This window comes from Pygocentrus nattereri, chromosome 2 (assembly GCF_015220715.1).
Source record: "Pygocentrus nattereri isolate fPygNat1 chromosome 2, fPygNat1.pri, whole genome shotgun sequence".
NCBI classification, from domain to species: domain Eukaryota; kingdom Metazoa; phylum Chordata; class Actinopteri; order Characiformes; family Serrasalmidae; genus Pygocentrus; species Pygocentrus nattereri.
The window spans coordinates 32,410,277-32,554,455 of record NC_051212.1 but is presented as its reverse complement, the minus strand read 5'-3'; the positions used below and the strand labels follow the sequence as shown (position 1 = coordinate 32,554,455).

Sequence of the window (144,179 nt, the reverse complement as noted above, 5' to 3'; positions counted from 1 at the left end):
GAACTGAAATACTGCAAGAAAAACAGCCATAATGCATTATGGGGCAAAATTGGAACTTTATGAACTAGAAGCTTATCTGGAGGTTACAGTTCTTTAACTGAAGCATAACGTACCTGCAGAGAGAAAAATCCCTGAGATGGTGCCCTGCCTGAAACGCAGCAGCTCAATCACGTGGTGAAAATGTGCTGGAATCAAAGACATGCACAGAAGGAAATATAAACCAAATTAACTATAAACTATAAACCAGAACATCAAGAGATCATATCAATTCATAGTAAGGCTGCCTGAATAACTTGAAGACGCTCATTCGTTATGTTGGCATCTGATTCCTTATTTAGTATTCAGAAGCTTCGTCAGAATTCTAGACCTAAAGGCTTTTATATCACATTTTAAAAACATTTTAACATAAAACCAGATGAAACTGGCAATTACTTACAAACGTACATGATATCTGATTATTTATTTTACAAACATAAATTAAATAAATTCACATCATCGTCCAGGTAACGATAGCTAAAGGCTGAACACAGCCACAATCCCCCTATGATTTCTCAAGTCACCCCTTTTCTTTGAAAGGCTGAAGCAAGATTAGTTAGTGAGAGATAACATGGCAAACAATATTTAAACAAATACAAACGGCCAAATACATAGTAACTTCTTAGGGTCTAGTTTTGACTGCTGAATGACAATCAGGTGAAGAAGCAGAGTTATGATTTAGGTTTGCCTATCAAAGTTATTTTACTTGCAATGGGACTAAACTTGGACCACTACGTTAGCAATGGACCATGAACTTCACTGTGTATTCAACAACGTTAAACCAGCTAAACTGACTATAAAACCAAAGATTTTACATCCATATATCACAGCCACAATCTTGGTAAGCAAAAATCCAGTCAGACACTGGTTATCTGACAATGTTACAGTGGGAGTGGGCGATATGACACTATTTAAATTTTGTCACAACACTCTTTTCTGAGCATATCGTGGATATCTTTAGAATTTAAAGAACACCAATTGCATGTTTCATTACAAGATAATTAGTCCTGTTTATTTGCATTTAGTGCAGCGCAGTTTGTCAAAACACTAAATATAAATAATTGGTTTTGTAAGATGTACAAAAAAACAACTGAAGATTTGTTGTATTTTAGTGGTATTTATAGTATGTGACAAAATCCTATTTTGTCTGTTCCAACCTCCGAAAATGCTGCACATGTGTGTCGTGAAAAAGTATCATATTTTTGCCATATCACCCACCCCTACATTACATCATCTGTCTCTTGGCATCTTTGGTACATCCATCGTAAAAAGAGAGGTACAAAAGTATAAAACCATTTGTTATTGAAATCTGGAATTCTGCGATTATAAAAAAAAAAAAATCACTCTAAAATGAACAAATGTGAATTTTAGGTTTTTAAGGTTGATTTTAAGGTTGATTTTAAGGATGAGTATTTAAAGCCTGTAAACTGCAGTTTGGGCCAGCCTTAATGCACAGCCAAACCACACCAAACCTGCCATCTTAAAGCTCTAATCTTCACAGAGATGTAGTCTGAAAATAATAGTTCACACTCACCCACACCAAAAAAGAGTGGGCATGTGAAGATGGCTGTGGAGGGTCCAGCACAGGGCACCAGCATGGGCAACATGCAAGCTCGGAACACCAGCTCTTCAGTTAGCGGGGCCACCACCTGATTCCTCAACCAGCGCATATCACTCGCACACAGCGCCCAGAACCGTGGATCTGTGGGCAAGAAGGAAGATAACCATTAAGCTCCACTAGTTCTGCCATGCAACAGAACTTCAAAGTAATGAACTTCAAAGTAACGCTGTGGTGGGTGGACTTGATATGCAGGATTTTAAAATCAGCAGACTCTTAGCAGCTTATTGTTGGATAATGGTGATATGTGATGTAAAATGTGACAAAATAAAAATAGGCAATATAACAATATTTATTTTTTATCATAATATATTTTTTCTCTTGACAAATGGTACGCTTTTCTACGCATACTGTGAATATAGTCAGCACTCAAAGAATGCTGACCGACTCCATGTTTCATTGCAGAGAAAGCATCATTAGACTTGTGTAACTGGATTAAGCGCAGTGCAGTATGTGAAACATTGACTACAATTCACTGTATTGATAGTTTTCGGTGGCTGTTTACCTTAACTGCACCTTGCATCTGTGTGTCAGAACACATCATGTACTGTGAAAATGTCTTGAAGTATTGTGATACATTTTTGCCATCACTGATGTTAAAAAAAAAAAAAAAAAAAAAAAAAAAACACACACAACAACTTCCTATGATGGCAACACGGCCACATATGTGATCTACAACTACATAAGAAAGATGTTCACACGAAATTTGGAATAAAAACCTGCATTGTTGTCCTCATCGCAGTACTAAATAAATCAAGACAGTCTCTTTCCAGCAAAATATCTCATGCCAGTCCAACCCTGTGAAAGGTGTCTAAGAGCAAAGCTGATAAAACTTGAAGACATGCACAAACACTTTGTAAGTAATGAACGATTCAAGTTCCTCACCGACAGCCACTTTGATTCCATCTATGAAGCCCCAGGGACAGTCCATAGCTAGCTGGATAAGAGGGCCCAGAAATAGTACCTGAGACAGCAAAGCGAACTCATCACATGACTGGAACACTGCCAGTTTCACAGAGGTTCAACAAATTCATTCGTGTTTGAATTCAAGAGTTTTATTGTCATATGCACAGTAGAAACACTCTACAGTCACACTTTACAATGAAATAAAATCTATTTTGTTATTATACATATAAAATATTACTACTATTAAGGCACTAGTGCAATGTATTGCTGCATGCCATCATACGTGGTACGACCACTATGTCAGAAATGCAGCATAACATTGTTCACAGACATCCGTGATTGAGAAGTAGAAAGTGAATGTAGAGATGGAAAAACCTTCAGATCTGTTAGGAATTAAATGCCTTAGATAAAATGACACACAATAAATAAATAAATAAATAAATAAATAAAACACATTGCTAGGAAGACTGGAAATCAGTGGCTTGTACAATTAAAAAAAGGACATCAAGCAGCACATGCTTTTGAAAACCTGCCAAGCTTACACTGAAACTTACAAGCTACTTTACAATATTTTAGCATTACATTGTTTTGGGGAACTCCTCAGAGAAAGTGCTCATGCTCCCAATGAAATATTCTGAAAGATAAAGGTTTCCTACCATGGTGAGTAGAAGAGGCAAGATGATGGCAGGAACGAGTCCCTCGAATCGGATTCCCATTAGAGCTAGTAAAGAGGGACCTGTCTGTAGTAGAAAACAGAGTCAGATTAGGAACCCAAAAAGGCTATTAAGGGTGCACTTGGATCTACAGTACGATTCCCTTCAATTAGACAAATCAGGAGAGGATACACTGCTGAATTTCAGTTGGCCTGATATGTCATGTTTGGCATAAAATCAAAAGACGTAAACAAAAGTCAAGCAAGCAAAAAATGACTGACTGTACAGATTTTATAATAAGCATAAGTGAGATAATATTCTCTGACCTTTCTGAGCCATACTGCACTCTGGCCCAACTGAGCTTATAGATTTCATTTATGTCTTAGTCTAAAGTGATAAGCTACAAGCCTTAAGTGAATTAGTGCTATTATAAAAGGGCTGAAACTTGGTGCATTAACGCATAACATCTGTTTTGTGTGGCCACTTGTCTGAGTACTTTACAATGACTCTGAATGTGCCTCTGCCATGTTTAAAAAACAAAACTATGTTGTACAATTACCAATTCACATGCCACGTTTCACCATTACTAATGCACAGGACAATTTCTCTGCTGCAGATACCAGAGAAGGTATGCAGAGACAATATGACTTTTCATATGTGTGGCTATAGTCTGTTTTACATTAGTACTTCAGACAAACCACACCTGAAGCACAAGACTTAAGGGCAGTCTGACATGTCTGTCAACATCTGCCTTTTTGAAGATCAACATATGTAAGAAACACCACAATGAGTGAACCTGTAGAAGCTTTAGTGTAACATACATTGTGTTACACAACATACACAATGCGCCAGACTTTATTACTCATCAGGCTAAGACTGAAGAAGGGAGCAGGCACTTTGTGAAAGTTTGGAAGCGCTACAGGTGCAGCAGCTCTGCAGTAGACTGCAGGTTGAGAAGTCTTTGTTCAACAGGAACTACGAGTCATAAAAAGTATATCAGTGAGATCTCACCTGAATGCCTGTGACTTCTTTCCATGCCCACACAAAGACTGGTGATAGAGCTGACACAACCAGCACACTAGTGAAGCGCCTCTTTATCACTGAAGGATGATCCCTTGGCACAAACATACACAAAGATGCACAATTTAGTCAACATGAATCATACCTCAAAACAAAACATTTGCTAAGACTTAGCAAAACCTGTTGTGCACAATCTGTAGTTGTAGCCTATATCAAGGGGGTCTATGGCCCTTGGGTAGATTTTAATTAGCCCGCAGCTTCTTTCTTGGAGTGGATTACTGGTGGCCCCCCCAACCCCAAAGAGTCTTTTTTGGTCTGATTAGACCTGCACATTTATTTACCTACTGACATTTAGTTATGACTACAGCCAAAGAGTTGAGCAATTTCGAGTGAGACCTGACCACAGCATTTCAAACTGAAGCTGTTAAACTGTCAACAAAAGAATCATGAGAACTGTTAGTCAGACCAGTGAACTGTAGGCTACATCACTGCTATGCCAACACTGAGGAGAAAGTCATCAGCAACATTAGGAAGAGGCAACTCGGCTCTATTTCTTGAACCTCGCAGCTTTACACATTTCCATTGTCAAACCATGTAAAAGTCACACCTTGTATTCAAGATGATACTTTCACAACCGTGTCACCTGGAATTCAAGGCTGCTACACAGCAATTCAGTCCTAGGCTATTGACCTGTGACATGCTGTCACAGCCAAAGGCAAAAGGCCACAGTAAACACATTCTATGTAGTAACTAGTGGAATGACCATCTTCTGCTTTCCCGACTTATGAAAAGCTTTCAACTGCTGGTTTACCAAAACCAGGGCGCTCATTCTGTGAATGGTTAGTATGCTATTTAATCTTACATAAATCCAAAATGATTAGTGAACCGACGTGCGTCTTCTGCGTTTTTAAAACTTTGCGTCTTCATTTTCGTCGTTATTCACTGACACACTCTTCAGAGCGTGTGAAATTTCATGACTAATGGACTGATAGAAATGATGGACTAAAATCTTGTTTCTTTACCTTCCGTTTGAAAGTTAAGGATGGTTTTCCTTCTTCTGCAAAGTTACCTTTATGGAGATGCACGGTCTTGTTCTGACGATGTTTTGATACTAATAAGTGTTTAATTTATGATGCTTCTCACACGTTGTCTCGGGCATCAGGCAGTGTGTATGTGAGCAATTCAAGCAATGGCTCTCTGTGAATAAGCTTTTAGAGTAGTGGTCACCAACCCTGGTCCTGGTCGTTCTTGTTGTGGACGGCAGTTTGAATGACACGGTCACACCTGCTCCAGTGAATTAACCTCAAACCCTGGACTGGCTGGATCAGACGCATTTGTGTTGGGTAAGGGGAGGACATGTTAGATGCAGGGTGGAACTAAACTCCAGGAGGAGGGTTGGTGACCACTGGTTTAGAGGCTTTAGTGGCACTAAAAAGCACTACACCTCTGGCTCTAATCACCACCACGGTGAAGAGATTCTCAAGACTAAAGCATTTCACATCAAACCACTCTGAGCGACTTTGTTTACATCTGATCTATTCACTTCTAAAGAGTTTAGAAAAACCGGTGAAATCGCTCTTTGACGCGCAGTCTAACCCGTCCGAGGACAGAAGAGGGACCAGACAGTCCTCGCGGTTTCTCGAGTTCACTGGGGCAGCCGTTAAACACCGTTTCAGAGCAGCGGTCGGTTCCGGGCGGGTTATGACCGATGGACCGGGATGATCAGAGAAACGATACCTCGGCAAGTCACTTTTCCAGATGTACAAACTTCCAACGTATGAACAGGCGAGCAGGAGGCAGGAAAGCACCGACCCCCAGCACAGCCCCTCAGGAGGAGCCAGCCCACCGCTGTCGCTGCGCGTCTGATCAGAACTCAAAGCTGGCATCAGATCATCGTCCTCTGTCATGGCGAGGGCGACAGGGCAGAACCTTCCCCCAGACGAGCGAATGCGCGCACACAGAGAGAGAGAGAGACAGACAGAGAGAGAGAGAGAGAGACCCCTTTAGGACGGTGGGCGGTCAGAGGTCCGAGTGCGAGACTTACAGCCGCTACAGCGCTCAGCTCACCAGCTCAGAGCACTGCGGCGCCATGGAGTGACATCATTAGCGTGCGCCCGCTTTAAAGGGAGCTGATACGCTGGTAAAAGTGCTCAATTAGATTCATCAGATATTAGTAGTTATTAAAGTTATTAATGACTATTATCGTGTGCACAACATGGAGCTAAAAGGTGCTGTACAGGAACTGTGGAAATAAACCTAAAATTAAAAGCTTTGTAGAAAAAAATAAATGAAATATAATGTAGGCTAATTAAATTCAACTAAAATGCCCAGACTCAGTCGCTATTATATTATTATTATTATTATTAGTAGTAGTAGTAGTAGTAGTAGTAGTAGTAGTAGTAGTAGTATTAGTAGTAGTATTATTATTAGTAGTATTATTATTATTATTATTAGTAGTAGTAGTAGTAGTAGTAGTAGTATTAGTAGTAGTAGTATTGCTGTTGTTGAAAATAAAAGAAAGTGTTCAATTAGAGACAGTTGAGTAAAAATTAAAGGTGAAAAAAAAATTTAATAAGTATGAAAGTATAAAATTAACAGAATTCATGAAAAGATTTCCATTTTTACAGACATATATCTATATACATACATGTATTTACACACAGTTATACACACACACACACACACACACAGAGAGTTCCAGAAGTGCATTTGTGAGGTCAGACACTGATGTTGGATGAGAAGACCTGGCTCTCAATATCCACTCTAATTCATCCCAAAGGTGTTGTATTGTGTTGAGGTCAGGACTCAGTGCAGGCTAGTCAAGTTCTTCCACACCAAACTCACTCTTTATGGACTTTGCTTTGTGCACTGGTGCGCAGTCATGTTGGAACAGGAGGGTCCATCCCCAAAACATCCCCAAGTTGGGAGAACTAACGGGCCAAACCCAGTTCCTGATAAACAACCCCACACCTTAGCAGCTGCTCAGTCATGGAAACCCATTCCATGAAGCTCTCTGTGCTGTTATTCAGATAATCTGAAGGCCACATTAAGTCTGCAGGTCTGTGGCGATTGACTCTGCAGAAAGTTGGCAACCTCTGCACACTATGCACCTCAGCATCTGCATGGTCTACCACTATGTGGCTGAGTTACGGTCATTCCCAATCACTTCCATCTTGTCATAAGAATATTCTAATAGTAGCTAAAAAGAGCCAAATTAAACAAATAAAGCAAAAGACCTTTGCCTTCAGTATCTGGTGTGACCCCTTGTGTAGCAATAACTGCAACTAAACATTTTCGATTAGTCTAAACAACTATTGATTAGCCATGAACATCTGCGTGGTGGAATTTTAGCCCATCTCTCCAGACAAAATAGCACCAGCTCTGCTGTACGTTAGTGGGTTTCCTCCCATAAACAGCTTGCTTCAGGTCCTTCTACAGCATCTCTATAGGATTAAGGTCAGGTCAGTGTAGATGCCTCACAAAAACATTATAATACATAAACAATTTCAAATCTTTGGTCCACAGTAACAGAAGGCTGCTTCATACACTTAAGAAAAGAAGGTTAATGGTTAGTGAAAATAAAATTAATAAAATAAAAGATATGATAAAAAAAATATAATTAAAAGAAAGTAGAATCAAATTTTACAAAATATTTAGCATATCAAATGAAAAAACATAAAACACAAATTTCACATATTTAACGTACTGTAAATAAAAGCTTAATTAAATATGTTTCTTAAATGTGTAAATTGAACTTGATGCCCAATTGAAAAAGATACTGAGTTCTAAGGTTTAGAAGCACAGATGTGCAGCAGCTGGGCCACTTAGAGCTTCACAAACAAGTAAAAAAAAATTTTTAAACTTAAAAACCCAAGAGACACATGTAACCCATGCAGTTCCTACAAAAAAACAGAGATGTGTGCTCTCTGTTTTGTTTTCTTGGGCAGCTCACTAAAAAAAGTGTCACAGTAATTCATTCTCCCTGTAACAAATGCATGTACAGAAGAAAAGGCCAGACTTTAGCAGTATGTCCTAAATGATACAATACATCCTTCTTCATTTTATGCAGATGAAACACAATGATCAGAAAATCTAAAACTAGGTTTAATACTTCGGCTTTTATACATTTTGATCAGTTTTAATTCCAGGTTATTCATGATATGTTTTAATACAAATAAACAAAAGTAAATGCAGACAATTAATCATACAACTGCAAGTCAATGTATGTATGCAGAGATGGTTTTATTGTTGGACCAAAGCAGAATGTTTACGTTGGTTCTAGATCTGGTGGTCTCAGGGGCTCGGAATCAGCTGCCCTCTGGGATTTCCTCGCTGCAGTAATCAAGAATATTCAGTAAACATCAGTTCTGTAGATGATGTCACCTTGATAATGAAAGCGGTCAAATGTGAGCAGCTTGACTTGTTCAGCTAACAAGTCACAGATGCTCAAGTAGCAGCTTTAGAGTTTAAGATTAGAAACATTTTGGCAGGTCTAATGAATTTCTGTGTCTGCACCAACGTGCGGGTAGTACGGTTATAATTCAGTGTAAACAGCATGGTGGTGGCGGTGGGGGTGAATGGGTGTGGAGAATGTTTTCTCTGCACACATAAGGCCTCTCGAGGCAGACCATGTGGATTCCTGTATGAGCAGTCTTTCCATTTTTAACGCTTCCAGCGGGACAATCTGTTTTGCCCCAAGGCACGTATCATCTCGAGCTGGTTCCATGGATATGAAAATGACTTCTGTTTGTCAGTTTTCTTCTGCACAGTGTCCAGATCTCAGCACAACAGAATACTTTTGGAAGGAGGTGGAACAGAAGGTTCAGAGAACGAATGTGGGCCAAAAGATATGAAGAAGCAGAGCGATGCTATCAGGACAGCATGGACCAAAAAAGAATGTTTCGAGTCATTTGCTGAATCCATATCACAAGGAATTCAGGAACTGGAATCAAAAGAAAAGTAGACCCACCAGAGAAAACTAATACAGCAACTACTGAGTGTACAATTGGCAAGAAATACAAACAAACACTAAAATATTTTTAAGAAACTGTTAACAGAGGATGGGTCCATGGCTGATTTTGTGATTCTGAAGTTCTAGTCAAAAGACTGAAATGGGGCCCTGGACATAGATTTTTAGCATCTTAGCAAGTGAAATCATCTTATATCTGGCCAATATACATATTTCTCATTTTGAGACTGATATAAGACTGTTATTATGAGATTATTTAGCTTATTCCTAGACATATGTAAGTAATTTTAATAAGTAAAATTATCTCATAATTTTACTTTTTGTTAAGAAATAATGCCTTAAACAAGCTAAATTATCAGCCAATATAGTGAGATCATTTTGGAACAGTGTAGCAAAAAAAGTGAACTCATTAGTAGAGGGTTTTTATTAATTCTAAGTACTTTATTAATTATAAGCTAACTCCTGCAGTTTACACAAGGGCCCAGCGTCCCCCTCCTGTCACAGCTGCTTATTTACAAGTGCGATGAAGGGATGCGGCACAGCTATCCATCTGGTCACGAAAAGAAAGAAAACATCATGAGAGTGAAATGCAGGAACAGCAACTGGGTAAATGTTTAATAAATAAATAAATAAAAGTCATGTTTAATAAATAAATGTCCAGGGCTGTGTTTATTCATTATATTTGATGAACGGCAACGGGCAAGACTGTTTACAGACTGCAGCTCAGAAAAGGTAACTGTGGCATGTTAATTTGTGTTCATACATGTGTGCATGAAAGGAGAGCCCCTTGGCAGAATTGTGCTTGGTGCTCCAGGGAGGTCAGAACCAGCTCTGAACATAATCCCATTACATTTTGAGAGAAGTACTTAGTAACTTATAATGGAAGATCTTTTTTGAGTAATTACCCCTTTACTGGTTATATCTATACCAACATTAATGTAACATACAAATACTGTTGAGTTCACTTAAAAAAACCAAAAAAACTAAACATTTTCTATGATATTTACATTCACAAGGTGGACCGACAAGGTAGGAGTGTCTAATAGAGTGGACAGTGAGTGGACACAGTGTTTAAAATCACCAGCAGCACTGCTGTGTCTGACCCACATGTACCAGCACAACACACACTAACACAACACCACCATGTCAGTGTTACTGCAGTGCTGAGAATGTTCCACCACCCAAATAGTACCTGCTCTGTGAGGGTCCATGGGGGTCCTGACCACTGAAGAACAGGGTAAAAGGGGGCTAACAAAGTATCAGAGATACAGATGGACTACAGTCTGTAACTGTAGAACTACAAAGTGCAGCTATACAGTAAGAGGAGCTGATAAAATGGACAATGAGCGTAGAAACAAGGTGGTGGTCACCTCCTGATCAGTGTATATTATTATTTTAATGAAATAAGTCAGTCAGTCAAAGCTAAATATTTTAGTCTAAAGTCCAAGTCAGTTAAAAGTCCAAAATGCTTTTTAAACTATGACTTTGAACTGATTTGGTAGAACGATCCATTTATGGTGCCTTTAAACAAAATATTTCAGTATTTTATTACACACACACACACACACACACACACACACACACACACACACACACACACACACACACACATTTTCTAAGCCGCTTCTCCCTCTGGGTTGCGGGCAGTATTTTATTAATTATGAGATTTTCTAAAAATAATTGCACATGGGGTAAACATCCATTTTACTTTGTAATAACTGGAAACTGATCAAATATCGTTGCTGTCCAAAGAAAAAAAAGCATGTCAATTTTTGCAATTTTCACTTTTTTACATCATTTGGGCACGGCAGCCTTTCTTTATACTGTGTGAAATCTTTATGATCAATGGACCAATAAATTGCTTAGAAACCAAAATTGCTTAAAAAATCTCTTTCCATTGACTTGCATTAAAGGTAAAGAATGTTTTTGCCCTCTCCTGTATAGTTACTGTTTTGGAGATACATGTTTTTCTTTGGCAAGTGACGTTGAATGAAATTCAGCTTTGATTAGTTAGGAACAGAACATTTTCCTGTTTTCTCCTCCAATCTGTTCAGTGGTCTGTCAAACCAGGCCAAGTTTCACATCTAATAACAGGTGGGCTTTCAGTTTCACGACAAACTAAACTAATGTACAAAGCAAAGGCATTAGTCCAGGGGTCTCCAGCCTTGGTCCTGGAGAGTTGCCTTCCTTCAGAGCCTAGATCCAGCCACAATTTACCACACCTGCGTCAGCTAATCAACCTTTTCCCAAGTCCCAGACCGGCTGGATCAGATGTATTAGGGTTAAGATTGGACCTAACTCTGCAGAAAGGTAGCTCTCCAGACCACTGTAGTAGTCCATATGCCTGAACATCTGAAATACCAGCCTGTATACGCTACTACTTGTAAAACATGAGCAGATTTCATTAAACATGCTTGAGAATAATGTTTAATTACGCAAACTGAAGCTGCAGTCAGCGTTTCTAATCACTTACATAGAAATTTCCTTTAATTTTAGAAAGTAGAAGGATGTATTTCACTAAAAAAGCAAAGAAAACTCAACTGTATGTTTCTTTTTTTCTACAGCAAGCGGGTTTTGGGCAGCAGACCGCTGCTAGTGAGCACTGACTGGTTGGCGAGCGGAGAATCTCATTGGCTGTTTGCGCTCACTGACGTCATGGACGTACATTAGGCACCGTTTTAAACTCCTATAATTTGAGCTCAAAAGCGTTTAAAAACATAACAGCAGTGTTGACGTGTTTTATGCTGCCCTGTGGTCAGGAAATGACTGTATCCTTTTACATTAAAAATGTTTAAGCATTTAGAAACTATGATTTCGCTCAGAGGCTCCATATTTTGGACTCGCTCAGGATCGCCCTCTAGCGTGAGAGAAACCCAGAAGACATGACAAGTTGTAAGTTCTCTGGCAACACATCCTTTCAGACCCATAGCGCTGAGTTTGTCTCCTCACAGTAGAAGGATGGACAGAAACACCTGTGGATTTGTTGGAGATCTGAAGCAAAACTGGAGCTTGATTTTCTCCTCTCTCTCAAAGATGAAGCTTTAGGCGCTGTTGATCTGATGGGACAGGCTTGGTGGTCTAGCAGGCCTTACACAGTTGGAGTCCCAATTTCTCTAAAACCTAGGATCATTTTTAGCTCCAGTTTTGACAGCTCCTGTTTTTCACTCATGTTCTTCGGTTCTTCTTAGCGCTCATGCTTTAACAGAGTGTGGTCTCTCTATACGTCCTCCTCTCACCGCTCTGCCCGGATGTGCAGCGATATAACTCCGACTAGCTGACTCCCTACGTGTCACACAGCGTTCAGTCACCGTTTCTATGGTTACGACTCGTCAGCGAGCGCACGTTCTACACCCGTATTCCGGTAGGCCCCGCCCCCCGCGTTGGGATTGGCTAATAGCTCGTTCTCACGCAGCCCGAAAGCGTGGAAGACGTGGGAGAAATATGAATACTTAGTTGAAGCTTTCGCAGCCCTGCAATACAGAACACAGCTTCAGATCTGCCCGCTTAACTGCTACAAGTGGAAAGAAAGCATGTAGGGTGCTAAAAACGTGTAAGACGCTTTCTTACAAATGACTTAAGATCATGTGCTGGGCTGCCTTAAACTGATGAGTTATTTAAAGTTATCTGAAGTCATTTGTCTTCTCAGGCTGGGTGGTAGACCCAGTACTTTTTAGATGCTCTGGGTATCTCTGATGAAACTCCACCGTCTTTAACGGAAACGCAGTGTCGGTGTCCACGATAACAGTATCGGTGTGTGTCAAACATCGTGATATTTTACCGAGTATCAGCGCTTGTCTATTGGCGAGTGCTCACTCTGGACCAATCTCAGCGCAGGAGGCGGGGCTTTCCGGAATACGGGTGGGAGAAGATCATCAGCAGCACCAGTGGGCGCGTAGGCAGCAGCAAGGAGGCGGCGCTAACCTCGCTCGCTCAGAGTCTCCGAAGGCGGGCTTTACGCAAGAGCCGTGGTCTCCTCCACGAACGACGACGTGAGTGAGGGCGAAAACCTTCCGTGGATGCTTTTTTTCTGTCTTTCTCTTTTTTTGACGAGGGGAAACGCGAGGGAGCGATGGGCGTGACGAGCCTCCGGAGCGAAGGATGCCCCTTTCTGCCGGACTAATCACGGTCTGGTCGTCGTAGCTCCGAGAGTGAGTGATGCTGCTGCTGCTGCTGGCGGGGCGATGCGAACCGCACGACGTCCAGATCACCGTAACGTTCAACGCGGGCGATGATTCAGCAACACGACGACAGGTTTTAACACCACACGGGGACTGACGAGTCGGAAGGGGCTCTTCTTCGAGGCGGATACCGAACATCTTCAGCGGGTGAGTGTTTGGTTTGTGTCTGAGCTCATTTCTTCCTGTGTTTTCCTGACGGCTGGCCGCTGTTCACCACATCAGCAGCGCGAGCAGCGTTTCTGCGTAGTACACCTTGTTTATTACCCTCTGTGTGGGGAATGAGCGGCGTCCCTGGTGCACCTCCTCCCTTCACTCCTAGACTGCTGTGCCGAGGAGGAGTGAAGAGGATAAAACAGGCTTTTTTCAGCTTTATAAAAGATAACACTTGATAATGTTTCGGTTTTAACCAAGGCTGCTGTTTTGTGACTGACGAAGCTGAAGTTAGCTGCTTCTTCGCCTGCTTCTTGTTCTAATTCCCCGTTCCACCTTAAATGGTGCAGCAGTTGCGTTCTGCCTAGTGCAAAGACTAAGGGGCTGAGTGGTACCGCCGCGCCATTTAAGGTGGAACGGGAAATTCGAATGTAAAGCTAACTTCAGCTTCGTCAGCTAAGTAAAGCGATTAAAACACAGCGTCGGTTCAATGTAGGGGCCTAAGACCACGAGGGACTAAGTCCAAACGTCCAGGTAACGGATTGTGAACTGCCCTGTGCTGTTTTCCCTCAGTCAACAGTGTCCACAGTGTCCGTCTCCTCTCTGCTCAGCTCAGCTCTGCCGTGTGGAGTCCTGTAGACGCAATGCCCTGCAATCTGTCGTCTCAGAGCACACAGGCTTCTGGCAGTGCAAGTCAGAGAGCCCAGTCGTAATGCCATTACATAATGACGATCACAGACCTCATTTCATATTTAAACCTGTATCGCTTGTAAATCCGGAGATGATGAAAGCAGCTTCACTTACAAGGCCTGTTTGTGAACGCTGTGCATAAAAACGTGGCAACAACTGCAAGATGGCCAGTCCGAGATGTTGCATGTTGCTGTAAACCTGCTAAGCATGTTGCGCTGCACCTAATGTCAATATGTAACGTGCATTACCCTACACCAAGTCGTTGTGACGAGCCTATATTTAAAGTGATATTTTCTTTTACTTTGTAGGATTTGTGTGGATGCTGATGTCTAGTTATATCAGCCTCAGAGAGAGACTAAACGAAAATCACAACACAGAGGTATGACATTGACAAGGAAATGTGGATGTATGTTAACCATAGTGACTCAGCACAGCCTGTCTCACTGTTTTAATGAGTTTATAGCCTCTCGCTGCCTAACTGGCTGTGCTTTGGGGTGTGAGTGTGTGGGTTTGGGTGGAGGTGTAGCCACCTGTGACATATTGGAGTGGAGGAATAACTCATTTGGCCGGGATGTGGTAGGATGTAGTATTACAGATACTGTAGATCGGCTCCGCAGCTCCATGTGCAGAGAACAGACTGCTATGATCTGCAGTTCTCGGACATTTCATCATAATCTTCTTTAGATGGTCAAGAAGGGATTTGAGCCTGTGACCTTGTGGTTATGAGGCAATTTGCCTCTGAATTACCAGCTGCTGCTCACCCAGCAGTTTGCAGATTTCCTTAAATGCGGTTTTGTTCTGTGTGGATGCAACAGAGCTTTCTGGAAGTTGAGTGTTAGCTCTCGGTGGCTGCAGGACTAGCAGACGCTTCGGCTAAATTTGGTACCTGTAGAGTGAAAAGGAGCAAAGATGAAAAGTGCTTGTGTTTGGTACAGTGGAGAGAACATATTCTCTCTCTCTCTCTCTCTCTCTCTCTCTCTCTCTCTCTCTAGATGTGTACATGTGGGATTAAACATAGTGGTTTACACCCTTAATAATTCACTTATCATAAACCAGAAGGAGACTAATTGCATGCTTATTCAAATTTCTTATTTTAGCACGTGTTTAGGACCAGCAAAAGATTAGCAAGCTAAACATTGTGATTTTTCTGGAAAAAAGTAACAGGCAAACAAAGTAGAAGCACAGTAACAGTATTATACAGAAGACAAATGAGACCCAATTAGGGCAATTATATATCATGCCCTAAATCATGATATAGTAAATATATCATCAGTATCAGTCAAATCTAAAAGTCTGTCTGATTCTGATAAGTATTTTATTAATAATTATCTACTGATACGAATCTGAAATAAATCCGATATCATCGCACATCCTTAATTATAATGACTCATTAAATGTTGAGTGAGTGGTTGTGTTCTGGCTTTATAGTTGTTCAGATTAGTGCAGCTTTCATACGAATATGCCAAGATGTCATCCACATTTTAAAAAGCTGTTTTTTTCAAGGGTTCTGACGTCATAACAAAAGCAGAACCCTTTTTGGTGCGATGTAGATCCATTTTTTAAAAAGGTTCTCTATACAGCACATTCTCCATCAATCTGAAAACTGTTTCATCACACAAAGAACCATTTAAGCATGACATGGTTCTAAATGAAACTCATGGTTCTAAATAGAACTTTTACTTAAGAACCCTAGAAGAACCATCTTTGTGTGTAGGAAAGTCAGTGAGGCGACCGAAATATGAAACTGCTGACCTAAACAGTAATGCAGTGAGTAAACTGTAATGCTGTGCATAGTACAGCTCCTTTCTCAGAGTTCACAAGGCCACTGTAGTAAGAGTGAGACAATGAAATGTCTTAGTGGAATGTTTAGTGGTAAGGGTGGAAAACATATACATACGGACACGTAATATGTATTATGATACTTAGTTTTCAGAAGTTTTCCAAAAAGTTTAAATGGGCAAAATGCATCACCAGAACAGTGGTGCTACATTCAGAAAAGGCTCAGAGTATTTTTTTATAGTGATACTGTTGTTACAGTATTAATAAAATAAGATCATGGAAAAATGGGCTGATCAGATCATTTAAATGATTTTGTATGGGTCTCTCTACGACTTGTCTAAATCTGACTTTTTATCGTACACGCAGTTCATATTTCTTTCTAGAAATACTTCTAATACATACAGTATACTCAGAAAAATGTATTGTGATGTAATTTATTATGACATAATACAAGCTCTTATTTTGGCTCTATTGTTTGCTCCAAACCCAGAAGGAGAAGCGGCTTAGAACATGTGTGTGTGTGTGTGTGTGTATGTGTGTGTGTATGTGTGTGTGTTTGCTCCAAATAAAAGATGCCTGCTGTCCATACAGGAGTGGTGAGTTTAGACAGCACTGTAAGGACACATACTCAACCAGAAGAGCACCCAGAACACACTGAAGACTACACATTCTTCACACCTCCTTCAAACAAACTACTCCATTACAACACTTAGACTATCGTTCTAGCAGGCACTGCAATACAAAGTAGAGTAGTACTAGCATGTGGGGTGTCACTAGAAAGTAAAATAGAACATAGGGCTGTGCAGTGTTGCATTTGTTATCTAATAATATGTGCATTATTTGTAGTGATATTGATATTACAGAGGACTGCAATGTGCAAATTCAATAATTTCGTGCCCTTAAATAATTACAATATTTTTACTGTGTGCGGTGAGCATCCTGACCAATCACAGTTCCAGATGAGATACCATTCTCTGCGGGTGTTTTGACAAATTAAGATTATATAATCCAACAAGAGGGAATTGTTTTGGTCAAAACAATGGAAAACGATGGTATACTGGTTCATCCGGGAATACCTGTGGAAATTCTCCTTAAGGTATGAGTTCTCTTATACAGAATGTAAAGAGTTGATGAGTTAACCCTTTAAAATCCCAGGCTTATTACATACGAAGTCTCATCATTCAGTAACTACAGGGACTTTAGTGCTGACTGGTTAGGCTATTCTTAGGTCATAGAATTGCGTAATAAAACTTTGGGCATGCTGGCGGGTCCTGGCCTTTTAAGGGGTAAAAAGGGGAAAAAAGAGTGGAAGGAAAAGCAGGTCTCTTGCTCTTTGCTGTTAGCCATTAACCTATCATGGAGACTAGCTGGCTGTCCGTGTGCACCGACTACAGCGTCCCTTGATTGGCTGCTTAAGGTGACCCCACAGTCTGTAGGCTAAATCAAGTCAAGAGGCTTCTCAGCTAATATAGATGGTGTGAGTGGCTTGTAGAAAAACAGCATTCTGAAGCAGTTTAGCTCAGAGAAACCAGTGTGCACTTCCATGCATTCTAGTCATTTAGTATTTATCTAGTCAGGGTTAGAAAGCAATATGGCCTTTCTATAAATTGTTTATTTCTGTTTTTACTGTTTTGCCCAAAACTATTTCAGATTGACTGTAACTGTTAAATATGCTTCTCATTAAAAGTGAGTTAACACATTCCAGGTTAATACGCCATCTACCAAGTAGGTTTACTTAAGCATCTAAAATGGGTTTTTTTGGGAAAAAAAAACTGTATTATGATATATATGGAAACACATTTACATTTTTGGCCATATCGCTCACTATTCCAGATTTTTAACTGTGTCACATTATTGAGGTGCATTGCAAAAGCACTGTGTAGCAGTATTGCAGTACTAGTATTTTGTCTATACTGCAGCTTTCAGAATTACATTGATGCTAATACTGATACTTTTAATCTCTGTACTGATTACTGAATGATACTTTTACCAATACCTTATTTTAAAGTATAGACAGAAAGTGTGTGTAGCTTAATGATGTGCAGACTGCAAATGAATTAAGAAGCACGCAATAAAAAGACATTAATAACATGCATGTGGAATGTAAGGTTTTGGAACAATTGGATGCTTATAGAACTGACTGCTTAGGTGTTGAAAGATAGTCCTGAATGATGGAATTTGTGCAACACACTGCAGCCCTACTGTAGTACACAGTCACATCTCCATTGCAACGAGGAAACATCTATAGTGAACATTTTCGTAACATCTACTATATAAACGTGGTTCCACAGGCAGCACTATTATGAACACTTTACAAACACCCTGTACAAACTTGCTTCAGACTCTGTTGTGTACATAGCAATTACCGTTGTAAATGCTGGACCATTACAAGCGTTCGTTGACAAGCATCGTTTAGATAATGTAAACATAGAGTGCTTGCAGTCACAACACCTTAGTAAATGGCCATCAGTGCTGCTATGGCTTTGGCTTTGCTACAGCAGCAGCGTTCAGCACAAGAAATCTGCAGCACCGACAGAAAAAGCATGAGATTTGCTAGGCTAATGGTCTGCTGAGAAGCGCATACAGATTATGAAGAATTAAGTTTGGGTGAGATCAGACTGGAGCGGGCTTCATAAGTTATTCTTGAGATCATTTCCGTGTATGTGTATATTTAGCACCCCCTTCATCTGTTTCTTGATAGATGAGGCAGACTCTCTCCCACTCATCTACACACACACTCACCACGCTGCAGAGGCAGCAGAGAGGATTGTGGGAGTGAATTGGGATGGGGTGAGGAGGGGCATTTTGGTACAGAGGAGTTAAGAGGAAGAGATAAAGAAAAAAGATATGAGTAGAGGAGATGAGAGAGGAAGTAAAGAAGTGAGAGAATCTGGGAAGGTGATGTAGAGAAGCCTACATGTGAGTGGAAAAAGAAGAGGCAAATGAAGAGAAAAATGAAAGAAGAATAGAGGACAGATGGTGTCTAGGCTGAGGGGGTTGCTGTTGTTAATAAAGGCAAAAGAAGCCAAAGCATTATTGATAATTTGCCCAGTAATGTGTAGAAAACTGGTACAACGCTAACACAGTCAGCAGTAGCCATCCTGCTACTGTTCCCTCTAATGTCTTTCTCTATAACATTAACTTACACACGGATCCCTCTATATTCATCTCATCACCTCATCACATTGCTCAGTCTAATCCACTCTCTACCCTTCAACCCCCCCCCCCCCCCTCTCTCTCTCTCTTTCTGTCCCTCTTTTTGCTCATTCTCAATTTCTCACTCTTTCCATCATTCTTTTTCTCTTCCTCTTTCTCTCTGCCTCTCTTTATCTCTCTCACTTTCTTTTTGTCTGTCTTTTCTCTCTCTCTATCTCTCTTTTTCTCTTTTTGCTCATTTTCAGTCTCTCTCTCTCTCTCTCTCTCTCTCTCTCTCTCTCTCTCTCTCCTCCCCCAGGTTGTGACAGTGGGTTGATTAGAAAGTGCGTGGCACAGAACAGGCAATCCATCACCCTGCCAGTCCGCGCGCAGGCGTACATACCCCCACCACTACACACCCCACCACAGTCACCGTCTGGCTGCAGCTCATTCGGTGTGTTTCAGTTTTTGCCTATCTTGTCACAGCCTTCAGCGCTTTGCCATGTGCAGTGTTTTTATTTCACCTCTACACGCCTTTCTCTCCATCCCTGCCTCTGTCCTCCATCACCTGCACCAACATGCTGCTTCTATTTTTATCTCCCCCCTGTCCGTCTCTCTGTCTCTCTCTCTCTCTCTTTCTCTCTCTCTCGGCCCCCTCCCCTCTGTCCACTCTATCCCACCTCTCGCTGCCACACACCCAGTGCTCAGCTGCATGATAACAGAACAGCATTTGGTTAATTTGTGCTGTTCATCATCTGTAAGCCTGTGAATTGCCCTTGTGGGCAAGTACTTGAGCCAGCAGGACACGTAAAGCCATGATATTTATTATTGTTATTATTATTATATGATCAAATGAGTCAAATATGCAAGATAATTACTGTGTTTTATAGTGTATTTCTGAAAGCTTTTCATTGTTTTTTTTGTTTCTCGTGAATTTTATTATTAACAAATATTAGGCTGTGCATGATGTAATAGGTGATACAGATATTAAAGTGTGCAGTATCACAATTTTTACAAGCTATCACAATATCATGTATTGTATTGTGACTAGCATATTAGTTTTAGCTAAAGTACAAGGTTGGAACACTATAAATCGCAGCATTTGTTTTAAATAATGTACTCTAATGATATTAGATGCTTTAATAAACTAATAAAGTGGAAACCTTTTTTAAGCATATTAATGTAAGGTGTATTTGAAATGAAGTTTTATGAATTGTTACAATACATATTGGTGTATTTTGTACCAAGATGTAATGTAAATAGTCATTATCCTAATAGTTGTTACAGTTAGTACTGTTACAGTATCAGGCATAAATAAAACTAAATTAAAGTGAATTGGACCGTCTACTCAGCCCATGGTTCTGTTCAAATCACAGTACTGGGTTTACTATTCGATATTACCACAACATTTTAAGCAGCACTGGAATGTATCAAAATAATGACTGTATCCATTTGTGTCCCTTACTCGTGAGATCAGTGTGGGGAGACAGGAGGAGTGCTGGAGTGAGGGGTACTGATTACTGCTGTGTTCTTCTCCAAGCAAGTTGAGCTGTCTGGTGACATTGTGTTAGTAGTAGTTTGGAAAAGGTGCAGTGTCTGATGTCACAGATCTCAGAGGAATCACATGCTAGCCTTTACAGCTTGATAGCCTTGTATGATAGGAGGAGATGTAACTAGCAGCTGGAATTGGCAGTGACCAAATTAGGGAGAACAGTGGGGTTAAAAAAAGATACCATAATTAAGAGAATATCCATTCTTCCACAATGCTTCGTCACATCTCTACAAAGCAATTATCCCAGTCTTGCATCACAATATTATAATGTCACAATGTATTGTTACACCCCTAATTTTGGCAAATTTAATATGCATGTCATAGGATTTGTACAGATCCTATAAATATGGTGAAGCATAGGGTTGCCAATGCTCTTTGAGATATTGAAGCGTAGTATTATGACGAGGAATCCCTCCAGTTAATTTGACAGCCTGTATTGAGGCTTGAAAACGCCAGTGCTGTAACTATTCGAAATGAAAGGCAGCCCCGGCAACGGATAGCGTTTGGACAGGTAGGTTGTTGCTCTCTCAGGATTCTCTAAGTCACCTGCTCCAGACAGATTGTCGATTGATGGTTACTTGGTTGTTAACTTCAAAGCGCTACAGGATTGCGGTTTCTAGCCATTACATGAATCGGCTGGTCTCTAATACCACTGTTATTTTCTCTCATAATCCATAAAAGAGGCTCCATTAGACATGATACTTTTCTCTCTGATACTTACTATAGGCAAGACGGTGTATTTCATCCCATGACAAATCTCAAACATGTTGTCATGATAAGCCTACTCAACGTAATGATCTCCCTCTCTTTCTCCCCCTCTCTCTAAGCTGTGAGCTCCGTGGCTATTGGACATGGTTTTAGAAGGAAGCTCCGAAGCCTTGTGTCCCCCTCCCTCCCTGGAGCTGCGCCCATCATGCAACAAGAGCCAGCCATCCCCACCTCTGGGCTCAGGCTCTCAGCCCCATGAGGCCCTGTTCCCTGGGGACAAAGAGCCTATCAAATATGGAGAGCTAATTGTGCTGGGGTAAGAGCTGCCTTATGAGACACAGCAGTGATAGCTGACACATTGCTAGATCATTTTATGAAGGCTGGGCTTCTTTAATTATTGTTTATTTTACTTAAATAAATTGTAAACTGGTTCAGTGGTTGATTTAGTAGTTATTAGGCCTAGTCTTGGTAAGAGATGTATTGCATGCAGTATTTAGGTAATAGATCACAATGATATCATCACCGTGTCACAGCAGTGATATCATTCACAATAGCGCACAACATGGTATTGTATATAAAAACACTGCCCCAAACGCTGTAACTTTGTCAATTGTAAACATGCTTTAACATGGGCAGTTCCTTCCACCCCAAACAGTAGTACAGCCTGTATATTAAAATATTTTACAGCCCATCTTAATTGCCAGATTTTATTCTGGCTAGTTTCACTTTGTTTAGTTGTTTTATATGGGTTAAAGGTTTTTGTCCAGAACTATGCATTCAAGCTGAGAACCATTTAGGCACCTTTTAAGAGTGTATACGCCATATCGCCACCAGTGTTTCCCAGAGTGTACTGCAGTCTAGCCAAATAACTGCATGTATATTCTGAAAATTATAGAGCATTATAGGTGGATTTTTCTGTTTCTAGTTTAGCAACATGCCATCGTGTTAACAATGTAAATTGTTCATCTTTGTGGACTTAAGTGAGTATGTAATTAAGTGAGTTATAATTACAGAATATTACAACTGAAAATAAAAATGTCACATTGGCATTTTACATACCAAGCGTACTGTGGATAACGTTTTTATGTCTTATAGCATTACATCACACATTAATTCATAGTATAGTATAGTTTAATATAGTATAATATAGGAGTCCACTGTCAATTTAACCTGCACTGGTGTCATTCACACACTAGATTTCAAAGGCACACTGTTCATTTAGCTAAAACCCCATATCTCTATAACACCACGCCCACACTGCCAAGATTCTGCTGAAAGAAGGAGTTGAGAAGGAGTTCAAGGGTAAAATTGCCCTCAAATAAATATGACTCCAGTGATGATCCTTTCTTTTGGATGAATGAACACGGCATCATTCAGGTCGCTTGGCTCCACTGGTGCCACACAGATACAGCTGGTGCATTGACTTATCTTTAGATTTCAGCTGCGGATGTAAAACACCTCGTTTGACTGCCGACAAAGACGTCATTCAAATACCCACAGCCGCCGAGCCGAGCAGGGAAATGAACGCCTCTAAGAGAGAGATGAGACAGAGAGGCATTTTAACCACTGACAAATAGTTAAGGAAAGAGAGAAAAAGAGGGAGAGAGACACAGAGACCTTTTTAACCCTTTTGCCATTAATAGGGGGAGAGAGAAGAGGCAGAAAGAGACAGAGCTCATTTAGTGAACGAGCTATTGACCTGTGCATTGATGATTTCAAAGGCTGGATCCTTCTTCAATGACAGACTTTTAAAGCATCTCATCAGCCATTTTGTTAACGCTACATGACTCCTACTCATGTATTGACAAAAGCAGAATGATATATTACTGTTCGATTACTTTGTAGTGATTTACCCATACAATATATTGAAGCTCTGCCTACCTCCACACTGCACAAACCTCAATTAAGCAGTAAGAGGTAAGGCCATTTAGCTAAAGCAGTGTTTGAAATTCTGCTACTGTGTCATTGTTTCAAAAAGAAATCTAGCCTGTGTGGCTAAGTAATGTAGTCCTGTTGTATGCAGGCATAATGGGTCGCTAGCTAGCGGGGATAAAGGGCGCAGGAGGAGTCGGCTAGCCCTTTACAAGAGACCCAAAGCCAATGGTGTCAAACCCGATGTCATCCACAATGTCTCAACACCTCTGGTGTCAAAGGTGAGCATTCCAGCATATTCAAATACAGCCACGAATTTATCATTATTATTTTACTGCATTACTGTGTGTATACTATTATTAAAAGATTGTTACCAGTCAAAACCTCATATTCACCGCCCTTTACACTGTGAACATTTCATGAATGGATAAACTGAAAACCTTCTAATTTGTAATTTTTATTATTATTTTTTTGCATTAACAGGTTAAAGTAATAATACTTTTTGTTCGCATTTAGAGGAGCATTTAAAGGGAGTTTGATGTTAATGTGCTATGCATTATTTTATGTTAATAATGCTATGCAGCACAGCAACCATCAGAATTCACAACTGTGTGTCGTTTTCATGTTTTTCATTTTTGTTGATTGGTGTCCCCTTAGTACAGTACCCAGCATGCATTACAAGAATACATCACACAGCCAGCTCTAATTGCTAGTGACTGAGCTGTAAGTTAATAAAAAACTAGCATGGGGGTCTAATTGATCAAATTTGTAAAGAAAACTATTTTTTATTTGATCAAAACAAATAGGATGCCAGAGACAAGTTTTCTTTTATGCTTTCAGCTAAAGAAAAGAAAAAGATCAGACATGTAGATAGCCAGGTAGCTACCTCGCTAACTATAGCTTTAAGTTTGTTGTTTTTCTCATTACTCTCGTTCAAGTGATCTGTTCTCTTCATTGTAATAATGATTTGAGGACAGATTTAAGGCTGCATATTTGACTTCTTAACAGCAGTCTCATCTAACTGCCTTCCTTCTGCATTCACCAAGCAGTGGGGTGCCTCAAAGCAGTTGTAGTTTTTCAGAAGTTCCTCCCACCTTCAAGGTACTTTGAACTTTGAGGTCTTTGAACAGGAAAATTTCATTCTCCACTCTACTGCAGAACTGCTATGGGATGCCAGTAGATGTGTTTACATCAGATGTGGCAATGGTTACCTTTTTCATTGTGCCTGGAGTGTTCCTGTAAACTTGCTAACACACAAGGGCTTAAAAGTTTGATTCTGATTTATTTTAGTAAGAGTCAGCTTCAAAACCTGTAACCTGCCGTTCCGTGTAGCCCTGCATATCTGCCCTCTTGACTCGCCCACTAAATGGTATGAGTGGAGAGCCATTACATAACATTGCAGTGCACATTGCATAAGATTAGGGATCTTGAGAACACCCCCCTCTTCCGCGTGCTGGTGTAAGGGGAATAAAAAAAGCTAACAAAGAATGAAAGCTTGGCTGAGTAGAGCGTGTGTGTGTGTTTGTGTGTACATGTATTTCAGGCCCTGAGCAACAAGAGCCAGCACAGCATCTCCTACACACTGTCAAGGAGTCATTCTGTTATAGTGGAGTACACACATGACCCCAACACAGATATGTTCCAGGTGAAAAATATTTTGTTCTGTGCTGTTATTTGTGTTTAGAGAGAAATGGCACTTTTCAGGATCTCTTAGCTCACAAAAGTTAATATTATGATGGTTATAACATAAGTATGTATTCTCTATACACAATCTTAAACATAAAGGCACCAAAAAGGGTTCTGTGGAGTGAAAAATAACAATTAAATAATATTTTTTATAAATTGGAAGTGTCAGTGTGAACATCCTTTTTAAAGTTTAGGACCTTCACACCTTATAAAGACACTATACCAATTAAATGTTTTTCATAGAACCGTAAATCCAACTTTATTTTAGGAATCTTCATTTTAAAGAGAGCATGTTCAGTACTACAATGACATAATCTGGGCTAAGTGGTTACTAATGATGATGATGTTCAGTACTGTGCAAAAGTCAGAGACCACCTTTTGTTTATTTCATTTTCAGTTAAAATGGCCATTAAAAAGGCATTCGTTTTTCATGAGATATTACTGAGTAGAAAATAATCTACTTGCATAAAGAATAATTCAGAATAAGTGGATAAAAAAGTGAGAAAGAAAGACTTGAGAAAGAATAAAGTGAGAAAGAAAGAAAAACCATGTAAGACCTGGTAGACCAACAAAACTGTCCACATTAGATAAGCAGTACTTAAAACTTTCATAGTTGAGAGAGAGGAGAACATCAAGCTCCACTTTTGCTTCATCAAACAAAGAAGCTGCTGTACTGAAAACCTCACAGTCCAGACCTCAACATCATTGAGTGTTTGTAAAAAGCAGAAAATGCAACCAACTTCTAAGACGGAGCTTTGGAGGTATGGAAAAATATCCCTGCAGATTTTCTAGAAAACTGAAAGTAAGTCTTCTGAAAACAATGGAAGCTGTAACAAAGGCAAAGGATGGACATACTAAATATTGAAAAATCTATATTATATGTAGTTGATTGTTCTTTTGTGTAATTTTCTGTGAAATTTTGTTTCCTGCTTTTTTCCCTGATGCTGAAAAATGAAAGTGGCTTATTTGACTAGAAATAAAAAAAATGAAGGGTGGTCTCTGAGTTTGTCATAGAGTTGTATAATAACTTTATTTGTAAAGATCCAGACCTTAATTGTCACCTGTCCTCTTTTCTTGTCTGTATATATCTGCTTTTATCACAGATTGGCCGTTCCACAGAGAGCATGATTGACTTTGTGGTGACGGACACAGCTGGCAGCGGTGGTGGTGGTGGTGGGCAGGGTCAGAGTCAGGGTGGTGCAGGAGGAGATGGGGGCCAGTCAGCCCAGAGCACAATCTCCCGCTACGCCTGCCGCATCATGTGTGAGCGCAGCGCTCCCTACACCGCCCGTATCTACGCCGCCGGCTTCGACTCCTCTAAAAACATCTTCCTCGGGGTGAGTCAGAGGACTAATCGCCTATGTAGCCTGAATGCAGCAGAAAAATTAAACAACAATATTACCAGTACAGTTGTTTACTTTAGAATAACAGGGCCAGGCTTGCAGTTTGCCAATCAAACTGTTATTTTTTGAACAGTGATTCGTTGGAATTGTTGACAGTGGAGCAGAAGTAGAGCTTTGAATGGCTCCCAAACCACTCAGCCAACTATGGCCATATTTCTGTGAGCGTTGGGCTCTTTGACTTGGATTCAAGTTTATTTCTCTTCATTATTACTTGCCATCCATGGCACTGTTCTAAAAAATGGGAAGTTGCAGTACACAGTGTATTATCAGGTGATATATTATTAGCCAAGAGACAGGAAAATGTCATTATTGTTATCAGTCTAATGACTGGATTTATAAGCAATAATTACAGTTACATTAATTTTGTATGGACCTCAGTAATGACTATACATTCTACAATACACATGCCAATGCAAAGAGCAAATGTTTGCAATAACTGTACAATGCATGTAAAAGGAATCGGTGATCAATTTTGATCCTTTCTTAAGCTCACTGTCCTTCATGTTCTACATTGTTTCAGTGCAATATAAGTAAGTGAGTGTCAGATTCAAATGTTCAGTTAATTCTAGGGATGCACCGAAATTTTGCTCACTGAAGCATTTTTGATACTTTGTTGTAGTCTTAAAATTTTGCCGTCTATTCAGGCAAAAATTGGAAGTGTCACTTTTGACTCTTTTTGGCCAGAAAAAAAGATAAATTCAAAAAGAACTACAGCGAAAGTCCCTCGAACACCTAACCAATCATTTTGATGAAAATGAAATTGAGAAACAGTGACTAAAAAGGCTGTTTGGCTGTTCATTCTCCTGTGCTGGTCAGAGCAGAGGTGTTAAAACAGTTTGAGTAGCAGCGTATGAACAGTGAAAAAAAGGCAGCCATATATCTAAACAGTGAAGAAATTTGTTGCCTTGGATGACCAATTTATATTGAAATTACTGAAATAAGTTTATGTAAACTATTTTTATTTATTGTCAGCTAGCTTTGTCCTGTTGAATAAAGTTGCCCTTTAAAGTTATGTTTTTTTATGCTTTGTATGTTTATTTAAAAGCAAAAAACTTTCATTTTTGTCTTAATGTGGTTTCAGCCAGGAATTTCATTTTGGTGCATTACTGGTTCGTTAAGGTAATTGCAGCTCAGTTTGGCTTAATATTTCTAAGTTACTGCTTCACAAGAACTGCTTCTCAAACGAATATGTATGAGCTTATTATGTGTTAACACCAAGACGTTTGTAGTGTAGTCAAACTGGCTGAACCTTCTTGCTGAAAGAAATATTAATAATTCAGTAAGGTGACCAAACAGGTTTCCCCTCATAGCTTTCTGAACCTAAATTACCCAGAGGTTTCGTACTGGAGACATGCTTTTCAGTCTGAAGCACAGCACCGGGAGGTGAAACAGTGTTTACTCATTGAGAAAAAGACATTGCTGGCAGAGGACACAAATACTGAAAGGAGCCTTTGGAGCTGAGACAGAGGAGTTGTAAAGGTAGTGTAGCTCGCCATCAGCAAAGACAGCGTTTAGAGTCTAGAGAGCAGCAGAATAAAAGCACTGATCGATCAGTACATTCATTTCAGCTGAAGGTTATTTGAGTTGATTGTTGAAAACAAGCTGATCGAAATCCAGACAAAGCAATATTGTGCTTTTCATTTCCTTAAACTGTTTGTTGGTAATCAGTCTCAGTGCTACATGGCAGAGTTCTATTTTCGTAGACTTTTTGGATCACACATTGGGTCAATTATTTCAGACCAGAATATCAGCGCCAGGTAAACATGCAGTAGCTTGGGCATGCAGACATAAGAAGGATGGTAATAGTTTTGTAGCAGCCAGTGATGCATGTTATGACTTCCCACAGCACGAGTCCTGACACACTCTAATGTCCTTGGCACGCAACGGACTCCCTCTGCCCACTGCCATTCTGTGGAGGTGGAGAAGGAGAGAGAGGAATAGAGAAAGAAAGAAAGAAGACATGGATACTGTATCCATAAGGATATAAATATTACAAATAATAGCATGTACAGGGTGACGCTCCAAGTAGTAGGAGTAAGGTGTCATACAGCCAGTGTCTTTAAATGGAACGCCTGTATCGTCTGGCTTTGAATTTTAATCATTTAATCCTTGTTAGTTAGTGTGTGTTATGCAATACTACTGTAATGTACACTAAAATGCCTAAACTACACGTTCAAATTCTGTCATTTCAGAACACCGTTTTGGTGAATGAATTATATTAAATGTTTATAATGTGTGTAATATCTTTTTGGAATGTATGATAAAGGATAATACGGGATAGTTTATATGCACATTTTCTTTATGTGGAATTATAAAAGTACTGACTCTTGCCTTCTATTTGTGCCCTAGGAGCGGGCAGCCAAATGGCGGACCTCAGATGGCCTAATGGATGGGCTGACCACCAACGGGGTGCTAGTGATGCACCCTGCGGGCGAGTTTGTGTCTGAGCCGGCTCCAGGGGTGTGGAGAGAGATCTCAGTGTGTGGAAATGTCTTTGCCCTCCGAGAGACACGCTCTGCTCAACAGAGAGGCAAACTGGTGTGCTTTCTTATTAAATTATGGGCAAACTTCAATAGTTATCCAGATTCTTAACCTTTCAGCTCTTTTTAAATAAAAAAAGCACTTGTGATTTTCATCCTGAAGAAGAGATGAAGGGAAAAATATTTGAGAAAATATTAGAAATAGTTCAGTAAAAAATCTAATACACACAATTTTCTCCTTATCTCGAATGTAATCAATCAACCAAGACATGTTCAGCACCTGAAGCCCGCTTCTGTACTTTCACAAAGGCTTATTCCAGAGGTCTTCAGAGCTGAACCAAGAATCCAGTTTCCAGTCCTGTATTGCGTAAACACTGGTAGTTAATTGAATTGCTGATGGAGGTGTTTGGCCACCTAGGGCTATACCTACCAATGACTGCTAAATCCAGGGCTGGAAATTAGATTCAAGGTCCGGATTTGAAGACCGGTCTGGTCTATTCTCACCAAGTAAGATAGTCACACTGGCTACAGTCATTCTACAGAAAAAAGGCTAGAATTCACCTTGTTAAACAACAAACAATGGCAATAAACAGTCGTTATGTTGTGTAAAGGTACTTGTCGTCAATTTCCAGCCTTTCAGCTGTGGAATAAGGGCTATAAACAGTTGACATGTTGTATAAAGGTACTTGTTGTCATTCTCCAGCCTTTCAGCTGCCATATATTTTCTTGCATTATATAATCAGAGTGTTGCTTGTTGTATAAACTTTTGTGCTCTGCCACAAGCAACATAAGCTGTGTTGCTGCCACTTTGATGCACATTTGTTTGTATTGTTCTGATTGGTCAGCTTTTTAAGGCCTCTGAACACCAGAAAATAGAGCTGGCTCCGACTAAAAATTTTGCATCACAGTCAATCCTTTTCAGACTCAACATGAAAGGCAGCCTTAATGTGCATGCATTTTTTGTCCATAGAAAAGGCCTGACTCAATAGGCCTTAATGTAGCTAACAATAATTGTTCATTTGGAGTTTTATTGGTAATTCCTTCGTCTATAAAATCTATAAAATGTTGCTTTGCATGATATGGACATAAAATGCTGATAAAGCTATCACAATGATGATATGAAAAGCGATAAATTAGTATGCCTCAGACTCTGTGCCACAAGTACTTTTTTTGCAGTGTAAACAGACATCGGACTAACCTTTTTAAAGCAAAAAAACATTCACTATTGTGCAAAATAAAAACACTGAATTACTAATTAGCTACCTACGTCAGAACTGCAAGCACATTTGTGTGTGCACATTGAGGCTGAACAAGGACACAGTGTCACTGATGTGAAGTACTGCTCTGATGAAGCATCAAAAGCGAACTGAACTGCTAATGGCGCCCCCTTGTGAGGATTTTGTAGCCTGAGAAACATGAGTGAGTTCCGTGAGATCTAAATGTGTGTATTAATATTTGTGATATAGGCCAACAAAATGAATAAGTATACATTCAATACCTAAAGAAGTCAGGGATAGGTCATACAGCTTTGTTACAGCCTTGTAGTTCAGGACAGAGTAGTTTTTGAGCTGTGCGTGTGAATGTCAAGTTACTCTTATTTCACTCAGGAGAGCAGAGTTCAAACACAGTGCAGGAAAACACTTATTGGGCTTCTAGCGCTACAGTGAAGCCCATCTGTTTACATTGTTTTGATGTGTGTGGGATTATTTGACCTGTTCTTGTCATTACAGGCCTTACACAGGTGTTTATTGCAGAAATTCACATTGATTAAAAATACAATTTATCACTCAAAATTACAGAAAAAAAATCAGGCTTCAAGAAGGCAGCTACTACTGTTATAGCTATCTTATATATGCTGCTCAAAAAAATAAAGGGAACACTCAAATAACACATCCTAGATCTGAATGAATGAAATGTTCTCATTACTTTGTTCTGTACAAAGTTGAATGTGCTGACAACAAAATCACACAAAAATCATCAATGGAAATCAAATTTATTAACCAATGGAGGCCTGGATTTGGAGTCACACACAGAATTAAAGTGGAAAAACACACGACAGGCTGATCCAACTTTGATGTAATGTCCTTAAAACAAGTCAAAATGAGGCTCAGTGTTGTGTGTGGCCTCCACGTGCCTGTATGACCTCCCTACAACGCCTGGGCATGCTCCTGATGAGGTGGCGGATGGTCTCCTGACGGATCTCCTCCCAGACCTGGACTAAAGCATCCGCCAACTACAGGACAGTCTGTGGTGCAATGTGGCGTTGGTGGATGGAGCGAGACATGATGTCCCAGATGTGCTCAATCAGATTCAGGTCTGGGGAACGGGCGGGCCAGTCAATAGCTTCAATGCCTTCATCTTGCAGGAACTGCTGACTCACTCCACATGTCCTGCATTAGGAGGAACCCAGGGCCAACTGCACCAGCATATGGTCTCACAAGGGGTCTGAGGATCTCATGTCGGTACCTAATGGCAGTCAGGCTACCTCTGGTGAGCACATGGAGGGCTGTGCGGCCCTCCAAAGAAATGCCACCCCACACCATTACTGACCCACTGCCAAACCGGTCATGCTGAAGGATGTTGCAGGCAGCAGATCGCTCTCCACGGTGTCTCCAGACTCTGTCACGTCTGTCACATGTGCTCAGTGTGAACCTGCTTTCATCTGTGAAGTGCACAGGGCGCCAGTGGCGAATTTGCCAATCCTGGTGTTCTCTGGCAAATGCCAAGCGTCCTGCACGGTGTTGGGCTGTGAGCACAACCCCCATCTGTGGACGTCGGGCCCTCATACCATCCTCATGGAGTCGGTTTCTAACCGTTTGTGCAGACACATGCACATTTGTGGTCTGCTGGAGGTCATTTTGCAGGGCTCTGGGAGTGCTCCTCCTGTTCCTCCTTGCACAAAGGCGGAGGTAGCGGTCCTGCTGCTGGGTTGTTGCCCTCCTACGGCCTCCTCCACATCTCCTGGTGTACTGGCCTGTCTCCTGGTAGCACTTCCTGCCTCTGGACACTACGCTGACAGACACAGCAAACCTTCTTGCCACAGCTCGCATTGATGTGCCATCCTGGATGAGCTGCACTACCTGAGCCACTTGTGTGGGTTGTAGAGTCCGTCTCATGCTACCACGAGTGTGAAAGCACCACCAACATTCAAAAGTGACCAAAACATCAGGCAGAAAGGTACTGAGAAGTGGTCTGTGGTCCCCACCTGCAGAACCACTCCTTTATTGAGTGTGTCTTGCTAACTGCCAATAATTTCCACCTGTTGTCTGTTCCATTTGCACAACAGCTGTGAAATTGATTGTCAATCAGTGTTGCTTCCGAAGTGGACAGTTTGATTTCACAGAAGTTTGATTTACTTCGAGTTATATTGTGTTTAAGTGTTCCCTTTATTTTTTTGAGCAGTGTACTATTGTTCATTATTATAGAATACAGTGTCCTACAGTTTTTTTAATTGCCCAACAACTCCATGAGATTTGAGGCAACTGTGTAATGAATAAGGCATGTAGTTTGTACAGAGTTAACGACTGCATAAATAGGGCTAGGCAATATGACAATATCTATTTAGTTATTGTGATAACAAAATCATTTATCACAGTATGCTTTTCTTAATAAACTGTGTTTACCTTCAATACTTAAAAGCTCTTTCCAGCTGTGCATTTGACTAAAAAGCGCATAATCATCCTGTTTAATTGGATATAGTGCAGCATAGTATAGAACACAGTGCATTTGATTCACAGTTCTTGATAGAATTTTCTTCCAAGTTGTCAGATGTCAGAAAAAATATATAATATAGTGACGTGTATTATGAAAACTTCCTGAAGTATGATATCACATTTTTGCCATATTGCCCAGCTCAACGTATAAGCTTTCATTACTTATTAGCTGTATTAGCGATCTGTATCTTCAGTGCAAAACTAAAGAAGCAAACTGCACACTTTTCCTCATACCCTAAATGTAGTTGATAAGCTGGGACTTGTTTGGTTATTTGAAGTTTGCTTCTCTTTAAACCTGACAACAGTTCTGTCAATACACTAAGCAGCATCTGGACTTTCCCATTTCTGCAGGTGGAAAACGAATCAAACATGCTGCAGGATGGCTCTCTGATCGACCTGTGTGGGGCCACCCTGCTGTGGCGGACTCCCGATGGCCTGCGCCGGACGCCTACGCTGAAGCAGCTGGAATCTCTGCGGCAGGAGCTTAATGCAGCACGGCCTCAGTGTCCAGTCGGCTTCAACACACTGGCCTTCCCCAGCCTGGCCCAGCGTGCCACCGTCGACAAGAAGCAGCCCTGGGTCTACATGAACTGCGGCCACGTCCACGGCTACCACAACTGGGGCTTCCGCAAGGAGAAGGGGGTGGGGTCTTCGGCAATCGGAGGTGGGGCTGGAGCCGGAGGCACTGCCCCAGCCAGCACAGGGGACCGCGAGTGCCCCATGTGCCGAAGGGTGGGGCCCTACGTGCCCCTGTGGCTGGGCTGTGAGGGTGGGCTGTACCTGGACGCCGGACCCCCCACCCATGCCTTCTGCCCCTGCGGCCATGTGTGCTCAGAAAAGACGGTGCAGGGCTGGAGCCAGATCCCGCTGCCACACGGAACACACGCCTTCCACGCTGCCTGCCCGTTCTGCGGCACGTGGCTGACCGGAGAGCATGGTCACGTCAAACTCATCTTCCAAGGGCCCGTTGACTGAGAGCCCACTTTGCACGCTCAAGAGAATGACTGTGCAACTGTGTGAAAGAGAAAGACTGCCAGACTGAGGTCAGGATGAACGGAATCGAGTAGTTCCTCAATTCAGCACTGAGGAGCCCATACTCTGCACATTTTTGTATTTTTCATTATCTGTCACAGTTGATTTAGCTAATTAACTCATTAATCAACCCTCAGAAGTTGAAAACATTGCTTTCATTTTGTTATGCTGTCCACGTGGAATTATGTAATTAATCGATTGATATTCTGTACAGACAGATTTCAGTCAGCACTTCCAACTTTTTTCATGCTTGATCTTCTACTTATGAATACAAATGTGGGGTTTATTCAGTTTTGAATGTGCATTTCTGAGAGAGTATCTCCAATCCTTTTAATGAGCTATGAGTGAGAAATAATTCATATTGAATTACTCCATGCTTTTAACTGATAACTGAGATTTCTAAGGGTTAACAAGCCTCTCAGATGGGTCAAGTGTGTTCTAGTAGGGAAAACCCAAAAATGTGCAGAGCGTGGGTTTCCTAGTGTGAAGATTGGGAACCATTGTTATAGATGGACAGAACTGTATTACACTGCACCGTGAGAACCGTGCTTTAAAAAAATACAAAAACATCTACTGTGCGCTGTGTGTCGAGGATTATGTAAATAAAGGTGATGAAATAAAAAGGAGATGAAATGAAACTGTTTTATGTGAGCACAGTGCAGACCAGCAAAGTGCTATTTACTACAGTGATTTTGAGGGCTGGAGTAACCCTGGCCAGCATATTACACAATTAATCCAACTGATCAGATAATTAACAAGCCCTTCTTGAGAAGAAGAGGGTGTGTTGGAGCATAATTTTAGGGCGGATTGACTGTTGCTGCTCCTAAAATCAGAGATGATTCTTTCTCGTCTCATTGGCTGAGTGATTTGGACGAAATTTGTGTACAAAGCAAGCATAAGCGGCTTCTGAAAACATGAATTAGGTGCGAGTGGAAAGATGCTGTAACATCCAAATCTACTGTAAATGTATAGTCAAATGAAGAGCAGTGTGCTTTTGACAGTACTACACATTTTTAGACAAATGTTTGATTAGAGTTGGATGTCAAGGTGACCTTCACATGTCTCTCCATGGGTTCATCATTTTGACCTTAATGCTTCAGAACACTACAGTAAAAACATTGCATTGACAAAATATTACAAACAACTCAACCCTTTCGTATCCCCAGCATCTTTTTTAGTGCATCTGATGACCTGGCAGGCAGGGCTAAGAGAGAGCAGAGCTCCATCCGCCTCTTGCCCCTCCCATCAATGTGTTTCTCTCTCTCTGGCTCTCTCAGGGGAGTCTGACTGAAGCAGTACAGTCCTGCCTGCAGACTGCAGCTCCTCTCACTGGCTATAAATAACTCAAGGTCATCATTGCCTCACTGCCACTACACACACGCCCCTCTGCGTGTATGTGTGATAGAACAGGACATGGTAGGAAGGCCATTTACAGGTTAAAATCAAGTTGCAGCAATGAAAGGTATTTACATTTGATGACAGCTCAATGTCCATCTTCTCTGTAAGACAACTGGTGTAAGTGTGCAACACAGATTATTTAAATTATTTCAGATTAGCACTGTATAGAAGTTGGGGGTGGAATAAACCTCAAAATCAAGTACATCAAAAGTAGTGTCTGAATATGTACCATGTGTTTATAATGCCTGCACCATGTGCACGTTCAAGATCTTTCACTCCAAGGTCAAGAATCAGTTTGATTTTTGATAGTGTATGTTTAAAATGTCTTAATTCTATAGAAATCTGTATTCTATACTTGCAGTCTGGTTTGGATCAGAACATTAAAAGTTCTGATCATTTTTTAACATCTGTCATGCCAGCTGCCCAACATGGACCCCAAAAAACACAACTACTAAAATGTACTCTTCAGATTAAAAAAGTCATGAGTATGGGTGCGTATAGCACTCACATTCTTCATTTGATTCATTACCTGTACATGACGTGTAACAGGCTATTATTCATTATAAATGATTGTAGTGACTGCAAAACAAGTATTTTTCAAACATCAGCTCAAAAAATTGCCATTTGTACACAAGGTGACAAGCAGGTGAAAACATATCTACTGAACATTACTGAACAACTGGCTTTCCTGATGTTATCTAGAGGTCTCCACACTTCCCAGCTAGTTTATTAGAAACACCTCATACTCTCACTCATGGGTCACCTTATGAGTACTTTGTAGGTCTCCTATTTAGGTGTAGTTTAGTCTCTGTTCTCATGCACAATTCGTCAGTCAACCTGTGTCCCATGCATGAACGGTGCATTTCCGACCACTGAACTACTGCTGACCTGATACTACTTAGACAGCAAATTCCACACAGTAGTGTCTGGCCCAGGCACAGCTTTTTTTTTAAATAGCAGTGTGACTGCTAGGTTGAAAGTGGTCAAAAAACTCAAAAGTATGCAGCAAAGAGCAGCTCACTGTCCAAAAACGACCACTGATGAACGACTAGCACATAATATACCTCAACAGACAGCCTACGGTCTAAACTCCAAAGTCAAGCTACAATATAGGTGTCTGATGAAGTGGCCAATGTGTCAATTCAAACCAGGTAAAGTTGTTAGTGTAAGGCTGAGAAATCTGGATTTGGAGCTGTGCTCTCGACACTTCAGTCATACAAAACAGGCACTCAATTTGATCAACACATGTTCTCACAAAACAAAGCACAAAAACACAGACAGACATTGATCTTTTTTTATTATATATATATTTATAATATGTACAGAGAGAAGAAAAAACGATCAAACTGAGCTATGAAAGAGCACCAGAGTGAGCAAGCAGAGGGAGAGGGGAAGAACTACCGGCCTGGTGCTCGCTATAAACCATTCGCCCATGCCTGCATCCTGCCTTATCCAAAGCAACACAGAGATGTGCAAATGACAGAGAGAGATGGGGGGAAAAACTAAGTTAAAAAGTAAAAGAGAAACAAAACGCACGCGGCAAGGTCATCACATTCAAAAGTAGCCCTCCCCACTTCTATTCATGTCCCGCCCCTCTACAATATTGCCCCTAGCCCCGCATCCATTAATCAGACACACAGCATCACAACATAATAGTTCAATTCATAGATTAAAATCAGTAGAACCAGCAAAAGCCTCTTGGAAAACATGCCCAAAACAGAATGCACTCGGTTTTAGTGTGAAATGGTGCGCCGGTCTGAAGTGAGACATTTCTCAGTCATTTCCTTTTTTCGCAGGCTTCACCTGAACCATTGATCAAAACTTTTTCGATAGAAGGAATGTTCCTAGACAAAGTAACCCCCACCATAGCCATCACACCCCACCTGCTACTGCTCCCTCCAACCCCACACCAACAAAACTCACCGTTACTAAATAATGTAAGAACTCTCCCAAAAGAACGGTTACTCTCTGAGGTTAGCAGTGGCTGAAGTGGCGTTAAAACTAGTTTTAAATGGCTCATTTATTAGTAATCTAACGTCACAATATGACAGACATTGGTGCAACTATCTAACTGAGACAGGTCAACACTAACAAACTATGTTCTTCTAGATCCACATCCTATATATTGAAACTGATACAAGGAAAACACTGTCTTCAGTCCACCAGGGAGCAGTAGGACGTCGTCTGAGCTCACATAACTGCTAAAGGGCTCTCAAGCTAAAACGGCATTCAGGAAAGGGGCAGAGTTATGAGTTCCTCTACAGTGTGAACCACATGGAAGGGGGGGTAGAGGGGCTTTAAGTTGACCTCCATGAGCTAGCTTAAACCCTCATACCGCCAAAGGCAACATTCAGACGATTTTGTCCCGGTCTGGAGTCCTCACAAGACTAAGTAAAAGTTCCTACAGGCGAAGAAAGGTATGCTTCAAGTCTGAGACATAAGAGTAGGGGCTTTAGCTGTCAGTGTTGCATTTTTCTTTTCAGAGGATATGGGAGGTCATATCCGGTCTCTCAGCCTAGACCAGTCAATCCCAACATCCCCCACATCACTCTCACACAAGCAGCACACTGATCCACCTCCAAACAACAACACACCTTCATGGGTACTTTGTGTTAAATCCTTCTACATGTACATCTAAACCATGTAATGTATCAATACAAATATACTTCTAAATCGCACATTTTTGTGATACATAATGGACCGTTCCAAAAACAACGTGAGTAAACAGAACACAGGCCAGATCTACACAGGTTCTATGGAAGTACAACGCAGCAGAACGCTTTCATAGCACATGTTGGATATTTGACAAGACAACCAAAAGCTACAGAAATGGACAAAACTAGACAGCATGAGGCTTATACTGAGTGGAGTCTCTGAAAACCATCATACTGTGAACTTGAGGTCATGAAACCTTAAATCTGAGATAACCTGAAGCTATGAAACACCAGAATGCAAGATAAACTGAAATGCACTAGCCTGCACTCACAAGCCTGCAACCACATCCTTGCTGCACCAATTAAAATTTTTTTAGCCCAGTGACAAGACAACCACTCGCTTTCACTTTCAATACAGAAGAGAAAACAAAAATGTCGATTCAATGAGGTTTTCTGTTCCAGTTTGGACGTGATGACATTTGCCCTGCTGCTGTACGCACTAGATGCACATTTAAGGATGAGGGGCTACATGAGGTAATGGAGGGAACAGTAGCATTAACCAATGAATCCAAACCCCAGCCCTTGCAAAGGTTTTATAATAAACAAATGCATTCAGTCCCATCCCTACCAAACACCTTCATTTGACAGCAGTAACCAGTAAGCCTTTATACAAGCATTCATGATTAGAAAAAACATTCTACTGGAAAAAAAATCCTAAAATCACTAATAATAATAATAATAATAATAATAATAATAAGCTGTATGAAATATAGAATATTGCAGATTTTTTATGCTCTCCATTTAGTATGCGACTCAGAATGATTCATCCTTGTCCATACACACTGTACAACAAAAACAACCATCTGAGTGTGTGAGCGTTTGTGTGATGGATCTGAGTATGCGAGACTGGGGAGAAATGCTGATTTCATGACAGACATGATTCTCACATAACTTTCCCACCTCTCTTACACCTCTTAGTGCAGCTGCCCTGCATATGGATAACAATGAGTCACCCAAAAGCAATTCAATTTCTATTCTGCATTTTCACAGGACTTGTGGCCTCCTAAGTAGCGAATGCTGCATCCTGGCCTTTTGGTGGGAAGGGCGGGGGGGGGTTAGGGATGTGAATGGAGATCAAGTGTGGAAAAGGTTGGGGAAGAAAAATAGAGCAGGGTTGAGAAGAAAAAGGTCTGAGGGGAGAGGGTGTGAGTCTAGGAGTATAAAACCCAAGGAGATGACCGGGACATCACAAAGGAAGCTACTAAACTTCTTGCCAGGAACCCAAAATAAGGTTAAAACTCAAGCTTTGGCTCCAAATGCAGTGGTTACTCCCGTACGAATGTTAGGACATCTTCGCCTTCTGTTCTTATGCTCCTAGATGTGTGCAAGTGTGTGTGTGAGGGCTGACAGGACGTGTGTGTGTGCACGTGTGTAAGGAAGGCGAGGCTCTTCAACAGCAGCCACCACCAGACTGTCGAACTGGAGTGCTATCGATCTTAAGGTTGGGCTTGTCTCCTCCAGCCGTAGCTCCTGGGCCCATGCGCTTTTTGATCTCAGCTGCCATGGTCATGAAGGCCTGCTCCACATTGGTGGCGTTCTTCGCACTTGTCTCAAGGAAGGGGATGGCAAGAGAGTCAGCAAATTCCTGCAAGATCAAAATAAAGGACCTTTCAGATTAAGAACATGTAACTGCTTCATGTGTGTTGTCTTAAGTACAAGAAAAAAAAAACTGGAGTAATCAGGAACAGACTTCCATTTTTTGATACTGGACCCCTGGTGTTGTGACCCAAACGAATTTATGCTAGCTTGTAATAAACAAATTTAAAACCAAGACTCATTTCATACGAAACCTAATTTATCTACAATTATGTGGATTTATACACTATGTTTTCTGAAGGCACTGCTGCCAAGTTAAAATGAACTTTACTCACCTACTAAATAAGGGAAGTAGTGACAGAAATGGCATGATACAATCTGCATAACCATACTCCAAACAGCTAAAACTGTTCATTAAACATTTCTTAGTTTATGTTTTAGTAGCCACAACCAATGTGTTATGGTCAACATTGATGACTTGTAATGATGTATCTGAAAGTAGCAAAACACAGACCTAGCCACATTAGCCGTACATTTCAACATAACTTCTAACTTCTAACGGCACAATATGACAGACATTGGTGCAACTATCTAACTGAGACAGGTCAACACTAACAAACTATGTTCTTCTAGATCCACATCCTATATATTGAAACTGATACAAGGAAAACACTGTCTTCAGTCCACCAGGGAGCAGTAGGACGTCGTCTGAGCTCACATAACTGCTAGAGGGCTCTCAAGCTAAAACGGCATTCAGGAAAGGGGCAGAGTTATGAGTTCCTCTACAGTGTGAACCACATGGAAGGGGGGTAGAGGGGCTTTAAGTTGACCTCCATGAGCTAGCTTAAACCCTCATACCACCAAAGGCAACATTCAGACGATTTTGTCCCGGTCTGGAGTCCTCACAAGACTAAATAAAAGTTCCTACAGGCGAAGAAAGGTATGCTTCAAGTCTGAGACATAAGAGTAGGGGCTTTAGCTGTCAGTGTTGCATTTTTCTTTTCAGAGGATATGGGAGGTCATATCCGGTCTCTCAGCCTAGACCAGTCAATCCCAACATCCCCCACATCACTCTCGCACAAGCAGCACACTGATCCACCTCCAAACAACAACACACCTTCACAAGCCTTCTCTTTTTTGCACCAATCTGTATTACACATTTTTAGTAAATTATCCCAATTCTAAACCTTAGCTGTTGTGTAGTCCACTACTTTCTTGGTGGTGAGATCACACTTGTTCCCAACAAGTAGCTTGTTGACATTCTCACTGGCATAACGATCAATTTCCTGCAGCCACTGCTTCACGTTGTTGTAAGACTCCTGCAGAGAAAGAAAATGAGAGAGAGAAAAAAAAACATGATGCTGAGAAGACATAGAGCAAGGTTTAATCTAAGTACCACTGGACTTATTAATACATAACTGACTAGCAGAAAATAAATTTATGTTCTGAACTGATCACCTCAAATCAGACTAAGTTACTAGTCTGACTTAACCTCTTCATTCAAGCAACATAAGAGTGAAAAGCAAGTCATTCACTGAATAAGTGGGAAAAATCTGTGAGACCACTCAGAAAAAGTAAAATAATGAGAATGAAGCTGAACAATCCTACAACCTCTCAAGCAAATGTGGCGTTACAATGAACAACATTAAATGTTCTTGAGATAAAGTTTTTGCTGTGATATGCCTGAATGATGATAAATGGGACTATGTCAGCTCAACTGACCATGAGCCATTGTAGCTCGAGCCTGTTACACAAGCTTCTTACCTTGCAATGTAATGATATCAATTTCCTTAATGTTAAAACTACTCTGTATCCAAACGTTTTGAGACACCTATTCATTCACCATTTTCTCTGAAATCAAAAGGTATTAATAGAGTTTTTGCTCCAGTAACAGCCTCTGCTCTTCTGGGAAGCTTTGCATTAGATGCTGGAACATTGATGTTCTTTAGCTATAACAGCAGTAATGAAGTTGCATTAGGTACTGATGTTGGGATGATTATTTCTGGAACAAAAACTCCAACCCACTCATTCCAAAATTATTGCATCAAGCACCATCACTCCAGATAACACCCTTCTGCTTTTCCACAGTCCAATGCAGGGGGCTTTATACCCCTCTAGACAACACTTGGCAATGAGTATAGTGACCTTGGGCTCAATATGTGGATGCTTTAGTGTCCCATTCTAATTAAATTTCTAAATAATTCTAAATAGAATTCAACCTGTGTCTGTGAAACTGAATGCCCGAGCAATGGGGGCACTTTAAATTGGCTGAATTCAGTCAACAGAAAGGCTGCCTATAAAGCTTTTTAAAATACATTGTACGTCCCTTTTATACCCATCTCCAAAATGTTAATTTTATTATTACCATGCATTCAACTGGTAACATACAGCTACATTTTTTATTGTATAACATATTTAGCATCTGTTGTCTTCCATTTTTCATGAGAACCCAAGTTCAATTCAGAGCTGATCCATCCAGTGTGCCATATTACATTTGGATCTTAGGCAGTGAATATTTTATGACATCACCTGATCTGTGACATCATAGACCACAATGATGCCGTGGGCGCCCCTGTAGTAACTGGAGGTGATGGTGCGAAACCTTTCCTGTCCAGCAGTATCCCACTGAGAGACGGAGAGAGTGGAGGAGAGAAAGAGCAAGAGATGAGGGGGGGGAAAAAAAAAAAAAAAAAAAAAAATCTATGAATAGGTTGTAAGCACATCTGGCAGAAACTACAATAATTCTAATTTGTATATTGCCTTCCATCACTTTATCTTCCAAAACAGAATTTAAAACAACTACATTAGATTTTACTGTGGTAAGAATATCTTAAACACTAAGGTTTTAAGGATAAGCCTCCTATTTATCCAACTGCAACTAGGGCTTAACTCAACAAAGGCACTAGTCAGACACACCTCAGTCTGAGCAGCATACATCAAAAACATAAGAGCTTTCATCAACTGCAACTGCTTAGTTGAAAAAAGCTTTTTCAAGTTTCACTCTACACTACCAGCTGAGACATCTCCAGACAAAGCCTGAAATAATCAGCAAAGCTCAAACTCTCTAGAAATACACCTACGTCTTTTTCAGCTGCAGAGAAAAAGCTATGTACAACAAAAAAAGCAAGAGAAGACAAATAAAATGAAGTGTAAGTGAGCCACTCACAATCTGAAGCTTAATGGTCTTGCCATCCAGTTCAATGGTACGGATCTTGAAGTCCACACCTATGGTGCTGATGTAGCTCTCTGTGTATGTGTCATCCTAGAAAACAACAATGCATCATAATAAGTGGCCGCAATAAACACAATACGCTATAAGACCAGAGAACACCAACAGGACGACAAACATTTGGTTGGTGCGCTGTACCCATGTTTGACTGCAGACTCTAGAACGTTCTCTTCCTGCTCACTCTAGTTCATTTTACTTGCAAGTTCTTTTTCTAAACATTCTGACAGCTGCAAACATTAGAACGTTCATGTTGGCCTGATTGGTGTACTCTGGCCTTTACTAGGGCTAGGCAATGACAATATTAATCTTTATCATGGAAAAACTGTCACATTAAGTTTTTTGAGCATATCATCAGTACTTAAAGAACACTGACCACCAATGCTTTATTTTAAAGGGAACATTATTAGCTCTGCTTAACTGTATTTGCAGTGAAATGTTGAATAAAAATGATCTATACACCATGTTTTTGATAGGGTTTTTTTTTATTTTTTTTTTTTATTAAATGTGGCACTACTGGCTTTTTTTGCCTGTTCCAACATATCGTATATTGACATATTGTCTTATATTTTCTAGCAAAAACTACTTAAAGTAGACCTTACTAAAAACTTTCAGATTCAATGAATGTCTGTAAAGCATGTAGAAGATTAGGTCGAGTGTATTCTTATACCCAAGTGGAATCTTAAAAAGCCTAAGTGTTTCAGTATACACACTGCTATATGACAGTGTTTAAAAAATTTGCTTTGCTGGGGTGGGGGGGGTCAAAAAAAAAAATCTGTGAAGGTTTCACAAATTCCTCACATTTTTTTTTAGTACAAACACAGTTACTCAAGTTACCAGTATTCAAATACTAAAATCACTATTTAGATATCCGCTGTTTCACCACAGGAAATGAAAATCTACAACCCAAAATTACTGAAATGCTGATTTTATGCTTTAACAAAACTATACAACATAAAAGTTTGCTCATATCTGTATGTTATACATTACTACTCCACAATGTGAATGCCTTAACATGGGCGCAATGCCAAGGACACATTGTTAAAACATGATTGAGAAGGTAGACAGAGTGGCTTTTATCAATCAATAGGCAAGGCAGATGGTCAGTCCAAAAACAATTAAAATATATTTCTCTGACATACTAGCACGTTGGCACACCACCCACTGAAAAAGTAAACACACTTGATGAAGACGAGTCTCCATCAGCAACCAGTGTCACCAGTTAACTGTAGTTTTAGCTCATTATCTCATTTGAGGCAGCCTCTGTGATAATACTCATGTGAAACAAAAACCTACCGATTTCCCTCTGCTGTTTTCAGACAATAAAACATGTTCTGAAACGTATTCCTCTATGTAATGCTACAGTTTTGTGTAACACCAGTGCTGTCATCTAAAATGCCAAGCCACAGCTCTATATTAATTGCAGCCAAACCCCACTTTTTTGGTGTTGGCCTTTTCTTATTTCTCCTCAGCATGGTTAAGCAGGTATCTTATCATGAACTCTTTCAGACCTTTGAATATCAAATGAGCCAGAATGCACATCACTAAATGGCATAAAATTGCTGAAAAACAAAGCAAAACAAATATAAATCAACATCAGACATCATGTTTAGATCAGACATATTTCAAGCCAATATTTGATGACATACTACTTATACCCCAGAGCGGTAGTTAATTTTGGATATTGTCCTAAAATTTGTGCATTTATTCACTCCATTAACATCTGTCTACAAATGTGTTACATTTCACTGTAATTTTAATCCAGGCAGATCTTGAATTCAATCATTTTAGAACTGTTTATGTATTGTTATAGGCATCAGCAAGCATGTACATGAACATTACTGTATATCCACATCAGCTTACAATTCCCATACAGGTGCATCCTAATTTCTAGCTATGACCTTTTATTCTCTAATTACCATATCACTAAATGCACAAATCGAAATAACATGGTCAGCATTACGAATTCATCAACAAAAGAATTCTGGGCTGATACAGAACATTTTCATTATACATAATCTGTCAATACTGATGCCGCACATATTAACAAGATGTAGAAATTCTAATTAGCATTACTGGTATTATGACAAAATGCATTTGAATAGGGTTAAAAGTATAATAACTTTAATAAAATGCAGACATGTTAGGACAGTATTCCAGTATTGCTTAAATATGCTCTTCTGTAACAATCATTTTGTCACCAAATTTGAATCTGAATCTAAGCATCATTTCGTTCCTTTCCCACTCAAACAGACCTATACATTTCTACTGACAGCAACATGACTGATATATAAACATGCATCACTTATGTCACTAAAGGGGAGGGGGGTTTCTTACTTTCCACTGCAAAAACTAGAACTATAGGTAACAAGGCAATTAAGTCTAGCAAAACAAAGGGACAATATTGAGACAGGGTTAAAACTGCGCATAGCATAGGTTTGACCATGAAAGCATCTTGTGCTGTTATCAACTACAGTCCTACTTAAGCCAGTTCCAGCAAAACTTCTCATTAAGGAGTCAAAATATGCACCCCATAATGAAGTCAGGTGAGTTCACACTGAACTGCACTAGAGACCAAAGAGAGCTAAACAGCTGCTGGCTAACACTCAGTAGACCTGAACACCTTAATAGCGCTTATTATTACTATCCAGTTCCAGTAAATATGCCATGGCTTTAATGTGGTCAGGGTGGACAGGGGTCTGCCATTTCTCAAAGCTCCTGCCTCCAAAGAAAGAGCATCATGGTAAAAAGGAGCAGTGCAAACATCCAACATTTACTTAAACTACAGACATCAGAGTTGTTCATGAGATCCCAGTCTGATGACCAAATGCGTCAGTGACTTATATTTGGTTAAAAAAAAAAAACGAGTGAAATTCATTTGGGAGTGAAGTGAGGAAAAAAGGATGTGGTCAGTTTCGTTCCCCTTGACATATAAAGGCTCATCAAAAGATATACTTACTGCAAATCTCAACAGAAGACACGATTTCCCCACTCCAGAGTCGCCGATGAGGAGCAGTTTGAACAGGTAGTCACTGAAAAGCAAATTCAACTGCAATTTTAACACAGACTATACAGTTCAAATACACTCACAACTTCCACTTAAGCTGAGATGGATAAAGAAGCTGCCCATGTGTATGACGAGGGATCTTTTTAGGGTTCAGAACTTGCATACTTCAAAGATGTGTATCTCAAAGGACTGTATGCGTTTCATACGTTTAAAATATCGTTTAAAATATACCACCTGCACAACGGTTTTTTGCCACAGTTCAAGAGAAGAAAATTCCCCTTGAAGGGTGTGAACCTAAAATCCCCAGCGTGCCTAATAAAGCTCAAGATGCTACTGGAGATCATCCATTCGTAAACCATACAGTGCAGTAACTGTGAAAGTAAATATTATCTGCATCAAAACAGATTACTGGGCTAACATTAAACAATTGTCCCATCAAAACCAAAACGGTCACATGTAGTTGTCGTTGTCATCCCCCTGATAAACAACAACACGTGTACTTGTGAGCCCTCTCAGGTATGAAAATGTCGCAATCTACGAGCTGTCCTGGTGCTCTCTTAATACTGAGGGCACGGTTTCTGCCAACGACTAACATTAGACATGTTGCATCACACGTGTTGTGGAGCAATCAGTACTCCGTACACGCAGTGTCATGCTGTTTGACGTGTTGGTGTCAAAGGACCGACGTTACCTCAGCAGGCAGTACTGTACAGTATACTGGTCAACAGATCTGTTGGTGCAGTTTCAGAGCAGTCGCTACGTTACTGCAGTCAAGCTCGAACAAAACGACGGTTGGCACTGTAAACCTAACGTGAAGGAGCTCATCCTGTTCGTTTTTGGGACCTTACGCAATCACATACAAAACAAATTAAAACCCACGACACGCCTGTCACTTTTAGGCTGCCTCTAGACTAATTTAAGGCTTCTTTGAGATTGTAGGTCGAAACAACAGGACATGTAGCTCGTCTGCTCCAGTCCGTGCCGTGCCAAACCAGTAATGTCGCCACTTTCAAAATGACTCGCGTTCCGTTAGCTAGCAAACACACTACGGCTTTGAAAAAAACCTGACAGCAAGACTAACAAACCGATAAAAACAGCTGTCAGTACAAAAACTACAACTGCAGAATCTGAAGACGGTCGTTAAGGTCAGTTAGCACTGCCGGCTGCGGCGTCCCTTCAGTAACTATTCCAGGGCAAATATTGGTTTAGCTCGCGCTGGTTAGCTTCGCTGCTGCACAGCTGAGAGCGAACTAGCGTTAGCCTAGCCTAGCCTAGCCTAGCCAGCCGACAAAGCTCGTCCACTCCGTCCCGAGGCCGCGGGCTGGGAGCGAGCGGACAGGGACCAGTGTGGCGGTGGCGGGGAAACAAGTGTCGTTACTCACTATTCTGGGTTCATGGTGTGTGTGAGTGTTCGTGCGAAGGCCGGGGTGACTCTGCTCTGTTCCGCTGGAGGTCTGACGCCGCTGCCGCTGCCGCTGCTTCCTCTTCTCTCGCTCTTCTCGCTGTGTGGAAGAGACGATGATGACTCGCACGTCTGGAGCCCAGAGAGAGGCACTGTGTGACAGGAGGGACGAGTTTTATTGCTCTTCTCTTTACGTTCCCGCTGCCGTCCTAAACGCGTCGAGTCGTCTTTATATTCACTAGACCCGCTCACTTAGCTGACATCCCTCCGCTGAGTAAGAGAGGCGAGTTTCTGCTCCTTTCTCTTTCTTCCTTCCTATCTGCCCCTGGCGTACGAGTACGAGTACAAGATGGCTGCGCAGGTGCGGCAGTGACATCAGATGACGTGGCGCTAGAGACCGAGCTCAAAGACCTTTAATAAGAAAAGTTAGGCAACACTGCAGCCGTCCTGCACAGCGTCTGGGCGTAGCTTTTGCACGGTTTCTTCATTTATGAATCATCCATATGTGTGTGTTATGAGTAGTGCATGGCTTATCGTAACAGTGTTGTCTAATGTAAGAGGTGGCCGGCTGATTGGACCGAATCAAGGCCGGCGATGTTCTGCAGTTGTCCTGTATTTTATTCTTTCCCCCCGGGCTCTACTTACAATGTCTGTTCAGGTTTACATACTAAAAACCTCCTGTTTCGCTTTTACGTGACCATTATCCTCTCTTCCTTTCCCTTTAGAAGTGAAGAGGCTGGTTTTGTTACTGGGCCTTTAAGACTGATACATGTGAGTGAGCTCTGTTCTGGTTGGCAGCTCTGTTGTGTCTCATTCATTGTGCTGGCCTGAGACATTCCTTACAACTTCAGTGTGAATGGTCAGAGCTAAGCTGCTGTAGAGGGAACATCTTATTTTAATAGGTTGGTTTTCCTGACATCACGACTACAATGAATTCAAGACAGGCTGTTTTTGCAGCTGTTTGCTTTTTTGTGCTGATTGGATTTTTAAAATTCGTTCACCTGTTAGTTCGGTCTTTCCCCAGACAAACAATACTACCAAGCTGGAGGATGAAGGCTAGTGCTTCTTCCAGGATGTGAGATCAGCCACCATATCTTTTTAAATCGTTGCTAATACAATGTTATTGGACAGTCTGACATGTTTGGAGGACAATGCTAAAAGTCTAGGCTGTTACATCAGTTAACAGACATCTGTGTGGGCTGGCATTGCGCATGATGTGGATTCAGTAAGAATCAAGTCCTTTTTGATGTTTGCCATATTTAGCTAATTGTTCTAACAACTGGATCACATGGCATTTTTTGCCACTCCACTGAAGGGTAGGAGAACCTTGTGGGGGCAGTCATGGGCTGGAGGTTAGGGAACTGGCCCTGTGACCGAAAGGTTGCCAGTTCGACCCCCCAGTGCCACAGCACATGACTGAGGTGTCCATGAGCAAGACACCTAACCCCCAATTGCTCCCCGAGCGCCATGGGTAGGGCTGCCCACAAGTGTGCTCACTGCCCCCTAGTGTGTGTGTGTGTATTCACTAGTGTGTATGTGGTGTTTCACTTCACAGATGGGTTAGATGCGGACGTGGAATTTCCCTGTTTGTGGAATTAAAAAAGTATCACTTAACACCACAAAAGAACCTTAAGCACTACTGATGGTGAGTGGAGAGGCCTTAGGACCTTCAGCTCCTGTCTTATTACCATGTTCCTTCATTCAGATCAGTAGTTAGAAGGAGCAGACAGCTAGACCTGTCACAAGTACTACATAATCACCTGATCACAGTTATTTAAGCTAATGACTACCATTTTTTTTTACAGTTGCTTGATTTTACAGTCACATTATGCTGCAACAAACTAAATGTGAATTGGGTGCCATGGGTTGAGGCAAGTCAATGTATAAGTATGTAAATGCATTCACATAATGAGTCTCATGAAAACAAAAAGGTTTTCACTTCTAAGTTTTTAGCTAAGTGCAACATTTTATACTTGAATGGATATAGATTATCTCCTGTAATCAAATTTGAATCTTTTTAACATAGAATATGTTGCTTGAGAATGTTGTAGCATCCCACTACTGACACTGCCGTAGGATCGTGGGCGGTTTGGCCATGAAGGGCGACCACGTGCAGAGGCTGTCAGGAGGCTCATGACAGGACTTTATTGTAAAAAGTTGGTGTTATTAGCTTGATGATGTGCACATATGTTATTTGTACTGTACTGTGTTGGTCTGTGGGGTAATTAGTTCAGTTTAAGTGTCTACCATCAAGGGAAATTGTATGGTAAGAAGTGCCTGTTGTCTCAGCAAAGGATTTCCTGTGTCTTATTTTATGCTGACGACACAGTATATATCTTGGCCTTTGTTTCTCTCTAAGGGTTATGGCACTTTCCTTGATAACAATGCTGTGACATAAGATAAGGACTTGTTTATGTCCATCTCCAAACTAAATATGGCAGCTGCCTATGGTACAGAAGTTGGAACCAGGTATCGTATAACTGGGTGAAAGGTGACCATCTGGGAATGTTCAGAACCATGGGCCTGGCTGTTGGTGATGTAATTAGGATGCCCCTAAGGTACACCATTTTTGTTATTGAATCCCACCAGTGACACTATGGTCAGTTATGTTTCTGAGCCACTCTAAGTCTGCATTATTGTGCTGTTGATTTGTACTGATGATGAATCACCAATTGTATATGTAGATTGTGTAATTTACATAATTTGCATAAAGCTATGACTCTCTCTCTCTTTTTCTCTCTCTCTTTTTCTCTCTCTCTCATGGTTTTATCCTGAATATTTCCTTAAGTTTTTGCCTTAGTAAAGCCATTCTGCATGAGGTTATGTGTCGACTTGTTAACTTTTTTGTTATCTATTCCTTTCTTATTGGACTGTCTTTTTATATCCCTCTAATTCTGAAAGGCATTTTTATTTTTTTATTGTTACAACTTTTAATTTGTTCTACTTTAAATTCATTCAAATTGACCACACAGTCACTTTGAAAATACACAGCTTTCTCTCTATAGTTTTTGGGGTATATCTTGTCGCAGCATCACAGACATTTTCATATTTTCATTTTTATCTTAGTCATGCTGTGGTAAATTACACAACACCATGTGTTCGGGCAGAATGAGTGGGGAAGAACATGTAGTTCTGCTTACATCTAACTGATTCAACAGTACAACTAGTGTTAGCTACTAAGTAAACCTAGCTAACAAGTAGACAATCAGCCAAACTGACCATTTAAGGCATGTAGTATTATTATTATTATTTTTTTGTTGCAAAAAAGTGAGCAAGAAAAGACAAATTGTTAATTGCACTTTTTATATGTTAGTTTATATTTTAGTTTTTGTTTATATTGTAAGTTACAGTTTCATGACAGGCTTAGAGAAAGCAGTGCCTCTACAATAGGTCAAAAGCCTGGCCAGTGGTTTGACCATCTTTAGGCTGTGCTCCAAGTGTATAGGCTCACAGTCAGACCCTATGGAGATTTATTGTGGGCTTGTGAAATCCGTTATCATGACCTTACATTTGGATTGATAGTGTTGTGTTGACTGTTGGTCACGGTGGCTGCTAGCATGGACCATTAAGTGTAGTATATGAAGGTAGACTGTAGGGTGACTTGTGATTTTGGCAGAGCTCCAAAAGATCAAATTAAGGTCATCAGCTCTCTTCCACTTAGTCTAACATGGATGACTTTGCTGAGTACTTTGAAGGCAGAGCCTTGCCAGCGTTGTAGGGATGCTAATCGCACTGCTTTTTTTTTTAATATAGAGCCTAAAGGAGCTCCCCACAGGACTCCTAAATTACATGGACTCACTCTTTTTTTATGTAATGGTTTGTTTTGCCTATTCCTGATTTAGGGAAAAGCTGTTTTAGCCGTTTCGCTCACTCCACCTGTGTGGTCTACGTGATATGCAGGTCTGTACCCTATACTATAAGAAATCAGTAGTATTTGCATATACCCACTTAAACATTCACAATAGTCAAGTTGGAATCGTCCGTCAGCCATTTTGTAGCACTTTTCAAATTCTCAGTGATAAATCTCGCATGAGTTCCGACGTCATTCTCAGTCAGTTCCCTGCATAGCAAGCATAGTGAACAGTGAATGAGCTAATGACTGAACCACTTTGAATATAGAGAATAGCACATAAGATAATACACAACGCTGCTGTTATTACAATAGTATCTGGAAAGACAAGAAAGAAAAGTTTCAAGTGAAAACTAAAACCCAATTCTGGACGAGTGTAGTAATCACACTGTTCCACACGCCTCGTCGTGCTGGCTGACGAACTGATACAATGCCTAAAGATGTTCTACAAATACAGGCCACATGTGCATTATCATATTATGTGCAATGTACTATCCACTATCAGAAAAGGCTACTGTACATGTATATGTTTAACCCCAAATTATATGTCCCCACAGAAATAAAACAATGGGCTTCAAGGCCCCATTTTGTACCTTAAATCGCCTCATCACAGAAAACGGAATATTCTGCACCATTTTAAAATAAGAGTTTAATGTATTATGTAAAAACTGTGAAATTTTCAAAATATACTGTTCGCTCCCTGAAAAATGAATAAATAAAAATGAGTATTTTGGTAAATGAAGCCATATATAAGTGAACCAAAAAAAAACATTGGATATGGGCCCTTTAAATCAGATGTAATGCTACTTTCCCAGTGGGAAGGTGCATATTTGGTATTTAATAGAATATATAATATTTGGTTTTTAATATAAAGTCAAGACAATGTGTATAGAGCCAATGTAACTTAACAAAAATGAATTGCAGTGAAATGCTGCACAATTATGTTCATAGTTTAGCTGTTGCCTGACTGATTTCTTGGGCTGAAAATGTCAGCGAACAACAGAAAAACATGCTGTTCCATCACCAATCAGTCACAGTCTACACACCACATCCAACTAGACTACATCACTGGTTAGAGCTGTGTGTGCAACCTAGATATTATAAACACTGTAGGCACTGAATAAAAAGCATGCACCTCAACATCATATGAAAATGATATAGGCCTGGCTTCAGCAACAGTGATTTACAGTTTATTTACACCTTCTATTTTATTGCTGCTAAAGAATGTCATTTCCTGTTTGTAATGTTTGAATTTTATTTTGAAAATGGTCAGTATAATTACAGCAGATTATTAGTGTGCTAAATAGTCATCTTTCAATAGTTTGGACATATGAATATATACGCCCTTAATTTTGTGCCTTTAACAACCACAGATAAAAAACACCCAGACATACTTACATACACATCAGCCTACATTTAAAAATAAAGGTTCCTGCAATGTTTCTTCACACTCACACATCTCATTTACAAAAATAGCTCTTTAAAGAATCATCCACTGAAAGGTTCTCTCATTGTGCCATACAACTATGTACATGACAGTGTGTTCCTCTTGCAGTCTACTTTGTATTTTTATTGCACACCAGATATCCCTCTTCTTCCTCCTCCTCTTTCATCCCATCATCCTTTTTTGGAGCGGTTGCACAGCTGACTGGGGCGGGCAGGTAAATGTTCCGCACGGCTCCCTCAGGCACCGGCTCCGCGGCGCTGCTGTGGTTAGCATTGGCTGCCTCCAGACCCTGGTTGATGTAGTGGGCCTCCATACTGGCCTCCAGTGGCGGAAGCTCAGACAGAAGAGCTTTCAGAGTCTGAGCCAGCTCTGAAAAACACGGCCGCTGAGAGGGCTCTCTGTGCCAACAGCTCAGCATCACTTCATATCTGAGAGAGAAAGGCAAGCAGACTTAAAGACAGAGAAAAGAGCCTTGCATCGCTTCATAACCAAACCGCATCTCTAAATGCAAACCTTCCAGGAGATGGTTAAAAACCTTCTAATGTGTGTTATATGTAATTTATTCCAAGTAATTTTGGGTCATTTCTCTTGGTCATTTTGTAGTGAAATGTTCACACAATGTAAAGTTCAGTTGTTGTTTTCAAATGGTGTGAAAACAAAATCTGACAGAAAAAATTGAGGTTTTGATGTTACAGTGACATTTTGCTTTCATCTGCTTCCTTTACTCACTGTAATTCACTGCTCTTTCTTTTGGTTTCATTATTTCTGAGTTGTAGCCTGTTAAAACAAGTGGATGAATTCTGTTGAAAGTGTAAATTCTGATCTTTCAACTGACACAACGTTTATGAATAAAAGAGAAAGTAGTTTATGATGTGAATTTCAGGTATTGTTGTGCAGGATATTATTGTTTCTCAGAATATTATTGTTGTGCACGATTATTTTGTGGAATGTCACAGCTGTGATTTGGCGGCTTTCAATCATCACAGCAGTGATTTTGTCACTTTAGAATATCACAGCTATGATGATCTAAAGCAATCTCATCACAGATCTAGTCACTTTAGACCATTGCAGCTGTGATGTGATCGTTTGTCTGTGATTTTGTTGATTTAAATCATCACAGCTGTGATGTCACTATAGCTCACCTTGAGTGCTCTGATTATTCAATAATTTTACAAAATAAAGAAAAAGTAGAAATGCAAAGCCTAGAAACTCCTAGAAACATTGTTTCAAATATATGCATTTAACATTTGGAAATTCCTCAGCCAAAAAAGTAGTTCCAGCAACTTAGACCACTGAGGTTACGCAGCAGCTAGAGGTCAGCAGAATGAGTCAGGTAAACTATGCTGTTATCAGGTATAACAACAAAGTTAGGACATTTCAACCTATTGGATTGTGTGGTCAGAAACAGATATTGTGTAAGGAATGAGAAAGTATGCAGAGCACTCACAATTTGTCGTCACATTCGCCCTGTTTGAGTCGATGGCCTCCATCCAGCATCTCCAGGAGTTCATGGTTGGGAATGCCAGGGTAGGGAGTTCTCCCCCTGGACACAATCTCCCACATGGTCACTCCAAATGACCACTGGATCACAAAAGAGTTAAAGACAAAAGAGACAGGATGTGACATAACCCTCAAAACGCTAAATGATCTTGTAATACTGCTGTATCACCGGAGTGGAGGGACTGACCACATCACTCTTGCTGGTGTAGATGGACTCAGAAAGGCTCTCTATGGCCATCCATTTTATTGGCATTCGGATCGCAACCTTCTGCCTGTAGTAGTCACTGCTGATGATCTGCTTTGACAAGCCAAAGTCAGCAACACGTACACGCAGATCATCTCCCAACCTGTGTGTGTGGGTGGTTGTGAGTCAGAGAGTGAGAGAGAAAGTAGAACTTATCAAAAAAAAAGACAAATTGCCCTAGTTTAGTGTCATACAAAATGTCCTAGTTTGGTGTAACACTACAGACCCCCCACCACAGACTCACATGCAGTTGCGTGCTGCCAAATCTCTGTGCAGGAAGCCCTTGGAGCTGAGATATTCCATGCCCGTGGCAATGTCGACCATGAAGCGCAGCAGGCTCTGATGAGGCACAAACTGAAATGGAGTACACAATCAGTTACTGAAATTGCAGAGAGCAATAGATTTGTTATGCTTTATATGATGCTATAGAACAGTGGCTCCTGTATCAAATGGATCTATTGTGCTGTCTGGAAACACCTGCTCGGTTATATTTGTCTGTGTAGCTTAGTATGTCTTTGTGTAGGGATGGGCAATATGATTTGTTTTTGTTATTTTGATCAATTACGATACTTCCATCTAAGGAAAAATATATAAAGTATTTATTTGTGTGACAAAAATCATTAGATTAAATACAAATGAACTTTAAAGTCAATGTGAATTAGAAATCACAATACATTTTCCTTCTGCACCGTGATGTCTCTCTGAGTGAAGCACAGGGATCTGATAATAAGTGGGGGTTGTAGGAGTTGGAGGGGAAACGTGAAAATATTGGTTTATATTATTTTTTCTTTGTGTGAATGTTTTGTGCTTTTTTTATTACATTACATTTATTACATTATATTCTAATTTATATAGCATTTTAGTAGTATACAGTGTAATTTAATTCCATCTTCATGGCTGCCTAAGACTTTTATGCAGGATGGCAGATAATAATAGGCTTTTTTGAGCACACTGCAGGTACTGCCAGTCCTGGATAATTATATGTCCTTCCATCCATCCATCCATCCATCCATCATCTTCCGCTTCTCCAGGGTTCGGGTCGCGGGGGCAGCATCCTAAGCAATGAGGCCCAGACCTCCCTTTCCCCAGCCACTTCCACTAGCTCCCTGGGGGGGATTCTGAGGCGCTCCCAGGCCAGCTGGGTGATATAGTCACGCCAGCGTGTCCTGGGTCTTCCTGATGGAGTCCTGACGGAGTCCAACTCTCACTGGGAACAAGTCTGACTTACTGCCGGCCATGCGAACCAAACTCCTGCTTTGTTTGTACAGGGCCTGAATGGCTCGTAGCAAAGAGCCATGTACCCCGTACTCCCGAAGCACCTCCCACAGAATACCCCGGGGAACACAGTCGAATGCCTTCTCCAAATCCACAAAGCACATGTGGACTGGTTGGGCAAACTCCCATGAACCCTCCAGAATCCTGGAGAGGGTAAAGAGTTGGTCCAGTGTTCCATGACCAGGGCGGAACCCGCACTGCTCCTCCTGAATCCGAGGTTCGACTATAAGCCGGACTCTCTTCTCCAGGACCCCTGCTTACCAGGGAGGCTGAGGAGTGTGATTCCCCTGTAGTTGGAACACACCCTCCAGTCCCCCTTTTTAAAAAGAGGCACCACCACCCCAGTCTGCCAATCCAGTGGCACCGCCCCCGATGTCCACACAATGTTGAAAAGGCGTGTCAGCCAAGACAGCCCCACAAAATCCAGAGCCTTGAGGAACTCGGGACGGATCTCATCCACCCCTGGAGCCCTGCCGCCAAGGAGCTTTTTAACTACCTTAGCGACTTCGGCCTCAGTAATGGACAAGCCTATTCCCGTGTCCCCAGACTCTGCCTCCTCACTGGAGAACATGTTGTTGGGATTGAGAAGGTCCTCAAAGTATTCCTTCCACCGCCCAATGACATCTTCAGTCGAAGTCGGCAGCACACCATCTCCACTATATACAGTGCTAGTGGCACACTGCTTTCCCCTTCTGAGTCGCCTGACGGTTTGCCAGAATCTTTTCGGAGTCGACTTAAAGTCACTTTCCAAGGCCTCACCAAACTCTTCTCACACCCAGGTTTTTGCCTTGGCAACGACTGAAGCCGCAGATCGCTTGGCCTGTCGATACCTGCCAGCTGCTTCTGGTGTCCTACAGGCTAACCATGCCTGGTAGGACTCCTTCTTCAGCTTGACGGTGTCTCTCACCTGGGGTGTCCACCACCGGGTTCGAGGATTACCGCCCCGACAGGCACCAACTACCTTGCTAGGTACACACAGCTAGTCAGCCGCCTCAACAATGGAGGAGAGGAACATGGCCCATTCTGAGTCAATGTCCCCCACCTCCCCCGATATCTGGTCAAAGTTCTGACGGAGGTGTGAGTTGAAGATCAATCTGACAGGTTCTTCTGCCAGACGTTCCCAGCAAACCCTCACTATACGTTTCGGTTTGCCTGGTCTGACCGGCATCTTCCCCCACCACCTGATCCAACTCGCCACCAGGTGGTGATCAGTTGACAGCTCAGCTCCTCTCTTTACCCGAGTGTCCAAAACACATGGCCGCAAGTCCGATGACACGACTACAAAGTCAATCATTGAACTGCGGCCTAGGGTGTCCTGGTGCCATGTGCACTTATGGACATCCTTGTGTTCAAACATGGTGTTCGTTATGGACAAACTGTGGTTTGCACAGAAGTCCAAAAACTGAACACCACTCGGGTTCAGATCAGAGAGGCCATTCCTCCCAATCACACCCCTCCAGGTCTCACTGTCATTGCCCACGTGAGCGTTGAAGTCCCCCAGTAGGACAATAGAGTCTCCAGGAGGAGCACTTTCAAGCACCCTTCCCAAAGACTCTAGGAAGGCTGGGTACTCTGAACTGCTGTTCGGTGCATAAGAACAGACAACAGGACCCGTTCCCCAACCCGAAGGCGTAGGGAAGCTACCCTCTCGTCCACCGGAGAAAACCCCAACATACAGGCGCCGAGTCGAGGGGCTATGAGAAAACCCACACCTGCCCGCCGCCTCTCACCATGGGTAACTCCAGAAAAGAATAAAGTCCAGCCCCTCTCAAGGAGATTGGACCCAGAGCCCAAGCTGTGTGTTGAGGTGAGCCCGACTCTATCTAGCCGGTATCTCTCAACCTCGCACACCAACTCAGGCTCCTTCCCCGCCAGTGAGGTAACATTCCAAGTTCCAAAAGCCAGTTTCAGCAACCGAGGATCAGAACGCCAAGGCCCACGCCTTCGGACACTGCCCGATCCACAATGCACCGAACCCCTACTACTACAACCCACCACCGATGGGAGGGGGGACTCATGTAGCTCCTTCGGGCTGGGCCCGGCCGGGCACCATGAGTGAATGCCCTATATAGTATAGTATATATGTCCTATAAAGTAATATAGATGTAGACCAATTGTAGAGAGAATGCAGACAACATCGAGTGATGTGACACTGTAAAAATTGGAATTAATTCAGTATTATTTATTTTATTTTATTCATTTTAATATTAACTTATTATTATTTTATTGTTATTTACTGTACAGAAAAAAGATGGCCCATTTTCATATATTCTATTTGAAATTTGGCACTACTGTTTTGTGTTTGTGTAAACTTTTTTTGTGTGTATAATGAAGATGCCTTCAAGTATTATTATATTACTTTTTTACCATTTTACACACTTCTAATAGTGTGCATGTGTGTGCATCAGTGTGTGTGAGTATGCGGTGATCACCATAGGAATGTCCCCGTAGCGAGTGGCTATAAGAAACCGCCGCAGATCTCCATGTTTCAGGAATGGTAGGATGACAAGAGGAACAGGAATAGAGGATTCCTCCTCTCTCTCCAGAGTGACACCTGGTGGAAACAAATGGCACATAAATATAAACTCAGCATTTTAATCAGAACACTGCTTCAGTACACTGTAAGGATGGGTTGATTTAGCTTAACTAAGTAAACTGGCTGCCTTAATATTTTGAGCCCAGTTCAACATTAAATAGTACAAAAAAATATATAAATTATGGGGATTTTTGGCTTTACACATGACAGTATGTACAACAATAACAATTACCAAGTCCTAATGATGACATTTCTCCTCAGACACAAATGTGTTTTGTTTTTTTTTGTTTTTTTCAACTTCTTTTTATTTTGTCAAGTGCATTTATATCTTCAAAAGCACAGCACAGTGCTCAAAGACACAAATGTGTTTTGATTAGAATTTTCACTTTAACAGAACAGAACAATAATCTGTTTTAAATTTTGTTAACTTTGAAAAAAAATCACATCAGCCAGATTGCTTTTATTTAAGGTTTAAAAAATGTAAAGATGTTTTTACAGTGTACTCTCAGTTCTAGAAAATATCATTTACATTCATTGACACTTGAGATTAGCATAATGTCATTGTACTATTGACCTGAGTTTACCAGATCAGTGCTGTTCACCATATACACAACTGCAAATACAACTGTATGCTTGCTCAATGTGTGTCATGGGTAAAAACCCACCATTATGGATATTAATAGCGAAAATTCTAATCACAATTTTATGTCCACTTCAATACGAGTCATCATTAAAGCTTGATTTGTTGCTTTTTTTTAACATTGCATGAAAATGTACTGTACCTAGAAGTTTCACCACATTATCATGGTCAAAGTGCTGCATAATCTCAGCTTCCTGTAGAAATGACTGCAGATCATCCTGGCTGTAAATTCCAACTGCAATGAAATTTGTAAAAAAGCACAAATAATCACGTTTATTTTCAGAAACAGTGTAGTGCATCATAGGGCCTGTTTTCTCTGTCTAGTTTCTGACTAAACAAAATCATAATCACAAACCCAGAGACTGCTACTAAGTACTAAACTAAGTACTATGGTGGTATCCCTCCTGACACTGGGGTGGTACTTTTAAGGGCATGTCTTCAGTACCTTTAGTCAGGGAACTATACCATAATCTATTTTGTATTGACTCCAAATGCCCTGTTTGTCTCCAGGCTTTTACTGTATGGTTCTGTTTTAATGATTTAGATTATGAAAGGTTACAAGGGCACCTTTTCCATTGGAAAAACCTACTTAAGGTATATAGTTGGACTTTAAAACCTTTGAGGGTATATTGACATTGTTTGTACTGTGATGAATGAAAAATGTACCAGCACAGGATCTTTATTTCTAACAGCAGAATCTTAGTTTAAGGTTCAACTTGGTCGGGTAAAAAGGCCCATAATGTCCATGTGTGAAACAATGCACAATATTGCATGATGTTTTAAATGTAAGAGAATCTATAAGCATTTATAAGTATGTTTTCATCCAAACAAGAATTCCAACTAAACACTACAACGGGCTATGCAAAATCAATGTTGGAAGTAAATTCTCTGAGAGTCACGCTCACGTAGATCATAATTCAAGCAGTGATGTCAACAACTGTCAACATCAGCGGTGTAACTTGAACTTTTAGAATGGGCTGGCCAGGTAAGAGCCAGAGATTTTAATAGGTTGGTTACACTGCTAAGAAAAAAATAGTGTCACTGTAATATAAATTGATGTGTGTGTTTTTTTTTTACATAATTAAATCTGTCCATCATTTCCACATGAATAAAATATTACATCAATACAACTGCTGTTAAAAGTAACCTGAAAGACAAAACTGTTGATGTGACATATTTTAGTCCTTCGTGAGGAAATTATGTATTTGAATCAAGTAAATTAAATGTCACTTATCAAGAATAGCTGTGCCATTTCTTCCATGCACACACACACCACAGCATGCAGGAATAATGAAGTAATGAGTAGCTTTAAAAAGCAAGGACTGTAGAGACAGAGTTTCAGTGGGTGCTTTTAACAATAGTTTGGAAAATAACAGTCAAACCAAAACTTGCTCTTTGATAACATAAAAAATATCCCCTGAGCATTTTAGCATTTCTTTCATCGCATTAAGAATAACGTGATGTGGCAGGTTTTTTCTTGAAAATAAGCAAATTTGAAGAACTCTCACTTTTCTCTCTGAGCACAATGTGAGTGCCAAAAATAAGACAAGCTTTTCTCAGGTGTTAAATACTGAGTCAGCCTTAGTAAACTGGGGTAGGTGGTTTATTGTAATAGCCCCCTGACTGTATTTCTATCCTATTTATGCATATGCAACGAGACAAATGTGCAAAACAGCAGCAACCACCCCTTTGACTGTTTTCTACACGCTGAATAGCCATTGCCATTGTTCAGAAAAATCAGAAAAAACACTTTAATAATATTTGACTATTATTTTGCTTGACAACTATATCCTACAATAAGCTCTCAGTGGAAGAATCATTTATTAATAACAAGCTGTCAAGTCTGTCATTTTACACCCTCTGACAACACCCTGTAACCACGGTAAAATCACTGCAGCCTACAGCACCGCATAGCTTATTGCTTTATTTTGTGGAGGATAGCAGATGTTATATCTTATGATGTTCTTTACAAAGTTTTCTCTGTAGATATTCACCTCTCATGGTCTTCACTGCCACTTTAATATTCTCTCCCTCTTGAGGGGAGAATAAACCTTCATAGACCGCCCCAAATTCTCCTGAGGAAAGAGAGAGAGCACAAACCCAGTTTACACAAAAGCAAACAAATATATGCCTATACAACTACACAACAAAGCACAGAAGACACACTGGATGTTTAATGTATATGGACCACAACTGAATTACTTCAAACTGTGGTCCCAAATTAAAAAACAAAAAAACTACTACAGAAATATTTCTATTTACCATGAGTTTAATTTTTTTTATGTCACTACCAAAACACAGTGTTAGTTTACAGGCAGAGCTTTATTGTAGCCACACACCCCTGCAGTTAATGCACATTGCTTTGAAGTAAATATGTCCCAAAGTCTGATAAACAGCATGTAACATTAAGAATTGTCACTACCAAGACATCTTTTTTTTCTCAATTAAGAAAACTTTTTTGTGTTTTAATGAAAAATGTGATTTTATGCACATTCTGTTTAAAGCTTTATTAGCTAGTCATGTCCTGGTTAGCATTTTTTTATAGTTCTGTTCAAAATCAGCTAAAATTGTCACCACTGAAACAGTCTCTACTAACAGACACTAACTTGGTAAAAGGAATGTTTAGTCAATAAAAAAAAGTATAGGGTCATGCAAAGCATCAAAAATGTCATTTCAACTTTTTACTTTGAACTACTTCAGTAAAATGATCCACAAGAAAAACATTTTTTGTAATGAGGATGACATCATTCAGTGGGATGAATGAACGAATGGTGATTGGCCTACATTTGCTTTTTTGGCACTGCAGTATTCAGAAGATTTTTGTGTACCTTTTCCCAGCTCTTTACCCAGCGTCAGTCTGCTGCGATCCACCAACACATCTCTGATCCCACACAGCAGTCTGTCACTCACCACACTGCCGAGAATCTGGCCTGAACCTACAGAGAGAGAGAGAGAGAGAGAGAGAGAGAGAGAAAGAGAGAAAGAAATTGAAATGGGGAGTCACATGAGGTCACAGACTGCATTTTAAAGGAATATATAAATATTTTATATTTTTCTACAAATAATGTTAATGCATATCCCTGCAATGAGAAAAAAGCAGAAATCCAGTAAATGTTTACATCTGAAATATGAGCTTTTGTAGAACATGTTTAAACCAGCACACAGAAGGCAAAGCCCCCCCCCCCCCCCCCCCCCCCCCCCCCGCGACCCTGACGGAGAAGCGGCTTAGAAAATGGATGGATGGATGGATGGATGGATGGATGGATGGATGGACGGACGGACGGATGGAAGACTAATCAGCCAGCATTTAGAAGTGACAGTAGATTCATAATTTTGTTTAGAATTTAATTACACATAAGTCTAGATTTATAGTCTTAAAGTTGTCTTTAAGTTTCTTCATTCATAGTAGAGAGTTTCAAAACTCTCTAGCTCATTAATCTCCTACATACTGACCTAGTCTGTTCTGTTCATCTTAAAATAAAAAAGCAAGATCTTTTGTTCATTTTTAAAGCTTTTTTTTGGCTTGTAGTTGGCCGTGTCACCACCATTTGTTTATGTCCTTCTGTCCTTTTTTAAGCCACTCTGTTCATCACCTCGGAGTTAATAAAGTAGTTTATCGTCAAATACATGGCTGTTTTAACATTTGAAGCCCTGTTTTAAGAACTAATTTCTTATTTTAAGCATTTTAAGTCCATCTTCAAGACATTTCCGTTTAGTATTTAGTATTGAACTTGAAGCTCATTCAGTCTCTTCTCATTTCAGGAAATTGAGGGTTAGTCAAGTGTTCACAAAGAGAACTACTCACAATCCTGTGACACAAGCTGTAGCCAACTTAATGTGATAATGAGCAAGAGTGTACCATTTCCACCAAAGACTACTAAAGGTATTTTCTGTGTCCTTTAATCAGATAAAAGTCTTACTGTTGGTTTGTGGTGGAGGTGCAGTCTCAGGTTCCAAAGCACGGCGGTATGATATGCCACTAGTCTGCAGAGGCATGAGCTCCACATCTTGATCTTCCCTAAACAAAATGCAGCAGGTCATTTACAACACTAAGAAATACAGCTAATCAGCCATGAATGAAACTGGGACAAAAGTGTGTGTAAGAGGTTTCTCTGGTGTTCCAGCTTGTTATTAAGGCATTGCCTAGATGTTGTTAGTTGGTTAGTTGCTGCTAAGAGATTGCTATGCCATTTCAGCCTGTTGTTAAGGCATTGTTGGTGGTTGTTAGGTCTTTGCTAAGGTGTTGCCATTGATATGGTATCCCAGGTGGTTGCTGAGGCGTTGCTAGGCCGCTGCTATGGCATTCGAGGTTGTTGCTCAGGTGTTGCTAGGCCGTTACTATGGTATCCAGGGTGGTTGCTTGGGTGTTGCTAGGCCATTGCTTTGCTCTACTAGGTGGTTGCTAAGACATTGCTAGGCCGTTTCTATGGTAACTTGGTGGTTGCTAAGGAGATGCTGGCATACTTATGTGATGGAGACATAAGGGCAGTGCCCAAAAATATTTGGCTACATTGTGCATACTGACTGTGATAAGAGGAAGAGGTATTGTATAAGCATTGTAATGGTGGAATGGTTTAGTTTCAGGAATGTTGAGCATTCCCCAATTAATTCCTATGGAAATAAAATCATGTTGTACAGACACAGTGTTAATCGTTTAAAAAAGCACAAACAATTAGGTAGAGTTAGAGGCTTTACAATCCTAAAACAAATTGCAGAAGGAGTAGTGTTGCAAATGTTTGACAGTAGAATAAAGAGAAAAAACAGAGTATTATAGTTTTTTAAAGTAAACTCAATAAATAAATTAAGTGATATTTACTACTACAACTACTGCTACTCCTACTTCTACTACTAATGATGATAATAATAATAATAGCTTATTTTCTTAATTACTGACATACCTGAGTTTGCTATAACGTCTACGTAGAAAGCAGAGGATGGTTGATATGAGAGCAAACAGCAGCAGTGCTCCACACAGCACACCTGCTATCTCGGGAGACATGAGCCACTGCTGCTGCTGCTGCTGCTGCTCCTCCTTCAGCTGGGTAGTGACCATTGTTACAGGAGCAGGAGAGATTATTACCGGGGTCTTCCCTGTCATGCACACAAAAGGTTAAGCAAGTTTTAAGCATATCAGCACATCATCTTGTGCTGTCCAAATACAGTGGTTTTACAGTCATACCTGCTTCCATGATAGAAGCAAGTGTCCTTTCAGTGAGTTACCAGTGGCCTGGTTTAAAAGATTTAGATGTGTCCACCTGAATAAGTATTTTAAACGTGTTTTGAGTTGGGACACTCACACACAGTAATGGACTGTACAGATCCAGAGCCGCCATGTTCAGCAGATAGTTGGTTGCGTGCCTTGATGAAGATCTGGTAGCTCATATGAGGCTGCAGTCCAGTAATGTTGGCTACTGTCTCAGTCAGTCCAGTGGACTGTGGAAGAATAAACACAGAATCCCCACACTGAACCCACATATCATGAGTCTGCCCTGTTTTCTGTTTGCACTCCACATCATACATCACTTCCTGTCTTCCACCCAGATCTGCAGGAGCAGCCCAGTTCACGATCAGCATTGTGTCACCCAGGTGATGGAAGGTTAAGTGACGAGGTGCTGATGGGGGTCCTGAGGAGAAATAACAGAGGTATGTGGAAGATTCAATTAGTGACACAATGCACACACTAAAAATGATACAATAACACTTAATAACATTTACATGCAAAGTGGTTCAATATCGGTCTAAATATCCATACAAATCCAGTGCTTTTATGGTACCAATCAGACTTTAATAACAAACAGTTCTGTCATTCAAATTGTATTAATACCTTTGCCGTCAGTTCAATCAGCATCAATGAGCCAACAATCATACTTGCTCCGAAATACCCACTATAAACTCACTAAAATTGTCACGATTGGCCCCTCCCAGTCCGGTCCATGTGTGTTTTGTTTTGGTTTAAGTCCTGCCCCTTGTTTGGTAACTCCTCCCGATTGTTTTCACCTGATCCTCGTTATCCCTGTGTATTCAAGCCCTGTGTTTGCCTCTTGTGTTTGCCGGTCTTTGTTTGATGTCTCGGTCTCTGTTTGAATCTCTGTGTTGTTTGATGTATCAGTGTTTATTCTGGTTTATGTTATGTCTGCCCCTCGATCTATCCGTGTTGGCTCTATGACCCTGGACTGTCTCGACCCTGATGTTGGATTTGCCCTTAATAAATCTCGCTTATCTCAGCACATGCATCCGCTACCTCGCTCCCCGTTACAAAAATATGAATTGTGTGATGCTGGAAGTCACGGTCAAAAGCCTAAAATAATAATATAAAAGTGTAGGTTGGCTTTCATAGAAACATTTGGGTCCTATCACATGTCTTTCCATATTAGCAACACATGCACAGTCAAAAATAAGGTCCAGCTTAATATTTAGGTCTCATATGTAAAATTTATTGTAAAATGTTGAAACTGAAAAACGCAATTGTTTTTTGAAAAATATATGCCCATTTTGAATTTGATGGCAACAACATGTTTTAAAGAAGTTGGGACAGGGGCATGTTTACCACTGTGTTTCATTTTTCTTTTCTTTTAACTCTCTCTAAGCATTTAGAACTGATGAGACCAGCTGCTGTAGTTTTGAAAGTGATATGTTTTCCCATTAGAGTTGCTGCAGTAGATGCAGTGACGAACTGTTTTCACAGACAGTGATTTTCAAAAGTGTTCCTGAGCCAATGTAGTGATTTCCACTGCAGAATCATGTCTGTTTTTAATGCAGTGCCGACTGAGTGCCCGAAGATCATGGCTAGCAAATGCTGTTTTTCTGCTTTGTCCCTTGCATGCAGAGATTTCTCCAGATTCTCTGAATGTTTTAATGGTATGATGTACCATAGATGATGAAAAGCAAAGGTTCTTTGCTATTTTATGTTGAGAAGCATTATACATTAATTCTTTCATTATTTACCTGTGCAGTCTTTCACAGAGTGGTGAACCCCTCCCCATCTTTACTTCTGAATGACTTGAAAGACTAGGATGCTCATTTTATTTCCAATCCTATTACTAAACTGTTGCCAATTAACCACCAGGTGTTTTTTCAGAATTACACAACTTTACCAGCCTTTTGTTACCCAACTTTTTTGAAACACATTGTTGGGATCAAATTCAAAATCATATATTTTTCAAATAACAGTAACATTTCTCAGTTTCAACATTTTATTTTTTCTTTGTACAATTTTCAATGAAGTATAGGGTTTAAATCATTTGCACATCATTGCATTTTGTTTTTATTCAAATTTTGCACAGCGGCTCAACTTTATTTGGAAATGGGGTTGTAGATAATCCACTTTCATCCTCAGAAAACATGTCCTTCACCAAGTTTTGACTGAGTTCTCTTTGAATACTCTTTCAAAGCACTCACAGTCAGATTCATCCACATGGGTAAGGGGTCCAAAGCCCAACCAATGTTACAAAATGTTCTTCCACACATTATGTGCAATTACACATTTCTACCAGTGAGGACACCAAATTCCCAGATCTTACATGTGCAGATTTTATGTTAGAGCTTCTTAAGTTCTGTGCTTTTATATAAACATTTGTCCAAAAGCATATGTGTCATGTAATTGTTCTTTTCAAACCTGAATATTTTGGTAGAAAGAAACAATTTGGATGTATTTTAAACCAATATATGACCTTAACTCAAGATTTTTAAATAAAAATCAAATCGTATTTAAAAGAAAGCATCAAAACAATATCAATTAAAATATGTGGTTGATTGGCCTCATTATTTGAAATAGATTTGGACATGAAAATGTTTAGATTGCTGCATGCACTCTTCCCACAATAGCACATGTCTGATTACAGCTTTATTACACCAAAACAAACATGCTATAGATGTTGATGGAGTCTGATTTTAAATGAGTGATAAATGGAATGAACTGGAGCATTTCTCAATGGTGGTGTTACTAATCAAGCTACAGTGAGTAGCAGGAAAACATATCCCTGCAAAAATTTAGATGTGTCAGGAAGAGAGACTATAATGACATACATGTAAATGACACATGGTATACATGTAAACAGACTCATTTTAATACAACTTGGTCTTGGTCCTTAATTAATCAATAAAAGGTATATACGCACTTGTACAGCCTAGATGTGGTGGGTCATCCTGCAGACGGTAATATCCCTCTTCACAATCACACTTTGAGGCGCCTTCTGTGTGTGTTTTACTGTTGGGCGGGCATGGCTGGCATTCTCCGTTACCTCTGATAGGTTTGAAGCTGCTAATCCTACATGCTGAGAAATTAAGTCACAAAGATGAAAATAGAATTGAAGATGAATAAAACGACAAAAATGTTTTCATGTTACATCTGTAATGTGATGGCTAATCTTTTTTCTAGACTTAAGGACCATAAAATATCAGGATCAAGCACCCCAAGATATTGTGTAAGCACACACCATAACACATTCCTTGTGTTAATAGGTGCTCTTAGGGTCAGTGATGAGTTCCTCTTCTGCCGATAGATGCTCTTAGGGTCAGTGATGAGTTCGTGCTCTGCTGATAGATGCTCTTAGGGTCAGTGATGAGTTCCTCTTCTGCCGACAGATGCTCTTAGGGTCAGTGATGAGTTCGTGCTCTGCTGATAGATGCTCTTAGGGTCAGTGATGAGTTCCTGTTCTGCCGATAGATGCTCTTAGGGTCAGTGATGAGTTCCTCTTCTGCCGATAGATGCTCTTAGGGTCAGTGATGAGTTCCTGTTCTGCCGATAGATACTCTTAGGGTCAGTGATGAGTTCCTGTTCTGCCGATGGATGCTCTTAGGGTCAGTGATGAGTTTATGTTTTGCCGATAGATACTCTTAGGGTCAGTGATGAGTTCCTGTTCTGCCGATGGATGCTCTTAGGGTCAGTGATGAGTTCTTCTTCTGCCGATAGATGCTCTTAGGGTCAGTGATGAGTTCCTGTTCTGCAGATAGATGCTCTTAGGGTCAGTGATGAGTTCCTCTTCTGCCGATAGATGCTCTTAGGGTCAGTGATGTGTTCCTCTTCTGCCGAAAGATGCTCTTAGGGTCAGTGATGAGTTCCTCTTCTGCCGATAGGTGCTCTTAGGGTCAGTGATGAGTTCCTGTTCTGCCGATAGATACTCTTAGGGTCAGTGATGAGTTCCTGTTCTGCCGATGGATGCTCTTAGGGTCAGTGATGAGTTCGTGCTCTGCTGATAGATGCTCTTAGGGTCAGTGATGAGTTCCTGTTCTGCCGATAGATACTCTTAGGGTCAGTGATGAGTTCGTGCTCTGCCGATAGATGCTCTTAGGGTCAGTGATGAGTTCCTGTACTGCCGATAGATACTCTTAGGGTCAGTGATGAGTTCCTGTTCTGCCGATAGATACTCTTAGGGTCAGTGATGAGTTCCTGTTCTGCCGATGGATGCTCTTAGGGTCAGTGATGAGTTCCTCTTCTGCCAATAGATACTCTTAGGGTCAGTGATGAGTTCCTATTCTGCCGATGGATGCTCTTAGGGTCAGTGATGAGTTCCTCTTCTGCCAATAGATGCTCTTAGGGTCAGTGATGAGTTCCTGTTCTGCCGATGGATGCTCTTAGGGTCAGTGATGAGTTCCTGTTATACCGATAGATGCTCTTAGGGTCAGTGATGTGTTCTTCTTCTGCAGATAGATGCTCTTAGGGTCAGTGATGAGTTCCTCTTCTGACAATAGATGCTCTTAGGGTCAGTGATGAGTTCGTCTTCTGCCGAAAGATGCTCTTAGGGTTAGTGATGAGTTCCTCTTCTGCCGATAGGTGCTCTTAGGGTCAGTGATGAGTTCCTCTTCTGCCGATAGATGCTCTTAGGGTCAGTGATGAGTTCCTCTTCTGCCGATAGATGCTCTTAGGGTCAGTGATGAGTTCCTCTTCTGCCGATAGATGCTCTTAGGGTCAGTGATGAGTTCCTCTTCTGCCGATAGATGCTCTTAGGGTCAGTGATGAGTTCCTCTTCTGCCGATAGATGCTCTTAGGGTCAGTGATGAGTTCCTGTTCTGCCGATAGATACTCTTAGGGTCAGTGATGAGTTCCTCTTCTGCCGATAGATGCTCTTAGGGTCAGTGATGAGTTCCTCTTCTGCCGATAGATGCTCTTAGGGTCAGTGATGAGTTCCTCTTCTGCCGATAGATGCTCTTAGGGTCAGTGATGAGTTCCTGTTCTGCCGATAGATAATCTTTGGATCTAACAAATATATTTAGGGTCAATAATGAGGACTGCGTTGTTCACAATGCAGGCCACACACAACAAAAACTGAAGAATATTTTTCTTTACTTTCCACCAGTCCTGCCATTAAGCCATGTGGAAAGCAGAACACAGAGAACGCTACCCTTCCAGGAAAGGTGGAGTGCATTCGTGCACAATGCTGTTGATTTGAGCAAAACATGTACCAGGCAGACTCCACTGAAAACTAGTCTGCTAGAAGATGTTTTACCTACTATAAGCCAGGGTTCTGTGAGTACTGGTGACCTGCAGAACTGTGTTCTATTATTTCTTCTTTATTCACCTATGAAACCATGTTCTTTCACTTCTTATCATCATAGTTGTTCAGCGAGCAGCTAATTTCCATCAGCTGGTAAAGATGTTTAAAGGATCTCTAGTAACTGGTGCTTTGAAGCAATTCCATGGAAGAATCACTTCTAGTTCCCTAAAGGAACCTTTCAATGGACAGTTCTTCAAAGAGTCATTTTTCTAGAAGATGTGTGAGTCTGAAGAACTTTTTAAAAGAATCTTCACATGAATTAAACAAAGGGCTCTATACCAGATATTTTAGCATTTTTTCAATATTTCAGCATAATTCTATGACTGAGATGTAAAAAAGTTGTTTAGAGTGGTCTGATTAGAAAAACATCATTATAAAGGAACTTACTGATTTATATTTCTTTATAGTGGTGGTCATAGGAACCATGGGTCCATGTATATAACACAAATATAGCCTGTTTATTTACTGTCCAAAAACACCAGTGAATCAGAATGGAATTAAATAATACAATTTAGGCCAAACCCTCCTAAGCAATGATATAGCAATGTCTCAGACAACAGGCTAAGCGTTCATAACCATTTCATGTAATAACTTTCTGCGATGGAGCTTTTAGAGGTGGATGTCTGGTTCCTATCACCACCACTGTGAAGAATTCTGACTCTAAGTTTCTCTAGAGAAGATCATTTCAAACCAGAACATTCCAGATGACTTTGTTACATCTTTTGATTTAACTTGTCAATCATTTTGATTTAATTGTGCTAAAACACACTTCTGCACATTCAAAGGCATAATGAATGTTTATTTGCTGAATTTAACATGTTGGGGGAAAAACACGAAGTTATGGCACAATTTATATCTTACGTTTTATTTTTTCCAATATGTTTTTTTTTCCAATATTGGAGAATATGTTAACTTATTTGAGAAACAAAACATGCAAATTTGACGGGTGGTATTTCTGCATTTTGCTGGTACCCTGAAACCTGAAAGAGTGTGGATAAATCATTATATAGAACCACAAAACTGTGGGGAAAGCTGGTTTGGTATTTCTCATCATCTGATATTTTTGGTTATCCAGCGCTTAATATCGTTAATATGAGAATTTAAATTCAGTCTTAAATTTTCTGGGGTCTGGAAACAGCAGGTCTAAAAAAGAGGGAATAAATATGACACTGGGCAAATCAATAAAATGTCAGTCAGAGATGTTGCCAAAATGTGAGAGTTCTTATCACAGATACAAATCAAAACTCAGTGGAAACCCATGAGTCATTGATTCATCACTGATTGGGTCTGACAGACTGTCATTCTAAAGTCAGCAATTACAGAGTTGGATTACTGGCAGTCACCGTAAATTCCTTTGACACTCTGTGGAGCAATGCCCTTAGGGCAGGTGTCTAAAGCTCACACGGATGCAATGTCAGTCTTTCCATCTTCCCTGACGCTCTTTTCGATGAAGTTTCGTTGGAAGACGATTGATGGAAAATCAACATCTCAGTTATGTGTGCCTTTTTTGTTCAAGCGATGATTAATATAAAACTTACTAATGTCCAGTGTTGGACAGTAATGGGATTCATGTAATCTGTAATCAAAAATCAAGTACTTGTGAAAGGGGTGGGATGATACTTTAAAAAATAAATATAATTAGATTACAGTTCCACTTTTATGAGTCACTACTTTTTTATGAATAATATATTTGATTAGGCAACATCAATAAATCTTGTTCATTTTTCATTTAATGAATGGCCCCTTTGTTATGACTGATAACAATAGTGACTTGTGATTGAAGGTGAAAGAACAGAAAAGGAGGAATATTTGGGTTGAATCTTCAGATGGTTTGAACTTTATGACACCAATTGACCAACTTAATTAGCCATTTAGTTCAGAGGCAGGCCAAATGTCGTCAGATTTAGCACTTAGTTTTAAGAAATCTACCCAAAACTGCTAATGTCTCAGCATGCTATGCTGTTACGATGTCAAGCTTGCAACAATAGCAGAAACATTTTCAGTGCTATATAGAACCATTTTCAAAAAGTTTCTATTCTTTAAGTTGGTTTGATCCTTCTTAGCATTGCTTAAATCATTAAAAATACTCAATGAGAAAAAACAGTGCATTTTCTAACCTGTACAAATGTTTCCTTTGGCCTGATAACCTGATCTGCAGACACAAGATCCTTGCAGAACACCCCATGTTCCATTTGACAGACACGCCATCTCTGGAGTGGAAGTCTCTTCAGCACCATCCACACACTGACCTCTGCTCAGTCCTGATCCTGCTGACGCTTTCCCAAAACTAACCTGGTTCATTGTAAATCCTGGACATCTCAAGTAGAAGAGGCGCACAGAGGAAATAAACATGCACAATCCACTGTAGGAGAAGCCCAGATGGAAGCCCTTTTTGGAGATCTTTCCCAAATTCAGGTCCTGAGCATGCAACTGTTCCTCCCCGTCTTTAAATTTTTGAAATGCACTTGGAGCTACAACCTCCTGCCTCCGCTGTTCCACGTCAAAACTGTCCACGTCAAAACTGACCACGGGTTCATCAGCCTCTAGTAACAGGACAGTAACGGGTGTTTGGTCATTTTGAGCAAATTGCAAGTTTAGCAGAACTTCATGGGCCTCTTCCCTAGGAAACCATGTAGTCCACAATGTTTTTGTTTGGTTTAGAAATTTATGTTCACAGCCTTGATGGACTGGATGTGCTGAACCACCTCCTAGTTTCAGCTTTATTTCTTGCCACTGAAAGAAATAATTTGTGAAATATCTAATTATATATTTATATGTTGACATCCATCATGACTACACACACACACACACACACACACATATTACAGTTGTTTGCAAAAGTTTGAATACCCCTGATCGAATGATCAAAGTTAATACCCTCAGGAAACAAACTAAAAAATGACATTTTTGGTGCACAATTTCATTTTTTCATTGGTGCACAAACCACATTTTATGCCCCCCCCCCGATATGTTACACTGAGCACAGACTTTTTAAAACACGTTTGCATATGACTGTATGTACAGTAGTGTTAAAAGTCTGGAATCACTTGTCATATGAATTATTTCTGTCATTTTATTCATTGACAACTTCTACAGTGTAGTTATCTGCTGTGAAATATGATGCATTCTGAATGTGAAGTTTATTATAAATTCATTCTCATTAATATACAGCTTTAAGAGTTATTATGCAGCTCTGTTCATCACTCTGAACGCATCTAGAGTTTCTTCATTTTTACAGCTTCCTACTAAGTAGCCACACTTGTGAAGTTGTTGAGCTGTAGCATAATAATAGAATCATTTTGTATGCACATCTTTAACAAATTGGTCTTGTATTATTGAAAATGTAATTCAGTGTTTTGTGTATATAGACATGTTATCTAAATACTAAATATGGATTCAAATGAGGAACTTACAGCTTTTTTTGGTATGGAAGTCCATTCTAGTCTTCTCTGAGAAGTGGAATCCAATATCTCCTCTGAAATAGTGATTAAAAGTTATTTTGATATGTTTTCATCACATTCCGCTAGTAAAACAGCTACAGCGTGAAAATATGGATTTTCCTCTTTATCTTATATTTACTGTCTATTAATGATAAAGAAACTTTTACATGTTTATAAATATTCTAGACAAACAAGAATGAAGCATAAATGAAGTGAGTTCTCTGTGGCTATTTCAGTTGAAGAGACGTGCTGGAAAATAACAAAACGTCTTAAAAGTGTTTGTGGTGGCGTCCAGTGATGTAACTTGAACGCTCTCCCGTCCAAAGTCTGAAGCCATGGAAAGACTTTCTAAGCTGTTCGGGTAAAACAAAGGTTTCTTACCTTTAATTGGAGTCAGTTGTGTGGACTTTGCCAAAAATGTCCCAGAAATGAAGGACAGCAACAGTAAACAGATGAGGAGCACCATGTCCCCGAGGCTGGTGGTGTCCTGTCATGAAAACAGTGCAGGCACCTTCTGAGACAGTAGGCTGGACTATGAGGGGCAGAGTCTATTGCATCCTTCAAGCGCTTCAACTCTTCTTTATGTTGTGGCTGTTTCACCACATTCACAGCGTATTGACGTTTCAGAGGAAAACGCTCTCCTTCCCCCAGTCAGCCCGTTCCGTGTCATCCAGTTATGACATTCTCTCCAGCACTTAGTGATCTCACCTTCCTGTGGAAATCACCAGAAACGTAGTCTTCACCTTAAAATGGTCAAATGCTAAAGCAGTTTGAATACCTCTTGAAGGCCATGTTGTAAAGCTTAAGTAAATTGAAGAGCTGATGTAAATATTAAATAAAATGTTGAAGAGCTAATCTAAATATTCATAGACGTTAAAGAACTGAAGTACATGTTGTGAAACTGAGGTAAAATTTGAAGTATATTTTAAAGCAGAGATAAATATTGAAGAAAAGTAATAAAGCTGAGGAAAATGTTGACGTATATGTTGTAAAGCTGAGGTAAATGTTGACGTATATTGTAAAGTTGAGGTAAATGTAAAGTATATTGTAAAGCTGAGGTAAATGTTTAAGTATATTGTAAAAGCTGAAGTAAATTGTAAATCTGAAATAAATGTAAAGTATATTGTAAAAGCAGAGGTAAATGTTTCAGTATATTGTGAAGTTGAGGTAAATGTAAAGTATATTGTAAAGCTGAGGTAAATGTTTAAGTATATTGTAAAAGCTGAAGTAAATTGTAAAGCTGAAATAAATGTAAAGTATATTGTAAAGGCAGAGGTAAATGTTTAAGTATATTGTAAAGCTGAGGTAAATGTTTTAGAATATTGTAAAGTTGAGGTATATGTTTGAGTATATTTTAAAGTTTAGGTAAAAGTAAAGTATATTATAAAAGCTGAGGCAAATGTTAGAGTATATTTTAAAGCTGAGGTAAATATTTAAGTATATTGTAAAGCTGAGGTAAATGTTGAAGTATATTACAAAGTTGAGGTAAATGTATATTGTAAAAGCTGAGGTAAAAGTTTAAGTATATGTTAAAGTTGATGTAAATAATGAGGTATATTGTAAAAGCTGAGGTAAATGTATATTGTCAAGCTGAAATAACTCTTGAAGAAAATGTTACAAAGCTCCCAGCCAATATGTCACTGTGGGCCTCATGTGGATGTTAATTGGGCTTTGTGGGTTTTACCTGGGCATGGGCTTATAGTGGGCTTTTTGATGGGCTGCATGTGGGCCCCATTTGGATTACTTTTGTGGCCCAATTCATTTAATGTTGTGGGCCCCAGGTAGATCACAGATGTGGGCCCCATTTAGATTAAAGTTGTGAGCCCCAGTTCTGCTACAGATATGGGCTCTAGTTGGGCCCCAATTAAGTTACAGTGGGTTCTGGAAGTTGTTTTGTAATAATTTCTTGCAAAAGCTTAAAAATATAAATGGCACTTAAATATTATAATGGCATATTATAAAAACAAAATAACTGATACTGAATCAGATTTAACACAGCACAGTATTGCAGTCCCTGTCCCGACAAACCTCGAACATTCTAGGCACCTCCAGCCTAAAAAAAATGCTAAAAGATTTCCATTGTTGAGGATTAATCAACTGAATTATGGGGGTAAGAAAGTGATATTTAGAAAGTGATATTTTACTGCTATTGCTAAGTAAAATGGAACATTTTGTTGAAGGGATAAGAAATTAGTCCAAATCACTGAGAATTAAGTCTGTAAGCCAGTGAACGTTATATAAATTTAAAACAGCTGATTAGCCATGTAGCAAGTAAACCATTTCCAGCTAGCTGTCTAACATTTTATTTTTGATAGTTTTATCTGTAAAAACTAAATATTTAATTTTGTTGATAAAGGAGTTGTACAATTAGGAGCAGTTTAAGTACTGATACAAACTTGTATGGAATGTGCTAATATGCAGTGTTGCAGATAGTTAACAGGCTAACAAGTTCATCAAATAATATTTAGATTTAAGTTACAAGTTAAAATTTGTACTGAATAATTTACTGAAAATTGCAGCATACAGAGAAAATATATCATTTGAATGTGTTTCATAAGCTTTAAATTTCTATTTTAAAGCTAGAATTGTCATAGGTAGTAATGAATCCAGTGTGGATAAATGACTGTAAACTTCTATTTGATGCTAACATAACATTGAAACATTGGGTGCTAGTAGAAATTAGCATTATCACAGCAGAGGCTGCTTATAAAGTGGTATCTCTGTCAAACACTACCATATTATTTTATGCGTGGAGGTTGTAGGTTTATAAAACAAAAAATTTTAAATTCATGGAATTACTGGCTTTAAACGGTGTGAAGTGGCATTAAAATGTTCTGTTGGTGCTTGCAGATACCTTCCTTAATGCATTGTGGACACTCACACTGTTTTTTTTTTTACATTGATTTATTTTTTTCCTCTTTCTTTTTTCCTTTTTCATAATCTGAGATGAATATAGAGATGATAAATTATTGTATTGATGTAAAGATCCAGGTCCAGCAGGTAAATCTAGCAAAACTCCATTGTGTATATTCTGCTGTGGACGTCTGGGTTTCAGTGTAATATATGATATATAAATATTGTAAAATTGGTACTTAAATGAACTGGAGGGGTCCCATAGAGATATCAAAGAAGATGCCATGCTTACTGTGTTCAAAATACTTCTTCCAACAGCCAACTTCTTCCTATCTTCTTGACCTTAACATGTTTACATGTACAGTCTTGGGATTAAATATAATATAATATAACAGACATACAATGGACCACATGTTTTGATACTTATTGTAAGTCTTTGAATTTATGACAAAATACCTTTTTGTTTTACCTCCTGTAAAACATTCAGGACCAATTCCAAGTATTTTTAAATTGTAGGTACATTAGCTAGATGTGGTGACTTTGGTGAAGAATCACTTTAGCATCTTCTCATGTTTGATGTTTATCGTTTAATGGTATATATAATAATGATATGATATCTCAATGGTATAGATCTTTTAAATTCTGAAAAGCTTTATCTTTCATGATGTAGAGGTATTTATCTTTTAATGAATATTATTATTAGAATATTATTTCACAGTAAATACATTTTATCTGAGGAAGTTGCCTTTTTCTAGGTTCAGACATAGGACCTTATTTAATCTCAGTTCACAACTCAGTTCTCAGTTCCAATTGTTTTATTGACTCCCATAAGAAACACTGGCTTTTGCACTTTTGAGGAAAATAGTTGCTTGCACTAAACCAATGGTTCCAATATTAGTTCATTTTTCTTTCACTTCTTTTTTTTCTAGTTCCCAATACTCATAGTCATGAGACAAAACTTCCACATTTTCCACACGTAAAGAAATGAGTTTAAAGACAAAACCAGTGGATGAGAGATCATAGAAGTTATACACAAACAGAAGAACTTTAGGAAGAATAGACTCAATCCTAAAATATCACGTACTGAAATAAAGTTACTTTTTCAATTACTTGACTAACAAAAGACTACGACTGCAGTACTCTAAATGACAGAACAGGAATGATTATAGACACCTTAAGTCCTGCAAATTAAAATATTACAAATTGACTGCAAATGAAATGATTCTGAGGTTCCAGTATGCAAGAAAGGTGATATGTCCATGCAGCCATCGTGCTATTCCATGGTGTGAAGCTTCTGTTATGCACTGTGAGAGCCTAATAATAAAAGTTCAAAGAAATAAATTACATTTAAATTTCCCAATCTTTTTAGTATTTTTAAAATAAGTTCGCATAATTTCTTCCTGTTGCTTGAGCAGTTTTTTAATTTTTTTATTCAGCTTTACCCCAGTTTTACAACATTCAACATTACATATAAAACTCTGAAATATGTGGGATCACTAGTTATTTTGAATAGCAAATGAATTAGCTATACTTGTTGACATCACAGGTCCTGGTTCCTGTTACCACCATTGCAAAAGAAAATCTGAGTTTGTAGATTTGTATAATGCTTCTAATGCGTTCTGCACTGACTACGAGGTTTTGCTTATGACATTTAAAGCCCTTAATGGCCTTAAGCACTGTAGCCCATTCGGACCACTTCTCTCAGAGGAGGAAGGATTATTTACAAATTCAGAGGATCACTTGCAGCTCAGCTGGTGGAAAAAATATTTTCTTGTATAGCTCATAAAATCCTGAATACCATTCCCAAGAAATGAAAGATTTTGATTGTGTTATTTTACACACACACACACACACACACACACACACACACACACACACACACACACACACACACACACACACACACACACACACACGTGCGCACACACGCACACACACACATATATATATATACATACATACACACATAAAGCACTTCTATCTAAGACTCTTAATTCATTTTTTTTTTCCAGTTCTCTCTCCAAATTTAGTCATGTCCAATTCCACCTACTAGCTAGGTCTCCCCTAATCATGATGCCACCAGTATGGTGAAGACTAGCACATGCTTCTTGTAAGTTATATGAAACCAGTCACTGCATCTTTTTCCAAACTGCGATTAACACATAGTCATCAGACAGCTCAGCATGCTTGGAGGAGAATGCGAACTAATGATTCCTTTACTTGCTGGATATCATCAAGCTAACTAATTGTAAGCTGATAATAGGAAAATGTTAGACTTGAGGTGTCTTCAGTTAATGACCAGAATAAGTTTTCTCAAGACAAGGTTCAAGGAGCACTAAGGTCCTTAAACAGACTTTAATTTATACATAATTTACATCAAAATGTAGTCTACACATTCCAGCAGTTTTGGTTTGATGAAACCATTTTCCTGGGGAAAAAAAACACCATTACTTGCAAGCAACACTCACACTTGATGTGTTGCAGATCAGCTTTCTAGTACGTAATTTTAACCTTATTTACAGCAAGTAGCTCCACATATTTACAGGAAAAGGTTCAGGCATGCTGCTGATTTGTCACATCTGCTGATTCAGCATACTGGAGCACGAAAGTGAGTAAAGACTGCCTGTTTCCTGGGTGATTTAACCAGAGTGCATTTGGTTTCACAATTGACCTCAGCTCTAGGATATCGGACTTCCTCCTCTGTGACATTTTGGTTTTTGCTTGCCTAAGGCTCAAGAATGTGCTGAATGGTGTCTTAGCATTTAAGAGGAAGTAGCTTCTATATTTTTATCCATGATGCTTACTGGGAGTTGACAGTTTTACTTAGCTGGAATTCTCTGCTGACTAAACATTCTTCTGAACCAGATAAAGCAAAACATACTTCCCTGAGGCACTTTGTGACAATGACTATTGGACTGACTTTTAAAAGAGTGGTACCAACACTGGTGAAGAACTTGCTAGGTTGTTTTCCTTTAACCGTTTAACAGTGTATTGATTGTATTATTTTATTGTTGAAATCTATTTTATGCACCTGTTATGGTCAGATAAGGATGTTCTGACAGTTGATCTGTTATCTGTTAATATGAGTGACCTAGAGTTGGCTTTAAAAACTTGTCACACATAAAACATGTCAAACTCAGACAAAGAAACAATGGAACACGACATGGTTGCCTGAGATACCATGAAAACCATTTTTTATTTTCCAAAGTAGATTTCTGAATAGTGCAATTCTAAGTGCAGTAACATCAGTGAACAGCTGAGTCAAGTGACTCTATTTAACACATAAGCCACAAAAGGTGACAATTTAAAGATCCCCAACCCTAAAAACAGGACTAACACATCTTAAAGGAAAAGTACCAGAATCATCCACACATTCACAAAATAATACATAAACTACATTATTTTTGTAGTTTGCCAGTAATAAGAATGCCAGAAATAATACTGCTATAGACGTTTCTCAGGAAATGCACGTTTCTGCTGGTAACATAACTCACCACTATTCTGCCACTAAGCACACCATGTCTGTTGCTGTGTAAAGCAACATGCAGTGCTGGGTATCTTTGAAAACATACCTGTGTAAGAAATAAAATTAAAAGGTCACTTTTTTACTCATCATGGAGGGCTTTAAACATATTTCTATATTCACACATCCTAAGAAGTGCATACAATTCAAAACAGTATTAAAATAAATAAATACAATGTGTTCTATAGAGCTACTACCTACTACTGAAACAAAGGCAGTCTTAAGACCCATGGTAAAGTGTCAAAAATTAGCTGTTTCATTTGCTGTTTTTGTAGTCAAGTTGGAGATGGTTTTCTTCATCTTTTGGTAATATCCGAGATCAATCAGTGAGCACACCCAGGAAATTCCAACAGCAAGACACCAAAGGCCATGCAACTAAAGTATTAATCTGGTTTGAAGAGAATGTAAACTCCACTTTATAACCTGTATCCCATGTCTCTAAAATGCAGTTTCCTGCCTACAGATTTCCCACCCATCTGCATGTTTTTCCTGGCTGAATATACAGACAGCTGTCTTTTATCAAAAAACAGAACATCTTTAGTATAAAATGCAAGTAAAACTTGTTCAATTCATTCAGATTTTACCTAAGATCTTCACAAAAACTAAACATTATCCAATAAAATCCAATTTTCTAAAGGCCATTTGCAATATTTAAGCATTAATTTCTGGTATCTACTTGTCAAACAGTCCTTTGGCATTTGTCTGTAGCAAACCAGTGGATACAACACAAACTACAAGGACACAGCAGTATACTGTAGTTTGAGTAAAATGTAGCAATATTTAAACTACAAAATACAAAGAAGCATATTCAACATTTAAAAACATTTTAACGGAACCTTTCTAAGTTCCCATTTCAACAGATTCCACAAAAAATCTTTGCATATTCAAAAAGGTACAAACTTACCTATTTAAAAAATACATATTCTGAAAAATTAATCTTCCAATACTATTTCTACATCTCATTTTTCCTCAGGGAGTCCTATTTGAAGAGTGAAAGTCAATATCCAGCCTTTTCCCCTTCAACACTTTGTTCTAAGCAAACTTGGCACAGCACAGAGAGGTGCAAATTGACATCACCCTCAACATTCTCACTCTCGTCTATATTTCTTGTCATATATTCATCCATATGTCCTTCACTGTAACGTGCACTTCTCTTTTCGACTACTATACTTTCTGCGTCTCTGTTCCAGACCTCTCTCCAGCCGCTCATCTTCCTCCAGTGCCCTGCACAACAGAAGAAACAGAGAGAAGCCAAAACAAGTCAAGTGTTAAACCCCTGAATACTATTTACATTCTGACTGTGTTGGCTACATATATATACAGTATACATTATTTTTTACTGCAAATGCTATGTACACCCCTCACATTTCTGTAAATATTTTATTATATCTTTTCATGGGACGACATTATAGAAATGAAACTTGGATATAACTTAAAGTAGTCAGTGTACTGCTTGTATAGCAGTGCAGATTTACTGTCCTCTGAAAAGAATTCAAACACACAGCCATTAATGTCTAAATAGCTGGGAACACCTCACAGTAAATATGTCCAAATTGTGCTGAAAGTGTCAATATTTTGTGCGACCACCATTATTATCTAGCACTGCCTTAACCCTCTTGGGCATGGAATTCACCAGAACTCCTACATGAGCTGGTGGATGTTAGACACCTTGCGCTCCTCCTCCTTCTGCTTGAGGATGCCCCGCAGGTGCTCAATTGGGTTTAAGTCTGGAGACATACTTGGCCAGTCCATCACCTTTAACCTTCAGCAAGGCAGTTGTCACCTTGGAGGTGTGATTGGGGTTGTTATCGTGTTGGAAAACTGTCATGCGGCGCAGTTTCCAAAGAGAGGGGATCATGCTCTGCTTCAGAATGTCACAGCATACTGATTCATGTTTTCCTCAGTGAACCGCAGCTCCCCAGTGCCGGCAGCACTCATACAGCTCCAGACCATGATGCTACCACCACCATGCTGGACTGTAGACAAGAGACAGTTGTCTTGGTACTCTCGCCAGGGTGCCACCACATATACTGGACACCATCTGAGCCAAACAAGTTTATCTTGGTCTCGTCAGATCACAGGACATGGTTCCAGTAATCCATGTTCTTGGACTGCTTGTCTTCAGCAAACTGTTTCCATGCTTTCTTGTGCGTCAGTTTCAGAAGTGGCTTCCTTCTGGGATGACGGCCATGCAGACCAAGTTGATGCATTGTGCAACATATGTTCGGAGCACAGACAGGCTGACATCCCTCTTTTTCAACCTCTGGAGCAATGCATCTAATTTTTGAAGCCATCCTCTGGATATGACATTGAACACATGGACTCAATTTCTTTGGTTTCCTGTCCTGGAAAACCGCTGTATGACCTAGGCCCTGTGCTAAAGCTCATCTTTGAAAAGCAGTGATCATAGTGAAATTCAAGAAATTACTGTAAATGGATAATTGTAGGATTTAAAATACATTCCAGCTTGTCCAGCTTATAATTTTTTTTGATCTACATTAGTTTTATCTGTATAAATCACTGAATAAACAACTAAGCAACAACTATTAATATGACAAGTGATTGTGAAACTTCTAAATGATAGTGTACATCATATAAAATGTAAAATGAAGACATTGACCTCTCACAGCAATCACAGCATACTGAATCATGTTTGTCTCTTATTAGTAATGAATACCGTACAGTGAAGACAGGAATATTAAGAATGTTACACATTATTCACCCTCTCTCTTTGGCGTCCATGTCATGGACCAGCTCATCTCTCTGATTTACAAGAGACACCAATTCCTGCAGCAGCAACTGCTCTCTGGTTTTATGGGCCTGTGTCTTCTGCCATTCTGCAAAATAGAAAGAGAGAAAATATGAGGGAGACAAAACAGAATGAAGGAGCAATAGGCATGTTGCTCTGGTATGAGATGCGCATGGCCTCACAAAACATTGTAATGACTATAATTCATTCTAAAAGACCACTATGTTTAGAACAATTGCAGGTAAAAGAGGAAAAGAAATAGATAGACAGGATAGAAAATGAAAGAAAAATTAATTATGGTAGTTTTTGTACATAAACCCACACATATGATTAATCATATCTGGGTCCCTGGACAAAAACTGAATGTTCAAAATATACATTACAATATAGGCCTTCCAAGTGGGTTCATTGGGGCTCAGTGGACACAAACTAAAAGCTAGTTGTCTGTGTGGTACGGAGGAAAAGAAAAGTATAATACAACCCCAATTCCAATGAAGTTGGGACGTTGTGTAAAACATAAATGCCTGCAACACGTTCCAAAGAAGTTGGGACAGGGGCAACAAAAGACTAGGAAAGTTGAGGAATGCTCAAAAAACACCTGTTTGGAAGATTCCAAAGGTGAGCAGGTTAATTGGAAACAGGTGAGTGTCATGATTGGGTATAAAGGGAGCATCCCTGAAAGGCTCAGTCGTTCACAAGCAAGGATGGGGCGAGGTTCACCACTTTGTGAACTGCGCGAACAAATAGTCCAACAGTTTAAGAACAATGTTTCTCAACGTGCAATTGCAAGGAATTTAGGGATTTCATGATCTACAGTCCATAATATCATCAAAAGATTCAGAGAATCTGGAGAAATCTCTGCAAGTAAGCAGCAAGGCAGAAAACCAACATTGCATGCCCGTGACCTTCGATCTCTCAGGCGGCACTGCATTAAAAACCGACATCATTCTGTAATGGATATTACCACATGGGCTCAGGAACACTTCAGAAAACCACTGTCAATGAACACAGGTCGTCGCTCCATCTGCAAGTGCAAGTTAAAACTCTGCCATGCAACGCGAAAGCCACATATCAACAACACCCAGAAACGCCACCGGCTTCTTTGGGCCCGAGCTCATCTGAGATGGACTGACGCAAAGTGGAAAAGTGTCCTGTGGTCTGACGAGTCCACATTTCAAATTGTTTTTGGAAATCATGGACGTCGTGTCCTCCAGGCCAAAGAGGAAAAGGACTGTCCGGATTGTTATCAGCGCAAAGTTCAAAAGCCAGCATCTCTGATGGTCTGGGGGTGTGTTAGTGCCCATGGCATGGGTAACTTGCACATCTGTGAAGGCATCATTAATGCTGAAAGGTACATACAGGTTTTGGAGCAACATATGCTGCCATCCAAACAACGTCTCTTTCAGGGACGTCCTGCTTATTTCAGCAAGACAATGCCAAGCCACATTCTGCACGTGTTACAACAGCGTGGCTTCGTAGTAAAAAAGTGCAGGTACTAGATTGGCCTGCCTGCAGTCCAGACCTGTCTCCCAGTGAAAATGTGTGGCACATTATGTAGCGCAAAATATGACAACAGAGACCCCGGACTGTTGAGCAACTGAAGTTGTACATCAAGCAAGAATGGGAAGGAATTCCACCTTCAAAGCTTCAACAATTAGTGTCCTCAGTTCCCAAACGCTTATTGAGTGTTGTTAAAAGGAAAGGTGATGTAACACAGTGGTAAACACGCCCCTGTCCCAACTTCTTTGGAATGTGTTGCAGGCATCAAATTCAAAATGAGTGAATATTTGCAAAAAAACAATAAAGTTTATCCATTTGAACATTAAATATCTTGTCTTTGTAGTGTATTCAATTGAATATAGGTTGAAAAGGATTTGCAAATCATCGTATTCTGTTTTTATTTACGTTTTACACAACGTCCCAACTTCATTGGAATTGGGGTTGTATTAAAAATGAAAGCCCACTGCCAGGGTGACTGATGGTTATTCCGAGCAATGTTTTTAGGCAATGGGGTGTGGATTCCTATCCCCAGGCCCTGGCTCAGCTAGTTATGCCTTTGGCACATAGTAGCAAAACATCCAAGATATCAAGACCAACAAGTGACAAGACCAAAAGTGCTGACATGATTTACCACAGTAAAGCACAAAAAAACGATTTTTCTGTTTTAATGACAAAAGGGAATATTTACTCATTTGTTTTAATAAAATAAACACAATTAAGATAAAGGGTAATGTCAGTTAGTCCAAGTCAGTTAAAAGTCCAAAAATTTTTCAACTCTTAAACTCTTTGAACCAGTTCAGTATAATGATCCATACATACATATTTCTAGTAGGAGAATTAAAATGCAGGAGAAATGCAGGAGAAATTCAATGCAAATTTTCCATGCTTATTGTCACCTGCTTGTTTATGATCTATTGTCTTACCCTCTACAGCCATGAGGTCTCTGAGCTCTTTCTTTAACAATTCAAACTTCCTCTCCAAATCCTGCTCCTCTTGCCTGTCAGAGTTGGAAAGAGTAGGAAAATAAGGAGCCAGAATTAAACCAATCTTGTGTTGTAATGTAACGGATTGTTCAAAAGTGTGAAATACATAGTAAGAATTTTCATTTTATTTACAATAAAGTACATAATGTATATATAAATGTTATAAACTAAATATTTAGATTTCAAGCAATTTATTAACAAGCAATTAAATCATGAATACTGTAATCTTATCTAGTTATAATATTTTTTTCTAGTCTGCTATGTGATCATCACAATTGAAATATGAATATTCATTTTCACTTTCAACTTTATTCTTGAAGCTATGCAAATGTATGAGTCATTTTAGACTCATCTACAGCTCTGATCTTTATCATCTACTGTCTGATTGTGGTCACACCTAACATTTCTTCATTTTTCTTTTTTACCTATGGAGGTACACAGAGCTAGCATACAAGAATCATGTAAAACATTTAACCACAAACAATTCTCACAGTAACTGGAGATGATCCTGCCTCCTGATTAGAGCATTCTTCTTGTTAACCAGTGTGAACCACTCCTGAATTAATGTCTCTTCCTCCACACGATCAGTTCCTAGAAGAAACAGTAACTCCATTACTATGACAGAATGACGAGCAATATTCAAAGCTTGGCTGTTGTAGGTGGTCAGCCTGACGATAGAAAATCATATATGGCTTACAGAAACAGTTTAGCTGAGGAACTGAGCAAAGAAAGATCTGGAAGTGTTTTATAGTTTATTTTATTTGTTTCTTTAGTGTACTTTAAAACAAACACCACATTCACTTTTTTCTTCTTTCCACTCATCTTTCTGTCTCTTGCTCATATGTACATACAGTTGACATACCAGACTCCATAAGTCTTCGTAGTTTTCTCTCCACAGTTCCAGCCCTGCGGTCTATCTGCCTCTGCTCTGTCTCTAGAGCCTGCATCTCACTAAGGACATACTGACTGACATCCTTCACACACACAGACACACCACCCATGACATACAAACACAGAACAAAGAATAAGAAACTTTGTCAATAAACATTAGTTAAAATGGAAGCTTAAACTTACAATGTCTACTGCTTAATGTATTTATTAACAGTAAAAAGTTGTTATTTGTTATAGTTGCAATTTGTAATTCCCTTTCATTTCTTAACAGTGTAGGATACTGGTGTCACGGTTATCTCCTCCCACTACTCCATGTGCTTTTTCTGTTTACTTTTTGATTGTCCACGTGCCCCTTTGTTTTGATCTTCCACGTGTTTTCTTTGTTTTGGTTTCCTAGTCCGGCCCCTTGTTTTGTGACCCCATCTCTGATTGTCGCCACCTGTTTTCCGCCTGTCCCTCGTTATCTCTGTGTTTTATAAGCCCTGTGTTTGCCCTTTGTATTCGCTGGGCTTTGTTTGTTTTTGATTGGATGTTTGATCGTGTTTGGTGTATTGTATTCTCGTGGTGTTTGGTTCTTGTTTGAGGTTCTGTGTTCACTTTGTCATGTCTGTCCCTCCTGCTCTCCGTATCGGCTGTTTGAACCTGGACCATTTTTTGACCATGACCCTGGATTTGCCCATAATAAAAGTCGCTTATCTCAGCACGTGCGTCCGCCTCCTCGCTCCCCGGTGTTACACCTGGAAACTTTACTTATATCAAGAGTCACAAAATCAGGTGCAAGGCCATGTGTTTATTGAGTGTCAAAATCACAGAATGATCTGCCAAATTATCCTTGGCTTTACACCTCGGCTGTTTTTAAATTGAAGCTGCAAATCTAACTAGACAGGGCTTCAGTTAAAACATTCCCTCTTCTGTGATGATGCTGTATTCAATTATATCTAATTTCAAGCTTATTGTTTTATCATCTTCTTTCACACCCTTTGTTTTGCTTCTTTTATTTCTCTATGAAGAAACTTGTGGTGTTTATGGTGCTGTATAAATAAAACTGCCTTGCCTAGGTGGGATGTGTGACAGGCATAACAGCTTGTTTTATTAATCCTTTACAATATCTGTTTATCTTAAACAGAAATATGACTTGGAGAAGCTGCCAAACTGACCTGGCAATCTCCTGTTGTTCTTTCTTCACCAGCCTCTACATTTTCAGCTAAAAACAAACACACACACACATGTAGACAAATGATAAAAGACCCAAAGGACAACATACACTACAAGTCACCAAATTTTGCAATAACAACTGTACCACCATTCACAGTACAGTAATTTCCTAAAGGATAACTGGTGATTGTGGATTATGTTATGTTAGGTTTTTCTATCAGGAAAGCAGTAAATTCCCGTGCTTCTTTATAGGATCTGCCCAAAAGAATTACATAACAACCTGTTATGTAAAGAAGCCTTAGACTTTATCAAGGTCTGACATTTTATATGTAGATTATCATTCTTAGGTATTTGTAATTTCACCTATGAGACTCTCAACTACATATAATGGATATACTATAAATTCTATGTAATGTTCACGTCACTGTGATTTGTCATGTCACATGCAATAAACATTAGTCACAAGATCAGGATCTGATCAATATCACTACCATCTGACAAAGGACCTGAGACTGCAGAGCACAATGAATTGTGATGTAAGGGATGTGATCTAAGTGTATGCTTACGGGATCCTGGTCGTCCTTTTGCTTCTCCACTGTCTGCACGACCTGATGCACTCTGTGTGCAAAACAACAAATGAGTTAGCTGCAAAGTAAAAAAGTGTCCTACTAGACATTTTTCAAAACTAAATTTCACATTTTTAAAGAAAAACTGAAATTTGTAAAATTAACTCTTTAACTCTATCATCTTTGGTTTTGTCTTACACAAACCACTTCATTGCAGGAGCAATAAAAGTAACCCAACTTTGACTTGGACAGGCCAGCTGTACGAGGTTAGTAGAGAGCTTGCTAGAGGCAAATGTCCTCAAAATGTTCTTATAATTCATGAATATACAGAGTTTGAGTCAAGGTGACAAAGGAAGAAGTGTGTCAGAGTTTGCTGGACTGTTTGTTGTCTAAGGAGATCACCAAGGACTCATTAGTGCCCACAATTTTTGTTCTAAAAATCTATCTATTAAGAGGAAGCGAGGGCTTAGATTGCTACAGAACAAATGAAAACATGACCATGAACACAGCACAGTTGTTTCATTTTTTTAGGGATGCACTGATATGACATTTTTTTATACCATACAGGAGGTAATTAACATCGTGTTATGTATGATATTGATTTTTACTAATTTTTGCTTTTTAAAAAGAAATTATATTATAATCCATATCAAAAGCTTCCATTTACATGTGATGAAAACGTTATGATAAATAGATCAACAGAAATACTCCAAAATTATTTAGAATAAAATATCTTTACATTAACTTACATTAAAGGTTATGAAATTTTCTGCCTTCTCTTGTATAGTTACCATTTTGGGGATGTCTTTTGAACAGCAACTATATAGTGTAGTGAGTTTACTACAAGTTAAACAGTTTAATGTTCCAATTACATTAGGAGACTTTTTGGCATTTATCAGTAATACAGTGTGTTTCAATTTTCCCTTGCTCAGAAAATGTACAGGACATGGTCTAGGCACCACTGAAGCCATTTCTCTATTTTGATCTTGACTTCTGAAAAGCCATGTGAGTATTTTATGTGGAATTTTTAACCACAATACCTCTGCTGCTGTTTGCTTGTCTGCCAGTTCAGCCTCATCAAAAGACTCCCCTCTCAGTTGGGATCGACGCTTCTTTACCAAATCTGCATCCCTGACATGAGCAAAACCCTTGGTAGAGGAAGAGTGAGTCCTTGGTGGGGCCACCGGCACTTGGGCACCTTCAGTGCCTCCAGCCTGACTCATCCCTTGAGTCCGCTTAGCTCGAGGTGGTGGTACACTAGTCCTACTGCTATCTGTGTCCCCTTTTACCCCTTTGTCAGAGACATTCCCATTGGTCTCTTGAGAAACATAGCTGCTTTGGAGCCTCTCAGCACAATAGCGAGCAGCAGCCTCAGGGTCTGCTTCCTGTATCTTCTCGCCAACCACATAGCTCGACTCACTGCTGTTTTTTTCTATCTGTACCACACTAAGCTCCTGGCCAGTGAAGTGTGTTCGGATCTGGTTGAGGTAAGTCATAACAATGAGGCGGTCAGGCACAGCCAGCATCACCATGTCAGAGGGCTCCATTAGTCTGGAGATGCCCAGCGCAGCAAAGCCATCAAAAGCCTGTGAGAAATCAGTGTAGCAGGAATTAGAAAAGAAAGTTGTGTCAGTATTCATAATCATAAAAATGGTTATCAACATGATACCCTGAATATTATTGTAAAAAAGAAAAAGATCTAGATTTAGGTTGTTTTTTACTTGAAGGGTGCACATTATTTAATACTTTTCTTGCTTCAAAATGGATAGCATGTCTCCTGGCCACAGAGCAGATTGAAGCTTTACTCTACTAACCTAAGAAATTTGACTAAATTTATATTAAAATCATCAATAGAAGGCTTATGTTAATAATAAACATTCTTAGTGCGACAGCAGAATTTTGCATTCAGGTAAGGGGAGCAGAGGCATTTCACATTTAAAATTTAGTAAATGAAAGTTGCTATGTTTGAGGAAAATAGTAAGACGTCTCACTGGCTTAATTTGTTGACATGTTCTTATTTTACTGAGAAAACCGTAGAAATGTTGGTGTCTTATTTTAAAAAATTAGCAAATAGTAAGTAAACGTTGCAATAAAATTTTGAGTTCATTGAACTTGTAATAAGTTAATAGTTTTTGAGCTAAGACACCTCCAAAAAGGGCCAAAATCCAGTCAACAATGATGAAAACAACAGAATTTATGTATTTTGCCAAGGCTAATAGAAAGTTTAACTGAAAGAAGACAACTTCCTGTTTTACTGGGCTAACTATGGGTTAACATAATGTTCTCCATACCAGGTTTCTGGCCAATCACGTTAGTGAACCAAAAGCATTCAGTACATAAAGATTGCAAGATTGTACTTGTAAGAATCATCACAAACAGCTGTTCATTTTTTCCTGGTCACCAATACTTGAAATATAATGCAGTGATAATGCTAAAAAGTCTAAAGTCTAAGAATTGATGAATTTTGTGGTATTAATAACTAATTAAATAACTGGTTATCTACATTCATTTCATCAACTCAGGTTTAGATCTTTTCAAAAAGAACTGATTTTTACCTGAAAAAATGAGCATGACTGCTACAATGGGCAAAATGAACAAAAAGTAAAAACATGTAATATCACCTTTTTGTTGTTCCGCTTGATGTCATAAGGATCTAGCATTTCATAATTCCTAGATGAAAGGAAAGACGATACACATACATGCTTGTTGGACCAGTCAGAAGATTATATACTCACACTTCTACTTGTTGTTACATTAAACATGTTTATTTCTCATCTATTGAAGTACCTACACTTTATCAGGCTGGAAATGATGTAGGATGGCACAGAAAGCAAGTCCATTCCGCCATGAAGTGCTGAAGTTAGTGATCTTTACCCCTTTATAACCTTGTGTGACCTTCTGGCACCACTCTAGAAGAGACTGGCTAGAATCCACAAGGCTTACTGTCTGGTATTACAGAAGACAGAAGGTCAATGGGTAATTTTCAAGACGGATGTACTAAAAATGTACTAAATACATAAATACAGTGTAAAATGCTAATAGTGTACCTCTGTCTCACTGGATGAAGCAGTATAATCTACAGAACTTCCATGATGGCCTGTGGCTTCTGCTTCTGTTTTCTTCTTGCTCCGAAGGCGAACAATTGGTTCAGTAACATTCTTACTTGAAGTCTCTTGTTGGTCACATGATTCCTCATTGGGAGATGCAGTGCTGTCTGGGAACGAGCCACTTAGACGCTTCTTCACACGAGGCATTGGAACAGGTAGATTAGAAGATTCATCAGCTGCTGCTTGTCTAGGAAACAGAAACAGTAACAAAAAAGAAAAAAGAATGAATTCTGTGCAAACAAAGACACCACATTCATTTTCACTGCTTTTTGTTGCATTGTTGTTGGACTGTCAATTTTTCTGTTGCATTAAGTGTAAAAAACAAACAAACAAAGAAACAAACAAACAGGCACACGACCATTTGAAACACAAGTAAAAAATAACAATATAATAAAAAAAACAATATTATAGAAATGAAATCTGGAAATGTACAGTACATAAACAGGTAAATCAATTTATACTGACATCCTTCACCCACACCAATCTAAAACTCTGTCCTTCATGACTCACCTTATTAAATCTAAGGAAATTGCTGTCTCATCTAAAGAAACAGAGCCCAAAGGAACCTTATCCTCTCCTTTTTCCTTCTTGTTTATTTCTATTTCCTGATTTTTATCACTGTCTTTCACATAATCAGTATTTTGATTGTGAATTGTGACTATATTAGTCTCACTCAGCATTCCAGCTTTAGCAATCTCTCCAGCTGTGTGTTGGATGACCCCTTCAAACTGTTGTCTGTTGTCTTCATGAATAGTCAAAGAAGGCTCTGGATGGACTGTAGCCTTTTTCTCAGTATCCAACAGTCTGTCAAAGGATTCTTTATGGGGTTGCTCAAGCCCCTGGATGTTGTCTTCTGAAGACATTTGTGAATAAGGTAATATTGATTCACTTCCTGAGGGGAGAGGAGCTTTGCTTTTAGTTGGGTCCACTAAGGAGGAACCTTGGGTACTGGAGGTAGGGCTATCATCTGGGAAAGTAGCACTGAGGCGCTTCTTTGAACGAGGAATTGGAACAGGTGGACTTTTCTCTTTTTCCCCTTGATCAAGAAATTGGGTGAACTCTTTCTGTTCTTGAGCAGACATAGGGATTTCCTCTGTAAAAGAGCCACTAAGGCGCTTTTTCACACGTGGAAGTGGTACAGGTAAATTCAAGTCACTAAGGTTCTGAGTGACCTCTCTGTCAGCTGTATCTGTTTGAACGGGAATGGAGGCTGAGGTAGTTGATACATCAGCATTAAAAGAACCATTTCTTTGTTTCCTCACACGTGGCATTGGAACTTGATGATCTGTCGGCTTGACTTGTCTTGAGCTCTCTTCAGCAACTTTGATTTCACACACTTTTTGCACCGGCTGTCTTCTGTCTTCCAACTCCTCACCAGGCTGGGTATCAACAGCTGTTTTTGTGACAGTCTCAGAGTCAGATATATCTGTTTTGAAAATGGAGAGCAGTTGATTCTTCTTCTCCATTTCAGTTTCACTTTCACTACCACCAGCTTTAAAATCCCCACTCAAAGAAGAGTTTTCTTCTCTCTTGCTAGGGTGTGGTATTAATTCCTGAGAGGGCATAGATACTAGCTCTGGTTGCTCCTTACTGGTAGATCCTTGAGTCTGACCAGTGGATATTTTTGTTTCAGTTGAGAAATCTTCCCCAGCAACATTTTGGTGATCATCTGGGAAGGAAGCACTAAGGCGTTTCTTCACCCGAGGCATTGGGAAAGGTAAATCAGAAGGAGAGTGCACAATACTTTTAGCTACAGAACTTTCCTGTGTAGTTGCCTGGCTTTTTTCTGAAGTATCTCTGATAGTTTCTTTGTGGCTAGCCTCTTCTACTTGCTTATCCTCAGTTACAGACTCAGGAATACCTCCTTCAGTTCTCTGCAACACATCTGATCCAACAGAAACACTTTCAATCTGAGAATTACTTTTTAATGATTCCTCAGTTGGGTTATTATTTTTCTTGCTGCGACAAGGTGGGACAATAGCTGGAACAGAGCAAGAAATGATGGGTTCTAGGTCATCAGTGACAACTGGTGGAGAGGGGTCTGAAATACTGTCTTTCTTCCTAGTCCGCTGTGGTGGAACTGGCTGATTAGATGTTAAAACAGCAGTCTCTTCAGTCCCAGCCTCAAGTTTTTGTGGGAATGGCAGAGAGGTTTTCCCCAGTGACTTGCTTCTTGGAGGCTGGGGGAACTTGGACACCTCTTGAGCTCTATGAATCTCGGTCCTTAAGAATAAGAATACAGAATCACTACCAGATATTTATAATTGATGCCTCAGATGAACATCAATTCCTTCATGATTTCCACAACATTCTCATCAAAAACCACCAAACCTACATTCCACACAAATGTTATTCCAAAAACAAACAAAAACCCTCAGTCAATATCAGCTGATAGCTAAAAGTATTAAACAAACACAAACTATGCTTAATATCCATGCGCCACATATTAATGCCTTTGACACAAAAATTAAACCATTAGACTGCCGGACAAAGACAATGTGAGGCTGCTTCAGGATCAAAAGGCTTGAGATGTAAAAACACGTGCTACTGGCAAGAACTAACAAAGAAATAAAAAGAAAACAAAAAGAAAACAAAATAAAACGGTCAAACAAAATTCACACTTATGCCATGCTGCCACTCAAGAAACTGTGGGTCCACACTCACCCCTTTTCTATAAATAATGTTGACATAGCTGCACTCAACTCATCCTCAACTGGCTTATTCAAGTGCTCTTCTTTACCATTCTTACTGTGATCAATAAAATGTCCTTTGAGGGTTGCTCTGCTGTCTTGTATTGAAGTGTCCAAAACAGTTTTGATTTCCTCTTCTTTAGTGATCTCATGTAGGTCAGCCTCTGTTAGTGGTGGCCACTTCTTCATCAGCTTACATTCTCCATCCTTACTAAACCAGCTTTCAGTATCTTTAAAGGACAAGGATGATTCAGATCGTCCATCACACAAACGCCACATGTATGGCTCAGCACTTATGGGGAAGTGAGGCTGAGATGCTGACACAGGCAACATTTTCTTCAGGGCTGGCTCCTCATCAGGTTCACAAGAAGGTTCTCTGGGCTTGACAGCAATGTCATTTTCAGACTCCCTCAAACAAGAGGGGTCATCAATCACTCCAGAACCAGAGGGCTGCAACATGGCAGCTACTGTCTCATAGCTAAAAAAAAATGGACAACTTTAGTATTAGAACAAAAAAAAAAAAGAGTACCAATTCTTAAAGTCCAGCCAAAATATATCTTCTAATTACAATCACACCAAAATTTCACAACACATTCATCCCTTTCTATACTATTACTCCTCAATTTTATCCTCAAAAGGCCACCATGGGTTCAAATGTTTGTTCCAAAAAAACACTTGTGTCAACATATCTCAGTTGCCATGAGCTCTTTAATGCCTAAACAAACCTATTAAACAAAGATCAGAGGCTTGCTTCATCAACCTGTCATGCTGCATCTAACTTTCCTGCTTACCCTTTGTGAAAGACACCAACTATGGTTTGAACAAGACCTGTCGACCCCTCTTTTTCTGTAAAAGGATCCTCTGCCTCCAGTACCTCCCATCCAGAGGTTATATCAGTGTCTGACAGGTCTGTAGTATCGTGGGCTTTGCATGGAGATGACTGCTCCACAACTTCATATTCTTTCAAAGACTGTTCTTCTTGCTGAGAGCTTTCGCTGAGGGATAGACAACTTAGGACATTTGAATAGTCCAAACCTGTATTCATGCCTAGTGCTTCTCTCATGTTTCTCTCCACAACACATGCTCACAAAATCAGTTCTCTTTAAATTACATCTTTTGCAGATATATAACACATGCACACACATGCCTTGAAGTAAGAGCTTTTAGTATTTTTATAAATAATAAGCTGAAGTCATAAAATCATATTTATCAAAGGTTTATAAGATACAAGCCAGTGCAAATTTGCAGCGCTGTTGTTGGTCTACAAACCTAGGTTATAAATAGTCTTTATTTAGCCTTTGTTTTGATTTAGTTGTGTTAGTGCCAAGTTAGTGCCATGGTGGTTTCCCATCACAAAACAAAGGTCTTACACAGGGCACAATCTGTATCATTTTAGCGATTTATTTACTTCAGATACAGTCAATTTGACATTACAAACATAAGTGAACTTGTGACATCTTGCTGGTGTGAGTTCATTCCAGTTTTTCCTCTTTCAACAATGCACACAAGAACTACTGAAGTGCTAGTAAGCATGCCACAGGTAGAAATAAACTCACCCTTCGCACATGGACATTTCTGTAATATTTTCAGTCTTCACGGGTTTATCTTTAAAAAGATCGAGTAATAATTTCCACTCTGCTTTCATGAAATATTGCTGTGTTAACAATATCACACTCTGAAAGCACGCTTACCAGATATTTTGACATCCATTGCTAGATCCCATTCTACTGTGATATGATGTGTAACAGTTTCAGTTTCTGAGTCCATTTGTGTCTGAGTTAGACTGGAAGTTGATGCATTCAGATTGGTTTGTATAAAATCAGGATTAGACACAGACAATGAAGGGAATCCAGGAATTTTTGCTTCATTTGGGCAACAACACACCAAAGCAGACATATTTGTTTTGTCTTCAGTTGTGGGGAAGGTAGTAAAAATGACAGCTACCTTTGTCACCAGAGGCTTTGCCCAAAGTAGTGGCCAATAAGGTATTACGTCCTCCGCTTGAGCCATTTGCTTTCTAGATGGCATTCCAGGAATACTTGATACATTTGGGCAAGACGATAAGAGGGCAGTCATTGTGTGCTCCACTTTTGTGAGCTTAATTGCAGATGGAAATCCAGGAATTCTAGCTTCACTAGGACACACTGGCAAAAGCAGTGCCATTTTTTTATATCTTTCACAGTCTTTGATTGTGCTTGTAGTTAAAATCGGTGTCTCTTTCTCTGGTTTAACCCATATTGGCTCCTCCTGAACAGACCACAATGGATCCACTGAGACCACGGGATATACAGAGGGGAAGCCAGAAGCAACAGCAATCCTTGGGCATGAATGCAATACATTTTCTATATACGGCTCTTTCTGTAAAAAGAAACTCTCCACTTTTACTTGAGGTAAAGAAGGAAAACCAGGAATGTGAGCTTCTCTTGGGCAAGTTGATGCCATAGCAAACATTCTCTTCACAATGTAATGGTCTGTTTGTTGACATGAAGGGTCTATGGAGCTTTGTATAAGAAGGCCTGATCTTGTTTTTAAAGGTTTCTCCCAGTTTTTTTTCTCAACCAACCATGGTCTTGTTTGTATTTTCTCTCTTGATGGAAATCCAATAATTTTTGAACTTTTTGGAATACATGGTTCCAGATTTACCATACTAGGAATAGCTGCTGGCTTTGGTGCAGATGGGAATCCTGATATTGTGGCCAGTGGTGGACATGTTGGAACTAAGGCAAACATGATTTTCAGTGAATCTTTGCTTTCATATATTGTGTCCTTGATAAGAACCAACTTGTGTTTTGGTGTGCTACACCACAATTGTTTTCTGTCAACTAACCAGTTCAAATGCACTGTTTTATCTTTAGATGGGTATCCTGCAATGTTGGATATTTTAGGGCAAGATGGAGTCATATTTTGCATTTTTGGCTCTGGTACAGATGGAAAACCAGGAATACAGGTTTTTGATGGACAGCATGGCACCAAAGCCACCATTCTTTCAAAATCTGCCTTGTTCTCCTTGGCTATACTCATGATAACAGAAGGGCTCTTATTTTGCCTAGCCCACATTACAGTTTGACTGGATGGCCATCCAGATGATATGGGAATCAATATGCTCTGACACCCAGCTATATGGGAGAGCACTGGGCAGGCAGAACGAATGCTATGCATGCTTGGCTTGCTCTGAAAATTACGTCGTTGTGCAGATGGAAAACCTGGAATGCTTGCCACAAGAGGGCAGGTTGGTAGTAAAGCCACGCTTTTTTTCATATCCTTTCTATTTTTATTAGCATCAATAATATTGGTTCTCTTTTCCTTCAGTGACTTTCTTAAATTTAGCATCTGATTACTGATCCACTGTAAATCCTTAGATACCATTTTAGTGGGGTATCCGGGAATTCTTGAGATCACTGGACAAGATGGAAGAAGTTCTGACATATTTGGCGCCTTTTGAATTTGCAGTGCAGACATCCCAAGATTATCCTTCAAACTGCCAGGAACTGTACATACTAGTGAGGAAGCTGAGGAAAGAATATCCACATTTGGCTCAAACTGCTGCTCTTGTGGTGTTTCTTTCAAGTTTGTTGTCTCTATCGACATCCCAAGATTGTCCTCCAAACTCTCAGAAACCTTAGATGTTATGGGACAAGATGAAGAAATGATATCCACACTTGGCTCTCCCCATACGAGCACACCTCTTTCTTTTGCATATGGTGCAGATGGGAAACCAGGAATAAGTGCTACCTCAGGGCAAGTTGGAATAATAGTTGCCATGTTTACCGAAATATCAGTATACTGAATTGGTGTATTTATGATGCAAATCAGTTCCTCTTTTGACGGGTTCTTCCACAAACACTTTCTCACATTCTGCCACTCTACATGAGGCCTCTCTTCTTGAATTTGGGATCTTGAAGGTATACCTGCTACACTGGATATCTCAGGGCAAGCTGTGGCTATGCAAGATGTTTCTAAACCTTTCAGCTTTTTGGCAGATGGAAAGCCTGGAATACTTGTTTGACTAGGACATGAATAAGCCAAAGATAGCATACTTTTAATCATGTTTATGTTATGCTCAGATCTTTCCGCATAATGTGTAGACAGAACAGTTTCGTCCTTTTTTGGTCTTGCTGGCTTGCTCCATAATATACTTGCACCCGTAGGCCAGTCCATCCCCTCTGTCAGATAACTGTTAGAGAAATCTGAAGATGGAAATCCAGGTACTCTAGAAATTCTTGGACATGCTGGAAAGAGATCCACCATGTTAGGTGTCCACTCTTTCTGTGATCTTTTGGACCGACACATGGAAGATAACAGATTATCTGAGTCCTCCTCTGTCCCTTTTTCATTCTCGTGTCTGTACGTCAGCTGGTCTGGTCTTTGTTGCAGGTCTTCAAATGTGCACTCTTTATAAGCAGAGTAATCTATGCGTGCATCTGTGTAATCTTCTGTTTTTGGGATTTCATCATCTGTACTTTCAATTCTGAAGGAAGTAAAATATTATGGTGAAGGGACTTGACATATATAGCATCAGTAAAAGTTATACATGCATGTTTTACAATATTACAATAAATGTATAATGCTCATTCCATTCTAGAGGGAACAGACAGCAGCGTGGTATCCATTTCAAAATAGTGTAAAACACAGCAACCACATATCAAATTATAAACACATGCTTCAAGCATACACACACAGGGCTCAGTGACAGTTTCTCACAGTTGCCCTTTTCAAATTGGTACCTCTTAATCTCTAGAATTGATGATACATCATCTGCTATGTGGTGCATCTAATATAAAATCTTAAAAATGGAGAGTTACAAATGTACTTGTTATGGCATGGTAAGTTAGCACAGCACTGGTACAAGCACAAGCGCAACTCACCTCTCCCCAGCAGTCAGTATTAGTGGCATGTCTGGAGGTAGGGAGTGCCACAATCTGTAGTGTATTTTCCTGAACACAGGGTTTATGGGAAATTATGTTACGCACTGTCTACTGGCTGCAGGGTGAGAAATTCAAGTTTCTGTTAAGCATAATTTCCATAATCCTATTCTAAACTTACCCATTCTCCAGAATTCCCCTTTTTCCTTCCTCATGTCTTGCCCAAAAGCCCAAATCCTCTGTGGTCTCCTGCCTTGAGCTAACCAATTTGCTCGCATTATTTTGAATTGTTTCATGTACTATTGAATTTTCTGTTGAAATGTTAATAGTAGTCAAATGACAGCTAGCTATGCTGGCTGATTCTAACCATGGGGAACCATTGGTTTCAGAAACTTCTGCACAGGATGATTGCATATTTGACATCATATGCTTATCCAATGTGGGCACAGAGGGAAAACCAGACATTCTTGCTTTTCTTGGACAAGATGGCACTAATAAAGCCATGCTCTTTATACTTCCGTCATCATCTGTAAGTTCATATTGAGGTGGATATGTAAGTGTGGAACAGCATGGATGATTACTCATTCCTTTCACCCAGAATGGCTGTGTTTTCACTGGCCATTTACCTAAAGACATAGATTCAGTGTTGACCACAGATGGCATTCCAAGGATACAAGAAACATTTGGACAAGAAGTCACAGTTCTTATCATCCTGTGTGAGCTCTCTTCATTCTGAGTTAGTGCAGATGGGAAGCCAGGGATTTGTGCTTTTCGGGGACATGTTGGCAATAAGGCCACCATAGACCTTGCAAAATCAATGTTTTCCTTAAATATGTCCATAATTTGAGGTAAAATAATACATATGTTTGACTTTTCCTGTTTTGGCATTTTGATCAGTGCATTCTTGTTGAAAATCCATTGTTGAATTACATCTTCGTCTGTTTTCAGAGACATTATGGATGGGATTCCTATAATTTTGGAATTGTTTGGGCAAGATGGTAACATATTTACAGTACTTGGGTGTTTCTGAGGTCTTAGCTTTGGGCTTCTACTATCCATAGGCTTGTTCTTAACTACTGGCAGTCCTGAGGGTAGATTAGACATTTCTGATGTTTTGGGACACACTAGAAGAAATTCAGCCATATTTGGGGCAGATGGAAAACCAGGAACAGTGGTAGCTCTTGGGCATGTTTGTCTCAGTGAAACCATATTTCTTACTAATCTGATATCATAGTATGACTCTCCCAGGTCACGGATTACCTTTCTTGGATCATCTTTCTTTTGGATAACAAATAATGGCAACTTGCCAGAAGGACACTGTTGAAAATCTTGGTCAATATTGAGAAACACTGTGGAAGGAAACCCTGCCATGCTAGAAATCCTTGGGCAAGATGGTAACATATTTACCACACACAGATGTTCTTGTGGTGTGGAGCTTGGAGCAGATGGAAGTCCAGGGATCCTAGATGATGTTGAGCAAGACGGTCTCATAAAAAACATTACTTCAGTCATATCTTTATTCACCATGGCATGAATCTGTACTTTATCTTTCTTCAGCTTACTTTCCCATAAGACCGTGTTATTCTTGGGCCAGATTTCATTTTCTAAGAGGGTGACTGGTAGTCTTGAGGGTAAGCCAGACACTCTTGAGGCTTTTGGACAAGTTGGAAGGAGACTAGCCACGTTTGACTTGTCATCTGCATAAAATGGCACAGACGGAAAGCCTGGAATACTGACAGATCGTGGGCAAGTTGGCCTCAGTGAAATCATTTTTCCTACTATATTCATGTCATGGTACTGTATACCCAGATTATGAATAAACTTAGTTATTATCACTTTGAGTTGTGTAATACTCCCTGAACCTTTAAGCGATTGCCATTCCACAGTTTGTTCTGACAAAAATAAAGACGGTAAGCCAGGTATAAGCGCAGTTCTTGGACAGGATGGAAGAAGGCTGATCATGCATGGTGTTGTGTACATCTTCTCTTGTGGTGGGCTTTCATCTGCAGGCCTCTGCTCACCCTCACCTGCTTTAATATCTTGCCAAGATGGGAATTCAGGAACATGTGATCTTTCTGCACAGGTTGCCTCAATATCAGCTGGCGTTCCTTCTGCTTTATGCAGCTCTTCAAACTGTGGAACATGTTTATCCCCTGAAAGATTCACAATATTTGTCATAGCCCCATTCTCTTGATTTGATTTTTGATCACTGACTTCTTCATTGTTTCCATCTGACCTGTTTACTGGCAAAACTCTGCTCTGATCTACAGTTGTATTATGTGTCGATGTTGATGGCAACCAAGGAGAATTGGGCGTTCTTGGGCAAAAGGGCAGAAAAGCAGGCATGCTTTTGGCTCTGAGGGACAGGGAGACCAGAACTCATGTCAAAGAGGGAGATTGTCAGATGGACTTAATAAAATGGGCAAATGTGCATGCCTGTACAGATGGCGATATGCATGCTATAACTGATTTAGTGCATCTATGTTATACAGCTATAACTACAGCTCTGCAAATGTATTTAAATAAATGAGCCAAACCAAACCATGCCATGTCATGCTACACTTACCCCTTATCCATTTTAGTCTTTTCTGGCCTAACTGCCAGTTCTGTCTCAAGTAGCAGGTTAATGTCTTGCTCAATCTCATCTGCTTGGATACTCTGAATCTGTGTTGACTCAGTTTGTGCTTTAGGGGTCTCCTCTTTATCAGGGATCACAGGAATGACTTTATCCTGTTTTATCTGCAGTTTGACTGATTTTGCATTTGTTGGCTCTTCTGATTTCGAGTACTTGACCTCAGCTGTGGACTCTGCGACTATGAAAGATGCAAGCGTACTTTGAGGGACTGTTTCAGTAGGTGTCATCTCTGCAACACCCTTCTCAGCCCTGGGTAACTCAAAATATGTGACATCTGTGACACTGGAAGCTTTGGGACTAGAGGCCAGTAGAGAGGCCATGCTATCAGGTCTGGGAAGGAGAAATATTAGGGTGAGACTCAATCAGGCACAATGCAGTCATAGCACAATTTCACCCACTTTAAACAGATTGCATAGCAGGATTGTTAGCACTTAATTTCAGGATTGTAAGCACTTCACTTTCACTTCATACCAAATACCCTTGTATTTAACTTGTATTTAAGCCACATGAGGCAACTTACAGTTTTATTGATTTATATCACTAAAAATCTTGATTTTGAACCCTGAAATGTAAGCACAGCAACTCACAGTGGTTGGGTTTAATGAGACTACAGTCACATCAAGTAAACAGTGGTTTTACAAAATGAAGAACAAAAAATGTTAATAAGTGTATGCCATACACATTTAAACCCACTAACAGGTAAATAATAAGAGGATGTTGTAAGAATCATACATACAAATGGTAAGACAACAAGGTTTTCCATGAAAACATAAAGTATAACTAGTTCATGTCTAAATAAAGCAAACAGTCTCCATTACATAAAGAAAAGACACAACATATAAAATTACTGGCTGAAAAAAGAAATCTTAATGAGATGCACTCCTGCATTGTTGGTGTGATGATGTAATGTTGCATGAGTACTTTCACCACCTCATACTGTGTATTTTGAAAATTTTACACGATTTTATGCTCTCTCCAAATGCAGTTTAGCAGAGTTACTAATAATGTTTTAATGAATTATAAATATCAATTTACTCACCCTGGTGCTGGTTTTACAATCTTCAGACCACAGGCGGTCTCTCCTTCCTGTTTCTTGACCCCAGGAACAACCAATTGATGTTTGTCTTTGGAGTTCTCTGGTCTCTGACCGGCTATGCTGATCATTCCAGCTTTACGGGGTGATGGTCTCAAGTCGTGGGTTCCATGAGCATTTGATATTTTGGTATCTGTCTTCTCCTCACCTTCACATAATGACACAAAAAGGATGTAACTCTCACAGCAAACACAAGGAATGAGAATCATCCTTTCCACGCTCTACTTGAAAATGCGTTCTTTCGTAGCAAGTGTTGCCAGGCTGAACAGGTTTACAGACAAAAAAATTCCATTCAACATAGTTGACGAACATTAGAAAGTATAATAACCATTTGCTTAGAGAACATATGAGCTATAGGTCAGTTTAGTTGGTGTCAGTCAGCTTAGTCAACTTAAAATGCTACATCCTCAAGATGGATTATGTTGTTGCAGGTAAGTGAAACTATACTATATGTATGTTGGAAACTATGACAAATTTTGCCACTATGTTAACATTAGCCTCATTGCATCAATCCTAACATCTTTTTTCACACATACAAAATAAATTTGAACCTTTTAACCTTTTGAAAATAAGAAATCTAAGTATCTAAATCCAAAGGACGATGCATTCTCCAATTTTTATTAGGTTGAATGGGATTTCTGAGACTGTTTTCTAAAGCTAGTCCAAAAGTTCATTAAAAGAACACACTTGTAGGTTGGAGCATGGATAGGTCAATTAACGTGTTATTCAAAATATTTCTTACCAGGACTCACTGCACTGGGATATTCCTCCTCTGTCAATATGCTCAACTGCCGATACACTTCTGAAAAACACCAAAACACAAAAATGGATTGTGTGATCTCATTGGTATGTACGTGTTGACAAGCGTGGCTCTACATCAGCTTCTGTGCAAAAAAAATGAAACTCACAAGGTGTCTATGCTTCCAGAATATCAAACTTTTTAAATGCACTGCCACAAATGCCTTCACATGGAGATTCTACTCTCATTGCACACACAGTTGATGCCATGGATACAACATTTTTCATAAATTAGTCCCAAGGCGAAACAAGGCTGTGTTTCAGAGACACAGCAGCATCATCACATATACATCAGCCTAGAAATAGTGCTTACACTCTTATTAACACCTTCAAGCAAGCGGTATTTATGAATGACAATGGACTTTTCTCAAATTCCTTTCTGTACATTTTTAAAAGCAAGTCTGTCACAAGCCAAACACACATCAAACCTCATGCACCATAACTGATTGAAGCACAATCCAGATTATTCCCAGATGTTTCCACATGCAATTACCCTACAAAAGACTCTTTACACTACCACTAAAATTTTGGAATCACCACTCAAATGTTTGGAATCCACATTTTAAATCATATTAAACCATGTTTGTTGCATATACATACATTTCTATGCACAAGTTTGGGCATGCTGGTCGATTGACATGTTTTGTTGATTTTCTGCCTGAAAATAAGTTACACATCCTCTGCAGAGGATGGAATTCTGCACATTTTGTACAATTACTGTTTATTTGTTCATCATATTTAAAAAAATTAAACATAAAAAATATGGTATATGCAAAATTTGTGCATTTCATATTTATGTATTTTAACATGTTAAACCCAGAGTGTTCAAACCTTTGCAAACTGTATGTAAACTAGTCCTATATGATGTCAGGGCAACAGTTACAGGTTTCATATAAATAGCAGTAAAAGCTGTGAAACTTATGTTTAGATTTTTAGATATAAAAATAATAAATAACATTCATAATGGCAATATTTTGCAATGGGTAAAATCTAGGAATACAATGATTAAACAGCTGGTAATAATTATATATATATAGATACACAATTTAAACAAAACCTACTAACATGACAAGCGATTCCAAATTGTTCTAGTTGAAGAGTCAAAACAACAGTATCTGACTTTTTTGTGAACACCCTCCAGAGGGTGCTGTTGCCAGAAAAGTCAGAAAAGGTTACAGTCACTACTTTACACTCACACAATGCAGAGATACAAGGCCAGCTAGTCTTTCAGCATGTACATTCATTCACATGCAATGAGAATGGAGCTCATTTGAAGCTTCAGGTCACCAGTGTGTACCTTTACACGTGTCAGGGACAGGTGCAATCGGGGGAGCGATGGCAGTTTGGGGCAGAAATTGGGAGCCAGACAGCACAGGAGGTGGGGGAGAGAGTGAAGGAGGAGAGAGGGGAAAAGGAGAGGTAGGGGAATTCACATTAAGGGGGGCTGTAGGTCTGCGTACGTTTGGTCTAACCACGGTGGGGACAACCTGGTGCCTCCATTCTGACGTCTGGACCCCATGGAAAGGGTCTAAGACAGATATGGCATGAGAGATGGAAAAGAAAATTTAAAAGTTGGAGAAGGAGAGGGAGAGAGATGTTACAAGTAATGAAAAAGAGTACAGGTTTGGTGTTTTGAAGTGTTTAACCATATGATTCAAAAACATGGATCATTCTGATAGTGAGGGTTATAAAGACGAGGTTACAAAACCCATGCTATTAAAGAGATACCGCAGCGTCATTCAGCCTAAACTCTGCCATGTCTGTTTCATACTGTTTGATACCAGAGACTAATCATTTGATATGTTTCCCTTTTCTTGGAAAAAAAGAAACATTGTTCACTCAAAACTCTGTTATAACTGAAGCCAATGCTGAATTCTGTGAATATGCTTATCTATATAATTTCAGCATCCCAACCACTACTTCATACAAGTCTTCATTTGAAACCCACAAGGGAAAATGTCTTAACCAAGCTGTTCTTATAAAGTTTCGTCTTTATCTATTTAAAGTAATGTTTGTTGCTTTCAAGCATTAAAGAAGTCTAGAAGCAGTTTGGGTTCATTTGCTTTAGGTTTTTTGTATTCATGCGTGATCATGAAGGAGACTGTGAAAGCCACCAATTCTTTCTTATGAAAAAAATGCCTTGAAATTTAAATTTACAGCTTAATTTACAAATATTTTTCACAGTACAATTCATGAAAGTGTTCTAGAAAAAGAAAAACATTTGCTGATGGAATTCAGCAACAGTCCTATAGCTTCTATTGTAAGTGAGTCTTGTGTCAACAAGTTTTCTGTTCCTAAAGTCATGTTATAAAAAATCTGAAATTAATCAACTTCATGCAACAGATGCAGCAGATAGAGATTAGGCTGAAAAACACAGCAGTGTTCTTTGAGGGCCTAAAAAAACCCAGCCCTTCAAAGATGCAAATACAGCTTTGAGTGTTAAATCAAGTAATATGAGAAGTGACCAGGTATGTAATTGGTTTAGCTTTGCAAACAATTTAGTAGAACTGTTCTTAAAATTTACCCTGTACCTGTCTGAGTGTCGACGGACGGAGTGACCACAGAACCAACAGCAGCAGAGCCAGAAATGTTGGGAGATGATGGTAGAGCAGAAACAGTGGCTTGAGGAGTGAGTGGGGAGATAGATGACACAGCAGGAGCGAGGGAGGGGGAGAGCAAAGGTGAAGCAACAGAAGCAGGCAGAGGGATGGCAGCAAGGAGTAAGTGAGCAGGTGGTTGGGGTTCAGAAGGTGCAAAGGAACAAGAAGAAGGAGAAGCAGGAACAGACGCCACCTCGGATGGTGTTAGGGATGGAGGCGGGGCTACAGTAGAATACCCAGCTCTCACTGGTTGGAAAGCACCATCAGGGGTGGGAGAAGACACTTCAGGAGAAGACAAAGGAGGATGTGGTGCAATTAGGGGTGGAGGAGGATACACATGATGAATGGCTTTTTTAAGGGGAGGGTCTAAAACAGGGGGAGATGAAAAAGAGGCAGGTCTGCGAAGTGTCTGGGTGCTTTGCACAGGCATATGACAAATGGGTTCCGCTAAGCTAGCAGGAACAGGACACAGGCTGGGCTTCACTTCAGGAGACTTCCATTCCCTCTGCCAAGATGCTACCATGGAGGTGGGGTAGGGGGAGAAAGAGAGTATCATAGTTATTTTAGCAGTACCTGAGTTTTAGTCTCAGTTAACCCAAGCACACTACTTTTACTTTACCTAAATTTGCTAGCTGCCATTATTAGCATTTTATATGGGAGTTTCACAGCCAAGTAAACCTTTACGCCAAGTTCACTAGGACTTTACCTAAGTTAGCTATGGTTCTAAGTATAACGTGTCTTGTGCTCAAGTAATTTTGGTCAGAAACAAGATGGAAGTGCTAGGTAAAAATGCTTTCTTGTTTATTTTTGCTTTTCTGTCATTAAAGACTGTATGTTTATTTTGTATTACTGTCACAAAATGTAAAGCAGAGGACGCTACTCAGACAAGTAATGCCTTTATCCAGTGTGAAGCACCGCATAGCACATGTTTCTATTTGGATTTTTGTGTAGATGATTTCAGCCCACCGTGGTCACTGTTCAATAACTGAAATATAACCAGTTTACAATCTGTGATCGTCATTTTGTCGACATGCTCCCAGCTCAGAACGTCTCCCGCTCGTAAACGGAACATCGTGGGGATGTTTATGCCCGCTACATTCAAAAATACATATTTCTGACGTGAAGGCAGCAATGGATAGCTGCCACTATTAGCATTTTATATGGGGTATTATCTTGGTAAATTTCTGTCTCAAGTACACTGGGGTTCAGAAGGTTACTTAGGTACCTTTATCTAAACTGGGGTTTTGGTTAGGTTAGTTAGCTGATATTATTAGCATTTTATTAAAAATTCTTGCATCTTGGTCCCACATACACTAACAGTTTACCTAGGTTAGCCAACTGCCATTATTAGTATCTCATATGGGGCTATTACACATCAACAAGCTAAGTTAGCTTAGTTTTTTCCTAAGTTAGCTAGCTGTTATCATTAACATTGCATACAGTGTTCTGACTAGAGATTTTCCAGGACAAGGCTTAATCCCTGTCTGGGAAACCAACCCTAGAATCTTTTTTTTTTTTAATATATGGAAATAAATAGCATATAATCCTAATCAATAGAAGAAGAGAAGAAGAAGAATGCCTTTATTGTCACTATACACAGTACAATGAGATTAAGAGCAACTCCATCTCAGTGCAAACACACAATGTAAACAAATGACACGGAATAGAATGGGGAGGGGTTGTGCACAGTTCTAAGCGTTTGTATATATATGTATATGAAATAAATATAGAAACAAAATAAAAACTATGTTTTTTACAAGATATAAATATGGAGATATTTACAGCTGTATTGTATGTACAATAAATATTGCATATTGCTAAGTATTGCACATATTCCTGTATAATGTACATACATGTATACTTGAGTTTGAGAGATAATAATTATATTATAATAATAATAATAATTAATTAATTTATTAATAATAAATATAATAATAATAATTGAGTTTGAGAGAAAATGGTCAATTAACTTCCCAAATACTGTCACTAAACAGTTCTGTGTGGGTAAATTACCTGTCTCAGTAGCAGAAGGCATGCTGGTGGGTCTTGTGAGAGTGGAACCTGGCTCAGCCAATGAAGCACGGTAGGATTTTAAAGGGCATTGTGCAGGGGGCGGTATAGAGCCAGGATGGGCAGAGCCAAGACTAGAAGTAACAGGGCTGGAAGCAGAAGGATGGGGACGTAAAGAGGGAAAACTGAGAGGTCTCCAAACTCCTGGGGCAGCCGACTGAGTGGCTGAGACCAAGGAAAACAGAAAAAGAGGTAAATGAAAGGTGAGAAGAAGCAAAGAATTAGCTGTAGGAAATGATAGGCAAACAGTGGAGGAAGAGGGAGCTGGTAAAAAAAACTCAAATGAAGATTGTTTCAAATGAAACTAGTTTACCATACTCTTACAACACGGCCAATCTAACACAACTACTTTATGTCACCAGCCTAGCTGATATAAAAATTAGCACAGTAAAGTGGATTAGATTAAATTAGAGGTGGTTGATATGGCAAAAATGTAATACTGCTTCACGTTACACAATATTTACTATAATATTCTTTTTTCTAAAATTTGCAAGAGGTTGGAACAGACACAACTGTGAAAAAAGCACCTGCAAAAAAGCTAAATTAAGCCAATTAAAAAAATACTGAAAAAATTATAAAAATCAAGTAAAAAATCAAAATATTAGTAAGCAAATAAATAAGATAAATAAAAAAAAATAAAAAAGAATAAATAAGGCTGACATCCAATCAGCTACTTGTTACTACACTATGCAGTTTATGCAGTGTAACACTTGTTGTTTAGTAGTGTTCTATAAGTAGTCTACAGTAAAGCTGAGCACCCTGACAGTATTTATTATTATTGTCATAATTTATGACGTCACAAAATGTCTTTGTGAGCATACTGTAGATATCACCAGCATTTAAATACTCTTCCCACCTATATGTTTGATCAAAAGAGAGCACAAGTAGGCCTGTAATAGTATTGGATGTAAAATGTTGAATACAAATCAGTGTGTTCGTAGTTTTTCATAGTATTATAAAATATTTTTAAATGTGGCACTATCAAATATCCAAAAAAATAAATATTGTGACACATCATGCATAATGAACACATCCTGAAGAATCAAGATATTACAATTTTGCTATATTGCCAGCTCTGGTCTATTTTTTTTTTATGAAGCATGCAATTAGCCAGTGTTCTGGAAAACTAATGCTGACACCTGTGATGTGCTCAGGAAAGCATTTTATGATGTACCTTATGACAATAATAACATAGGGTCACAATAACACAGGCTCATATTGCCCACTCCTACAATAAATGACGATACCAACACCCATTACCTGTCTGCGCAATATCAGGTAGAGGAGTAGGCTGAGAGGTAGAGACGGAAAAGTTGGAAGACAGAGAGAAAGAGGGAACACTGTGCAAAGCAGAGGAGTGGGGGCGTGGTTGTGACGCTACAGCACCCTCAGCAGAGCTGATCTCCATCATACTAGAGTCAGCTTGGCCTCCAGAGGGCCTTCGGGGAACAGACATAGGCACTTAAAGAGAACAGAAGAAGAAGCAGACAGAAAACAGAGGCATAATAAGATAAGTATCTAAAAGAAAAGAAAGAAGAAGCTTGTTTGTAAGATTAAACTTCATTTTTTAACTCTAAGATATCAGCTTCAGCCCACAATTCCCATACTGGTACATCTTTACAAGCATGAAAAGAAACTCTGAAGCAGGAACACTGAATTTGAATGTGGCTCATTAGAACAGTAAGTGAAAGGAAAAACACAAGTGCAGGTCATATGGGTAGTCCTATGAGCGGATTCACAGAGTGCTGTATGGGTTACCATGTGGTTCAGACAAATGGCTCTAAAGACAGGAGCTATAAAGTCAGGCCATTTATATTTAAATTTAAACAGAACAGGCAGTTTAGGAGATTCTTTGTATACAAAACACAACTTCCCACATTGTATTTAGACATGATTTAAGAACATGCACTAGGAAGTATCTTAGAATAGAATGCAGTGTTTAACACATGCCCTCTTTTAAAGAACTCTCAATCCACAGCATGTTACAGTCGAGGCCCCAGTTTAGTCAAAACAAAATTTCTCTAGTCTGGTCTCAACCTTTAGTAAAAGGAGGTGCAGGTTATTAAATGAATGACTGGTTACAAGAGGAATGTTTTTTAGGAAGTTTTCCAGAAAAAAATAAATAAAATTTTGAATAGATCAATGCAACAAAGAAAGACTTTTAGAGTGGTATACATGATGCTTCACAATTAAATGACCACTATGTGGATCTTACTATACAATGCACAAACCGGCTATTTATGATATACATGACACCCATAGAACATATTTTGTGGTGTTTTTCAGTATTTTGTATATTGTGGTTTTCATGTATATTTGTGTTAGTTTGACTGCAATTTACATTGAAACAGTTCTGATTATTATTCTGCTGCATGCATGTATGTACCTGAGCCTGCTGTTGGCTGGAAGATTTTGGGCAGGGCAGGAGGATGAGCGCGGATGAATGCTGGCACAGTGAAGGCGTAAGGGGAGGGGCGTGTGTGCTGGACAGAGCCAGCAGGGTGGGGCGATTGGATGGGAGGAGGTGGAAGTAGCGGAAGAAAAGGATTCAGAGAGGGTGGAGGAGGAAGGTTAGGAGTAGTGACTGACGCACTCATCCATTCCATTTCAGAATGAACTGAAAGATGGAGAGGAGATGATTCGTAAACAGAGAGAGAAATGAGGAATTGGGACAAGTGAAGGATTTGTTTTGGAGGAAAAGAAGGAAATGAAAAAGGGAAGACATGGTTCGAAAAAACCAAGCATGAAAGTGCTCAGATACTCAAATAAGCATAGACTAAAAATGTTCATGAGCACGTGTATGTACAAATAACTGACTCCATGTTTCACATGTACTGACAGGCTAAAACAGAAGATTCAGAAAATTCAAACTAAAGCACATATTAATTTTTAGCAAGACTCTAGAAATAATCCATAGTGGTGCAATATCAGATTAATACTTAATGTTTTTATGTTACACTAAATAGTATACGTACACAAGTACACAATTACTCCCATCTCAATTGGACTACAAGCTTATCAGTTATATATATATAATACCAAATAAGGACAATATATTAGAATCTTTCATGAAAATGAAATATGTTCTCAATATATTCCAAAATAGGATTTATTCCCATATGTATCTGTTTGCATGGGACAAAACATTCATTTGAAATGGGTTCTTGATGACATTCATATGAACTATTAAACAAACAGTTCTCAAATATAAAAAGTACCTGTTCTCTCAGCTCTCTACTTAAGTATTTAATCAGCGCAAAAACTACATTGCCTATCAACAGTATATCAACAATAACTGACATCACTGACAATAACTGGTCATAACATTGGGTTATTACAGATGAATACCATAATTTCAAATGAAGATGGACATGAATGGTATAATGTGGTGAGAAATGAGAGAGAAGAGGACCTGAGTTCAGAAAGTAAGTGAAAGTAAAGATGGAAAGCTACCTGTGACAGACGGGTTTGCATCTGCAGCAGGCCTCCATGCCTGATCATGGACTCTTCTAACAGGAGGAAGAGGAGCTGACCATAGAAGAGTAGAAATGAGAGAGATACGAGGGGTCTTGTTTGTGAAACCATCCTACATTTGTAAGCACATCTACACCTACAAGGTTAATGAATCATTATTTCCTACAGAGTTACTGAGACACAGTTAATTACTAATATAACTAAATAACTAAAATATGCTGATTTAAAAGCGAGATATTTTCTTTCATAAGTATTGCTGTTAAATGACCTAGCAAGGTAGAGGATCTATGGGGCTGTATGCAGTTAATTTGGAATCGTTTCACCAAAAATCTGTGACAAAGAAAAAAATTTGAATAATTCAGGTTTCACAAATGAGGACCCAGAAAACAATCATATTAATGAGACAGAGTTCAAGGTCATATGGAATGCTTAAGAAAAAGAGAGTGTAAGAACAACGAGGTGTGTACAGTACGTGGTTTCATGTTTGGATGAGTATTTGATACAATTTCTTTGTATGTTTGTGTGAGAAAGAGATTCCTACCTGTTGCTGCTATGCTGATGTTTCCTCCTGTGCTTGTCCTCCTGTCCTCCTCATCACTGTCATTAAAGTCCTCCAGGTTTCCCACATCTGAATGCTTTAGGCTCATTAGACTGGCTAAGCTCTGCATGTCCTCATCACTGCAGGGATAAGAGATACTCACTAGGCTGCCAGCGACGTAAAATGGATTATAAAGTCAAATAATTGCACACAAAAATCTGACAGTACTAGCATAATGGCTACATGTTTGTTTAATGGTCTCACAACAGCACTCATGAGACCATTAAACAAACATTTAGGCAATTATACTGGAGCTGTCAGACTTTTTATCCACACTTGACTGCATGGATCAGCACACAGCTTAAAGAGCTGATCTCCAATCAGAAAACATGGCTAAAACTGATGTTTCTCTCTAACTGTTTAAAGGTCTCTACTGTAATTCACTTACTGCTAGATCAGTCGATCATTCACCTTTACTTAAAGCAGTACTATTTAAGATTTTGGTTAAACTTGAAAGAAGTAACCTGAGTGAGTCAGAAGCAAAAAACATGTTAAAACATGGTGTTTGTGTGTCCATGTGTATGTGCTTCTGCAAGTCACACTCTAAAGCCTGTAATAATAATCTAAAGTCAAAGTTGTTGGGTCAGATTTCATCTTCACATTAACAGATTTTGTCTTTATATATTAATATATATTATTATGTCAAATACACAGTCAAAAAGAAGGTCCGGCTTAATGTTTAGATCTTGAATGCAAACTCAACATTATACTGCTATACTAGACATTTCACTGACATTCTGAGAAAAGTCCTATATCAAGTTTTGACTTTGTGCTCTCTTTTAATGTTCCGTCAATGCACTCACAATCATCAGAATTATCCACTCGGGGAAATCTGAAGCACAACCAGTGTCTTTTGAATTACACATTTCTACCAGATCCCCAAATCATACTTAGTGCAGCTTTAAAGTCAACCTGAAATCAAAACATTTTAACTTTTGTAAATGACCCGGTTAATTATATTAAAGATACACTATATTTCCAAAAGTATTCACTTGTGTGAACTTAAGTGACATCCCATTCTTAATCCACAGGGTTTAATATGATGTCAGCCCACCTTTGAAGCTACAGGGAGATTCATCCCAAATATTCTGCTGTAACTCCTGCTAGGATGAAGCAATCTGAACCAAAAAAATACACTACATAACTTAACGTATGCATAATTGATTGTATTGCATGCAATGCTGGTCGATATTTTCTGCCAGACACATAAAGGGGTAAGGGGTAAAGTTGCAAATGGAGGGTAAACGTCACAACGGCTGTCCAGTGCATACCTCACTGTTCCAGCAAAGGGGCATCCCAGCTTGTTCGAAGCTCCATATACTGAGGAGCACCCTGCATGTTGTTCAGATTGCTTCATCCTAGAGAGAGTTATTACAGAATATTCAGGGCCTCTTTCGAGTGAATCTCCCTGTATAACAGCTTTCCACAAGGTTTAGAAGTGTGTTTATGGGAATTTTTGACCATTCCAGAAGTGCATTTGTGAGGTCAGATGAGATGTTGGACAAGAAGGCCGCTCTAATTCATCCCAAAGGTGTTCTGTCAGGTTGAGGTCAAGACTCTGGGCAGCCCAGTCAAGTTCTCCCACACCAAACTCGCTCATCCATGTCTTTATGGACCTTGCTTTGTGCACTGGTGTGCAGTCATGTTGGAACAGGAAGGAGCCATCCCCAAACGGTTCCCACAAATTTGGGAGCATGGAATTGTCCAAAATCTCTTTGTCTGCTGAAGCATTAAGAGTTCCTTTCACTGGAACTAAGGGGCCGAACCCAGCTCCTGAAAAAGAACCCACAACATAATCCCCCCTCCACCAAACTTTATGCTTGGCACAATGCAGTCAGACAAGTACTGTTCTCCTGGCAACCGCCAAACTCAGACTCATCCATCAGATTGCGAGATGGAGAAGTGTGATTCGTCACTTCAGAGAACATGTCTTCACTGCCCTAGAGTCCAGTGGCGGCGCTTTATACCACTACATTCAACGCTTTGCATTGCGCTTGATGATGTAAGGCTTGGATGCAGCTGCTCGGCCATGGAAGTCCATTCTATGAAGCTCTCTACGCTGTTCTTGAGCTAATCTGAAAACCACATGAAGTTTAGAGGTCTGTAGTGATTGACTCTGCAGAAAGTTGGTGATCTCTGCGAACTATGCACCTCAACATCCACTCACCCCACTCTGTCATTTTTTGTCATCGCTTCCACGTTGTTATAAAACCACTGACAGTTGATTGTGGAATATTTAGTAGTGAGGAAATTTCATGACTGGACTTGCAAAGGTGGCATCTTATCATGGTACCACACTGGAATTCACTGAGCTCCTGAGAGCGACCCATTCTTTCATTAATGTTTGTAGAAGCAGTCTGCAGGCCTAGGAGCATGGTTTTATATCCCTGTGGCCATGGAAGTGATGGGAACACCTGAATTCAATTATTTGGATGGGTGAGTGAATACTTTTGGCAATAGAGTGTATTAAACATGAATTATATCACTAAAGTTTTCCTATAATGTATTATCATCATGTAGTGACTTTTGCTCATTTTCATAATGTTTTCTCATTTTTAATTACACTGTGCACTGACGGGACAGGAAAAATAACATCACCCAATAATATCATGTTTCATCTCCCTCTACCACTACCCACACCAGTTGTTGAGAGGAAATGCTCAGCTAATCCTCCCTGATACCCTCATTTTACTTAAAAATATATCATTGTACACTCAAGTGAGCATGGCTTAAAAGCATAATTTGACATGACAGCATATGTAATGTGATGTTAACAATGATGTCACACTAAAAGATTTACCTTTTTTCATCTAATCTATTTTTTTAAAATGTACATTAAACAGAGGATGTCATAATGTGCTATGAGGCGAGAGATGACAATACATATAACTGACACATCAAACTGCTGATGAATATGCTCCACATTCGGGCTACTGTAGATTTTGAAAAAATACAAATAAAACAAAAAGTACCCTCAACACCCCCACTTCCCTCATTTCTGCTCAAATGTCAAAGTAAAGAGGACTGTCTAATCCACACACATAGATTTTGAAACTAATTTGTAGTGAAGCATAGATGCAAAAAGCAGAACTGAACATGTCAATTGCTGTGAAGCATCTGTGCATTCAAAGTAGGTCATAAACTGAGTAGAAAAATGATCCCATATAGACAGTACCAACCGGTCACTGTTCACTGTTCAACTGTACTTAGGCAAATTTATACTACCCAGACTACTCCACTCACTATCTGTCTATAGAACTGATCAAGAACTGATCACAGGTCAGACAGCACTACTGGCTAAACTCAACATCCTAGTCATTTTTCCTCTTTAAGCTGCTCCCAGATTGTGATTACTAGGTGATTACTCACGTGGCCTTGCCCTCTTTGAGGAAAATGCATGTCAGAGTGAGCTTGAGTGTGGCCTCCACCACTTTCACAGACAGAGGCTTCATTTTGAGCGTCAGGTCAAACTGGGCTGAAGTGGCGTTAACATATTTCTTCATGTTTACATCCACTGAGGCCAGAACTTTGCGATGACCCTTTGTTTCCTATGATTTATGAAAGACATTAGGATCACTGTCCTTATAAATTCATACAAATACAACAGGATTAACTAATCACAGTGCAACAGCTACAGAGCTTATTCTGCTATTAGTCTGGACAAATCATAATTCCCAGTCACAGCTTTGCAGTGAGATAAAAATTTGCATTTGACAGGATTAATGTATAAATCCAAGATCTGCCATTTTATCACTGACAATAATGAAGCACAGGTATCTGCACATACAGATACCTGCCCTAATCACCGGACAATTCAGATCTTATGGTAGGTTTTTTGCCAAGGAGCAGTGGTGATTTTAAGGTGATTTTCACAATAAAAAAATCAATGAACAATGAAATCTATGAACACAAACCTAAATTGAACTTTTTTATTCCCTTTTTTCTTTATTCTTCAGAACAGTCTGAAAAGGTTTTGCCTGCATTGCCCAAGCGCTTAAGAATGACCAGAACTTTAGAAAGTCAATTCAGTCATTCTGTATTTATTACGTTCTTTTCCTGCAGCCTCTACTATCAGTGTACATGTATTTCATCTAATGAACACTAAGTATGTCTTTGTACCAGCAATTCTTATATGTTTGGCCTGTGAGGACAGCCGGCAATGTCCTGATAGTTTCAAATTTACTGAACAGTGTTTTATAACATAGGGCATTTTTTTGTCAATTCAAATCTAAACTATGAATTAAACAATAGATTATGTTGCTTGGCTAATTTTGTAATAAAAAACATCAGTGCTACTGAATGAATACCTGTTATGGAGCCAAAAGACTCTTCTTGATTACTACTGGTGAACTAATCCACACAATTGTATTTACACATAAAGAATGCACACGGTGAAGTGGACAGTTTCATAAAAAGAAGGAGCAAATGCAAGCTTTGTGCTCGCACTGAAGAATCCTGCAATTATCTCTGTGAGCCCTGAATGAGCTAATGACATTGCATAATGTAAAGTCTCAGAATTGGTAAAAAGAGCTTTCAGCTTACAACATCATGTTAAAATGAATTTTTAATACATTTTAAATAAACAAACTATAAGAGTTGGCAAGACTCCATACCTAGCTTATCAACACTACACAGTGATCACTTCTGAAACCCTTATCTTTCCTGTTGGTTTTGTGGTTGATCAAAATACAGTGTGCTGGGTGTTACACGCAAACAGGCTACCATGAAGCCAAACAGGATTAGATAAATCTCCAAAGCAACCAGATAGGATGCAGTGGATGAACTGTTACATGTGCTGGAAAGTGCCAAGATGTCTACCAATATCATTTATAGATAAAATCTCATCACAAAGCTGCCACGTCAGCATTCTTGCATGCCAGAGTTAATTTTGAGGAATTATTTAAATAAATATTTGTGGACTTTAGCTTATATCTGAATGTTTATATAGGGCATACATTCCTGAGTATTTCCACTTTATCCAGTGGGCTTGACGGAAAACAATACTACATGCTAAAAAACAGTAAATATGACTGTGGCACAAACATTGGAGAAATTCATGTGAAATGTAGATGAGCTGCTGTCTGGGCTGGTAGCTGTCAGGCAGCTATCAGATGAAAACCACACTCAGCTATACAGCTTCTTATGCAGCTTTGTTTTTATAGTAGTGTAAAGATTAGCATAATCACACTTACATTTTCAATGATGAATGTCCAGTCTTTGTCTTCGAATTCATCAGCATTTGGATCCTATGGAAGAGTAAGAGAACAGTATTCTAATGTATTCTACATTTATCAACCCTTTGCTCTTTAGGCTTATTATTCAGTAATTAATCTTCATGTGAATATTATGAATATTATGTAACCACTACAAATTATTCAGTGACTACAATTAAACAAATCATATTACATATCAAGAATTTAAAGACTGAATCTTGCATCATAGCTTAGTGTTAAGTCAGTTAATGTAAATGACAAACGATATACTAAATAATGGTACGGTGGATTTGAGGCTAATGCAAAAACTCAACAATGCCATTTTGGAATACTACATGGGATACACGCATACAACAAACTACACGAAATAACTCCTTTCTTGTCCAGTAGTCTTTCATTGTGCGATGTAGGCCAAATGCACCTTGAAGAGTGTGACAGTAATCTCCACATTCTCAGGCACCTGCCACACCACCGTCCCTCTGTATGGGTTCTTGATGCCTGGCTGCCAGCCATGAAGCTGAAAATAGAAGTCAACAGTGTTAGAACTGCTTGAACATGCCTGTAGCTTAAAAAACGGACTGAACAACAACTAACTAAGTTATTACGTTCTGTGTGTCTTGTGGCATGTTGGACACCTGGCATCACAAAAAAATGACATATCATCATTGTCAGAATAAAACCTTGTTCACAGGGGGACAAAAAACCTTCCGAAAGTTTAATGGAAGACGATGGAACAAGATCTATATATTATTTAGTTCAGTCATGCAATTTGTCATGCCATTTTTCACAAAGCATTAAATTTGTATTCAAACTTCACTGTAGTCTTTTTCTGTCACCACAGCTTATCAAAATATCAGTCCTCTGTCTCCACTGACACGAAATTATTTTTCGAGCACTGGGCCATAGGTTAGCATCTCTACAAAATGCAGTGCTACCACATTAGAGCTGTTAGTGCACCGTCTGCACTGAAAAAGAAAAGCTAACAGCTGTGCTTACAAGAAACGTGACAGAAGTGCAGATGATCTCAAAGAGTATTTTAGCTCTGAAACTGAAATAGCGATGCATTACAATCCACATCCTCGTCTCACCTTAGTGCAGATGCGTCTGCTTCGTCTCGTCCAAACCACTCTCAGTTTATCTGGCTGCCTGCAGAAAGAGAGGTGTAAAATTAGCATCAGCCCTCAAATGCTACCATACAAAAGTGTAGCTCATTTGTCACCATAATAATTGTTGTTACAAAATATGCACAGTAATAACACAAAACAATGTGGATTTAAACATTTTAAACTACATACTAAAAGGTATTTTTTGTATTTTGGGAATAAAAATAATCTATTCAATCATAAATAATGCTCTGCAATTTTAATTTAAGGGCATTTTTGTCAAGTTATCTGCCTCAGGATTTTGAAGCACAAGACAGTCTTGATATTAATGTTATTATATTTACATTCATAATGCTAGAGTATCTTCTACAGTTAACTGCATCAGATCAGAGCATTTTTTAAATCTAATCATTTGAAATCTGTGAAGATGTACAGGAGTAATATATTAGACATATTTTACACATTTATCTGAAAGCCAATCAGATTTCTATTATTTTAAACACTGATTCCAGTAGTGTAACTAAAGCTGAAAGGCGTCTTTGATCAAACCATCAATGCAATGCTACCATTTTATTACATGGTTTGCATCAAAGAAATGTTTAGGATTCAACATCAGCTGTAATATATAAATATAAAACAGCTGTTTTCAGTAAAATTACAGCATAATTTCAGTAAAGCTGAAGGTGCTGGTACTATCAAGGGGGGAAGTTAGTTTTAGTGAGCTGATAGATGAGGAGGCATCATAAGTGCACATTCCAGTTATTAGGTTACTTATCTGACCTACTTCTAGCACAACATTAGTCTAGGAAAATCCCATTCACTTCTCACAGCTCGTGAAGCAATGGGGTCATATGTATGACATATATAACCTTCCTCAGAATAGAGCAGTACTGATCTAGGATCAGACTTTGCATTTCATATCTTAATAAATATGCTGAGAATAAAAAGTGATCTCAGAACAGCACTCTTACTCTGATAAACCCCACACGCTGAGTACAAGCCTCAGTATTACTGGACTATGCAAGGAGGTGTTTTAAATGAGTGTGCACCATCTCAAGTTCTGTCATGCTGCACTGATGGCTGCACTGCTTTTAGAGACAGTAGGTACTGTGTCAGTTTGGGTATTCGACTGTTCTCTGTATTTATGCAAATTGTCAAGCGCGTATGTTTACTGCATATGTAAATGAGATGTCATATTTTTGTCTGCTACAGGGAAGTACTGATATACAATATCAGTTAATGATTAATGGACTCTGACTTTGTAACGGTTAATGCACACATAACCACCAATATACAAAGAAACAGTAACAAATGCCACATATACAAGGCAGTCCTGTGAACACTCGATCATATTCCATGAATATTATAATCTGCTTTAAACAATAACGTACTTTGTGCCTTTGTGTGTCTTTGTGTTTATAACAAGTTGCTGGTCTCTAGGAGGCATTGGAGCCAGGAGCAGAAGGAGAGGAATGGCATGTATCAGATAAGACTTGCTCTACTTTTGCACTGCGTGTTTTAAACAGGTCTCTCTCGGTGGAGGGTGTGGTCCTCTTCTACTCACTCAAACTGAATGCCTTTCCACTCTCTTATCAAGCGACTGTGACTCATTCACTAGATCACAATATGTGACAACCAAGACAGTAATGTCTACAACTTACTTTTTTTTCTTATAATATTTTATGTATTTTTAATATGGCACGATACCTACTTTTCACATTACTATACTGAACACTTAAGTTTCAGCTGATACTGATTAGACGTTTGTAAAATGAATTGTTCTCATCTGAAGCACTTCCATAAGATATCATAGTATACATAACATACAAAATGGCAGCATTTTGATCTTTCACAAAAAGAAAAAACAGATATATGCAAAATTAGAGTATTTGTATTTCCATTCAGCTGGCATAACAATCCCGAGCGTAGCTACCTACTCGTGGTTTTTGTATTAATGCTGGGATACATGTTGCTGCTGTTGTCATCACATGACCTGCTTTGCACTGCATTTAAATCAGAAACCATTCAGTGATATTTCAGAATAGATCTGTTACAGAATCATCCATCCATTCATCTTCAAAGCCGCTTATCCTTCTGAGTCAGTGGGGTTGCTGGAGCCTTTCCCAGCATTCATGGGTCAGAAGGCAGGACACACCCTGTACAGGTTGCCAGTTCATCACAGGGCTGTTACAGAATCATATTGGATATATTCTTTCTACTCTAGTATCAGACTGAGCATTTTCTAATGGTTTCAGCTTGATATCAATACTGATCACAGGCCTCTTTATTTATTTATTATTTGCAGTTTAAGTGCAGTACATCCACAATCTGGGTGCATATATTTCAATATGGCCCTCCCTTCACATCAATCAGTCATTATGGCATTAGGAAAACTGCTGATGAGACAATCTAACAGGATGTACACTGCATCCAGAGAGTAATTTCCTCTGAGCACGGATGCAGGATGAATGAACAGAAGCAGTGTGTGGTGCAACAGTGTGCACAGACTAAAGCGAAGGTGGAGGGTGAGAGCAGTGTTGGCCGTCTGGTCTCACATTGCAGGTCACTCTGAGCAGCAGCTGAACAAATGCATGAAGAGCCAGGCTGGCAGCTGATAGAATCATGAGGCCAACCAAAATAGCCTGAGAAAATGGCAGGCGCGTGGATATTAGGGACCTTATTAAGCTCCCTAAAGTGTCTGCAAAGCATATGACAGAAATATATTAATTATTAAAAGTAGAACAGAAAAAGCATGTTGTCGCAGTCCGAAAAAACACAAGTATCTCCGAAACAGTAACTTTACAGGAGCAGGCAAAAACTCTCTTACCTTTCAACACAAGAGATTATATTCCAAGTAGTTTTATAGCATTTCTATTGGTCCACTCATCATGACATTTTCACACATTAAGGACAGCTGGTGCATTGAAATTATGTAAAAAATAAAAATCGAGAAAAATCAGACATTAAACTACATTAATTTACTTAATGTACTTATCCATACTTATGTGCACAGTGGCATAACCAAAGTCTTCTGTCCTTGTGCAAAGAGAAAATAATGGTCAATTAAGTTAAGCCACCTATGAGTCATGGGCGTAAAACTACAAGGGATCCAGAAAAGACGTTAGGGGGCCTTTGTGCTACACAGCCCAGTGTTAGTGACCACCTGCACTGACCATCATTGCAAGACTGGCTTTGCACAACCATGTACACAGTCATGGAGATCCTTAATGGGAGCAGGAACAAATTTTTTTTGCTTAATATCTGTTAATGTAATTTGTACCCTTTCAAAAACCTATTGACTGTTCACACAATGTAATGGCCCGGTGGCATTTCCAAATGAAATGAAAATCAAATCAAATCAAATAAATAAATGGGAACAGAGTTACAGGGTCTTCTTATGACAGTAGAAATATGCATAGTTTACTCGGTTGGACATGAGGAGCAACTGGGCCTTATGTATGTAGCTGAGTCAATGTGGGCTATTACAGGTATTAATGATCCGCATGAATGGTGTCATGGGATATCATGTTCAACAGTTCCGCGTGTCATTCCAAGCAAAGTCTCCTGTTCACACCAAGCCGAGAAACGCCATGTGCTTTAATCAGTCAGTCCAGACTTTCAACATTCTACACATTATCCTGAGCCTAAACTAGCATCATGTAGCATGTGTGCTTGCTAAGATTCTGTTAGTTGAGTAACTGCATGCTTTTATTACTGTATTTAAATACTGGTGTAGTTTTACCAGTAAATTATAGTTCAACCATATTTCTGCACTTTCTGCAAACGCCACTGATTCTTTACGCAAGTATGAGCACCGTCCTATTATGCTGACTGTGTTGTTTGCGTGCATCAGTCATGTAAAGCGCTGAGTACTAAAGAGCGAGACAGACAAGACAAAAAAGAAAGGTGTTTATAACACAGGCTTATGGAGAATTAGTCAAATTTTTGTTGAAAATCCAGCCTAAGAAAATTGTTATTTGAGACCAGCTCTAGTATTCACACTATTTCATCTGTGTCAGTGACCACTTGTGATAAGCTTTAAGTATGAACCAATGTAACATGACCAGTATTTTTCTACATTAACTGGCAGCTACTTGACAGGCCTTGATGCTGCATGCTGTGAACATCTACACTCACTACTTAAAATGCATGACGTCTAGCCTCTTTCAACAAGACTCTTCCCCTATGTGAGAGGTCACTTAACAACAACAACAGGGTTTACTGTAATAAGACAGTCCACACTGGAAATAATACACACTCTTCGCTAATTACGGCCTCAAGAATGCAGGCCTGAAGTCTAGTCAGCAAACAGGCCCCGCATGTTTACCGAGCATGTGAGGAGGAGACAGCTCTGATCTGAGGCATCTAATTCAGGTGGAGTATCAGAGAAGAGCCTTTCGTTACATCCAGACAGCGCAGCCCAAAGAGAGGGAACTCTTACAAAATACATATACAACAACTCCAGAATGGCACTCAAATGTGCTTGTCTTTGCTCTCGAACAGCAACAAGTGTTAATGACAGAAAGATGCTAGATCTACTGTTAAACGCACTGTTTTATTTCAAATGAAATTCCACCAATGTTTCTAATTTCTGCATTATTCAATCGTGGATATGTGAAGCATGTAATTCAGAGAGCATCGATGTGAAATGTGCTGTTCTAAAGGAGCTTGTCGACTTCGTTTCTTTACTGTGATGGTAATGCAAACCATGCGTTATAACGTCAATACAGTCATATTAATCACTATCAAGAGCCACCACCAGTGAAATCTACACAATGTCTTCTCGTGTTTTTATATGTAATGTTGAGGATGCTGAAAGAGTGGCAAATGAAATAAAATCTTTTTGGGCTTACTGTTTTGCCTGCATGAACATTTCTACCATGAAAAAAACACATTTTGGGCCAAAATCTCTCCTCAGAACGGACTTCTAAAATAATGTCTCAGGCATCCGTCAATAATATCATGTAATAACTGTCTGTGAACGAACTTTTAGAGGCATTAATCACTTCAGATGTCTGGTTCGTATCACCACCACTGTGAACAAATCTGACTCTGACTTTGTTCAGATCTCAATGATGCAGTTAAGCAGACATTTTTAAAAAATCGCTGAAATTCCCCTTTAATGTTTCAAAACAAGCGCAGCAAAAAAATCGAATTTACACAACTGTCCTCTTTCTCCAAATGAAGCCGATGAGTCAAGACATGTTTGGAAATGTTTCTGAAGTTTACCTCTTTAGCTTTTCACTGGAGCTACAAGGCTGATGCCAACGAATAACAGAAGCTTACACTTCATAAATTAGCGCTTTGCAAACTGCAAACCCAAATCATCACACACTTGCCTCAATTTCTATTAGGGTTTTAAATAAATATCAAATAATCTTATTTGCCGCTGTGCAACACACTGTTATTGATAAAAATGGACAAAAGAACAGAAATGATTCAGGCTTTGATATGGCTGCTATGACTGCTTTTAGCTAGGTAATATACTTTTGTCCATTTTATTTGCTTTCTGGACATACAGACACATGCGATAGCTAGAGAATGCTGTTCATGCCAACTTTGACAAGACTGCATGCAGTTGTGTTGTTGTTGCAGCATCTCTGATAAAGCAGCACTTGAGGTAATTCTTGGGGGGGGGATTTTAAATTGAATTCAATGTTATAATAGTATTACAAAAATGTAATAATCCCTGTTATTACATTACAGCAGGACCCTGTGCTCCAGCAGAAGCCTGCCTGTATTGTACTGATCTAAACAACAGCTGCCATCACTAAATGTGGCCTCTGGGAGTTTCACATTCACACTAAAACAATGCTTCATGTCTCATGAATACCAAGGCACATACTGCGTAACTTGAAAACAACAACCACTGCACAAGCTTAATGTGACGGTAAGGAACGATAACAAAATGCACAAAGAGAGCATTTATAAGAGATGCTCTGTTTTATCAGTGCAGCAGCAGACAGTGTATAACTTACTCCACCCTCTATGTCATGGGGCGAGGGGGTTAAAACAGTGGGCAGCGGTGGAGGACAAACCAGGAGACTGCTGGCCTTTGCAAAGCAGAGGCTCTGGCACCATCTACAAACTGGTTTCTGTCTGGTCACTAAGACGTGTCCTTTTGACCAAGCTCCAATTAGGACAAGCCTGTGAGTGTGTGTGTCGGTAGGGGGTTCTGGGGCAGAGCTTTGTGTCTCACACCCCAAATAAAAGGTGAGCGAACAAGAAAAGTTAAAAAGCAATGGCTTTTGCTTATTAACGCTTAAATGCCAAGAAAACGTCTACATACTCTTATATTGCTTAAGAGGAGTTTGTAGGATTTCCTCCACTAAGAAAGACATTCTTCCTCAAAACAACCGAGATAACACAATCAACCTCGAAAGATCCTGTATGTGGTGCCTTCAGTTACTCAGTCTTATAACGACACGCTGGCTTCATAGCAGTTACTGGATCATGTGTAACAGTTACAGAAGAATAAGAGTTTTATGATTAACACCGCAGTTATAAGCCTCGGGCTCAGGGGGATCAAACGGAAGAGTTTTCACGCTGTAACTGAATCAACTTTCTTCAAATGTCTACATCAGCTGCACCTGGACAAAGGCTGTCACAACAAATGCTGCTGCCAAAAAGGAAACCGAAAGACTGCTGAGGTGATGCAGTGCGGACTCCGCGCATGGAAACGAGGAACACGCCTGAGGTAAGTCCGCTCAAAGGCCTGCGCCTCAGCGCGCAGAGGAAAACTGATGTGGGCAGTAGCACAGCTGTCCTGTATTAGTCCAGACCTCTGCACTTTACTTATCTGCCCACCAGCCCTGAGCAGCGCCCCTCACGACAGTCATTAAGGCAGAGACAACAACATCAACAACAACAACGCGGAAGTGAGCTGAGAAGCGCTTAGCAGAGCGCAGCCGCACCTTCAGCAACAAACGACCTCAAAACGTTCAGAAAGACCTGCGGCAGCCTGTCGGTGACTAACTCTACACCGGGCTGGTCCCTGGGACACGCTCAACTCACTGCTCTCACACGAGGCTGAACTTGGCTTCTTAGCCGCTGCCGCACCATTTAAGGTGGGACGGGAAACTTGGAGTCCGAGGCTGCCTTCAGCTCGGACAGCCTGACCCGGACCGACTCGGTTTGGTTCAGAAGTCGCGTTAGAAGCTAGAGAGGCTCGTGTGGACGAGCGGCCACCCACCACTTGTTGGTGCACTCCACCGTCAGCTCCGAGAAGGACGCCACGAACTGGAAGCGGGACGCCCTCTTCCCCACGCGCTGGAGCCGCTTCCACACCGAGGTCATGGCTGCACTGCGATGTCGCTCACAAATGCGCGCCGAGTCGCGAAAACGGCCGCATCGTCTGACTGTGCGTGTTAGAAACGAGCTGCTGCTGTTGCTGCTGCTCCGTCAGTTCCCCCTCAGCTGTGCTGCGCTCACATGGCGCGAGCAGGCAGGCGGGAGCGCGCGCGCCTCCTCGCTCACCGTCCAGCTTTAGATTCACGTCGGGAGCGCAGAGAAAGCGCTGAAAGACGAGAGCGCGATGGATATTCCGGCCTTTCACAGAGCTATAAATAACCTAAAGAGAACCGGCCTTCATTGGAAAATCCCCAGGGCAGAATAAAACCCCACCGCGGTAAAATAAACCGCACAGAGTCTTAAAGCAATTTAAGCAGTGAGCCGCTGTACAGCGCTATTACCACAGATAAGGTGTGTTATTAGGCACAGCACCACTTTCATAAAGTCACATTTTTAATCATTTAATCATGAACACGTCGTAATATAAGTGTCACAATATAAGTGTTTAGTGCCGAAACCTTCACCATGCCAGGTTTGGCTAGCTCATCTATAGGATTTTGTATATTATGTTAGCGTCGAACTGTCTATATCATACATGACGGTTCCCACACTGGGTTTAATATTATATATGACGTTTAAAGCTCACAAGACATTTAAGTGACACACTCTTTATACACCAATCAGGCATAACACTCTGACCACCTCCTTGTTTCTACGCTCATTTTCCACTTCATCAGCTCCTCTTACTTTATAGCTGCACTTTGTAGTTCTACAGTTACAGACTGTAGTGCATCTGTTTCTCTGATACTTTGTTACCCCCTTTTACCCTGTTCTTCAGTGGTCAGGACCCCTATGGACCCTCAGAGAGAAGGTACAATTTGGGTGGTGGATCATTCACTGCAGTGACACTGTGGTGGTGGTGTGTTAGTGTGTGTTGTGCTGATTTGAGTGGATGAGACACAGCAGTGCTGCTGGAGTCTTTAAACACTGTGTCCACTCACTGTCCACTCTATTAGATGCACCTGTGTTGTCTGTTCATCCTGTAGATGCAAAGCCAGAGAAGACAGCTCATCTCATGCTGCTCAGTTTGAGCTAATCATCGTCTAGTCCTTCACAGGACACTGTTGGCTGGATGTTTTTGGTTGGTGGACTATACTCAGTCCAGCAGTGACACTGAGGTGTTTAAAAACTCCAGCAGCGCTTCTGCGTCTGATCCACTCAGACCAGCACAACACACATAGCCTATAGTTCACGTTGTTAAGAAAGAAGTTTAAACAAAACAAGATTCTTTTGTGGGGTATGTTTAGGTCCTGTCTGTCAGTACGCTCAGTGGTCCATGCAGTCAACATGAAAAGCATTCACAAGAATTCAGATGTTATAAGATGGCATGTGCCGTTCCATGGAAAATAATTTAACACATCCTCTACAGAGAACACACTTCTACACAGTTTAATGCTAGATTACTTTATATTTACTGAATTGCAAAAACACATAAAAAGTGGCTTTATATGTGATTTGGAGAAAAATGTTAGATTTGAGTTTGTTCCTTATGTTTTTATACTTAAAAGTTAGTTACTAGGCTGCCTTAAAAGAATATTATTTCCTATTTTTAAAGTTAAAGCAGCATTTTTACAGTATTTGACACTCACCGGCCACGGTTTTGGCAACTGCCGCACGGTTTTTCGGACTGTTCTCTGTAAACTCTAGAGATGGTTGTGCGTGAAAATCCCAGTAGATCAGCAGTTTCTGAAATACTCAGACCAGCCCGCCTGGCACCAACAACCATGCCACGTTCAAATCAAGTAGTGTTGATGAGATGATCATTCGTGGGGCCTTTTCTTCTTTAAGCCTTTTGAAGTCATGTCAAATTGCAGAGTAGCAGTTTGAGTGTTTCCTCGTTACCTGTGTTAGTGAATTCATTTATCACAGAGGGGTGGACCGGGCAGCATGGCAGGCCTGTGTGAAATTACTCTGGGCTGCTTTTGGGCAAACTGACAGTAGGTCTATTATTCCGTAAAATAATATCGGATTATTGATAGAAGGAAACATTTACTGTCACTTAAGGTATGAATCTACATAACCTATACACCAGTTAACCCCTTAAATGGCCAGGGCCCCTGGCAAAGTTTCATTATACACATCTATAACCTAACAACAGCTCAACCAGTTTGCATTTAATTCCCTGTAGTTGCTGAGCAATAAGCCTTAGTATGTAATTAGCTTGGAGTTTTATATGATTAAACAATAAAAGTAGCCATGGTGTTTCTGTCAACAGGTAATTTTCAGATTTTGCTTTGTTTTTATGCAACGCTACAGATATCATTGGTTTTAACAGTGGAACAACAGGTGAAACCCTGCACAGTGTGTGTGATTTGTCATATGTTTGGCTAAAATGAAGGCTGATTTGTTTTTATTTGCTGGTGTTTTAAAGGCCTTAGAGATCATGACTGTATATTAATGAATATCTCTTTAATTAGCTTGTGCTGGAGCGCCCGGCATCTGATCTTTCAGGGTTGTCCAACGCAGAAGGGCACATAATGAGTAACAACAAGGAATTTGTAGGGGTTGGAGTTGGTGTCTTAGGCCAGTGTTTCCCAGTCCTAATCCTGGAGTTCCTCTGCCCCCATATTGGAGTTTTCTCCTCGCTCTTACTATCATACTTTAACTTCTTAAACCCTACGGGCCTGCATGCAGCCTACACTTTAATTCCTCACTTTTAATAACCACAATACCTATGTAGTTCACAGCCATTGCCAATTAGTTTGGTAGTTGCTGAATAACAGATCTAAAGATTAAAACTTGAAGACTAGCGCCTCATGAAGGGCTTGTTCTTTATCTGTGTGTTAGAGCAGAAAAAAGCTATGATGTGCACAGAAATGTACAGGGAGACCCCAGGATTATGAAATACTAGGCAATTATACACCGAGAAGCAACAATGCTGCAGCCTTTTCTTTACAACAGTCAGGGTTCAAAATATCTGTCTTAAGTGAGAAATTATTCATGTCTACTATCAGCTAGACTGATATATAGCTTAAAGAGGTAAGGAGGGGTCAAAAGTGCACTTCAACATAGTGATTAAACCATTTTTACACAATCATGAGGGAAAAAACATTTTTTAAAGCCTGTTTTTATTCACTTATGTCTTTGAAGGGCATTGTATCACTGGCCTTGCTGTGTTGCATAAGTGAGCCAAAAGAAATCTATGAGGAATTTCTTAGATCTCTGGATGGAAGCAGGCTAGCATTGCTACACTCTCAGAAAAAAGGTGTGACACTGTCACTGGGGCAGTACCCCTCTTGTCACTGTAGTGGTATCCTCAGGAGTACATCCTAGTACCTTCAATCAGGGAACATAACTGTACTAGAATCCATTGAAATTATATTTTCTAAACTGTACTGACTCCACACACCCCGTCTCGTCTCCAGGCCTTTTATTTTATTGTTCTGATTTAAAACGCTCGCTTATGAAAAGGTACAAATATCTACTTTTCCACTCGGATAAAACTCGAGTAAGGTACACCACTGGACCTTAAAACCACTATTGTACCTTTGAGGGTACACTTACATTGTTTGTACCTTGCTGAATGAATCATGTACCTGCATAGTACATTTATTTATAATTATTATTATAAATATTTCTATATTAGAAATATTTCACTTATTTCTAGTGTAGTAGACTTTATCAGTGCTGTTACACATTTTTAATCAAATGCAGAATGTGTTCTTTCCCAGTAAGAGTCTGCAAATTATATGGCAAAAGAAGACGAACACTTCTTTTCCTTTCTTCCCTGTTGAATTTCACTCAGTATTATTACAAATGTATTTCTAGGAATTGAATATATATGAGGTAGAATACATATAAAATACATAGAATTCAATCTATATGACAAATTACAGGAAAGAACGTGAACATAAAGTGTCATAGTATTCAGCCACCACAAACTGCAGTATCAGCGTTCCTTGGCATAGATTCTAGATGTCTGGAACTGTACTAGAGGACTGGAACATCATTCTTCCTAAAGATATTCTCTCAGTTGGTGTTTTGATGATGGTGGTGATGGAGAGCTCTGTCTAACACATCAGTCCAAGTCTTCCATAGGTGTTTAATTGGGTTAAGATATGGTGGCCGTGAAGGCAGTAACATATGATTTGCATGATGTTCACACTCATCATACCATCTAGTGACCCTTCATGTCCTGTAAATGGGGGTGCTGTAATCCTTAATGAGACCACTCCCATCTAGGATAGAAATGTTTCATCATAGGATACAGGTGACAACTGTACTGTTGATGTTTTGTTGATTTTCTTAGTGAAAATAAGTAACACATATCCTTTAAAAAAAACACACTTCTTACATATTAAAACAACAAAAAAAAACAATTGGCATTGGTAAAAGTCATGGCCTATTATATATTTTATGTCATCTTAAACTAAATATAAATAAATAAAAAGTGTGCATTAAAAGAAAGTGTCGTATTTAAGTGGTGTGTTCTGTTATAACTTATTTTTACTCAGAAAACTGATGGAACACATCATTAGACTGGAAGTGTTCAAAGTTTTGACTGTATATGTCTATGAGTAATTTAAGAATTAAGAATGTCTTCTTCTTTCTCTCTAGTTTGACCTAGAATGAATGTGACCCCCCCCCCCCCAACCCCAGAGCTTGAAAGTGGAATACATCTAGCGAGAAGTGGTGGGAAGCAGCTGGGTGTGAATGGAAACAATGAGGGAGGAATTAGGAGTGAATGGGTTTGGGTGGCTCAGTTAAGTGGCACTGCTCTATAGTGTTAGTGTCTATAGTGTTTTTTTGTTGTACGGAAATTGTCTGGAAGTAGTCAGTTCCTATATAAACCATCTGCATTGTAAAGCCACTGACTACTGAAACGCTGTAGTCACCACACTGATAAGCTGTGGCTTATTCATATTCTCAGTCTCACAAGTAATGTCTTTAGACCACACATCGCAGCATATTGCAACTTAGAATTTACGACTTGTAATCGAAGAGAACGACGGTGATATTATTTGAAACTTGCATTAAAAATAAAGATTAAATATACAAAAACAGTGTTCTCACACAAAATGTTCACAAAAGGTTCACAAATTCCATCTCAGCCTATTTATTTACTTTGATGAGCTAAATTAAGACAGGATTCCAGGCCTGCTTTAAATGGGTCAAATGATGACACATCTGCTTGTCGTCGGAAATTATAGTCCAGTGCCAAAAAAAAGAACCAAAAATGTTTCATGTTTTAAATATAGCTATATTTAACAATGATTTGACCTTTAACCTCTTTGTAAGTGTTGCAAATTGTCTAAAGTGGGTAAATTCCCCTGGCCAAAAAAAACAATGACAGGGACAGAGAGCGAGAGAGAGAGCAAGAGAGAGGGGGAGGGAGAGAGAATGACGATGATGAAGTATCTAGAGGTCGTGCTGAGGTAAAAGGCTGCTTTTCACTGCAGTCGATGTCCTGTGTGTTGAGAGTGTGTGGATTTCCCAGCACATCCTGTTTTTCTGCAGGATGGAACACTTACCTAAGTACCAGCAGCAGGAAACGCACTAACAGGAGACACTCCTCACCTGACCAGTACTGATGAAAGGCCCAAAATCCTTCCTTTGTTCAATGATCTTACATGCTCTCTAATACTCTATAAATGGACAGCAGAATATCAGGTTTGTCTGAGCCTAAATAGAGATATTTGCATTATTACTCTTAATAGACAGAAAACAGATAGAAAGATAGATAGAAACATGTAATACGTTAGGAAAACTAAGTTTAAGACTTAGAATAGACTAAAACAGCATGGGTGAATACTTACAGGTTATATAACTTGATAAAGTTTAAAAATAAACATAAATCTGGCAGCTACAGTTGTGGCCACCATTATTGGCACCCCTGAATCTTAAGTACATAATATACAATATCTCCTAAAATAAACATGTGTTGTGAAGCATCTTTGGTCAGTAAACACTCATGTTCAAAATACAAAAGCTAAGCTAAAAAAAGAAAAGAAAAGAAAAGCGATTGGGGGAAAGAGCACTGAAACAAAAATAGGGACGTGACACATTTATTGGCAACCCTTTGATGAAATCTATTCAGACTGGACCAGAGTAGACTGACCTGTGATAAATTAGATGGCTCAAATGACTTGAATTAACCAATGAATGATGGCTTCAATGCTTAAATGGCTTCACTTTACTTTCCCCTGATCTCTTTTCATGAAGGTCAAGACATGAGAGCTGTCTTAGAACATCAGAAGTGCTATTATTCCCAAACACAAGAATGGTAAAGGGCACAAGGCCATCTCCAAAGTCCTTGACATCCCTGTTTCAACAGGGCGTAATGTAATTACGAGGTTTATTACTCATGGAGCTGTCAAGAACCTCCTAGACTGTGGATCAAAGAGGAAAATCTGTGGGAAAAGCCTTCGAAGGTTGGTGCGAACTGTAAAAAACACTGTGTGTAACACCCAAAGAGCTAAAGGCAGACCTCAATCCGGAGTGATAGTGTCTACCCATACGATACGCCACACACTAAACCGAGAAGGACTTCAGGGGTGAAGGCCAAGTAGGACTGCATTGCTAAAAGAAAGACATAAGAAGGCATGATTGATCTTTGCCAAAACATACTTAGACAAACCACAAGGGCAAAGGTTTTTTGAACAGATGAAACAAAAATAGAGCGCTTTGGCAATGCACACCAGCAATTTGTTTATGGGAGACAAAATGAAGATTATAAGCAAAAGAACACCCTACCTGCAGTCAAGCATTGTGGTGGATGCATAATGTTGTGTGGCTGCTTTGCTGCCTCAGGTACCGGAGGCCACACTGAAGGACAGGATTGATGAAATCAGAAATTTACCAAAGTATTTCAGAGAGCAATGTGCTACCTAGTATAAGTAATCTATGACTGGGTTGGACACCAAGCACACATCAAAAAGCAACAGAATCGTTGCAAAAGAAAGAAATGGACTATTTTAAACTGGCTGGCAATGAGTCCTGATCACAACCTCATTAAAAAATCTGTCACAGGGAAGATGCTCCCTGCCAACATCCAAGAGCTTGAGAAGTTTCCAATGGAGTAGTGGGAAAAACTACCAGCCAACCGGTGCAAGAAGCTTGTATAAGGCTACCAAAAATGTTTGGAAGCTGTCACTGATGAGCCTGTGCAACAAAATATTAGGAAAAGGTGCCACTAATACTGACCGTGTCATGTTTTTTTCTTTTCTATAAAATCATGTCCTACAAGTTGAAAAGACGTGTTCTTTTGTTTAATAACTTTAGACATCCAAAAAAAATAATCTAATGACAGAAAATTGATATATTTTGATTTATTTATGAAGAAAAAGAAAAGGAAAAGGAAGAAAAAGAAAAGGGCGCTGATAATGGTGGCTAGAACTGTATACGGTAAACCTACTAGTTTTACAGATACACATTAGACTTGAAAGGCTTGAAAGACATTTCACAGGAGCAAATTTAGTGCTTAAACATGTTCACCATCTCTAAACGCTCTTTTGAAACAGCTGTTAGACAGTAAGTGTCTAAAAGATTGCAGTCGTCTATGTCCAGGAGTGGAAAAGTACTCCTAGCATTGGAGCGCTGTTGCACCATCCCAAAAGATCAGAGCTGGTGTTCAGGCTGCCTTGATAAATATAGACATGCATTACAGTGCCACCTGCTAACAGTCCGTCAAAATGTCAAGGGGCTGTTGATGGTGTAGAAGTACAAAATAAAATAGTAACAAAGTCATCCGAATCTGCAGTGTGACAATCTATTCAATATTATGTATACAACATTTACATAACATGAACATCTGTTTATGTGTAGTGTAGCCTGTAACCAATCTGGGAAAACTCTACCAATGCATGAAGACAGTGGAGAGGTGCTTCTTCCGGTCAAGGACTTTCCCTAGAGACCCACACTCGAACACAACAGGGTCATGAGACCAGTAATGTCTCAGCTATCAAATATCTGGAACTGAGCCCACCATCCACAATGTGTACTTCAAGTCAGGCAGGGCAGAGACAGAGATCACAGTAATACTTTTAAAGTGAGGAACTGAGAGAAAGAGTTCAAATGATTCACTTCATTTACTTCTTAAAGTCTTCATTCAACCTCCTACTGAGGGCACAAAGACAGACACTTTCTCTAACAGAAGTCCACTATGGGTGTTATGAGCAAATAAAGAAACGTTTCATACAGTTTAATGCAAAAGTTTGGGCACCCCTAGACAAATAACCTTGTGCACAATTTTTTTTTCATGAAACAAAGTAAACACATTCTCAACATATTTAAAACACGTTCAAAAGTTTGGACACCAAACAGCTCGCAAACACTTTTTGTAACCAGCTACTCTTTCTATGACATTGTTTGGAATTTTCTCTGACTCTTCCTTTAGAACGCTTCCAGTTTTGTAATATTCTTGCACGTACTGCATGTTTCAGATCTACTCACATTCCAAACAGTTTTACATTTCTTGAACTAGTTCATGGTGGAATTTCAGATATGTTTTGGTTCTTTGTCCTGTTGTAGAAGCCGGCCAGTCTTTTCAGCGTCTGTTTTTGGACAGAATATGTCACCACTCCAGAATCTGCTGATACTTAGCGAAATCCATTTTGCCATCTACCCTTGCAATATTTTCTGTGCCACTGGCAGCCACACAACTCAAAGTGTAACAAATCCACCCCCATACTTAACAGTTACCAAGGTGTTCTTTTCATCAAATGCCTGTGATGACTGTTTCCATGTAGGTCCATTTTTACTTCATCTGTCCACAGCATTTGTTTCCAAAATGCCTCAGGCTTATTTAGATGATGTTTACATACTTCAGACACTGACCTCGTGATAAGTTTACAGGTAAGGTTTCCTGCTGATACCCCTCCCATGTATCAGCCAAGCCTTCCTGCAGGTTCTTTGTGGTAGTATTGGTGTTTAGCTTTACCTTTCTTATCATACTGTTTTATTTTAGAGTTTCCTTAGTCTTGCAGATCTTGCTTTGAGTTCCCCTTTACTGACATTTACATCAGTGGAAATCATGAGTTGGAAGCTCTGATATCTTTTTATAGTCTTTGCCTGCTATTGGCTTCATTTTCAGATCCTCAGCCAGTTGCTTTGATAGAGACCATGGTTAATGAGTGTTAACACAGGTTTGAAGAGCAAGAGTATTTACACTCATTAGCTGACAACCTCATGACAGTTCTTAACCACTCCTAACAAGTTAACTTAAGTCTAATGAGTTAATGAAGTTTACAACTGGAAGAGTATCCAAACTTTTGAACATGCCAGAATTAAAAGTCAACAACTATGTCATTTTGTCAGTGATGCCCAAACCTTAGCATGCAACTATATCTCTGAATGGTATCTTTATGAGAGAAAAGAAAAAAAAACTTTCTTAACTTTTAATGTTAACTCACAGGAAAAAAGGTGTTAATCTATACTTTTTTGGGTGCCATTGTTGCTGTGGTAGTAGTTTTTTTGATCCTGTCGACTCCAGGCTTATAAAGTAATTCTTCTATTTTTAAAAATGTTATGGAAATTTAAGTTATGCAGCATTAATACCTAACAAATACGCAAAATGAACATAGTGTACATTTAAAACTCATTTAAGGTTCATTTTTAGGATCATTACAAACAGTATAGTCTTCTGTCTTCTGTCGCGAATTTCTGTAGTTAAGATTTATTTTCTTTTATTTAGGTTAATAAGTCAGTCTTTCAGTTAAATATTATTGTGGTGTTTATAAATGTTTTTAATCTGGCTGTTCTAATTGCATTGTCCTTGTTTATTCTTTTTGATTGCTTTATGTTGTCTTTTGAGAGCACCATAGCAAATTCCTTTATCTTGGGCTTTAATTGAAAAATATATATACACTTGAGAGAATGCTACTTTGCAAAAAAAAGATAAATAATACATATTTCCTTTTTTCTGAGAAGTATAAATAGCACACATGTTAAACACGCATGTCAACATCGAACTATCAGGCATAACAGTCAGTTCAACCCTCACATTATGTTCACACAGAGTTATGAGATTTAGCAGGCGTCCACTGGTTAAACACAATGAGTGTGCAAGAGAGGACGGCCTAAATGGCAGAATGTCATAATAGCAGTGTATGATCTCATCTGTGCGTCAGGCGGACAGGAGCATTTATGTGAGGCGGGTGAGCAGAGGCAGAGCCATCAGTGCTGGGCACAGAGTCTGAGTCACTGTGTCCCCTTTACACACACACACACACACACACACACACACACACACACACACACACACACACACACACATTTGTGCACTTGTTCCCACACACATATTCTGCCCTACTATGCATTGTGTCACTCAGCGGCTGGATGACGAGACTAAACATGATTTGAAAAGTCCAGCTACAATGTGAAGCAAACAATGCCGGGATGTGAGGCATATTCAGCACATTGTAGAGCTAAAAATGGTAATTTTGTCAATTATATCTGTGATCTAAATTACCTTTAATATTATCTTTGCACAACATTTTATGGGAAAACATTTTAAAGACTAGTGTTTCGTTACATCCAGTGTCTTTAAGGATATGTTTACAACAAACATTTTTTATTAAAGGGAAATTTCACAGATTTTTCAAAATGTCTGCAAACTTGAAGAGTTAAGAAGTGGAGAAAGATATTCTAAGCGGTTTGATGTGAAATGCTCCATTCTAGAGAAAGTTATGGAGGCAGAACTGTTCACAGTGGTGGTGATAGAGAGCCTCTAAAAGCTCCCTCACATAATATTTGGAACACAAAATGGTTATGAACATGCTGTCTGATGCCTGAGACATTGTTCTCTGATAAAGTTCTGGCTTAAAACATAATCATGGTGTCCAGATCAATGCAGGGCATTGGAAGGCAAAACAGTCCCCAATGAAACTTCAATGTTTCACATTCGCCACTGTTTAATCACTGTCAACATAAACACTAAATAAATATAAGCATATAAAAAACTTAGAAGACATGTGTAGGTTCACTGGTGGTGGTGGTGATGATTTTAAAAATGACTATATTTGTGTTATAAACCTCACCTGGTTCCTTTCACCACCACTATAAAGAAAATCTGAATGTTAGTTTTTCTAAAAATTTGCGTCAAACCACTCTGAATGACTTTGTTTATGTCTCAACCCCTGAATTATGTAGAACTTTTGAAAAAATGGTGGAATTCTCCTTCATCATCAAAATTACAAGAAGGCTGCCCTCTAAAGGCTGAGGACTTACAACTCAGAAAGGAGTTAACAGCACCAGAGCTGAGAAAATATAGTCCATCTGGACTGCAAATGGACATTAATATGCTTATTTAGAGGCTCCCAAGGTTTTTGTCCATTAAATTATAAGCAAATATGAAGATATGATGACAGTAGTAGATAATTTACTTATATTCTCAGAACAGTCCTTCATCAAGACTGAACTGTCTTTGAATATTCTTTCGACAGGCTAACATCAGATTCATCCACTCGGGGAAGGGGTCCAAAGAGGACCTACAAAACGCTCTTCCACATGTGTGTGATTACACATTTCCATCAGAGAGGTCTCCAAATCTCCCAGATTTACCAGATTAAATTATCAGACAATGAGAAAATGTTCAGCAAAATTGACAGTGACAGGTTGTTAAACCACAAAGTTTGTGAATCATCCCAAATATGTGAGTATCAAGTATGTCCTGCGCAGTGATCTACATGCTTTACATCACAGTTCATTTGCTCCATCATTAGTAAATACTACTGATACATGTCTGCCCCCTACTGGATACATTTTGAACTGCAGCAAGGAACGTACTTTAAATTATAGTTAATTTTTGAAATGCAAATATTATTGTCCTTCAAGATGGCTTTGAGAATGAATGTTCAGGTACTTGTTCAGAAACTTGTTCAGAATCTACTAGTTTCTACTAATTTACCAAATCGTTTTTGTTTTTTTATTTTACAGTGGTGGTGATAGGAACCAAATATAGCCATTTTATTTAGTGATCAGTAACCCTGAACATGTTTTATATGTTTTTATATGTAACTGTAATGAATGGCAAAAGTGTGTTAATCCAAAAAACATGTTTTCTTTGGGGACTATTTTGTCTGTTCTTTTAGCTCCTAATGAGTTGAACCTCTAGCAAAGATGGAGATACAAAGTCTTGTCCTGACGGCTATGATTTGCAAAATGAAGAAAAACATTTTCTCCAACAGACTGAATGGTATGTTAGCTGTTGTGTTAATGAGACATGAATGCATATCACTTCAAATAAATACACAGGCCATGCCTGAGTTGCCAAAGATCATCCACTCTCACTGATCCAACTGGCAGGGTAAATGTGGTTGTGACTTTAACTCATTGATACGACTCCAGTAACTATTTTTAAAGATGAACAAACTTCTTCCCTGTTGATATTCAGTTGGTTGGTTGGTCAGGCGAGTCTGTGATACCTTCTGGGTGAACTGTAAGGGAAGCAGTTATCTCACAGCTTGCTGCGTGTGGTGTTTCCAGTGTTGATGTTTCCTCCACAGAGGCAGATGTGTGTGCAGCAGGGACGGGGTGTGAGATGGTGGAGATAGGCAGAGTGTACTGGGGCTCCTCTGAGCTCACCTGAGCTCCTGAATGTCCACCGAGCACAAGCTCATCAAGACCGACTCCCATCAGCTCACTCACCCGAGCCCCGACGAAGAGACGCACCAAAGCCTGCACCTGCTGCAGCTGCCAGAAACTCTCCACAACCACCAACAGGACCACAAGCCCCAGCACCAGGTAACCTGAGCACAAGCGATACATTTTTAGAAACATTACAGAGATAGCTTTAGTGAAAAGTCATAGAAAAATTACACAAAATCAGCCAAGACATGTTTGTCTGATTGTTTACTTTTGCACTAGCTATAAGGCTTATGTAGAGCTAACAAATAATCAGCACTGTGCATACTGCATGCTAAAATCATCAACATTGAGTTGTTAAGTATCTCACACAGACTTGCTTATGTGATTTTTGGCACTATATGACTTGTAAAAATAGACTTAATTCAGGCTTCTGACTGACAGGCACAGTTTGAGGGGGGGTGCACAATATTCTATCATAATTGTGCTAAAATGATATATATTTACAACATGCTTTTCTGAGCATGGATGTAGTCAATATTTAAAGAACACTGACTAACTATGTGTTTAATAACAAAGAGAGCATATTTAGGCCTGTTTAAATGGATGTAGTGCAGTACAGTTTGTAAAATGTTCAATAAAAATAATTGTAGTTGTAGGTTTATTTTTATTATTGTTGTTGTTGTTGTCATTAAAGCTGTTTTTATTTGTTGCACCACAGGTTCTATTTTGCCAAACTCCCCTCAGAAAGCCTAAAAATTGTGATGCATATTGTATGTCAGGAAAATGTCTTTAAGTATCATAGTATGATATTTTCACCAAGTCTCCCACCCTTAGTTTCAGGCAATTTAAATATTCAGTTTGTTGCTGGTGGAGTACAAGTTTGCATTATTTAATAGTCATATTAGCCTTTGAGAACTAAAGAACTAACAATTTCAAATGTCACGGCTAATTGAAAAACTACAAATGATCACTGTTATTGAACTGTTAATGAACTGTTGTTGTTGGGTTTTTGAAAATCCTTTAAGTTTTCAGTTTATTTCTGCTTTATTTATTGATTCTTTTTTACATCATTGGTAAATATCTGTGGCATGTTCATGCTGTGCTCAGCTACACTCACATCACTCATTCCTCAGTCTGTGTGCTCCATTCCAGGCCCACTTGGCTACTCCATAAATGACATCATGACACTCTTATGTAGTTGTAGAATTACATTAAAAATCTGGTCTGCATTGGGAATATCACATGTCTACATCCACCCTGTTTTATAAACGCAGATAACGCCTAACCTAATACCATTTCAATCTCGCTGGAGAATCCCAGTAAAGCTGTGCCCACAAAAAGATTTAAACTGTCAAGAAATCTATTTCCTAACAATAAATGCCACTTTGATCTAAAGGCTTCTAAATCCTTCAGTGTTTTGAATTTCTAAGACAAATAAATAGTGAAGCTAATGCTTATATTTATATACAAAACAGAGGTTGTATTTTTTAAAACATCCTTCAACAAATTGTATCAGAGAGTAATAGAACTCTTTGGTGCTATAGAGAACCATTTTCAGGAACCATATACAAGCAGTTCTCCTTCACAGAGAAGGACCATTTAAAGCTGCACTATGTAAGCTTTGGGGATTTGGAGCCCTCTCTGGTGGAAATGCATATGAAGCACGGAAGAACATTTTGGTAATGTTCACTGCAGTGAGATCTTACTTTATCAGGGACAAAATACACACTAGCCTCACTTAAACTGAATGAGGATCAGACTTGGAGGTAAAAAGGACTCACATGAAGTGGCAAACTCCAGCCCCTGCCGCGCCGCCCGACTGTGCGTCCTCCCAGGCAGATAATCTCCCAGCCCAATGGTGCTGAGAGAGATAAAGCAGTAGTACAGCGACTCCAGAAAACTCCAGTCTCTCTCCAAGAGGCAGAGCGCAACAGCAGGCAGCAGAAAGAACAGCGTTGCAGTGCACACTGCTAACACCCCGCAGTACAGCAGCGCAGCTCTGTTGTGGGACAGACCCCAGTAGAGCTGCAGGTAGCGGATGGGCGCATGGGTCACTCTGGGCAGTAAAGCATGCGTGAGGCAGGAGAGCAGCAGGAGAGTGAGGGGAATGCCCACCAGACAGTAAAGGATACAAAACACTCGACCCACATCCGACAGCGGAATGGTGGTGCCATAACCTGCAACGCAGCAGAGCAGTGAGCGAACACTTTGTGATGGCTCAGTGTTTGATACAGCCTCTTTTCACCATTCACCATTCATAAAGTGGTCAAATGACATGCTTTGTTGATTTTCCAAGTGAAAGTAAGTTCAAGTACATTCACAGAACACACTTCTGCACATTTAAATGCAAAATTACTGTGTCTTTGTTGAATGTAACATATTGTAAAAAAAAAAAACATAAATGCGGCCGGCGCAAAAGTTACATTTTATATTGTGTGTTCTATTTTTTCTCCAATACGTTAAACTCAAATAAACATAAATTGTGCACTAAAATTTACAGAAAAGTGCCAAAGTGTGTTCCCTGTAGACGATTTTCAAATGAACAAAACATGTCATTTGACCAGGGGGTGTTCAGACATTTACATACAAGTGTATTGATTTTGATGTATTTATTTTAGTTTTTAGCTTGGAAAGCTGGTTCAAAACAAAGTGGAATTGTACTGAGCTCCTTGTCTATGCATTATTTTACCAGACTTTTCTAATGAATGGTCCAACCAGTAGTGTAACCAGGATATTATTGGTCCAAGTGCAAAAAAAATAAATCCTATATGAAAATGACTTTCAGTTAGCAAAAGAAAAAATGAATTTGCTTGTTTATTAACTTCTTTGTTGCTAATGAATAATGAATATGTCATTATGTTGGATGTTGCATAAGGCCCCTTTAAAAAAACATACTATCCATGTTAGCGTGGACAAGATGATTTATGAATAAGAGGGAAATAAACAGACATCAGCGCTGTCTGTGTAGTGCTGATGGAAGGTAACTGGTGAGCTTTGTTAAGTAATGGTATCTTTTTGTGAGTCACTGGTAAACAACTGTGTCAGCAGACCCAAAAAAGTGTTTAGGGGCCCCAGTCACCAGGTAACCCCACTGTCCCCAGGCCCAGTGTGATGAAGCCCACATTTTCCATCGAAATTAACCCCAACTATGGGGCAAGTTGTAGCACTCCTGTCATGAGCTAATCACAAAGAGTAGGTGTTGGAGACTAAGCTGAAGTTTTACTTTACTGGCAGGGATGTGTGTGTTGCTTGTGTGAAACAATAATACATTGATTCTTTATTATTATTATTATTATTATTTAGGGAAAAAAGGGAGTAGGGCTGAAAATATCCAGTTTTCCTGAACAATATTGAAATTGCAATTCAAACATGGTTATTTTCTATAAATTAAGCTTCACTTACACAACTCAACACATTCATCTTTTATGCTTGAGGCTTGAATGCTGAATGTCATGTGCCAGGCTGCCAGCTCACAAGCTCTACATTGTTAGGTTTCATTCCTTGGTCACACGGTTCTAGGACAGTTCCCCACACATGATCTACAGATACTTAAATTTATCAAACTTTCTGGTGATAGTCAATCATCAACTTAACATTAGGGTTAGGGTTAGGAGTAGATGTAGGTTTTGCCTTGAGGTTGAGGTTAGGGATAAATTTAGGGTTAGAGTTAGATTAAATAAAAACCCTTCACACTCAGCTTCAAGTTCAAATGCATTTAATAGATATTTCATTGAATATCACTAAAAAATATACTGAGCATCTTCAAAGCATCTATAGTGGACCCTCCAAATGTAGTGCTACCAGCTTCCTGAACGAAAGCTTACGATAATGTTAAATAATATACACTCTTATAAAAAGATGGTTCTTCGAGGGTTCTTTAGTAAAGGCAGTGGTTCAATATAGAACTGTGAACACCCACCATTTGCATGCTTCAGTGGTTCTTTGCATGGTGAAATGGTCCTTTAACTGATGGAGAATGTGTTTTGTATTGTTCTATACAAACACTTCTTGAAAACGGTTCGATTTGGCACCAAAACGGGTTCTGCTACTGTTAATATTTCACACTTGTAACAATAGAAGAACCCATTTAGGTGCTATATAGAACCAAATTCAACACATTCTCCACCAATCTGAACCATTTCACCATGCAAGGAACCCTTTAAGCATGCAAATGGTTCTTTGAGTGTCCAAGGCTCTATATCCCTGTCTTTACTGAAGAACCATCTTTTTTAAGAGTGTAGGATGAAATGAAATTAGAGCTCTTTCAAATTGCGATTTCGATACAAAACCGATTACCCATTTATGGTCCTACCTTCAGTGAGAAAAGTGGTGTAGAGCAACACTGACCCACTGTGAAGCAGTTCGGATCTGGCACAGCCTAATGAAGGTTTTAAAGAGCTGAAAAAACCTTGCTCACCACTAATAACTACTAAGTTATTACTACTAACTACTACGATCCACATTAACTCTGCTCAGTGGGACATTTCCATTCAACAAGTGTTCACAGAAAGAAGGGAAAGAGGCCGGACTTACACGCCATCATGCACAAACCATATGACTATACACCCCATCATGCACAAACCATATGACTTCCCCTGAGCATTCAGGCTTTAAAGAGGATTAAAATCAAACAATGCAGAGTAAAAAAGGCTACAGTTCTCTCAGCTGCAGACTAACAAAAACACCACTGGTTTTCTGTCCTTAGCCACTCTGCAAGTGTAACTTAAAGATGTAAATAAACCACAAAAAAACATTTATCCACAGAATGAGTCAGTAAATTGAGTTGTAGGTAGAGACTGTTGGATCAATAGTCGTGTACTGATACTTCTGTCCTTCCATAAAGTATTGACAACGTGTTTCATTTAACTAGTAATTTCAGTACGATTGTTTAAGTAAATCTGAGGGTTTATTGTGTAAAATAGATCTGTATGACTGGAAAGATAAACACTGCTAATACTCATGTAAACTGAAGAGGGATAGCCCTAACTTTACATCATTTTAAAAATGTAATACATTCAATGTGTTATTTCATGAGAAACGCAGGATGAACAGACTCTTACAGCCTTAGCTTAGTTAAACAGCTTAGTTAAAGGGCCCATATTATGGAAAAACTGTGAAATGAGGTTGTGTTGCAGACCATGTTAAAATGTGAACATGTATCATTCACTCTTCAGCCCATACAGTCCATCTATAGCAACTAAGCAACTTGTTTTGAACTCACTGCTTTTGTGACATCACAAAAACCAACATATTTACACATATTCTCCTGGTCAGTGTACAGTAGTTTATCCCCACCCACTCACACTGACGTTATAAGGAGTGTTTCAGCCTGGGCTGCTTTTAGAATCAACCAATGAGAGTGCAGCCAATCAGAACAGAGCTCATGAAAATGGTTTATTTTTGTAATTTAATATTTTATAAGCATATTTTAATCTACTTCATTTATAGGACTGACAACGTCAAGTAAAATGACCGGTGGACGTTTTTGTGACATAAACCTACATAATTGGAAAATAAAATAGAAGAATGTAGGATATTGGACCCTTTAAGGCGTATGCAAATGATTTCAGGTGTCTGCTTTACTGTTGTCTGGTGTTACCAAGGTTCATTACAGGCTGTCTGTTAAACGTAGTCTATCAGGATTGAATATAATAGTAATATAATAGTAATATAATAGTAATAGCAGCCTATTACTCGATATTCAGTCGAACAGAAAATCAGCTGTATCGCCGACCTTTAGCTGTGAGTCAGAGAGGGTCGCCTAGCAGGAAACCCACGAACCTCAATAAGAAAAGCTGAAGGCGGCTGACACACAGAGCACTGAGCGCTTTACCTGTCGTGGTGAGGAACGTGGTGACGAAGAACAGCGACGAGGTGAAGTCAAAGTTGTCCTCCTCTCCGTCCTCCTCAGAGACGCCGCGTTTTCCGGCTGAGAGGATTTTCCTCAGCAGCGCGTCCAGACCGCTGTCCTCCACGCACGGGTGCCTTTCCAGAAAGTTCGCTCGAAGTTCGCGGACCTCAGCAACGAGAGCGCGCTCCTCGGGCTGCTCGAGCACCATAAACACTGCCCCGCCGAGCAGGATGAACAGGACATAGGCGATGACCAGAAAGCTGAAAGCGTAGCTGCGACACAGAGTCAGCGCGGAGTCCGCGCTCGGAGCCATAACTCCGGCCTGAGAACAGCGGCGGCCGCTCTCACTGGGGCTCAGTAACCAAATCCACACAGGAACGTGGAGCTAAAACTTTAATGAAGTGACCTGCAGACGCGGATTAACTCAGCCAGCAGCGCGGCTGTGACATGCTGCTCTCAACTAGATTAAAGGAGAATTCCACCCATTTTTAAAATTTCGCCATTATACTGTGACATATGACGTACACTATATTGCCAGAGTATTCTGTCGTCTGCCTTCAAACGCATATGAACTTGAGTGAGATCCCATTCTTAATCCATAGGCTTTAATATGATGTCGGCCCACCCTTTGCAGCTACAACAGCTTCAACACTTCTGGGAAGGCTTTCCACAAGGTTTAGGAGTGTGTTTATGGGAAATTTTGACCATTCTTCCAGAAGCGCATTTGTGAGGTCAGATGCTGATGTGACAAGGCCTGGCTCACAGTCTCCACTCTAATTCATCCCAAAGGTGTTCTGTCAGGTTGAGGTCAGGACTCTGCAGCCCAGTCAAGTTCTTCCACACCAAACTCACTCATCCATTTCTTTATGGACCTGCTTTGTGCACTGGTGCGTAGTTATGTTGGAACAGGAAGGGGCCATTCCCAAACTGTTCCCACAAATTTGGGAGCATGAAATTGTCCAAAATCTCTTGGTGCTGAAGCATTAAGAGTTCCTTTCACTGGAACTAAGGGGCTGAGCTCAATTCCTGAAAAACAACCCCACAACATAATCCCCCCTCCACCAAACTTTACACTCGACACAATACAGTCAGACAAGTACCGTTCTCCTGGCAACCGCCAAACCCATCTTGCCAGATGAAGAAGCGTGATTCGTCACTCCAGAGAACACGTCTCCACTGCTCTAGAGTCCAGTGGTGGTGCTTTACACCACTACAGTCGACGCTTTGCATTGTGCTTGATGATATAAGGCTTGGATGCTGCTGCTCGGCCATGGAAGCCCATTCCATGAAGCTCTTTACGCTGTTCTTCAGCTGATCTGAAGGCCACATGAAGTTTGGAGGTCTGTAGTGATTGACTCTGCAGAAAGTTGGTGATCTCTACAAACTATGCACCTCACCATCCACTCACCCCACTCTGTCATTTTTTGTCATCACTTCCACGTTGTTATAATACCACTGACAGTTGATTGTGGAATATTTAGTAGTGAGGAAATTTCACGATTGGACTTGTTGCAAAGGTGGCATCTTATCATGGTACCATGCTGGAATTCACTGAGCTCCTGAGAGCGACCCATTCTTTCACAAATGTTTGTAGAAGCAGTCTGCAGGCCTAGGAGCTTGGTTTTATACAGCTGTGGCCATGGAAGTGATGGGAACACCTGAATTCAATGATTTGAATGGGGGAGTAAATACTTTTGGAAAT

General features: G+C 39.6%; 6 protein-coding genes across 17 annotated transcripts in view; 1 reads left to right on the top strand and 5 right to left on the bottom strand.

Annotated features, from left to right (window-relative positions):
• The window catches only part of rce1a (Ras converting CAAX endopeptidase 1a), a 12,482-nt gene extending 6,173 nt beyond the window's left edge, over positions 1 to 6,309 (bottom strand). Inside the window, exons 1-7 of the mRNA XM_017719983.1 lie at positions 5,971 to 6,309; positions 4,225 to 4,327; positions 3,217 to 3,300; positions 2,540 to 2,618; positions 1,571 to 1,738; positions 114 to 185; positions 1 to 11 (exon numbers count right to left, since the gene is read on the bottom strand). The exon at positions 1 to 11 is cut by the window's left edge and continues 52 nt beyond it. Coding sequence (XP_017575472.1) covers positions 1 to 11; positions 114 to 185; positions 1,571 to 1,738; positions 2,540 to 2,618; positions 3,217 to 3,300; positions 4,225 to 4,327; positions 5,971 to 6,140 — 687 coding nt within the window. The 5' untranslated portion in view covers positions 6,141 to 6,309. The remainder of the gene's footprint in view (positions 12 to 113; positions 186 to 1,570; positions 1,739 to 2,539; positions 2,619 to 3,216; positions 3,301 to 4,224; positions 4,328 to 5,970) is intronic.
• A 7,079-nt stretch (positions 6,310 to 13,388) lies between these two features.
• Positions 13,389 to 34,218, top strand: peli3 (pellino E3 ubiquitin protein ligase family member 3). Of its 3 annotated transcripts, none has more exons than XM_017719981.2 (8): positions 13,389 to 13,527; positions 14,529 to 14,599; positions 21,514 to 21,710; positions 23,418 to 23,547; positions 24,810 to 24,911; positions 26,056 to 26,289; positions 28,705 to 28,893; positions 32,900 to 34,218. In XM_017719981.2, the coding sequence occupies exons 3-8, from the start codon at positions 21,538 to 21,540 to the stop codon at positions 33,521 to 33,523; spliced, it is 1,452 nt and encodes a 483-aa protein (XP_017575470.1). In that variant the 5' UTR covers positions 13,389 to 13,527; positions 14,529 to 14,599; positions 21,514 to 21,537; the 3' UTR covers positions 33,524 to 34,218. The 3 variants fall into 3 exon arrangements, with proteins under 3 accessions (XP_017575470.1, XP_017575468.1, XP_017575471.1); XM_017719982.2 differs by lacking the exon at positions 14,529 to 14,599 and adding an exon at positions 19,454 to 19,588 and having other exon boundaries at positions 13,400 to 13,527; XM_017719979.2 differs by lacking the exon at positions 14,529 to 14,599 and having other exon boundaries at positions 13,394 to 13,527.
• Positions 34,219 to 36,258: 2,040 nt separating this feature from the next.
• On the bottom strand, positions 36,259 to 47,238 carry rab1ba (zRAB1B, member RAS oncogene family a). Its single transcript, XM_017719978.2, has 6 exons — positions 46,844 to 47,238; positions 45,414 to 45,486; positions 42,395 to 42,490; positions 41,758 to 41,853; positions 40,416 to 40,547; positions 36,259 to 39,277 (listed from the first exon to the last, which is right to left on the bottom strand). The coding sequence occupies exons 1-6, from the start codon at positions 46,855 to 46,857 to the stop codon at positions 39,083 to 39,085; spliced, it is 606 nt and encodes a 201-aa protein (XP_017575467.1). The 5' UTR covers positions 46,858 to 47,238; the 3' UTR covers positions 36,259 to 39,082.
• Positions 47,239 to 51,947: 4,709 nt separating this feature from the next.
• On the bottom strand, positions 51,948 to 72,887 carry si:ch73-40a2.1 (tyrosine-protein kinase receptor TYRO3). Of its 2 annotated transcripts, XM_017719977.2 has the most exons (15): positions 72,670 to 72,887; positions 72,262 to 72,323; positions 70,966 to 71,581; positions 66,473 to 66,628; positions 63,653 to 63,979; positions 63,254 to 63,446; positions 62,276 to 62,373; positions 61,184 to 61,291; positions 60,350 to 60,430; positions 58,498 to 58,590; positions 57,612 to 57,733; positions 54,149 to 54,258; positions 53,848 to 54,007; positions 53,608 to 53,741; positions 51,948 to 52,588 (listed from the first exon to the last, which is right to left on the bottom strand). In XM_017719977.2, exons 1-15 carry the CDS (start codon positions 72,752 to 72,754, stop codon positions 52,270 to 52,272), a joined length of 2,664 nt encoding a protein of 887 aa, XP_017575466.1. In that variant the 5' UTR covers positions 72,755 to 72,887; the 3' UTR covers positions 51,948 to 52,269. The 2 variants fall into 2 exon arrangements, with proteins under 2 accessions (XP_017575466.1, XP_037400581.1); XM_037544684.1 differs by lacking the exons at positions 70,966 to 71,581; positions 72,262 to 72,323; positions 72,670 to 72,887 and adding an exon at positions 66,791 to 68,551.
• Positions 72,888 to 78,308: 5,421 nt separating this feature from the next.
• ehbp1l1a (EH domain binding protein 1-like 1a) lies at positions 78,309 to 124,264 on the bottom strand. Of its 9 annotated transcripts, XM_017719964.2 has the most exons (33): positions 123,944 to 124,264; positions 116,737 to 116,794; positions 116,070 to 116,165; positions 115,628 to 115,681; positions 113,805 to 113,983; positions 110,379 to 110,515; positions 109,817 to 109,891; positions 108,750 to 108,980; positions 107,624 to 107,824; positions 106,307 to 106,528; positions 104,225 to 104,809; positions 102,991 to 103,221; positions 101,638 to 101,697; positions 100,842 to 101,043; positions 99,734 to 100,132; positions 97,349 to 99,523; positions 97,171 to 97,239; positions 93,997 to 96,773; positions 93,862 to 93,910; positions 93,097 to 93,300; positions 92,280 to 92,783; positions 90,126 to 91,838; positions 89,556 to 89,802; positions 89,300 to 89,454; positions 89,130 to 89,178; positions 87,549 to 88,094; positions 86,509 to 86,560; positions 85,945 to 85,991; positions 84,759 to 84,870; positions 84,388 to 84,487; positions 83,837 to 83,910; positions 81,387 to 81,501; positions 78,309 to 79,888 (listed from the first exon to the last, which is right to left on the bottom strand). In XM_017719964.2, exons 1-33 carry the CDS (start codon positions 124,045 to 124,047, stop codon positions 79,798 to 79,800), a joined length of 11,913 nt encoding a protein of 3,970 aa, XP_017575453.1. In that variant the 5' UTR covers positions 124,048 to 124,264; the 3' UTR covers positions 78,309 to 79,797. The 9 variants fall into 9 exon arrangements, with proteins under 9 accessions (XP_017575453.1, XP_017575455.1, XP_017575459.1 ...); XM_017719966.2 differs by lacking the exon at positions 102,991 to 103,221; XM_017719970.2 differs by lacking the exon at positions 97,349 to 99,523 and having other exon boundaries at positions 123,944 to 124,262.
• A 7,090-nt stretch (positions 124,265 to 131,354) lies between these two features.
• kcnk7 (potassium channel, subfamily K, member 7) lies at positions 131,355 to 142,790 on the bottom strand. Its single transcript, XM_017719974.2, has 3 exons — positions 142,460 to 142,790; positions 138,408 to 138,803; positions 131,355 to 136,787 (listed from the first exon to the last, which is right to left on the bottom strand). Exons 1-3 carry the CDS (start codon positions 142,788 to 142,790, stop codon positions 136,429 to 136,431), a joined length of 1,086 nt encoding a protein of 361 aa, XP_017575463.1. The 3' UTR covers positions 131,355 to 136,428.
• Positions 142,791 to 144,179: the final 1,389 nt, after the last annotated feature.

Excerpts from the sequence above, each read along its gene's own strand:
- si:ch73-40a2.1 (XM_017719977.2), bottom strand. The coding sequence starts at position 72,754 with ATGGTGCTCCTCATCTGTTTACTGTTGCTGTCCTTCATTTCTGGGACA. Across the intron at positions 63,980-66,472 it reads ACCACATCTAGGCTGTACAA|GACCCCCATCAGCACCTCGT; the intron begins GTGCGTATATAC and ends ATTTCTCCTCAG. Across the intron at positions 58,591-60,349 it reads GGCAGTGAAGACCATGAGAG|TTGGAATTTACAGCCAGGAT; the intron begins GTGAATATCTAC and ends ATTTCATTGCAG.
- ehbp1l1a (XM_017719964.2), bottom strand. The coding sequence starts at position 124,047 with ATGACCTCGGTGTGGAAGCGGCTCCAGCGCGTGGGGAAGAGGGCGTCC. Across the intron at positions 89,803-90,125 it reads ATTTCCTTAGATTTAATAAG|ACAAGCAGCAGCTGATGAAT; the intron begins GTGAGTCATGAA and ends TCTGTTTCCTAG. Across the intron at positions 89,179-89,299 it reads CATTTCCAGCCTGATAAAGT|GAATTATGAAATGCTAGATC; the intron begins GTAGGTACTTCA and ends CCTTTCATCTAG.
- peli3 (XM_017719981.2), top strand. The coding sequence starts at position 21,538 with ATGGTTTTAGAAGGAAGCTCCGAAGCCTTGTGTCCCCCTCCCTCCCTG. Across the intron at positions 23,548-24,809 it reads CAACACCTCTGGTGTCAAAG|GCCCTGAGCAACAAGAGCCA; the intron begins GTGAGCATTCCA and ends CATGTATTTCAG. Across the intron at positions 28,894-32,899 it reads CTCAACAGAGAGGCAAACTG|GTGGAAAACGAATCAAACAT; the intron begins GTGTGCTTTCTT and ends CCATTTCTGCAG.
- rab1ba (XM_017719978.2), bottom strand. Across the intron at positions 40,548-41,757 it reads TCTATGATGTCACAGATCAG|GAGTCTTACAACAACGTGAA; the intron begins GTGATGTCATAA and ends CTTTCTCTGCAG. Across the intron at positions 39,278-40,415 it reads TGGACTACACAACAGCTAAG|GAATTTGCTGACTCTCTTGC; the intron begins GTTTAGAATTGG and ends TTGATCTTGCAG.
- kcnk7 (XM_017719974.2), bottom strand. The coding sequence starts at position 142,790 with ATGGCTCCGAGCGCGGACTCCGCGCTGACTCTGTGTCGCAGCTACGCT. Across the intron at positions 138,804-142,459 it reads CACGTTCCTCACCACGACAG|GTTATGGCACCACCATTCCG; the intron begins GTAAAGCGCTCA and ends GCTGCGTTGCAG. Across the intron at positions 136,788-138,407 it reads GCTGGAGTTTGCCACTTCAT|GTTACCTGGTGCTGGGGCTT; the intron begins GTGAGTCCTTTT and ends GCTTGTGCTCAG.